General features: G+C 55.1%; 1 protein-coding gene across 4 annotated transcripts; it reads left to right on the top strand.

The window, feature by feature from the left end:
• Positions 1 to 11,149: 11,149 nt before the first annotated feature.
• On the top strand, positions 11,150 to 98,258 carry CPNE5 (copine 5). 4 transcript variants are annotated; one of them, XM_024557893.3, is made up of 22 exons: positions 11,150 to 11,836; positions 26,369 to 26,409; positions 27,164 to 27,210; positions 46,015 to 46,118; positions 46,538 to 46,577; positions 46,792 to 46,868; positions 48,691 to 48,750; positions 50,742 to 50,792; positions 51,088 to 51,151; positions 62,049 to 62,152; positions 66,527 to 66,631; positions 74,122 to 74,163; positions 76,034 to 76,109; positions 81,252 to 81,305; positions 84,752 to 84,813; positions 90,938 to 90,984; positions 92,769 to 92,950; positions 93,706 to 93,833; positions 94,077 to 94,179; positions 94,892 to 94,949; positions 95,381 to 95,454; positions 96,579 to 98,258. In XM_024557893.3, exons 1-22 carry the CDS (start codon positions 11,742 to 11,744, stop codon positions 96,807 to 96,809), a joined length of 1,845 nt encoding a protein of 614 aa, XP_024413661.2. In that variant the 5' UTR covers positions 11,150 to 11,741; the 3' UTR covers positions 96,810 to 98,258. The 4 variants fall into 4 exon arrangements, with proteins under 4 accessions (XP_024413661.2, XP_024413662.2, XP_045049361.2 ...); XM_045193426.2 differs by lacking the exon at positions 11,150 to 11,836 and adding an exon at positions 23,350 to 23,521; XM_024557894.3 differs by lacking the exon at positions 50,742 to 50,792.
• Positions 98,259 to 104,334: the final 6,076 nt, after the last annotated feature.

Below are 104,334 nucleotides of genomic sequence, written 5' to 3'. Positions count from 1 at the left end.
GGGTGTCAGGGCACCAGCCGCCCGCGTCAGCCACATCGCAGGTGGAGGTGAGGGTGGAGGATGAGAAGGCCGAGACGACTGTAACTTTGATGGAGATCAATGGAGGTAGGTTGTGAGACTGCCGGAGCTGATCAAGGGATGGGAGAAACACAGCTTCAGTGGGAAGAGTGGGAGGTTCTAGACTAAAGTTGTGAGTAGACAAGCCAATCAAAGAAGCCTTCAAACAAGTGTCCCTCGGATGGGTAAGCAGTCTGGCACCCAGACCATAAAGTGCGTGGTCCCAAGGGCCCTAGCCCAGGGCTTCTCACACTTCACCGCACAAGAGTCACGGAGGAGTCTGCTGGAAAGCAGATGCAGCTTCAGCATCCAGCCAGAGACTGCATTTCTTGCTGCTCCCAGGAATAGTGACTGCTGGTTCAGACGCCACATTTTGGGTGGTGAGATCCTAGAGGTTATGTTTGTCCGTGAAATTGGGGGGTGGTTCCTAAGAGCAGGGGCCAATCAGGCCCAGGACCTGGTCTTCCTCCTGCTGGACCAGGGGTGGTCTTGGAAGAGTGGAGAGAATTCAAAGCCAGGATGAGCTTTAACTGCTTTTGGCTTTGGCTGCTAAGATTGGGCTCTCAGGACCAAGTGGCTCGCCTTCCGCTCCCACTTCAGTACACCCTGGACGCCAGAACGTGGGGTGTGGGTGCCAGAACATGGGGTATGGGTGCCAGAGCGGGTGAGGTGGTGCAGTAGTAGGCATTGCAGAAAATGCAGGGGAGATGCCAGCAATTGTGACGTTGAAGGACCAGGGCTCTGGATGTCAGCCTCACTGCTCGTCAGCAGTGTGATAGCTTTTTAATTATTTCTTTGTTCCTTAGTGTCCTCAGCCATAAAATGGGGAGGATGGGCCTAACCGCATAAGGCTACTGTGAAGATAAAATGAGCTAGAACAGGGACCAGTATTTAGAAAACGACTGTTATTACCAGTGGCCCTTGAAGCCAGCACTGCCTCTCCCACCTCTTAATCCAGAGCCTGACCTCCCCTCACTCCCCCCGCCTGGGCCCACCTCTGAGAGCAAAGGCTGTGTCTTATTCCCCTCTATGTCCCCTCAGCACCTAATACACTTCTTTGAAGTTACTGCTGGATGAATCAAATAAAAAATTGTTATCTCTCCAGAAAAGACTGAGATCCAGAAACAGCTTTACCCCAAGTCTCCAAACACAGGCTTCAGCCGGTATGGCAGCAAAGCCTTTCCACTAAGCCCCCTGGAAGTCCTCGGCTTTATTTATTTTTGGCCTGTGTCTCCAGAATATGTCAAAATAGCTTCCCCTGCAGAAGGGGAAGGATTCCTATCCCCAGATCCTCAAGCTGATCTGAGCCGTCACTGTGGCCTCTTCTGGCACTACATTCTTGCAACGTGTGGGAGAGGAAAGATTGAAAAGAACATTTGTTTAAGTAGCAGAGTCTACTGCCTACAAATCACTCCATGGCCTCAGAGCCCTGTTGCTGTGGAGTAGATTACAATTCTTTAGGTAAATGTCAGGATCAGGGATCTTCTAGCAACATTCTTTTGCAGGTAAGAGAGAAGCAAGGTGCAGGGGAAGAAAACAAGGGCTCGCTCTAAGGCTGGCTTGGTCTGGTTTAGAAATTGGCTCCTCCTCTGTTCTTCCAAATGGGTAATTCGTGATCCCTGACTGCATCTGGAAGCACGGATGGCCAGCTTGGGGCAAGGTTTGGGGAATGGCCAGCTTGGGGCAGGGTTTGGGGAATGGCCAGCTTGGGGCAAGGTTTGGGGACGGCGAGATGCGAGGCTTTTGTGTGATCTTGGGGAATCACTTTATCTCTGGAACTTGGTTTCTTGGTTCACCAAGCAAAGATCAGAACTAGGTGGTTTTTTAACCCTAAATTTCTAAATCTAGGTCATTCATTCTGAAAAGATTCCTTCAGCTGCCTTTTCCATTTGGTATGGAATTTTGAAAATTTGCCACTAGAGGCCACTGCGAATACAGTTTAGCCTTATGGCCTCTTTGAAAGGTAGGTCTCCCAATGCCTTCCACGATTCTAGGCCAGGCCTGTCACCCCTTGGAGGCAGAAAACCAGCCACTGCTCAGACTGTGAGAGCCCAGAGTGGAGGTGCAGCCTGGCAGTGAACAGGCTGAGGAAGGCTCTCTGTCAGCACGTCTGACCAGCCCCTTTCCTATCTTTGGCACTGGATGGAGGAGAGGCCTCCTCATAGTGAGGTGGGGTGAGCCCTTGCGAGCGGGGCCTGGTACTATAGCATGCCTCCTCTTAGAGAGACACTTCCCTATAAGCTGCTTAGTATTTCACTTTACAGTTGAGTTCCTTTATTCAACAAGTAATTTCAGAGCCCCTTTTTACACCCAGCAACAGCAAATATTTTCATGGAATCAGAGATAGTCAACCAGAGGGAGCCTTAGAAGAAATGAAGTTATTGTTGCCCTTTCTCTCTTCCGTGGTTTGAGGAACCATCTTATAAATATTTTTCTCTTGATCCCCCAAACCAGCCCCAGAGGTTGGCATTATTGTGTCCATTTGCAGGTGAGCAAACTGAGGACCAAAAGCAGGTAGCCCAATGGCTTGTAGAGAGTGATGGGCCCAGGATTGCATGGCTAGTAGAAGGCAGGGCTAGGACTTGAACGGGGACCTTCTGGTCCCAAGTTCAGCCCTTTTACCGCCTCCTTTGACATACAAAGGAGGAAGGTGAAGTGAAAGAAGGAAGATGATTTTGTGGGAAAGCAGGGGTTAGCACTGAAGGTCCTGCCTCACAGGGGGGACTGTCATGCCTACTGCCCCGTCCTAGAGGGTCCCCAGGCCACATTGGCTGGGAGGCCCCCGCCTTGGCTGTCTCCAGGGGCCTTCCACGCAGAGCCTGAACCAGGCCTAGCAGGAGGGATGGGAAGGGAAGGGGCACAAGTGGCCCTGATCAGTGTGTTTGTTGGATCATAACTGCATCAGCCTCGCCGCCCAGCCGGCCACGTAGAAATCACTTTCCACTCGCGAGGACCTGGCCACAGCTCCACTGGAAGCCGCCAGCCCAGTACCGTGAAAGCTCTGCAGCAGGGGTGGGGGGGGGGGGGATGGGCGGGGCAATGTTTCTGCTTCCTCATCCCGCCCACGGGGAAAATGGCCATTTCACACTCACTGTATAAGGAAAGTCCCCAAGGGAAAGGGAATCCAAGGTTCACAATGGTCTTTTTGGCAACATTCAGCTCGAAGAGAAAATGTTTCCTTTGTGCTTCCCTTTTTGAAAGCATTTGTGATGCTGTTAAAGATAAAACCAGAGAAGGGAAGGACCTCTGTTTGGGGCGCCTACCAGGGGCCAGGGGTGTCCACACATCATCCCATCTGACCCTCTGAAGGCCTGTGCACAGGCAGCATGCTGCCCGATCCACTCATGAGCCCACTTCACGGATGCAGGTTCCAGGTGGCCCGGGGTCTGCTGTCCCCCTCTGCCATACCCTCCACTCCCACAGGGACGGCTTCCTTACCCTTCTTTCCTCCCTGCTCCAGCCCACCAAGTGAGGAAACCGGTCTTCAAGTCAGGTCACTCTGTGTCCTTGACAACCTTCCCCCAGTCTGTTTTCCCATCTGTAGAACAGGGGGCCTGGGCCGGAGGGGTCCCTCTGGTTTAAAGTTGGACAATTTTCTGACGGTATTTTTCTTCCAGGTAACTCCCAGCACATTCTCATCTCATACCCACTTGGAGGGGATGGGAGTATAGATACTATTAACCCCATATTTTAAGCTGGTGGAACCTGAGAAGCAGAGGTACAGTGAGGGGTTCAAGGTCACAACATGAATGAGAGACTGGAGAGACACCGGCACTCTGCCTCTTGCCCCCAGGCAGGCGGGCAGGCAGGCGGGCGGCCTCAGAGAGGCTGTCAGCCAGCAGCAGCTCCCCCAGCCTGACGCCTAAGCCTTGCCCTGGCTCCTGACAGAGTTATCAGAGAACTGGGCAACACATACTTCCTGTAATCAGGGCAACTTTTCGTAGCCAGGGACGGAGGAGGCAATATGTGAAGTGTGCCTGATGAGCTCCCCATTCCAGGGCGAGGCCCGGAGTTAATGAAGCCCAGGGAGGTCACAGCGGGCAGCTGGAGATGCAGGCGAGCTCCAGGGACAGGGGCCGCCAGGACGTCAGCTTCTGCACGAAGCCAGGCTGGTGGCATTTTGTGCACGTTTCCGTTTTCTTCGGCAGCCAGGCAGGCAAGTGCAGGCAGCTTAGCATGAAAATGATTTTATAGCTTAAAAAAACGGGTTTCACCCACAGTAGCTTTCCAGGCTGCCCCCCGTGGGGTACAGCCAGGGGAGATGCTAAGGAGCAGCCGGGACAGAACCTGAGGGTGGTGTGCAGTGACAGCCCCTGACCTCTGACTCCCACCCATCAGCCTGAGGTGGGGAGGGCAGAGAGTCCGGAGGCCTAGGTCCCACGGCAGCTGAGGCTGGGGAGAAATGAGAGGGATTTCTGGGAATGGAATCGATCAAGGCCTCCCAGGTGAAAATCCAGCTGTTGCCCGCACCCAGGCCTGAAGCAGGCCAATCGGGAAGGCGTCCAGTGTGCTGGTGGGAGGCTGGGCCTTCAGGGAGGGGCGCGGTTTGCTTTTAAGCTCCTGAAGAAACGTGAGGACTCAGTCTCCGTTTCCCAAGGTGCTCAAACCAGAGGAAATGGTTTTCTATCAAGTGGAGAGAGAGTTCAGGAAGCCCAAGAGCAGACTCGCTGACTGGGGGATAATGTTTTCAGATGTAATTAAATCCAGCTGGAAGAGGGAGGCTGAGGCCTGGGAAAGGCCGGGCTTTGGAGGACCAAGGTCCAAGGACAAAGGTCTTCAGGCATACCCCCTGCTAGGGGGAAGAGGAGACAAAAGAGAAGTGTTTGGGGGGTTCAGTGGAAGGAGAACCGCAGTCAGGTTGGGAGAACTCAGGCTGGCTCCCTGGAGCAGACAGTACGTGCGAGGTGGGGACGACTGGGGCCCGGCAGGGAGGGAACAGCAGCAGGGACCGCCAGGGCGGCCAGGGCAGCTGGTTCTGGTTGGCGGTAAAGGCTGGTGGCGGGTGTGGGGAGATGTATAGTCACCTCTGCCCTTGTTGTGGGAGGCCCAGAGATGGCACATAGGCGTTTATCAATGAACAGACGTTTAAGGGGGCCCATCCATTGAAAGAGCTGCAGTGAGAGAAGAAACTGATGTTAATCAGAGGTCCTGTTCACTTTTATCTGTAGTTGCTGCTTCTTGGCAAAACAACCTTGGGCGAATTTCTTTCCCTTTTTAGGACTCAGTTTCCAAATCTATAAAATCTAGGTGAGTTGGATTATCTTTAAAGTCCTCACCAGCATGAGGTCTCTAATACCACAACTAACCACACTGAGCTAAATACTAGGTTAAACGAGGGGTGGGGGGAAGTGACAGGCCGCGGTGTCTGTGTCACACACAGTGAAAAGTGGAAGGGTCAAGGCCCGAGCACAGACCGTGTGGTGCTGGACTGGGCCCTGTGGACCTGCGAGGGCAGGGCCTAGGCCACATTGGCGGACACCGAGGCTCCTGGACAGGCCCCAAGTGAGGACTGGAAGGAGGCAGCAAGGTGTCGGGCACGGACAGGGGCCTTGGACCCACAGAGTCCTGGGTTTGCACCCGTCTTTACCTCTTACCTGTGTGAGCCTGGGCAAGTTAAGTTACTGAACTATTTCAGATTTTATTTCCTTATCTATAAAACGGAGCAGATAATGCCCCTTATTCTAGATTCCTAGAAGAAAACTCCAAACGAGCACTCCAACCCACTGGACAGAGCTTTCCAGGAGACCGGGTCTCCTTCATCTCTATCCGCAGTTCATCTAGCGGAGCTCACGGCACGAAGAAGTACAGGTCTGTCAGATGGACCTGCCACGAGGATTAAATGCATGACGGATGTCAATTCTCACTGCTGTGCCTATGACATGGGAGGTTCTCAGTGAGCAAAGATAAATTCACAAGAATCCCTTCCATTCTCTGTGGTCCTGGCCAAGAGGGCCCAAAGATTCTCTATCTGATAGTTGTCAATTCAACAACTGAATTCATAGCAGATGCTCGATAAACGCTGGACTGGGGGCTAGAGGAGGCGTCGGGGTAGGGGGCAGGGACTCAGGCCCTGTTTGAAGGGTTGTTATGAAAGTGTCCATGTTTCTGGGGTGGTGGACTTTTCATTTTGCTGTTTGACAGACTGAGAACATAGTCTGTGTCAGGCTCTGTCGTAGGAACTGGTCATGTGACAGCGAATAAGACAAAATCCTTGCTTGCATGAACCTGGGCTCTAGTGAGGGAACAGACAAGAATAATGCTATGGGAAAAAATCAAGGAAGGCCAGGAGGATGTGAGTAACGAGACAGCGTGTTAGATGGTGTGGTCAGAGCGGGCACGTGGGCAGAGACCTGAGGGACCCAGAAGCAAGTGTTCCAGGCTAAGGGCACAGCAGGTACAAAGGCCCTGAGATGGGAGCCTGCAGGGCCCATGAGGCCAGTGTAGCTGGAGTGGGGCCAGTGAGGGGCAGAGAGAGGCGTGATTAAGTGGGAGAGGTCAGGGAAAGGGGTAAGGACAGAGCCTGTAGCCCAGTAAGTCCTTTTGCTGCAGAGTGAGATGGGAGCCAGGGGACAGTCTCAGGCAGAGGAGAGGCACAACCTGACTTTGGTCCAAGTGGATCCCCTGGGTCCTGTGAATATTCCAGTAGCTGGACTGTAAGGGTGGGCAGGCCTCTCTCTCTTGGAAAAGCATGAGTGGCTGGAAGGAAAAGGAGGGCATGAGAAGTGCGAGAGGAAGTCAGTACCCACTGGGCTGCAGACAGAAGCCAGGGTGGGGCAGGACAGGGCGGAAAGGGTGGATCCTAAGGGAAGGAAAGGCTGCAGGGCCAGCGGGAGGGCCCTGGGGCTCCCCTTTGTCCAGATGAAACATGGATGGAGCTAGCTGGTGCTATGATCTGGGAGAAGAAGGGAGGGCCAGTGTGGGGTTTTGGTTGGGATGGTGGGGCATCTGGCAGCGAGACTGCCACCCTCTAGGAGGATTGGGGGCTGGAGCTGTGGAGACCCCCATAGTGGGCTTTTACCTCTTCCTCTACCCAACAGAATGTGGCTTCTCCCCATGCCTTCTCAGTCAGGGGCTCACTGCTCTTGGGTACCTGCCCTTGCCGTCATTGGTGGTGTTTCTTATCAAGGGAAGAGTCGTGTGATCTTGAGTGCATCATTCCCCCTCTCTAAGCTTTTTAGTAAAAGAACAAGTTTAACTTAGATGGTCTCCAACCATGCCCCTTCTAGCATTTCTATTAGTGGGGGGAATCAGACACCACATCTCACCCATTTCCTTACTATCATAGTGGTTTCAGGTTCCTGCCATGCCCTCTATATTTCCTTCTCTCTCCCGGGCTGCCATGGGTGGTGGGGCAGGGTATTCACTGCGCAAGGACACCCTGCTGAGGGAGTAAGCGGAGGCTCAGTACCAACCCACACTATGCTCCATAAGCCATGTGCCCTGGCCGGCTTGGGGTTGCATTTACCCAGAGTAAAGAACAGCTTTTTCTAGTTTGTTCTAAGGTGCAGCATGGGCAGTCCCCACTTCCCTGTCCCAGGCACATTCCTTCTTCTCTTTTCTCTGTCCCTCTTCTCTAGCATCCCCTCAGCTTCAAACTGGAGGATCTAAACTCGGCGTCTACATGGGGCCTTGGCAGGGAGGGCAGCAGCTGCATCTGTGAGGAGCTCTGCCTCTGAAGCCCTGTGGTGCTTTTCCTCTCCTTATCAATGCTGAGAGCTGCCTCTCAAAATTGCTCGGCCGTCATTAACACCACGGATGAGGTCAGAGGAGAGCATGTTTGCAGTCTTAGATGGCAAAGGCAAAATGCTGATGCTGATTATTCCAGATCTTCTGGGCATGGCCCATTCCGTGCTCACAGTTCTTAATCAGAGGGATGAGCATTGGTTACATGGCGGGGTGGGCCAGGGCCATGGCTAGCTCTAACCTGGCTGTAGCACCTGCTGACCTGTGTGGACATCCCTGGGGACCTCAGTTACATCCCTCAAAGGAGAAACCACCTATCCAATGGCAATGCCCACGGGCTGCTTTTGAAACATGAGCAATTCAGTTATGTATGAGCAGGAACTGTGAACATTTTGCCCTGGGCCTGATCAGCAAGTGTTGTGTTCTGGGGCTTTCTGGTTGACTGTGTAGTTGGGGAGTATCTTCCAGATCAGCCTGCTTTGTGTCGCCTTCTGAAAAGCCTCTGTGCCTGGAGGAGGTCAAGGCCTATGGCCTTGCATCGTGGTCCCTCATTTTGGCCTCATATTTTCCCTCTGTGATCTACCATGTGCTCCAGCCACGCCAGGGTCCCCAAACACAACCCTCTGGCCCTTAATCAAGCTGGTTCTCTACCAGGAGCTCCTGCTCAGCCTCGTTCTCCAGGCAGAAGTTCGTCATCTGTAGCAGCCACTGTCCTGTCAACGCCTGAACTTTACCTCTTCTCCGTGTGCTCCAGCCCCCTAGCCACGTGCCAGTGCTGGTGTGTCTGCCTGAAGATTTTTCTGGTTTCTGGAACGGGCATTGCCACTCTCGTCAGGCCAGAAGTGCCAGGGAATGAACGCCCTCCGGAGGCAGCCCTTGGCCACTGAACCAGTGACTGACTTCAGTTGGTGACTCCACGCCCTGCTCCCCTACCCCTCTGGCGGGCTGAGCTGAGGCATGGCCTCCTTCTCAGTGGGGATGGGTCCTGGTTGTCCGCTGTGATAACTGGCTTGACCAGCCACCTTACTGGCTACCCACCCTGTCTCCCCTCCACACTCCCCACACGGTGTTTTCTTAATCTCTGAAATACGCTACTCCCATTCAAATCTTTCTCTTGGGGTCCGCTTCCGAGGGAAACATCGTCTCCATTGTCCTCTTCAATGTCACCTCCTGTTTCTAGTTTCCCTTGACCCTCCCTGTTCCCACTCCTGGGGCAGAACCAGTATGGGTCATTCTTCTCTACGCCCAGGGCCCCATACCTCCTCAAAGGCACTCCTCGGAGTGCACTGGGGCTGACCTACATGCATATCCTAGGGCCCCCACTAGCCTGGGGACTCTTTGGGGACAAATACTGCTCTTTTTGCATCTTTATTCTCTGAGCTTCGGATCGTGCCTGGCACAGAGCAGGTACCTAATACAATTTTTCAGCAAAGAGCCAGCAGTGGAAATGCCATGACCGAGAGGGACTGGAGAGAGACAAGTCGAGAATATTTCCAGAAAGTGACCCAGAGGCTTCCACTGAAGATGCTGTCACACCAAAAGGTTATATGGTAGAAGTTCAGTTTCACTATTTATGTGAACAATCTTCAATGGCTCCCTGTTATATAGCCTTTCCCAGCACAGCCTAATGTCATAAAGGGCTTTTAAGTCGCTCAGCTATCTGGCCCCATCCGAAGAGGCACTCAAGTCTCTTGTTCAGAGTCAGGCTTTGGTTTCACATGGCCTGGGTTAAAATTCTCACACTGCCAAGTTCCCAGCTGGGTGATCATGGGCAAGCTACTTAGCCTCTCTGGGCACTTGCTTCCTTATTTATTAAATGTAGATAATAATACCTCACACCTGTAATTACTCCGAGAATTTAAAACTGTGCGTGCCTGGCCTAGTGTAGGCTCTTTGAAGATAGAACGACGGTTATCATTGTTCTCAAGGAAGTTTCCCAAGTGGCCCCAGCACAGGCCGAGAACACAGCAGACACTCAGTAAACACTAGTGGAATGAATGAATAATGCATTCCACAAGTGCATTTGGGGCAGTGTCTAGGGCGGATGTGCGGGGGTAGGGGTGTGAAAGACACAGGGATTCCAAGCCCAGTTTTGTATCCCTCAGGAAAGGAGGCCCAAATTATTCTCCGTGTAGAAGGCCTGACCCATAGCAGGGCCTTCCCCGGCCAGCCGGGCCGCCACTGCCCTGGGAATGCCAGCGCCTCTGCCCCTTGCTGCCAGTCTCAGGTGGCAGACCGAGTGCTGCCAGTGCCGTGCCATGGGTAAAAGGAAAACACTTAACCCAGGCCTAGGAATGTTCCCTTCCGTTTACTTTGACTCTGGCTGCATCTGATGTTCCGGGAAAGTGACTTCAAACACAATCTCCACGCACCAGTTAAGGCCCAGCTGCCAAGGCCAAGACCCAGGGGGTGTGGCTTTTCCCGGGCCAGCCCTGGGCTCCTGGATCCGCGGCCCCGCCCCTGCCACCGAGGCGCGTCAGGTGGGCGGTGGAGGAGGCTTGGTCTCAGCAAAGCTTAGGCCCAGGCTGAGGAGGGGCTGCGAGAGATTTTCTGGAAACGAGTTCGCGCGTGCATCCCAGAGAATGTGCCACAGCGCTGCGGGCCCAGGCCCGGAAGAGCGAGCTGGGGCAGGGTGGGGCCTGGCCGGGGAGCGGGGACGCCTGCGAGGTGCCTCAGCGTCCCCCTCGCTCCCAGGGCAGGGATCAGAGCCCCCCCCAGTGCACAGCAGGCGCCTACTCCGTGCTGCTGGTTTAGAAGCCCACGGAGCTCGAAGGCCTCCCTCTCGGTCTGGTGGAGGAAGCTTCTAGACCCGGGGCTGGCTCAGGCGTGTGGTCCTGGAGGGCCAGGTACCGGGAGGGCGCTGGCGCGTGGCTTAGGTGGCCAACGGCGTGGCCAGGCCTGGCAGGAGCGGAGGCGCTGGGGACGAGCGCAGGCACCGACCCCTCCTAGGCCTAACGACCCTCTCTAGAGAACCGAGGCGGCTCCCCGAGGCTCTAGGGTCGCCCCCGCACACTTCACACGGGGGCATACTCGGCAGAGAACTCCCCAACACTGTTGGCATGTGTGGGGGGGTCTCTTTTGTACAGGTACCCCCCCGTTTAGACCCTTCTCAAACACGTGCCCCTCGGTTCACACAACCCTCCCCCCGCCCAGGTGGGGGCCCCCAAGGAGGTGGGGAGTGGGATCCGCGCAGATGGAGATGCGCGCCGCCAGGACCATCGCAGGCTGCCCCCTCCAACCCCCAGGCTCCCAGCCTCTGGAGCCGCGTCCCCACGCCTGCCACGCGCGCACACACAGACACGCTCACACACACTCACCCCGGCGCGCAGACCCCGCCCGCGGCCCCGCCCCGGCCCCTGCGGGAGCCCCCTCCAGCGCTCACCGCCCGGTTAGCAGCCCGGCCGGGTGGCGGGAGGCAGCGGCTTCGGGCAGGTTTGATTTTCCCGCAGCTCCCGTGACCCGGAGCCGGAGCCCGAGCCGAGGAGGTGGCGCTCGCAGCCGCGTCCCCAGCCCCGCCGCTGCCCGCGCCGAGACCCAGGAGGAGGCGGTCAGCCCCGGCGCTGTGGGCTCCACGCTGCTCGCGTCCCGCCACCGCCGCCGCCCGCGCCCCGCCAGCCCCCCACGCCCCCTTTCTCTCGCACCCCTCCTGCCCCCGCGCGAAGCTGCACGCCCCTCTCCACGGCTCCCTCCCGGCGCCCTGGCCCCGCGCCCCTCCGCCTCGCCCAGCTGCGCCGCAGCTCCCTGGGCACCTCGCCCCTCTCCGCCGGGCCCCCAGCCTCCTCGTCGCGCTCCCCGCACCCCCTCCGGCATCCGCGGCCCCCGCTCCTTCCGCCCCCCTTCCCTCTCTCACTTCCCACGCCCCCTCTTCGAGCTCCTCTCTCCTCCCTTTGCCGCCCAGCCTCGGCTCCTGAGTAGGGGGAGAGCCCGGGGTTTCAGTTGCTCCGAAGAAGGCGTGAATCGCTCAAGGGTTGACTAATTGGGGGTGAGGGTCGCGGTGGGAGATGGAGCAGCCCGAGGACATGACGTCGCTGAGCGAGTTCGACTCGTTGGCGGGCAGCATCCCGGCCACCAAGGTGGAGATCACCGTGTCCTGCAGGTGAGCCGCCCGCTGGCGGGGTCCCCCTGTCCCGCCCGTGGACCCGAAGCCCCGGGGCCGTGTCCTCGCCTCCAGGACGCACCCCGCCTAGGTCCCCGCCTGCCTAGCAAGAGCGAGCCCCGCGGGTGGCGACGGCAGACTAGAAGCCAGGCTTGGGGTCATATACCCGAAAGTTTGCACTCAGGGCTGTTGCTTCGAGGAGAGATGGAGACACAGGAATGGGGGCCAGGCTCCCGAGGCGGGAGAGGGAGGGAGGAAAAGGCGATACCCGGGTCTTCGCACAGGTTATTTCTCATTAAATCCTCCCCAAATGGAGGAGTGCGTGATCTGCCCCATCCCTCCGAGGCGTGCCCAGCCCCTGCCTTCCTGCCCTCCTTTCCTCTTTTCTCCCCACAGCACCCTTGTCCTCTCCTTCCCACCCACACACTGTCCCAGGCCCCGGGATTCTAAAAGCCTTTCTCACCTCCAGCAACAAAACTGACTCCTGGAAAAGGATCAGATTGACTCATTCATAGAGGTCTGGATAACTGATCACAATTTTAGTGGTACCATTAAAAAAAATAATAACTTGGGTACAAAATCTTAAGCCAGAGGATTAGATCATTGAGTGTGAATTTTAGAGTCCAGCAGGGGAGGGGGAGTGTTTTGTGATCTCCCACCCCAAACTCCTCAGTCAGGCCACACAGGCTTTGGGGGTAAGTTCCTCTGAGAGCTGGGTGTCTTCCAGGTTCTCCTATCTGAGGGGAAGGCTGCCCCAAGCAATAAGGGGTGTAGGTGAAGATGGGAGGACTTTTCCCCAGTGCATTCTCCCTGTGGCTGGCCCCGCGGTACTGTCTTGCTGGGACTGTGAGGGGCACTGTGGCCTAGGCATAGCCCAGCTTGAGGTCCCCTGAGATGCCATTCCCTCTGCCCCAAATGACTTGAGTCCTGGCTGTGCCCTTGTTCCGATTCACCCACCGCATCCTTCACCCACCCCATCCGCTTTTCTAGGGCCCTTTCAGTCAGACCCTTTCCCCACCCTTATGGACCCCCACCCCTGTGTTCCAGGCAGTGGGGAGGTGTAGATAGAGCCAGAGGACCTGGGTTGGGGGTGAGAGAGGGAGGGATTGGGGCGGTGAGGGTGAGTGAGAGTGAGGGCTGGTGTCAAGCACAGCTGCCCCTGTGCCAGGCCCCGTGATGACTCCCGTGTGTCACTCCCACGGTCCCACACACAGTGCTGTCAGAATGGTCTCCCAGCGCAACGTGCCTCTTTCCATTGCTCTGCTGGGAGAATGCTGATGGCCCATTGGCTCCAGTTGCACCTCCTCAGCCGGCAGAAGCTGCCACAGCCCTCCCTCCCTTCTCCAGCAGGTCACATTTCCCTGTACCCGACCCCCCCCAACCCCACCCCAGCCTTCAATCATGCCTGTGTCAGAGCTGTCTCAGGATCCTCCCACCTCCAAGCCCATGAACAACCCATTCCTCATCCAGAGTTCACCCCTCCTTCATCTCTGCCACTTCATGCCCCGCATCCTAAGAAGCCCAGCCTCATGCCCCCACTTCCAGCCACCCCTCTCACCCACCAGACACCCAGCCCGCATCACTGTCTTCTGTGTCCTCTGGGTCCTGGGAACTCAGCCTGGGCCATGGGCTCACTCACATACTGAGCATTCAGCCTCAGAAGACATCTCAGGTGTGTAGACCTCACCCCTCCTTCCCCAAAGCAACTATCTGAGCAGCTGAGGGCAGAGATCCTGCCCTGACTCAGGCCCAGCAACCCCCTCCCCCAGTGGTGAGGAGAGGAGGCATGTGGCATTGTGGCTTTGGAATGGGACCCCTTGAAACAGAATCTGCTCCACCCCTTGGGGCTGACTTTAGCCTAGGTTTCCCCCATTTGCAAACAATGAGAAAACTCATTTGCCAGGTAGCTCACGTGCTTGGAAGCGTGGCTGGCATAGCGTAGCAGGTGCTTGATGAATACTGTTGGAGGAATTACCTTACAGGAGTAAGGTAACCAACACACTACTTTGCACTTGCTTGGCACTTGGTGCTCAGTAAGTAGCTACAGTGATCACCGATCACCGTAAGGCAGTAATGCTGGGCCCCTCCTGTTTGCTCCCTGGAAGTAGGTGTGTCAGACCTTTTGCCTAAAAGGTCCCTAGGGATGCACCTGAGATCCGGGGAATGTGGTTCTGAGATCAACCCTGGTGTCCATTCCCTCTTGGGGCACATGATCCATCATCAGCCTGAGGAGGGCTGCCCCAGGCCCTGTTCCTGGTCTCTGAAAGGCAGAGGGTGGAAAATGGGTTTTGGTAGGAAAGAGTGAGGAGCAGGGAGTCGCCTGGGACCGAGGGGAGGCCGGAAAACAATCTAGGTGGCTTGAAATTGTAAATCCCTTTCTTTGCCTCAACCAAGTCCGACTATCCCGGTTGTAGGAGACAGGGGAGCGGGGAGAAAGGAGGGCAGGGAGAAGAGGAGGAGGGAGGAGAATGCTGGGGAGGGGGGTGGTGAGGGAGAGCTGAACAGAATGGGTTTCTCCACTGCATTCTACACTCCATAGTCGCCAGGTAATGTGAGTCAAGTCCTCCTCCCCGCATCTCATGGGCAGCACGGACTGGACCCCAGGAGGAGGCTATGGGGTGCCCCTGTGCTTGGCATCTAGGTGACACCTGCTGGTGTGCAGGGAACAGTAGGACAGGCAGGGGGTTAGTAGGGTGAGAACTCCAGGGGGCTTCAGAAGGAGCAGGTGGGGTTGAGGGAGGCCATTGTTTCAGGGAACTGGAAAAAACCCATTCTGTGGACCAGTTCCCCACTTTCTCTGCTCCTTAGGCAGGGCCCTGCCACCTCCTGCAGCCCTAGGAGCTCTCTGCTCTTGCTTATGGGAGGACCCAAACCCCTGCTGCTGCCTATCCTAGGGCACCCTTAGGTGAGCTGAGCAAAGCCACCTGGCACAGAGGCACGTGTGAGCCTCAGCACAGGATCACAGCACAGGCCTAACCAAGCCGCTGCTGATGGCGGATAACACTACGGGGTGGACATGGGTCCCTGTGTCTCTTGGGCTAACCTATAATCTACTCCCAAATAGTTGTTCTTTACTGACTTTGGTGGACTTAGGACCAAAGATCATAAAGCCCCTGTGTTTTGGGCTCAGTGGTTGAGAACATGGGGTGTGGGATCTCTCTACCTCGGTTCAAGTCCCAGTTCCATCCTTGTGACATTGGGTAGAGTACTTACCCTCAGTGCCCTCCTCTATAGAGGAAGCATAGTAATCCTTATCTTAGAGGGTCAGTCCATGGATAGTAATTTGCGTTGCTTATTATTGGGCACCTGAAAGTAAATAAAAACCTGCCTGTGTAGCTGAGTCCCAGGGCCCGGGGATCTGATGCACTTAGAGGTTTCGAGTGAGTAGCGTAGATGGGTTACAGAACCAGACACTAGCAGCTGCTGTACAGAGTGTCAGCCACAAGCTTGTCTTTCCTCTGGTGGTCTGCCCCAGACCTTGGCTGATGCGTTCGCCTCCCCATAGACTCACTCAAAACCCACCTGTCCACTGTCCCATTCCCCAAGCACCGCACTGTTTTTCCACTTTCTCTGCGTCATCCGATGCAGGGATCAGGACCAGCTAGCTGGTTAGAAAGAGCGATTTGCATGTTTTATGTAACAGGAAACCTTTGCACTTCCGCAGGGTCCTGCTGGAAGAAGCAAAGCACACTTCCACATGGTGGGGCTTCCCAGACCTTTAGAGAAGGCAAGAGGGGAAGGTGGAGTCCAGAGGCAGACTCGCGTAGCCCGGCTGGAGTCTCTCAAGGGGCTGCCCTCACCCACCAGGCGGCAGGGGGCTCACGGGCAGTTGCTGCCTCTGCCCCAGAGTTGTTTTCTGCTGTCAGTTCAGGTTGGTGTCTTGCTGCCCTGGGGCAGGAGAGGCAGTCTAGCTCAGGAGCCGAGTGCCCTGACACTGTCAGAAGGGGTGTGAACGGGCTCTGGAGGCTTGCTTCCGATGAGAGCGGCTTTGGGGAAGCAGGGCCTGGGGGCAGCGAGGCAGCTGTCAAAGCCAGTGCTTAGGAAAAAGAGGTCCGGTCAGCTATTGAATATGCCAAGGCATTCTTTAGTGGAGCTGGGGGAATAATAATAGTGGGATTTATTAAGTGCTTACTACAGTGCTAGGCATTTCACATCTGTATGAGGCCGAACCCTGCGCAATTTCCTATACTCAACTGTTTTTGACCTACTCAAATAGCAATTTGGTTCAAACTAAGACTATTATATTAGTTTTCAATTCCTGTGTAACAAATTACCCAAACCTAGCAGCTTAAAACGGCCGTTCTGACCCACAGTTTTTGTGGGTCAGAAGCCCAGGCACAGTGTCACTGGCTTTCCTGCTCGGGGGTCTCCCCAGGATGAAATCAAGGCACCTGCAGGGGCTAGGATCTCATCGGAGGCTTGGGGTCCAAGCCAAGCTCTTTTAGGTCGTGGGCAGAATTCAGTTTCTCGCAGCTGTAAGATTCAAGTCCTGTTTTCTCGCTGATTGTTGGATTGGGGTGTCTCTTAGCTCCCGAGGCCACCCTCTGGTCCCAGCCATGTGGACCTCTCATAACATGGCAGTTTACTTCTTCAAAGCCAACAGGAGAGTCTCTCCCCAGTCTGCTGTGACATTCTTACATAAAGTAACAATAGTCCTGGGAGTGAGTGAGTGTTTCGTCATATCCCCAAGTCCCACCCACACACAGGGGGAGGGGATTATGCGGGTTTGTACACCAAGGGGTGGGAATCTAGGGTGCTATCTTAGATTTCTCCCACATTGCTGGATCTTTCTAACCTTCCAATAATCCCATAAAGTAGATAATAGTATCTTCCCTTTGTGCTGATTAGGAAATCAGGGCTCGGAGAGGTTCAAGGGACCTACCAAAGTTACACATTAATATGTTTTGGAAAGGGGGAATTCAAGTTTAGTTTCCTCAAACTTTAAAGTTTCAAGGGCTTCTTGAGGCTGGGAAGGGGGGTCTCCATGAGGATCAGGGTAGGTCTGGCTACAGCCTTGTGACCAAGAAGTAGGTGTTTTCTCTTCAGGGGTGGGAGAGGTCTTTCTGGCTCAAGGATGCCTCTCGCTCTGGGAGGCAAACCCAGAACTGGAGGAATCCCCAAGGAGCAGAGACCAGAGCATCACGGAATGGCAGGCGGCCGTCCATGTATGCAGACCATGCAGGCACGGTGGTAACTTACCGTCTCTCCTTTCCTAGCCCACAGTTCTCCCTGCTCAGACCCAAGGCCATCGCTGAAGATGACCTACCACTGGGAAGAGAGGGTGGGGAGGAGGTGAGGGGAATAAGGCTGTAACGCTGTTGGAGTCAGGTTCAGTTAGGAATACTTCAGCTGTATGTAACAAAATGTTTGGTAGTGATTCAAACCCAAAATAGATTTTTTTTTTTTCAGATCACAATGAATCTGAAGGTAGGTTATCTCAATGCCGGTTACTCAACTCACTTAGCCATCAAGGACCCAACTATCTTTGTACTCTGCTATCACGTAAATGGTGGGCCTCAGTGTTATAAAATGGCTGCCTGTTCCAGGCATCACGGCCACATCCAAAGATAAGAAGCAAGGCATAGAGCCAAAGACCTCTCTTTGAAAAGTTCTTTTTATCTGGAAAGCACAACCCCTCCCAGAATCTCTCAGCAGACTTCCCCTTCTATTTCAATAGACAAAGCTGGGTCTCGTGTCTAACTCTAGACTAGTATATTAGTCAGTTCAGGCTGCCATAACAGAATACCAGAGACTGGGTGGCTTAAACAGAAATCCATCACAATTTTTTTTATCCTCACTTGAGGACATGCTTATTGATTTTTAGAGAGAGAGGGGAAGGACAGCAGAGAGAGAGGAGATACACATCAATGTGAGAGAGAAACATTGATTGCTTGTCTCGTATGTCCCCAACCAGGGACCAAACCTGCAACCTAGGCATGTGCCCTGACTGGGAATCGAACCCTCAACCTTTCAGTTTACGGGATGACATTCTAACCAACTGAGCTACACCAGCCAGGGCCATCATAATTCTTGAGAATAGAAGTCCAAGATGGGTGGACTGGGTCACCAGCATGCTTGAGGTCTAGTTAGGACTTTCTTCCTGGCTTCATATGACAGAGAAAGAAAGAGAAAGCAAGCTCTCTGGTGTGTCTCTTTAAGGGCACTAATCCCATCATAATCCCACCCTTACGACCTCAACCTTCCAAATACTATCACATTGGGGGTTAGTGTTTTAATGTATAAATTGGGGGGGGGGTGTACAATTCAGTCAATACAACAAGAGCTCTGACTTCTGGGAGTCTCCATCAAATACCTTACCCATGTGGGTTCTATTAACAGGAAGAGTGAGGAATGCTTGCTGTTGGACAGCCATGGACTCTGCCACGAGGAGGAGTTCCAGGTGATCCCTAGGCCACTCCAGCTCCTGGGGATACAGGGGTCTAGGCTTTGGCTTCTCTGAGGACCAGCAGTCAGTGGACAGCCAGTGTTAGATGACTGGGGACTGATTATCCAAGCACAGCTTAGCTGGGCCCCTGACTTCCTGCCTTCCTGCCGGTTTCCTGGGCAAGCAGAAAAGACTTAGTGTGATTCCAAAACATTGCAAGGTTCCTCTGTTTCCTAATAACTCTCACCTCTGCTGGCCTAGCATAGTGCCTGAACGTCCCGATAGGATCGCTTTATGCCTTCCAGCCCTGAAGAATTCTGGGCAAGACACTGAAAATCAACAAGGCTCCTGACTTGTCTTCTCTGAAACCTCGGCCATGTCATTTAAGTTCTCTAACCTCAGTCTCTCCATCTGTAAAGTGGGGGGAATACTGGTCCTGTCCGCCTCCTGTAGGATTGTTATGAAGACAGAAAAGATTATGTTTGTGTAGTCCTGCATAAAGTAGAATGTGCTAAGTAAACTCAATAATGATATAGGTACCAATAATTGATCACGGCCAACACATCCGTTCATTCGACAATTGATACTGATCCTCATTGGCTATCAAGAGGCTTCTTTGTGCCAAGCACAGTTCAAAGAGCTGTGGATATAGTGGTGAGCAAGGCAGACAAACTCTCTCCTCCCACAGAACTCCCCCTGGCATCAGTGGTGGGGAATATGAACAGATAATAACATTTTTTATTAAATAATGTCTGAGAGAGATAAGTGCTCTTCAGATAGATTTGTGTCTGTTGGGGATGTTTTAGACAAGATGGGCAGGTGACATTTAGCCGAGAGCCAATGGGTGAGAAAGCCACCTGGGGGAGGATCTAGGGAGAGGGTGATTCAGATAGAAGAGCAAGTGCAAAGGCCCAGTGGCAGAGAAGACCTTGGTATTCTTGCAAAACTGCAAGGATTCTTGCAAAACTAGCCTAGTGTGGCTGGAGCAGTGGGAATCCCCAGGGAGGAGTAGAAGAGGATGACCTCGGAGAGGAAGTGGGGTTACAGATTATGACCTGTGACCATGCTAAGGAGTTTGATTTATTATTCCAATAGCAGTTGGGGGCAGGGTTAAACAGGAGTAATGCGATCTGATGGGCCCTCTGAAAATTTTCTCGGGGCATTGTAAGAGAATGGACTGGAGGAGGGAGGGGAGAGGCAGGAACCGAAGCACATTGCTGGCGGGAGGCCACTGCAGCTTCCCAGGGAGAGATAGTGGCGGCAGTGGCATGGGGAAGAGTGGGCAGACTTGAGATGTGATTTTGAAGTAGAAACCTTTAAGATTTGATGAATGGGCCGTGACCAGATGACTCAGGTAGTTGGAGTGTCGTCCCTGTACACCAAGAGGTTGTGGGTTCGATTCCTGGTCAGGGCACATTCCTAGGTTGTGGGTTCCATCCTTGGTCGGGGTGCATGCGGGAGGCAACCAATCTGACTGATGTTTCTCTCTCGCATCAAATTTCTCTCCCCGCTTCCTCTCTCTCTCAAATCAATAAAAAGACATTCTCGGGTGAGGATTAAAAAAAAAAAAGACCTGATGAATGGGGCGAGAGCGGGGCACAGGGAGCGAGGAATCAAACATGCTCCCAATGTTTCTCTTTTGAACGCTTGGCTTCACAACCACTGTGCAAGGCAGGTATGTGACCCCATGCACAGGTGAGGAAACCGAGGTTAAGCAGCTCATCCCGGGTCACAGAATTGCGACGTGGCCCTGGAGACTCCAGCGGGGATGCGTCTGAGGCCAGCCAGAGCTCACGCTCTCTCCCCTTGGTCACGCCGCATGGGAGGGATAATTATTACAATAATTAATAATAATAAAAATGCAAATAGCGCCAGGAAGAAGTGTGCTCTGAGCCATGCGAAAATTACTTTTTAGACCTTGGCAAGGAGACTTGGCAAGGAGACAGTGCGCCCGGGTGAGAACGGGGTCTGAAAGGGGAGATGGGCGCGTGCCAGGGGCTGGGTGCCAAGGTTGCTCTCCTCCCCAGCTCGCCCAGAGCCTTGGCTCGGATGCCTTCTGCCTGAGTGGATGGGAGCAGGGCAGGAGGAGATGGAAAGGCCCCCAGTTCTCCTCAGGCTGTGCTTTGGGGAGCAGCCCTGATGAGGCAGAGAGTGAGAATGTGAGGGGCACTTCCGGCTGAGATGGGTCTTCGGGAGACCCGGGGTCTTGGTAATGCAGACGCTTCCTGTGACATGTCCAAATGGGCTTGGGATTCAGAGTTCGATCCACATGCTGCCTGGGTGACACTGGGCACAACTCTCAGCCCAGCTGCTTGCCTACAGCATGGGGTGGCATCTACCTCCCGGCATTGATTGGTAGGGTGAATAGGGTGTCACAGATTAAGTATCCAGCAAAGGATTTGTAGGTGATAGCATTCGTTGCTCGTCCGCTCGGCCTGCGTGGGGTGTTGGCCAAATGTTTGGTGTTGAATTTCTCCTTGGAAAATGGGGTTTTGCTGGCGGGGCCCCTCAAGCTCAAGGGTCTCTGTGGGCCTCCTCAGGTGTCCTGTTTCTCCCTGATAGCAGCTCCCCCGGACCATCTGCTCTCCTCAAGGAAGGCCACACAGCCAGATAGATGGGCAGTGGTGGGCCAGGGCTTGCCAGCACTCGGGGTCCTCCTCCAGCCCAGCGTTGGGGAGCAGGGGGAGGACATGGGCATCGCTAGAAGCCTCTTCATTCCCCATCGGCCTGTAGTGAGCACTTACCGTATATGAGGCACTAGCTTGCAGGTTATTATGTGCTGGACACTGTTCCCACTCTTTTGCATATATGGATTCCGTTCTCAGAAAACCCCTAGGAGAGGCTGTCATTACCACTATGTTGCAGATGGGGATACTGAGGCACAAAGAAGCTAGTGAGTCGTACAGCTAATGACAGGCAGACCTGGGTTTGGGACCCAGCCATGAAGCTCCAAGTCTACCCTCTCAACATCCCCGCCTTTTGTCAGAGGCTGGAGGGATGCTTAGGGAGGGTTGTTGGAAAGAAAATGAACCCCATTTTCCTAACTTTTTCAGCCTGATAAACACTTTGGGAATATGATGAAAAGCCTCCAAAGAGAATGCATTTATATGTACCAATGTGCCACATTTTGCTCACAGTTTCAGGGGGTCCATGGAGCCTATTAAGGACCTCTGGTCCAGGAAAGCTGAGGATGGGTGCTCCTCCCCTGCTGCTCTCTATGCTGTAGCCACAGCCCCTGTTCTCTGTATCCACGCCACCTTCGCGGGCTTTCTTAGAGACACACAGGGATGCGCCGTCAGTCCACCCAGCAACTCAGCTCAAGAGCAAATGTCTCCTCAGCCTGGGGATCCTTGAGGGTGGGGTTTTTTCCTCTCCCTGGCAGCTCCTACTCTAAACAGTTTTAAGTCTCCCAGATGGGAGGTGTTGTCCTTAGGCCTTCTCCCTCGTCACCAGCCAGGAGCTCTCAGCTCCCCGCCCCTGCACGCCCCCCCACCCCCAGTGCTTTCTCCCTTTGCTGGGGCCTTGGAGACTTGTGACCTCAGCACCGAGTCAGGGGCATTCTGCCGCTGAATTGGGAATGGTTCCTTGGGGGAGCGCAGAGAGGCACAGGGCCTCGGCTCTGCTTCCCTGGTCTTGATTTGAGGAACAAAAGAAGCCAATTTCCAGGCTGCTGAGCAGTCAGCTGAAGGGTTTTATGATATTTTGGGGGAAAAATACATTTGTCTGTTGGGAAAAAATTTTCTTTGAGCTCTCAAGAGATAGGAGGTGGAGAAAAAGCCGTCAGGGTCTGGTCTGTGTGTGCCCTTGTGGCTCGGGCCCTGCTTGAGGACCTGGTGTCCTGCCCCTCGGGTTCTTACTGGCTGTGTGCCTGTGGGCAAGTCCCTCACCCTCTCGGAGCCTCAGAGTCCGCAGCGGATCAGGTGAGGATCACGTAAGCGCCTTCCCAGGCTCACAAGTGATGTTGTTGCAGGGCTGGAGCGGAGGCCCTGAGACCCGGTGTCCTGATGTGTGCAATCTGGGCTGCCGTCCTTGGGAACAGTGTGTGTGTAACTGTGTGTGTGTGTGGCTTGTTTAAACAGGGCTTCTGGGACCCCGTCCAGACCTACAAAATCAGAATCCGGGAATGGGGCCCAAGAATCTGCCTTCTTACAAGTGGGAGAAGGGGCAAGTCCCAGGAAGTTGAAAGGCCCATCGCTCATGGGGTGAGGCCACCATCTGAAGGCCAGGAGGGCAGGCTCAGTGGGCCCTGAGGTGTCTGTCAGGACAGGTAGTTGGGATGATGCACAGGTGGGGCAAGTGTGGACGAGGTGAGGAATCAGAGAGGAGTGTAGGGCGCAGGGACCTAGGCAGAGGGGCAGAGGGTCCTCAAGGAAGGGACCCAAGGGAGGCCTGAGGCTGGGGTGAGGGGACTGCCCTCGGCCAGTGGGGGCATTCAGCGCACACCTCACGACAGGGTGCTGGGGGTGTGTATGGAGGGGGTGGGCTTCCTTGGAACGGTGAGGGTAGAGGTGGCCATGTCACCCATCCTGTCTCTCCTTTGTCACCAAGTGAGCCTGAGCGCCCACCATGGGAGCAACTGCTCTGCGCAGCACCTGGCCCGTGATGGCTGATGCACCTGACAAGCCTCACTGTGTCCAAGGGCTCCGCAGAAGTCCTGAGGGAGCAACTACTTTTAGCCCCACTCTACAGATGGGGAAACTGAGGCAGAGGAAGGCAAGTAACTTGTCCAGATCTGGAATATGGAGCCAGCATGTCTGACCGTAGCTCATGCATTCAACCATTAGGCTCTCCAGCTAAGAGGAAGTGTCGGGGCTTGCCCTGACCCTGACCATGACCAGGCACCACGCCAGTAAAGAGACAAGGGCCTCATTCACCCATGTGGCCATTCCTCTGGCCTGCCTTCACTCATCCAAATTGCCAGGCCTGCTCTGAGTCAGGGGCTGGGCTGGCCCGAGGCAGAGGCGGGGCCCTGTGTTGGAGGAGCACACAGCCAGTGTGAGAGACAGATGCGCCCGTGCTTTTGCAGCCCAGGGTATGCTGAGTATGACTCAGAGGGTTGGTTGTACACTACAGGCCAGAGAGAGCTCGGCGGGGGGAGAGGAAATGGCTGTTGGTCAGTGTCTGTCAAGGAAAGGCAAAATCGAGCAGGAAGGATAGGAGTGGGTATGGAAGGATGTAAGCATTATCGCAGCAGTGTGGAGGGAAGAGAGCTGGCATTGCTGTTGGGTGTGTGGCCAGGATGACGCATGCCTCAGGGTGCAGTGGGAGTCCTGAGGTCCCTGGGCAGGGAGCCACCAAAGGTAGGTGTCTGGGTTCTATTTCTTAGTCCAGCTGTGTGCCTCTTGCCCAGCTCGGAGGGCAGACAGAGCCGAGGAAAGCCTGACTGCTTCTCTTTGAACATAAGGCGTGCTCTCTCTCTCTTTCCCCTGCCTTTCTTCCCTCCCTCCCTCACACACACTCACACCCCCCCACCCCCACCAGGCTGAAAAGGCTGAAATCCAGGATCTTACCCTCTTTCTTACTAGCTTAGACAGGACTAAACCTGAGTTCCAGACCCAGACTTGGAAGGAATCCAGACCTTCGGGAAGTCACTTCCCTTCTCTCTGAGTCTTACAATCCTGATTTATAAAGGAATTGGAAAAAGGGACCTCTGAGGTCCCTTCCAACTTGGCCATTCTAGGATTTTAGGTAGTTATCGAATTTCATTACGGCATTCCAAGAGAAACTGCAGCACTTGCTGTCATAGAGAAATTCTGCCCCAACCCTTTTCTTACTTTCCAGCTCCTCACCGTGCCTCAGTTTCCACCACTAGTCATCTCTGGGGCAAAGGCATTTTGTCTTCTGTTTAAATCAAGACAGATGCTCCTGCCTCCACACACAGCATGCTGCAGGTGGGGAAAGTCAACCCAGGTACGGGCCCACCCACCTGGGTGTGGAGGAGCATGCGTGAAGTGGTACCTTACCTGTAGCCCCTGCTGCCTACTTTTCAGAGAGACGCTTCACTTACCATTTCCCCCTGGGGCTCTCTGCCTTGGGCTGGGAGGTTAATCAGATGGTTTCCAAAGTGGCAGCAGGCTGGGAGCAGGCTGGTGGAGGAGTGGTGGGAGCCAGCAGAGGAGCTGTGCGCCTGTGGGGTCCGGGGGAGCTAGCTGAGGGTGGCCACCTTTGGGAGAGGCCCCAGAATGAAGAGACTGGAGTGCAGGATGGGGATCTGGGGACCCCTTTCTCAGAGACACCTCTGGGGATCTGCTTGAGGGCTGGTGGTGGGTGCTTCATGAGCACAATCTGGGGCCTCCCCAGGCAGCGGGGTGGGGGTGGGGGGCATGTGCTGGCCCCAGGTTGCTACTGCATCTGTCTGTCTGTCTATCAGTTGGTCTTTGGCTTCCAAGTCAGCACAGGGGTTATGGGGAGACCGAGTTGAGCGTTGACCCCCCTGAGTTGAGGGGTCAGGTTGCCCAGACAAGCTGTCATTCCCGATGGCTTTACCGATGGTGACTTAGGGTAAGGCTTCCTTCTAGACCTTTCTCGCTCCACCACTACTTGCTGTGAGGAGTGGCCACTCTCTGGGCGCCATGCTCCCTCCTCAGGAGAAGGTGGGGCACGTGATCCCGCGGTCCATCCAGCTCTGACATTTGAAGTTGGCTGTCAGGAAGCCACACAGACCCATGTGGACCACTTCTCCCCTCTCAGAAAAGGGTTCAAGGGGCACAAAGGCCCACGGGGGAGTGTGTGAGTAGAGAGGGGAGAGGTAAGATGACCTCCCGGGACATCTGGGAGGGAGGTGTGGCAAGGCAGAGATGGTTGGCCAGGGCAGAGCTTAACTTTAGGGCAGTGAAGAAAGGGGTGGGTGTGGAGCTTGAGCAGGCAGGAGGGGCTCATAGGGAGCTCCTTCAGGGATGGGGTGTGTGGGGAAGGCTTTGCCCAGTCAGCACTGGTCTTTAATGAGCAGGTTCCCTGGGGTTCTGTCCCACTGGGCCACCCTGGGAGACTGGAGCATGACTCAGGGGGTGAGTGGGGAGGGGAGTGAGGAAGGGGTATTTTCCCCCGGCTCCTGCCCGTCATTGGCTGAGGGCTGCCCTCTGAGTGTAAACTGTGAACCACCTGCTGTTTGCAGCCGCCTGCCAGAGGAAGCCCTGGGAAGAGAAGCAGGAGGAAACACGGGTGTATACATGAGTGGGGAGGGCTGAGGAGACATCACAGAGCCTCAACAACCGTCAAGGCTGGTGCTCCTGCTGTACTGTACAGATGAGGAAACAGAGGCTCGGAGAGCTTGAGTCACTTCCTGTGTTGCTTCCTGCCAGCAGCAGGTCACTGGAGAATGAGGGACCACAGTTGTGCGGGACAGACCCTTGCCTGATCTCCCTGTGCCTCTGCTTCCACATCTGTGAGATGGGAAGATGCTTACGCAGCACTGACCTTGTAGGACAGGGTGAGAATCGGGAGCTCATATTTGCAGAACACCTGGCACAGTGCCCAGTCTGTGGCTGCAGTTCAAAGAGCAGGAGCTGTGACTGCACAGAGGCAGGGGGGCAGGGCTCACACCTGTTAAAGACCTGCAATCCCCAAAGGTTGTGACCACCATCTTGCTCTATGCCTGCAAGGGCCCTGTGTTAGCTGTGGCCTTGACCACAGGAGGACCCCATTCAAAGGAGTCTGCAACCCCTGGGAGGTGTAATCCATTAATTCAGCAGCACAGACCAGACGCGGAATAAACTGGCTGTAAGTAGAGCCGCGCCTGAGAGAATGGGACCCTGGATGGATACATTTTGATGGCTTGATTTTATTTTTTGAGAGACAGACATAGAGTAAAAGGAGAGTTTCTAGAACAGGTTAAGACATTGGGCAGATTGAGATTTGGCCCAAGAGTGAGGGGCTGGGGGATCCAGGGTACCAGAGTGAGTGTGGCAATGGTGCGGGGGGTAGGTAGAGAGCCACACTCCTTAGGAAGCTGAGCTGAAGACCCTCCAGTGCCCACCTTGTTGGCTTCAATGAGCCAAATAAACAGTGCAGAAGGAGCCTCCTGCTCTTCCTGTGTTGTCTGAGGCCAGGCTGGTGGCAGCAGCCTCCAGGTCGCAGTAATGGCCTGAGTCCTCCGACATCCTCCTCTCCTGGGCTCTGCTAATTCTTCCTCTCTCCCCCTCTTTCAGGAACCTTTTGGACAAAGACATGTTCTCCAAGTCCGACCCACGTAAGTCCTGCCCTGATAACAGTAACGGTATCCACATCGGGACTGATCGCAGCAGCCAACACTGGAGCCCTTACTGAGTGCCCGGCACTGGACCAGGTGCACCAGGGCTGTTTCATCAGTGCTGCCTGGGGAAAGAACCGGGGCGTCCAACCCTTCCCAGCCCCCATACCTTGAAGCCTCAGTGCCACCCCGTGGGTCGGGAGGGGTCAGGGGGTCTGGGCCTGAAGTTTTCAGCCCCAGGAAAACTGGTACATTTGAAAGCCCCAGTGGGCTGTGGTCTGGGGGAAGGTGCACTGATCTTGGATCCAGGGTTCTAGCCCAGGGACGTGCCACTCAAGTATATGACCTCAGACAGGTCATTGGCCTCCTCTGAGCCTCAACTGACCCATCAGTGAAGGGGGCTGATGACAGTGATAGGTTTCCTGAGGCCGCCTGGATCCCTAAAGGCAAGACCTGATTTTCAGATGCTCTCCTGTCCCACCTCTGCCGTGAAGTCATCCATCGTGCCCACCTTCTCCCTTGCCCAGGCCTGGATGCGAACGGCCCCTGACCCCCTTCCCAAAGGGTACTCCTCCCAGACATGCCGATGTTCTAGGCCCCATTCTCCAAGCTGGCCAATCCGCCCAGACCCAACACTGCTACCCAGGCCCAAGTCTCCTGAGGGTCCTGACCCTCCAGAGCCCCCCACTCTGGGGTACCACCTTCCCCCTGGCCTGTCTGGTGTGTTAACACGCTTCTCCCCCTCTCCTCACAGTTTGCGTCATGTACACTCAAGGAATGGAGAACAAGCAGTGGAGGGAGGTAGGTCGGCCCCTTTCCCACCCCAGCAACACCAGCCTGCCCCTGACTGTAGTCCACTTATTCGTCTAACTCCGGAGACATCCCACCTGGTGTTTGTAACTACAACATCTGAGCCCGAGGGTAGGACGGTGAGGCAGGTGAGGTGTGTAGAGGGTGGGGTCTTGTCCTGGTGGACTGGAAACTTCCTGTCCTCAGGGAGCCGCAGTCTGGGGGAGACTGAAGAAGCACTGGCCCACCAGATCTCCGCAGCCTGAGAGACACGGGTACCGCCTGTAGCGTCTTGTCTCACTCGCAGCGGCCGTCCCGTGGTTCCAACTAATGTGAACGTTCAGTTGGGTGAACCCCCTGCCCAGAAACCTTCAGTGACTCTTCTCTGCTTTGAACCAGTCCCAGCTCCTTAGCTGGGCTTCCAAGCTCTGGCGAGAACCTGGGGAGCAGACGGCATGATCAGAGTGGGGACAGCCAGGGAAGCTTCAGTAACTCAGGCTTCATCGCTGTCCCTCGTCGTCCTCACGGGTGGACTGGCCAGAGCCTCTCCTGCCCCGCCCCTTGTTCTCTCAAGATGTGACCCTGGAGCAAGCGGCCAAAGGGGGCGAATTTTATGCAAAAAATACATAGGAAATACTTGCCCAGGGGCTGGGCTGAAGTTTACTTTGTCAGTCTCCAAGACTACACCCATTGAAGCGTAAACCAGATTGCAGGGGAAACATTGAGCCTATTTAAATGAACTAATTACTTTTGAGGCCTTTGGCCAAGCTTCATAGAAAGCAGGAATGTGCTAATACCTTAGTGATTCATTCAGGAAAGTGTGGAGAGGCCTCTTCAGAAGGGCACTGCTCCACTGGTGGTTGCCTTCTGTAACTGAGACTTGTTTCCACTGGGGTCGGGGTCCGGATTGTTACCACCGCACCTGCAGCGTGGGGCAGAGGCGCGGGGGGAGGCCTTGCCGTCAGACACACCTGTGCTTCAGTTCTGGCTCCAGCTCTTTCTGGAGGTGGGACCCGGGCAAGTTGCTGAACCTGCCTGTGCCTCAGCTTCCACATAGATGATATGGGGATAAGACCTACCTTGCAGGCCTGTGGTGGGTGTAACGTGCCTGGTATGTGGTCATTGCTCGGTAAATATCATTGTACAGCATCATCCTGAGCGTTCGGGGCCTTGCCGGCCACAACCCCGTTTCAGTCAATATTTGCAACAGGAAGCATTCGTGGGGTGCTGGGCAACAAGCCAGGTGCAGGTGCTGGGGAGAGAGGGAGCTGGTCAGAAGAACAAAGCTTCACCTGAACACCAGCTGGGATTTGGGAGTGTGCAGCCTGGAAGGGGAGACTCACATGCATGGATAACCCTAGCAGGAAATGGGGAGTGGTATCCCTGAGAAGAGAATGGGAGTTCGGCGGAGAGAAAGGGACAGCCCTGTTCATAGCTCATTGGATTTTTGAAAGTGGAATTTGACTGAACACAAGCCGTCTGGCTAAGGGGTGCATGCTGTGGAAAAGAAGAGAATGTGGGTCCGAGGGAACTTCAGGGGTCATCCGAGTCAATCTCCTCATTTGAAGAGGGGACAGGACAGGCTTCCGGTGGCTGAGTCCAGTCAGTGTGCTGGAGCCCAGCGCAGCGGGAATGTCCACCTCGGGGGACACGGCACAGGGCCCAGCAGCGGGGGTTGTGGCACAAGCAAAGTACGGGGGAGGCTGGGATCAGCAGGTCAGGCCAGGTCTGGGCAGCTGGGGGATGGATGTAATAAAGGGCTGTTTAGAAAGGAGTGGGCAGGTTTTAGGGAAACCAGTGAAGGGTGATGAATCACAAGGCTGGCAACAGTGGGAAGCTTGAGGGGATAAAGGGGCTTCCAGACAGGAGCAGGGACCCTCAGTAGGGAGACACTGTTAGCCCGGGCAGCCTCACTCTCTTCTTCCCACCCCTGCTCTCTGCCAGCGCTCCCCATTGGTGGAACCCCCTGGAAGAACTGGCGGAGGTGGGGGGCAGGCGGGGAGGAGGGACTTTGATGCAGTCCATGCCTGTCAGCCTCCCGGGCACAGAGCAGAGTGGAGAAAAGCAGGGGTGGGTCCCAGGGGCAAGTGGAGACACTGGAACAGAGAGTGAGCAGATGAGCTGGGCTGGCGGTCGGAGTGTGGGCTGGTGAAATCCAGGAGGAGGCAACTGAACGGGGCTCATGGCTGTTAGGCTGAGGACAGGAGGGGTCACGCGGTCAGAATCCAGAGCAAGAGGGTCCCTAGAGATCAAGGAGGCTGACTCTGTTTCCGAGAGGCAGTGAGCACCGTGCCCAGACTTCAAGGGTGACAGTGGCAGAGCTCGGCCACATGTATTGTTGGGAAGGGGAAGAATCTCCCCCAACCCACACCGCCCTTCTTGGGTTCTTAGACCAACAATACGATTGACACCAGATTAACAGGAGAAAAGCTGACTTGATGTGTGTGCATGGGAGATGATACATGATGATGCTCTCTGAAATGATGAACCAGCTGTCTTTTTATACTTTGTAGGCAAAGGAACAATCGATTCGGGAAGAAATAACGGGACACAGACACTGAAGTTTGGGCGCTCATTACTGAGGAGTCCAGACCAAGTTTGGGCTTGGGGAGTGGATCAGGCAAGGAGTGACAAGATTTTTTGGCCCTGGACCCTTAACTCTAGAGATAGGGTGTTGCTCTCAGCCCCCTGCAGCCAGGAGGACACTTTTCACAGCAGAGACTTACTTCCCGCATTCAGGGCGACAAGGGCAGGTCAACGTGCCCCTCTTGCACTGGCTGCCTGTCAGGTAACTGATTCCAAGTGATCGATATGTTACTGTGGGGTAATGGGGGCCACCTGCCCCAAGCCCCGACAGCAGCCCTAGAACACAGGCTTCAAGCTATTTTGGAGAAGAGAGGATGCACTCCGACATACCGAGGTCCTCCTTCTCTGCCTGATGCTGTGTGTGACACCCAGAGGAGAGTATTAGGAATAGAGAATTTAAAGAAAAACCCAGGTCCCTCTCTATGGAACTGGCCCTGGGATGGGAGATGGCCTTCGCGAGTGAACAGAGACCAGTTACCACCACTCCACTTGCTGGCTCACTGCAAAACGTCTGTTGGTGGAATCTTGACTCCCTGTGATCAGAGGGGGTCAAGTTCAGGCCCTCTAGTCCCTCTAGGTCAATGTTCCTCTAGGCAGGGCCCAGACCCCAGGTTTGCACAAGGCAGCAGAGGATGAAAACTGTTCTCACAGCCCCTGGCTGCTGGGTTTCAGCTGATTTTAACTGTTTAGGTCATTGTAATGCCTTCTGAGAGAGTTCCATCATCCCGGCACCTAAATGTGTCACTGCCTTTTATGAAAATTGACTTGAGATGTGATTTTAACCCAGGAAATCGAGCACCATTTGCATCAAGTCTTGCCAGAGCCTTCTGCACGCCCCGGGGGAAGGAAGGATGACCAGGCTGGAAGGGTCCCAGAAATATTCTTAGTGGGGGGAGGGACATAATAGGGAGCGCTTCTTGGTTACCCATTTAAAAGTGTGTGTGTGTGTGTGTGTGTGTGTGTGTGCTGGGGGGCAGGTAATCCTTGCCCTTCCCTTGCCAGGTGGCTGTCCTGGCTGAGGCCCCCTTAGCAAGGAGGAGAGGGTTATCCCAAATCTTAGGGTATCCCTCTGATTGACCCATACCACTGGCCGGGTATGTGGCCCCCATGGGGACACCCACACATCCCTGCCAGAGCGCTCAGTCTATTTCTGAGCAAGCTCAGTCCATTAAACATTTTAACACCCGCTGGGGATGACGGTCCATCGCCACGAGTTTGGGATAACATTATCGGAGCACCTTGATGTGGGCCTTCGCATAACGTTGACTCAGTGAGCATGTGGCAGGGAGAATGCTGGGACACAAGGGGGACCAGGCACTGCTTACCGCCAGCAGAGCTCACTTTCAGCTCAGGGAGGCGACAGTAACAGCCACAGGAGGCTGACAGCGTGCCCCTGTATGGCAGTAACGAGCCAGGCTCTGCTCTGAGCATTTAATCCTCACAACAGCCCTGCGAGGGAGGTATTATTACTATTAATTTTATTATTATTGGCCCCATGTCACGGAGGAGGACACCGAAGCGCAGAGAGGTTGATGGGAAAGTGGTTTCTAAAACATGACGTAAAAACTGTAACAGTTCTGTGTGAAGGGCGAACTTCCACTCGTTCCGAGTTGTGCCCACCTTAGATGTACGAAGTACATCTCCTCTTCCCTGTGATCTTTTCCTCATTATTTGAAGTCTGCTCTCAGATTCCACGGGGCCCTGTTAACCTGCTTTGGGGCAGACTTCAGAGTGTGACTGTTTCTATCAGTAGTTTCTGTTTGTATCGCTGTCTCTTGTCCCTTTACGAGCCAGGCACAGCCCCTGGAACGCACGTCCACTCTTCTCGTTCTGCCCCAGGTGTGTGTCCTGTGCCATCCGCTAGTCCAGCCCAGAGCACCGTGGGCTGGCTCCCTCTGCCCAGGGGCATGAACTACACAATCCTGCCCCTCGCCCGGTCTCTGCATCCTGGGGGTCTGTTTCTCAGGGTTGTGCACCTGCCCATGCTATCCAGTGTCCACTGGCCTTTGTGACAGCTGTCTTCAGCTTTCTTCACATTGGGTTTGGGGGCTTCTGTGTGTTTCTCACATGAGCGGCTGTTCACAAAGGATTCCCTTCGCTCAGACTTGGAAATTGGGTTTTTGAGTCTAAATGTGATTTTACATTTGTCTCTATTGTGGGTCATTTGGTAGACTCAGTCTGTTGTACGGTCTGTGAAAGTCACGGTGAGTTACAATTACATTCAGCATCCTGGTCCTGTCTCCTGGTCCGGGGCCAGCTGTCGTTGTCACCCACGTGGACGATGGGCGGCTGAATGGGCTGGAGTGCTGGGGTCCTCCAATAGAGACCTTTGCCCAGACTGACCTCAGTTCTCTAGTGGACCTTTGGGGTGCGCTGTTCAGCCACCTAGGATCCACAAAACCTGTTATACCCCACCCTATATTTCTCCACTGGGTCCCTAAGGACACCACGAATAACAGTCGGATGCCTTGTCAGATGAGGCCCTGAACTTGACGTTCAAAACCCTGCCCATCCCCATCCCAGTTCTGATATTTGCTATGTGACCTGGGTGCGGTATTTACACTCTCCGGCTCTCAGCTTACTCACATGTAACGTGGGATTAGGAGACCTTCTTGGGAAGACTAAGTAAGTTAATGCTTTCAAAATGCCTGGAAATATCAATTGCAATGTGACATTGCCCAGTTTGAATATTCGGGTGCTCGTCTCCATGGAGATGGCCACTCTTGGAGGTCCTCTGACCTACACCAAGTCTGCCCTTATAAGGAGTGCAGAGTGACAGCCAGCATTCCTGAGTACTCAGCTTTCCTGTAAAACCATGCTCAGCCTGGGACTGCAGCACCTGGGGTCCAAGGAGTGAGGGCTTCCAGGAAGAGAGGGGCTTGAAGCGCAGTATCCCAAGCCTGTGTGGGAAGGGTCTCTCATCATCAGGGGCTCTTGCAGGAAAAGCTGGACCCAGGGATATCATCGTCACTGTGTCATGCCCCACAGAACGCTGCACCTTGGCGCGCTGGCTGCCAGACGGTGGCCGCTGATAGTGTGGGATCCCTGCTCTCCGTGTGCTTGTCCCCTCCTGGTGTTGTCTGGGGGCATCTCCTCTCAGTCTGCCCATGAGAACTTACCTGTCTGGGTGGTGGCCTTTCTGGCCCCTGCCCCCTTCCTGACCCCCACCATGCTCACCCCACGCTCACCCCTGGCAGGCAGTGTCCCTGTCCCTTCTCTCCCCTCTACTTCCTCTTGAACAGAAAAGGGCTTTTCTCTGGTTCCAGTGGCTCTCACAACCACAAGCTCAGGGATTCAGCTGGCCCCCAAGCCTCTGAGATGCAAATTCTTAGCCTGGTGTCAGAACCTTTCCCACTTGGAAGCCCTCAGAATGGCCATAAGAAAGGAGTTACCCTTGATTCAGCCCCTGCTGCGTGCTCTGCTGGCTCATCCCTGATGACCTGTGAGGAGATGTGATTGGCCCATGTCACAGATGGAAACTAAGATGGGAAAGATGAAGCGGCTTGTGCAAGGCCACGCAGCTCGTGGGTGCAGAGCTGGGATTCACATCGGTTATGAAGCCATCTAACCCCGTTGGCTGTCCACAGCTTTCGGGCCTTTTGGGCAGATGCCAGCAGCCACCCGCAGTCAGAGGTGGGTACAGGCCCAGCGCTGCTCCGCACAACCTCGACACCCGGGCCTACGCAGCCACAGAAGCCGGACTCGGGCTGATTTCTGCCACATGCACCAGCAGGTTAGGTCGAACCGTACGGATTTGCAATTTGAAAATGTTGGCGATTTCGTGTGGTCTCATGGTTAGGTCAGACTCTAGTCTAACATGAGCAAGTGGCCCCAATCACACTCCTGTCCTTACAAGCTCAGTGAGGTCCCAGGGCCTCTTGCCTGAAAGGCACCCTGGAGGCAGGCATGGGACAATGCTCAGTGTTGGTGGGGATCCGGCCAGCACAGCCTCTGTTTGTGGGGGCGCCCAGGGGTGTCAGAAGCCCAGACCCACTCCCAAGGCGTGAGGGCCTTGGTGTCTACAGATGCTCATGCCCAGCTTGTGCAGGTGCTTAACTGCTTGTTCAACACTTCTCACCTCCCCGTGTCTCTCTGCACCTTCCTGTTGGCTGTGAAACACCACTGTTAACTTTTGCCTGTTGGTAGGGTTCTCCAGGGCCCAGGGATTTGAGGTAAGGCCTCCTAAGTAGCATCTTTCAAATGTAACTCCCATGCCTAGGATGGATGAAACTCATTTGAAAAAAATAATTTAAAATAACAGATTATAGACAATAAAAAAAGACCTGAGCTATTTGACTCCAGGTTTTTCCCACCCTACCTCATGGCCTGTTACCCACCTTCTTCCCTCGCTCTGTCCCTTCCCTGCATCCAGACAGTCGGTGGACTTCCTGCCCTCATTCTGTCTTCCAGAGGAAATCCTCCGGCCATATCCGACTCTGCTCCACCTTCAGTGCTCCCTGAGCCTCCCAGACACCCTTTCCCAGCAGCCAAGATTGCTCTGGACGACTCCAGTGGTTTAAGAATCAGAGAATCAGAGTTGACCAATATGCTCAGAACACCTGCTGTGTAACAGCAGGCCTCCTTACTGCGTGCCTGCTTTGTGGCTGCATGTCATACTCATCGTCCCTAATCCTTATGACCACGCTGTGGCCAGGTACAGATTATCCCCAGACACAGAGAAGTGAAGAAACCGGCCCCAGGGGACACAGCTGGGAAACCGGGCTTCTCTCCCTATTGAACCAGAGGAGGGGTGGTTCTTGGGCAGTTCTTGGAAGCCAGACAGACCTGGCCTTGTGTCAGGACCTTGGTACTTAGAGCTGTGTGACCTTGTACTAGACATGTATCGTCTCTGAGCCTCAGTTTCCTCACATGTATAGTGGGCAACTAGCAATACTTACCTGCCGGATTGTCTTAAGGATTAGAGGTTAACACAGGACAAGCTGGAGGAGCCAGGTAGACGCCCGGTAATAGACAGCTCTCATTGATAGTATCGCCGATGGGCTGTGGGAACAGACAATGTACCCGTCTGTTTACACACTTTATCTCGAGCCTGTAGATAGGAGTGTGGAGGCCGAAAGAAGAGAGATAACTTGAATAGGACTCTGGTATCTTCCTGGGTGCAGAGCAGGGACTTTCCTGCCCTTAGAGACCATATGGGGACTTGGGGAGACCAGACACAGACACAGAATGATGTAAAAGCCTCATTTCCTTCATCTGGATAAGTGTACTAGAACAGATCCTCTAGGAAGCCCCACATTTCAGATCATAACTAGATCAAGAGCCCTCCTAATAGTTTAGAGGTTAATTCTCAATACTTCACAGCAGAGAGAGATCCAGGAGGCCTGGGGAGCCTTCCTGGAGGAGGTGGCACTTGAAGGATGCTGGGAGAAGGAAAGAGCACTGCGGGAATGGGGCCTGACAGGAGCGGAGCCTGTGGGGGAGAATGCCCTGTGCGCCCGTGAGATGGCAGTGACTCAATCTGAACGGCCCAGAGGGTTGGAGAGAGGTGAAAGGCCAGCTCAGGGGGGAGGGCGGCGCCCCACCGTTGGGAGTATGGGTCTTAGATTTAATCACAGTTTCGGGAGTCAGTGAACAAGCATTTGTTGAGCACCCGCTACATGCCATATACTGGTCCAGGCACGTACTGGAGTACCAGACAGGCAGACTCCCTGCTCTGGAGAGCTCAGTGGAGTCAGCCAAGAAACTGGATCATTTCAGGGACTGATAGATAAGTGCTGCGAAAAAGTGTAATGAGACAGAGTGACCAGGGAGACGGGGCTGCTTTAGTTGGAGGGGTTGAGGGACACCCTTCTGAGGGGCTGGTGCCACTGGAGTTGAGTGGTGCCATGCATAAGTCTGGGAGGGGGTGTCCCAGTAAAATGGGGCCCCAACGCCTGCTCGTTGGAGTAAATGACAGAATCACTCAGCACAGTGCCTGGCCGTGCCCAATGCTTGTAAATATTATAATTATATACTGCGATCAGACAGAGCTGGGGGAAGGCTCTGTCCCCTGTGCTGCCGCTTCTTTAACGGGAGGACAACTGACATTCCTGCTGCCCTGTGCCACCTCCACGTCAGCAGCGCGCCGGCCTCACCACACCCTGGATGAGGAGGCAGAGACGTGGAGCGGTCCTTGCTTTGCCCAGTGGCTCACCTAGAAAGTGGCAGAGCTGGGGTGCGACGTGGTCCGGTTCCCTGCTCCTCCCGCCTGCCCGGCGTGGACTTTCAGAGTGGCCTTTTCTAGCTCCGGTGCCTCGATGTGGTGCCTCAGGGGCCAACTGTGAATCTGAGTGTGACTCCTTCTGTCCCTTCCCCCATTAGGCCAGAGGTGTGTGCTAGCTCTGGGTACTACATCAGCAGGGAGCCCAAGATTTCATTTGAAGAAAGGAGTCTGCTGTCCTAGTAAACCCTGAGGTTTGAGGCCAGGTCCCTTGGTGGCTGACCAATCTATTTACTCTTCTGTGTTAGTGGCCAGCTGCACTTTACAGCTGTGGCTGAGCTGTTGAGAGTGTGGGCTCCGAAGTCAAGGTGACTGGGTCCAAATCCCAGCTACCACCTTCCCAGCGGGGCTCTTTGGCCAAGTGCTTCGGCTTAGGAGCCTGCTGTGAGGACTGGATGAACTAATTCATGTGAAGTGCCTAGCACAAAGAAAATGTTCAATAATGGCTCCTCTCATAAAAAGCCCTGAGTGAGAGACCAGTGCTTTACCTGGAGGAAGGAACTACCCATGGCATTTCAGACACCCTGATGCCATTTGTTAGGAGCTGTAGACACTAGGGGTGTGCTGGGGGTCGAGCGCCTTTGGGGCAGGGCTTGCTCAGGCCCCTCCCCTCATATGCTGCAGCCAGACCCAAGGCTCAGCGGTCCAGCCTCCAGGGGACAGGCTGGTGGAGAGCGTTTTGCCAGCAGCTCAGCAGCCAAGCTTATTGGTAAAAGGGTTATTTCCCCAGGAGCTGGGATAATTTAACAGATCATCTGAAACAATGGCTAATTAGGAACTAAGCTTTTAGGCTGGAAGTCTTTCATTATAAGCTTGGTAAATTTTCACAGGCTGCTGCTGGTGTCTGGGGCCAGAGGGGGGAACTTCTCTGTCCAGCCCTGGGCACCGGGAAGGCCTTTGGAGCCTCGGTCTCCTCACTCATCTCTGCCCTTCCTCACCTAGAGGCCTCAACAAAACAGGGAGTGGTCTGGGAGGCCAGCAGGCCAAGAAGTCATGGTTCTCTCTGTGTGACTTTAGGCAAGCTCCTTCCTCACGCTGGGCCTGCTTTTCCCCACTCTACAAGGAGGGGTGGCTACAGAATCCCGAACCCCGTCAGTGTGAGAACCTGAGAGAACTTCCTAGATCCAAGACGGTTGTGGGTCTGGCATGGAAACAGGTCCTCTATGCTCCTGTCCACAGGCCATGCCCTCCCTTCCAGGTGCCCAGACCTCGGGCCCCCTCCTCCTCCCCAGCCCTGGATGCCCATCCTGGCCCTGTTCCTAGAGCCAAACACATTCCCTTTTCCTATTTCTGTTTAAGCCAGATAGCTGTCTGGCCTCTAGTTTTAATCACAGTGAACATGATTCATGAGGGGCCAGGGCTAGGCTCTGCAGCAGGGCCTTTAGAACCCCCCAATGAAGGAGCCATCAATAATATATGAAAATTATAGGGGCGCTCCAGCTGGGGAAGGGTGCGCAGCTTTGTGGTGGAGAACAGTGTGTCAACCCAGGCCTCCTGTCCCGGCCAGCACAGCCACGGGGGGCTTTGCACCTGGGGGGAGGTCTCCAAGCTTCACCCAGCTGTGATTTGTAAAAAGGCAAGAGCTGCTTAAATCAGGGGCCGCTAAGATTGTTCATGCTTGCAGAGCCACCCACTCATTACTGAGGCAGGGGACCGTGGTGACGCTGTCACTCCTGGGAGCCCTGGACTCCCTTCCTCATGGCTGGGGACCACTGGGAGGTCCTGCGTCTGTAAAGTGGGGATGATAATAATACGGGCCCCACTGGGTCAGTGGGAAGGGGGGGGTTAAGTGAGATCATGGATGTGCGGAAGTGTTTTGGAGATGAGAAGTCACGACACAAAGCGGAAGGAGGCGGAGGATTCGATGGAAGGAAGAAAATGGAGAGGGATGTTGGCAGGCTTCTGGGAGGACAGGGCACTGCTGCGACCTCAGCTCTTGTTATAGCCCTTTTCTTTCTTTCTTTTTTTAAATGTATTTATTTATTTTTACTTTCTCATTTTTTTAATTATATTTGATTGATTATGCTATTACAGTTGTCCTGATTTTTCCCTTTGCCCCCCTCCACCCAGCGCCCCCCACTCCCTCAGGCAATCCCCCCACCATGGATCATGTCCACGGGTCACGCATATAAGCTCTTTGTCTTCTCCATCTCCTACACTGTACTTTCCATCCCCTGGGCTATTCTGTAACTACTTATTTCTACTTCTTAGTTCCCTCACCTCTTCGCCCATTCCCCCATACTCCTCTCCCATCTGGCAACCTTCTGGTAGTTAACTTCTTTTCTCTTGCTGCTTTTAAGAGTCTCTCTTTATCTTTAACCTTTGGCCTTTTAATAATGATGTGTCTTGGAGTGAGCCTCTTTGCATCCATCATAATTGGGACTCTCTGCACTTCCTGAACTGGCATGTCTATTTCCTTCACCAAATTAGGGAAGTTTTCTTTCACTATTTTTTCAGATAGATTTCCAATTTCTTGTTCTTTCTCTTCTCCTTCTGGCACCCCTACGAGGCGAATGTTGGACCTCTTGAAGTTGTCCCAGAGGCTGTTTATACTCTCCTCATTTTTTTTTTGGATTCTTTTTTCTTGTTGCTCTGTGTAATTGTTATTTGCTTCCTTATGTTCCAAATCATTGATTTGATTCTCAGTTTCATCCACTCCACTGTTGTTTCCCTGTAAATTGTTCTGTATTTCAATTAGTATATCCTTCATTTCTGACTGGGTCTTTTTTATGCTGCTGAAGTCCTCACTAAGTTCCTTGAGTGTGCTTATATATAGTGTTTTGGACTCTGCATCTGACAGATTGCTTATCTCCATTTTGTTTAGCTCTTTTTCTGGAGTTTTGATCTGTTCTTTCATTTGAGCCATGTTTCTTTGTCTCCTCATTTTGGCAGCCTCCCTGTGTTTGTTTCTGTGTATTAGCTGGAGCTGCTTTGACTCCATGTTTTGGTAGCATGGCCTAATGTAGTAAGTGTCCTGTAGGGTCCAGTGGTACAACCTCCACTATCACCCAGTCTTGGTACTCAAAGTGTGCCCTTTGTGTGGACTGAGTACACTCTCCTCTTGTAGTTGAGCTTTGGTTGCTGTTAGGAGATCAGTGGGAGGGATTTACCTGGCCGGCCAGCTGAAAGGACAGGCTGTGACCAATCTCTGCCATCCATGGAGGTCAGCTGTGCAGGGTGGTGGTGCTCCAACATGGTCTGTAGCTGTCCACTGGGTGGGTTGGCCGTGTGGTTTCCCGGGTGGTGCAGGCCAAGGTCAGCCCCCACCAGTGTTTTGCCCAGGGCACCCTGCCCGAGCCACAAAGCAATCTGGGATGGCTGCTACTGGTGCTGGGCTGGGAGATTCCCCTGTGAAGCCAAGATGTGACTCTAAACTGGCTGCTGCTAGAGCTCACTGAAGCTAGCCGTTGCTTGTTTGATAGGATTTAGGAGCCAAAACCAGCCATTCTTATGGAAAAGCAGCTTGGGTGGGTCTCCAAAGTGGGTCACACATTGTTAGCCAGGTTGATGGAGTCTCACATATGGTACCAGCTTGCCAGCTCTGTGGAGGGAGGGTTTAGTAAAGGGACAATGATCTCTGCTCACCTCGATACCAGACACTTCAGTTTCTCTCTGTGTATCACCGGCACCTTTCAAACTGCTACCCAGGTGCTGGAGCTCAGAGGCAGTGAGTCTAAGTAGGTGAGTCTGTGTGTGGTTTAAGAGGAACTGCTTGGGGCTCCAGCAGTTTCTTCCACTGACTCAATCCCCTCTGGTTTTTGCAGCCAGAAGTTTTGGGAACTTTTCTTCCTGGCACTGGAATCCTTGGCTAGGGTACCTGGTGTAGATCTGGGACTCCTCGCTCCCAAGATATCCGCCCTGAATTTTTATCCACGTGGGTGTGGGGCCAGCCCATTCTTTACCCACACACCTCCTACCAGTCTGGATGGATGTGGTTTCTTCAATTCTGTAGTTGTCAGACTTCCATTCAACTAGATTTCTGACGTTCCTGAGTGATGGGTGTTCTATATTTTAGTTGTAACTTTGATGTGGTTGTGCGAGGAGGTGGGCCATGTCTGCCTACATCACTATCTTGACCAGAAGCCCCTCTCAGCCCTTTTCTTAATCAGCAGTGTGACCGCTGTCAGAGCACCCCAACCCCCTTTCCTGCTTCTCTTTTCTCATTGGCTGAGAGGATTTGGTTCCTTCTAGCTCTGAGATCCTTAGGTTCTAGGTCAACTTGTTAATCAATGAATGTTTATGGAAATCGCGGGAGGGATCAGGACGGGGTGTGTGTGTGTGTGTGTGTGCAGGGGTTGTAGGAGGGATGGGGGTGAGCGGGGGGGTATAGGTCAGGGACACTCACCGATGCCATCTGACCTGTAGAACCCTCCAGAACCCCACAAGAAGAGTCACCAAGGTAGAAGGGACAGTAGGCACCGAAGAATTCAGAGGTTGGGCTAGTGGTGAGAAAAAAAACAGCAGTAAAGACTGGATAGAACACAGTTGCAGCCTCATTCTTCGTATTAACCTCTTCTTGGTTAGTGACTACCTCAAATCCTTATTGATATGGAGCCGAATCTGCCTGGGTTCAAATCTTCTCCCTACTACCCACTTGCTGTGTGACCCTGGGCTAGTCAATCAATATCTTTGAGTTTCATCTTAGTTCATTTATCTTTAAAATGGGAATAGTATTAGTATTGCCTAATAAGGTTGTCGTGAAGATTAAACCAGTTACTGTACAGGAAATACTTGGTGTCTGGCACAGAGTAGGGCTACGGGAGGGCTACATGAGGGCTCTCACAGGTGCCGAAGGACAACTATGCAGACTCTGCGGTGCTTCTCACACATTCCCTTCTATCTTCCTCTGGGGAAGGAACGGTTTGTTCTGACTTAGCGATGAGGACGTGCAGTCTCTGAGGGGTTTCCATGTTGTTTCCCATGGGTAATGAGCAACAGTGTGCCAGTGGGGGTCCTGGGCTCTTGCCCCCGCTTCCCCTTTCCACCGCTCTGGCTCTGGGCAGTGGGGGGAGGTTGGCCCAGATGTTGGGAGACTTGGCTGAGTTGCTTGCAGCCGTTTGCCTTACCTGTCTTACCTGCGTTCTCGCTCTCAGCCCTCGCCTTGGCCCTTGCTCCAGGGCAGTTTGGAGGGACAGTTGCCTTCCTACTCCCCTAAGTCCCAACACTCGCATGATGCTTTAGTCCTCAAAGAAGTTTCAAGTTGCCTCCCGTTTGAGGGTCTCACTGTAGCTGATGACACGTAATTAATGCAGCTTAACTGATATCCTTGGGCTTAGTCATGAGGTTTTAGGAGCCCTCGGGAGCAACTTCTGCGGAGTGTCAGGAGCTTTTCCCTCTGGATTTTGTTGCCAAGGGAGCTTTTCAGAGGGTGAACACCCTCATTGCCAGGCTTCTTTCTCATTTGTATTTTCTTTCTCCCCCTGGGACCAGGGAGGCCCCCCTCACCTTGAGAGCTCTGTCCCTCCTCCAATTACACACCACAGCCTACCCAGTCCACACTTGCCCACCTACCCTGGGGCTCTCTACACCGGAATCACTTGGGAAAACAAAGATTAGGGGGCTTCTCTTCAGCTTTGTTGATCAGAGAATGCCTGTGCTCCAGACTGGGAGGCCCCCCTCCAATCTTCAGATCCCGGAGTGTGGACAGAGGGGTTCAGAAGGACCGGAAGGAGGGACCAGTAGGCTAGGGAGCTGGAAGAGTGTTCAGGGCTAGCTTGGCTCTGATTACAGGTGGGGAGGGGTGCACCCGCCCTCCCCTGCTTCCCCGGGTAATAGTCAGACCACATGCCTTCGTGTGCTTCCCACTGCTTACACCTCATCGCCAAGTCTCTTTCCACTCGAAAACTCCATAATTCTAGGTAAAATGAAATACAGCCACATTGATTTTTTTGAACATCAGTTCACTTGTGTTCATACCATCATCAATAGGGACATCAATTGGCCCTGACAGAGACCTGGAGGCTTCTTGGATTTTAAAATTCAAGTTTTCGCATGTTTTCTCTTTGTTGTTAGCCCAAGTAATGAAAGCCATAAAGCATCTTTAGTGAGTCTCTGGGCTGCAGATTTCCCAGTCCTTTGTGATGTGCACATGTTAATTACCCCTGCATCCTGATCATTCATCACTGCCCAGCCTGGCTCGCCTGCCCCCTTTCCTGCTCCAGGAGGTCCCCCTCCCCCACCCCCACCCCACCCCCGTCCTGTTTCCAGGGGAACTCCATTTTCTTCTCCAGCAGAGATCAATCTCTGGGGACTTCCCATGTATTGAAGCTTCGAGTGCCATTTTCAAAGCAGCCCTGTCATCTCCCCTAATGGGTGTTTTCCTCGGAGTCGCTGCCAGCGGTGGGGTGGGGAGAGAGATGCACAAAGGAATGCTTGCTCCTTCTGGACCGGGCTTTGTCCGAAACCCTGCCAGAGGAATTTTTAAAGGTGTTTGAGGGAGGCAGCCCATTGCCATTTCTCTCTCCCTCTTTCCCTCCCTCCCTTCCTTCCCCTCTCTCTCAAATCAATGAATATACCTTTGGGTGAGGATTTTTTGAAAAGTAAAATGATTAAGCCTATACAAATATAAAATGAACACATAAGAAAGATTTCTTTAAGTCATCAATGAAGGAACCAGTAAGTTGTTACAACCAGTATGATATTACAATACAGCAGGTCTTCAGATAAGGTCTTTTGTTCGATGTCGATTTACTATAATATTGCTGAGATGCCAAAGGGACTTAACTTTTATTTATATCATTAGCTTGGGGTAAAATTGGTCTCACTGTACATCGTTTCTCTTAAAGTCACAGAGCCTATCAGTGAGGTTAAGTGAGGACTTGGTGAAATTCAAATAACACACGCCTATGGGAAATCAGGAGCGCTGAAGTTAATTTGTAAACAGATGCAACGTTAGTCAATAGCCAGAGGGTAATAATCAAATAATCAATTGCATACCACTGAACTAAATTTATTTGCCTTTCTACAGACACGAATCATTTGCATTACTCTATTCCTTCTAGGATTTACAGTATTTTAAAGATAATGAAAAACGCGGACCTCTATGAACTCAGACGTTGGGACTAATAGGTGAAACGAGCGCCTAGTGATCTGCTTTTCAGTACCTTTCAGTACCTTTCAGTACCTCGCACGTCCCCGTGATTCCCACGTGCAGCCGTCCCTCCGGGAGGACCTCGCCCTAGGCCTTTGCATACAGCGCTGTTAGCTCTGTTAGCTCACTGCATGGTAGTCGTTTGCTTGTGAGTTGTCCCACCAATGACAGAGAAGCCCCTAAGTCCGGGGTTCGTGTTTCATTTACGCTTGTAGCTCAGCACTCAGCACACGGCCTGGGCTATAACAAGTGCTTAAAAACTGTTCGTTGAATTAATAATTGAATCGATTGGATGATAACTCTACGAAGGGAGCAGGACAAGGAGTATTCTCTATTTTCCGTTGAGGAAACTGAGGCTTTCAAAGGCTCTCATCAAGGCACACAATTTGCTTGTGAAGAAGTTAGGACTCCAACCCACTCATCCATTTCCTCATTCAAAACCTTCCTTCATTCATCAGTTCCTGGGTACCTGCTGTGTACCGGCCCCTGGGGGCCGCAGGCTTCTGCTGTCCTTGGCCCTGGGACCTTATGAGACTTGGCTTAGAGATCCCGGGCCAGAGTGCCTGGGTTTGTGCCTTGAAGTCAGCGATTATTAGCCAATTATTAGACAAATTACTTAACTCTTCTGTGCTTTTGTTTTCTCATCCACACTTGTGGAGAAAGTCGACGATCAAATAATGCTTAACACAGTTCCTGGGGCGACGGCTGTCCGCATCTCTGAGCTTGGCTCAGGCCCTGGGCTGTGACAGTGAGGGGAACTTGGATCCTCCTGGGGCTTGAGCAGCTCCGTCTAGTCGGGCGGAAAGAGCCTCAGTAGATTATTACCAGGGGATGCAGTAGGTACAGCAATAGGGACGTGAGGAAGACTATGGGAGCACAGGGGAGGGGCTGGGAATTGGAGAGCAGGACTTCTGGGGGCTGAGTTTCAAGCATGAGCAATTGGCCCACATGGGTGACCCACTGGGAGGTTGCCGCGGTGGCTGAGCTGAGAAAATGCCACGCCCTGTCCCAGGCAACCGTACAGGGGGCGGGCACAGGAGATGTAGCAGGTGGAATTGACAGGAGAGAGGTTGATTAGATGAGGGGGTGAAGGCACGAAGGTGCCAAGCTAGGGCTCCTCAGATGGCCCCACCCTGCCTGGGGGAGGGGGGAGGTGCTCTTTGCCGGTTTTTATCTTAACTCAGGGTGGAAGGGCTCACTAGGGTGTGTCCAAGTAACGGGGCCCTTGCCCACCATGTGTGAGAGGGGCCCGCGTGCTGGCCTCTGTCTGGGCTGCAGAGCCCCACCAAGGAGGACTAGTACTCAGGACTGATTTTTTATTTTGACAATTGCTATCCAAGTCAGAAAAAACATGTTTATGTATTAAGAAAGATGAACAGCCTATTTAAAATATTTATTGTGCATATGCCTGTTGTTTACCTTGGGGAATACTGGGCCCGCCCTTCCTGGAGTGTAAAGTATGGTGCTTTTGCGCTCTATCTTTGAGCCTCACGTCCCCTTTTTGAAACAAAATCTCACCAGGAAAGTCCAGTGTATTGAACAGACGTGTAAAAGAGAGCTGCTTTGACAGAAGAGAGGGCCAGAGTCTCGCTCACACTGCCCTCCTCCCAGGCGTGGGAGGCTCCTGGGAGCTCAGGGCCCCGGGCACCCAGTGTCACCCAGTGTCACTCAGTGTCACCCGGGGTTCTCGAGGGGAGGTCCCTGCACCAGCAGTGGCAGCGTCACCTCCGTCTTTAGAAATGCAGATTCTCAAGCCCCACCCTAAACCTACTGAATTGGAACCTCTGGGAGTAAGGCCTGCGTCTGTGTTTTAACAAACCCTCTGAGTGATGCTGATGCCCAGAAATGACTTCCTTAAGGCATTTGGGAGAGTTTAAGGTATTCAGCTATGGAATGTTCAGTGTGTGAACAGTTTTGGAGTATATGCTGCAGGGGATACCGAGAAAGCCACGTCTGTGTGTTAGTTGTCCGCTGCTGAGTAACAAACCAACCCAGAGATTAGCCATGAAACCAAGCGGTCACGAGCCGGGGCGTAGCTCTGTGGGATCCTCTACCTCACGAGGCTGCGTGCAGTCACGGGTGTTGGCCAGTGCCTCCGTCATCACAAGGTTCAGCTGGGGCAGGGTCCACTTCTGAGCTCTCAGTGGTGGTTGGAAGGCTTCTGATTTTTAGGGGTGGGTTGACTGCTCTTAGCTCCTTACCACACGGGACTCTCCCCAGGGCAGCTGCCTTCATCAGTGAGCCAGCTAGAGACAGCAAGAGAGGGTGCCCAAGACAGACGTCATAGTCCTGGTAACATAATCTTGGAAGTGACTTGTGCTCTGGTCTGTTCGTTAGAAGTGAGTCACTAGGTCCAGCCCACACTTAAGGGGAGGGCTCACACAAGGCTGTGGATGCCAGGAGGTGGGGTCTGATCCCACCGTCCCTGTCTCTGCCCTTGCATTTACTGTGGGGGCATCCAATGGGTACACACCCAACTGGAATCAGTCAGGGGAGCATGGTGGTCATCAGGGTAGGTGCAAGTTCAATGGCAGTTCAGGAAAAGTAAAACTCTCTGGTTGGAAGAATCAGGAAGGTTGCCTGGAGGAGGTGGCATCAGTCAGGGACCTTGAAGGAATGGAGGATGTGTCCCTGGCCAAGAAAGGGAGGCCAGGTGGAGGACAGCATAGGCAAAGGCAGTGAGGTGGGAGAGTGAAGCAAGCACCTGCTCAGGTATCCCAGTGTCGAAACCATTCCACTCTGGCGGAGCCTGGGTAGAGATAGGGAGAGTAAAACTGGAGCCACAGGGAAGGCAGTTTCCAGCGATATAGGGAGGTGCTCTCGCCTGGACTGGGGACGGGGTCAGCCAGCAGAGACTTGGCTTTTGCTCCCCTGCCCTATCAGCCTGGCCCCGAGGTCCAGGTCCTGTTTCCCCTTGCAGTTCGGACGCACCGAGGTCATCGACAACACACTCAACCCCGACTTTGTGCGTAAATTCATTGTGGATTACTTCTTCGAGGAGAAGCAGGACCTCCGTTTTGACCTGTAAGTGGAAGATGGTGCCGAGGATGGAGCTGGGGAGGCAGCGGTGATGGGAGGTGGGGCCGCAGGACTAGGGGAGGTGGGGGCAGTGACATGAGAGGAAGTCAGGGTTGGCCTGGAATAAAAGTGACTCTTAGCTGAAGTCTAGCCTCACCCTCGTCAGGAGCCGGAAGGGAGGTGGGTCGGGGAACCCCCACCCCCCACAGCCCCCCACCACTGTTCTCGGTTAAGTGTGGACAATTCTAGCTCCACCTCTGGGAGCCCTTTTCTCCCCAGGTGACCGGGAGGTTCCCATTGACCTCTCCCTCTGTCAAAGCTTTTCTGGGGGCAGAGCCTTTTTTCTGTGGTGCAGGGGTCCTGACCCAGACTGGGTGGGGCAGGATGCCCCGGCCGCCGTCACCACCTCTCTGTGTTCCCTGCAGATACGACGTTGACTCGAAGAGCCCCGACTTATCCAAACACGTGAGTCCCACCTGTGACTGCCCAGCGATTCTGAAGTCTCTTAAATGTCAAGCTCTGAGTCAGCCTCTGGCTTCACCGTGACACCGAGTGTGTGTCGCCACTGTCTCCTGTCATTTCAGAGCCTTCACACTTCCAGGGGTGGGGTGACGGGGGAGCTGGGATGGCTGTGAGCAGCGTGGGTGACACTGGTGTTTTCTGTACCCTGGATCTGCAGGATTTCCTGGGCCAGGCCTTCTGCACCCTTGGAGAGATCGTGGGGTCACCCGGGAGCCGCCTGGAAAAGCCCCTCACGTAAGTGTGGAGGAGAGTGAGGCCTGTCTGGGTTCCTTCTTCAGTAATGGGCCAACTTCCTGTCTGCCCTGCTGAGGGCTGGCTCAGAGCAGGGGCGAAGCTGTCAGCCAGTCGTGAGGGATGATTAGGAATAAGGAGACCCCATGGGCCCTCCCTTCCCTTTCAGGGCCTTTCACCCAGTTACCTTGGAGGGATCCCAGCTTGATTATTAGAGCCGCGTATTCCTAGGAAGGCTCTGAGATGCTATCTAGTCCCCCACCCCTATCCTTGTAGGAGGGAAGGAACCCAAGCCCAGAGAGGGGAAGTAACTTGCCCAAGGCCACACAGCTGAGAAGTCGGAGAGCCGGGGGTTGTTCGAATGGAGGGTTCTACTCATGTAGAGAATTCCTCAGACTGTTCACCCTTGCTGTGGGCCGGCACGGTCCGGTGAAGCCTTTCCCATCTCACCTGCCCCTGGCCGCCTGCACGGAAGGGCCTTCCGTGCTTTCAGAGGGAAGCCGTGGTTCCGAGCAGGCTCTGGGATGAAGAGTCCCAAGGCTTCTCGCAGTGGAGTCTGAGGGTGGCTTCCAGGACCAGCCAGGGCTGGCCAGGTGGTGGGGGTGACGTCTCTTGCCCCTGTTTCTCGGGAAACCCCAGGAGCAGGGCCCAAGCAAGAGAGGCCTGGTGACTGGGATAAGCATCCAGGTCATGGGCAGGATGGGCAGGGAAGGAGGTCAGGCTGCGCTGGGCATCAACCCCCAGCTTGCTTCTGCCAAGTTCACACTGGATGCTGTCCCTCACCGTGCTCAATCACCGCAGAACGTGTTACTGTGTGTGTGGAGGGGGGGTGGTCTCTCTCCCAGGCCCTTGTCTCTGACCCCCCAGTAACTGTGTGATAACTTTAGGACACCCATGAAGGCTTCCCTGTTCCCCAAAAGGTCCTTCCTCTGGGTTCACAGGAAATGATAATAGCTGTCATTCCATGAGAACGGGGAGCAAGTCTAGGTTTGGGGGGCTCTGAAGCTTCTAGAACATGGGGTCTCATGAGTAAGTGTGTGTCTGCCCCTCTCAGCTGCCTGGTCAAAAGCTCATAAACCACTTGGGTCTGGTCTGGTCTGGTTTCTGCCCACTGTCTCCTGGTCCACCCTTGGTGGAGGGTGACCCCGGGGGACTGAGGAAGACTTGGGGTAGAAGAGGGCGAGGGAGCCGAGCCTTCAAAGGCAAGCAGGACCTAAACTGTGGAGGTTGGCGGAGATGTCCGCCGGTGTTGCCGAAGGAGGGGGACCTACTCTGCCCACTGAAGGTTTATGGGCGCAAGTGTGGCCGTCTTCTCGGCCAGGCCTATCAGCGGCTCCCTTTCACCAGGCACCTGTTCCGGGCCTGATCTCACGTGATGCTCTCAGCGTTTCCCCACCTCACCACCTGCATGCACACCAAGGCTCAGAGCCGGAGCGCAGTGGTTCTCAGGCGGCAGCAGGCATCGGCATCCCCGGGAAGGCTGGTTAAACACGGACAGCTGGGCTCTGCCCCCAGAGTTCCAGACCCACAGGTCCCGGGGGAGGCCGGAGAATTTACATTTCTAACACGTTCCCGTTCCCCGGGGATGCTGCTGCTGCTGCCTGGGATCCCCCCCTGAGAACCCCTGAGCTAGAGCTGCCCAGGACTTCACAACAGGGTTTGGGAAGAAGACTTCTCCTTTCCCTGACCTGTTGCTTTTGGTCCTGTTTTGATGTTTGATCCAGACCAGAAACCTGTCTCCCAGAATCCAGATGCCAAGTACTCTGGTCTCTGGAAACAGGGGCAGTTGGCTCATAACATGCTCTCTCTCTTCCTCTCTGCACAGGATAGGAGCGTTCAGCCTGAACTCCAGGACGGGCAAACCCATGCCAGCTGTGTCCAACGGGTAGGTCACCAGACCTCTCTGGCCCTCGAGTCCTCAGACGTTCAGCCAGCTCTGCAGAGGGGCCTCAGAGTGCTGGCCCAGTCCCCACTCCCACTACTGTGCATTCAGCCCTGGTCTGGAGGACAGAGAGGACCCTGGGTCCCTTCTCAAGCGCTCAGGCACTTTGGGCCACTCTGCAGCTGGTCCCTGCCTGCACCCAGGCTGGAGCTCGAGCTTCTGCAGCCCCAGTGGCTCACGGGACTTCTGTGAGCAGGGTGGGGTCTAGGTAGGGGCTGTTAACAGGAGTCAGAGGGGCCAGGCACTTTCCCTTCCCTTCCTCCCTCTGGCCTGGTTTCTTCTGCCTGTCACACTTCTTTCTCTCCCTTTTCCTCCATGGCTCCCACTGCTGGCTGTCAGTCTCATCCAGAGAGGGGCTTCAGCTAAATCCTCACTTTCTGCTTTTGCTCACCAGCTGCAGTGGGCCAGCCTCTCCTCTGACCATCTGCTTTTGCCTGGCCTCATGCAAAAGTGGGCAATGCAGACCCTCCCCACTCCTTCCCTCTCCTCTCTCCTGGTTGGAGGGAGGGTCCTTACCTCAGCAAGGGGCAGGGGAGGAGTGTAGGCCTGGGGAACCAGCCTGGAGGTGCCTCCTGAATATGAGCATTTTGGCCGAGTAAGCAAAGCTCTACTGACCACCAGACCAGCTGGATGTGGGAAAGGGGTCTCCAGGGGACCCAGGGAGGCTTGCAGCCCAGGAAGAGCGTGGGTGTTGATTTACAAGGGAGTAGAGGAGCAGCGATTAGAGCGAGAGCCAGAGTCAGAGAGAGAAGCGGAGACGGAGGGCGAGAATGGCCAGCAGGAGGGAGGGAGACAGAAAGGAAGGCCGAGCAGGTGGGAGCAGGGCTGGAGAGGGGAAGGAAAGATTAGAAATAGAACAGGGACTCAGAGGCAAAGAGAGGAACAGATGGAGAAGACTTGGGCGAGGAGGCTGGTGTGAGGATTTTATTGCCTGGTCAAACAAATCATATCTCTACTACTAGGAAGGGCCAGACAGGTGGTGGGGAGGGGCTTTGGGCCACACGATTCAGCTGCCCTGTCTAAGGGGACAAGCTAGTAGGCACTGCCACCTGCCTGTGGCAGGGGAACCTCCAGATGCGGCCCCTGCTCATCCGATATGAAAGATCTGGCTATCTCATCAGCCCCTAGGACCGGCTTTCCTGCCTCCCCTGCCTCCTCTGTTTGAGAGCCCCTCCCTCCGAAAATCGGTGCTGGGAAGAGCTCCATCAGTGGTTCTCAAAATGCGTTCCACAGACAGCATGCGGGTGGCCTGAGGCGGGCCTGAAGTGTGGGACTGGATTTTGTCGGCTTTGCTCAATTGGACAGGAGGGGAGGCAGGGGAATGATGCTCCTCCAGGGCCTTCTCTGTGCCAGGCGCTGTGTGTGCATATTAGTAACATGGATGCGACAGTCATACCCATTTCATGTGTGAGGGAACTGAGGCTCAGAGAGATGCAGTGAGGAGCTCAAAATCCTGCAGCTGCTGGACAACCTGACATTTCCTTCTACCTCCCGGTGGCCCCGGGCTGCACTGGGACCCCCGCTGAGGTCTAAACATTAGAGTGGAATGGGCTGGTGCCCGGGGAGCAGTCTCTCCTGAACAAGGGAAGAGGGGTGCAGATGCCCTGAGTGGAGCCCCACCTGGGGAACTCACCTTCCTGGAGGGGATTCTCTGGGGAGGGCTGACTTCAGGTCCTCGTCGCCCATCTCCCCGAGGAGCTGCATGGTTGTCTGGGATTTCTCTGGGAGAGAGACTCCAGCCACGCTGTCCCAGGGGCGGTTGTCATGGGAGAGAGGCTGGCAGGCTGCCCCCGTGGGTACCCCGGCCCTTCTGCTTCACTCCCTGTTGCTCTCCCGAGGTGAATCAGAGTGGCTCAGAGCTGGAATGTTCTGGGGTTCTGGGGTCAGCTGGGCACAGGGTGGGGTGGCTAGCCCACAAGGTCTTTTGCCCACAGAAGTGGTCTTTGGATGGAAAGTTTGAGAACCACTGGTCTGGAAGCCTCCGGGTGAGTCTGGACGCTTTTCCGATTCTAGGACTTGCACTGCAGACGCCACCTTTCCTGGTGGGCTCTCGGGGAGCTGGGGTGGGGCGGCCGCAGGCCTTGAGCCCGGCCCAGGAAGCAGGGCACTAGGCCACACTGCCAGTGTTTCAGGAGACTCTGTCTTCTCCAGGGCTTGGGCAGATCTGCTGGGTGGTGGTGGGGGGGGGCGGGGGAGGATGAGGAGGGCTCACTCAGGGAGTGTCCAGGTGTGTGTCTGTCTTTGTCTGGCTCTCCACCCTTTCATCTTCTCCTCTCCCAGCGGTGTCCCAGGGAAGAAGTGTGGCACCATCATCCTGTCCGCTGAGGAGCTCAGCAACTGCAGGGTGAGTGGCAGAGGGACTCCGGGACAGGACCGGGGCTGTGTTGGGGGAGGGGGACATGGAGCAGAGGCTGGCCTCCCTTGACCCTGGGACCGCGTGCGTCCTTGGCGGGAACGGGAGGACAGGGCTCCCCAGTCTTGCCTGTCACAGAATTCTGTAACATCGAAGCCAGAAGGTGAAAGTCCTTTTTACAGCTGAGCTGACTGAAGCCCAGAGCGGGGAGGAAAGTCGCCCTCGGTCAGCAGCAGAGCTGGGCCAGGGCCCCTGGGCCCCCGGCTCCCACACCAGGGCTCCCTCCGCTCCTGTCATGCTGCCCCTCGTGTGTCCTTGAGCCAAGACCGCCTTGGCACCGACACTGGCAGCAGACGGGCCTTTTCAGTCCTAGAGCCTCGACACCTGGCATTTAGTTGTCATTTTTCACTTTCAGCTCTAGAGTAGGCTGACGCCCTGCTTGGGGCTGAGGTAATGAGGGTGTGTGGTTGGCCGTATGTGACAGTGTGTGTGTGTGTGTGTGTGTGTGTGTGTGCTGGGAAGCAGAGTCTCAATCCCAGGCAGCTTTTGGTTTTGCTTCTGCTGTGGGACTGTAGAGAAGCAGCCAATGGGGACAGCTGAAAGGGCTCAGAAGACCTGATGGCTAATAACAATGATAAAGTATATTTTGTATTTGTCAAGTGATGGACATTGTACATACGTTATCACTGCTCCCGCAAACAGCCCTGAGAGTTAGGTAGCATTGCTGTCCCCATTTACTGGGCAAGGAGATGGAGACCGAGAAGCTCAGTCACCTGACAGAAGACGGGAAGTGGTCGAGTCAGGCAGCTAATGCAGGTCAGCCCGACTCTAACACCCTGGCTCCTTTCTGCAGGCCGCCTGGCTGGCATGCCTGCGAGGCTAATTAGGAGCCACAGGTGGGAACGTGATGGGTCGCGGGGAGAAAAAGTGGAGGTGGCAACAGAGCGTGAGCTGAACACCAAGCCTTCCTGGGGCGACCTGGGACACAGCTTCCGGTGGGGCTGGGTCCAGTTCAGGTTAGGGGTGGGATGAGGAGAAACAAGATTTTCTGACCTGCCTGGGAAATCATCGCAACTACTATATCTGTTAGCTATCAATATTTATTTAAAATTGAGAAGGATTTTTAAATTATGTATTAATGTATTGAAAAATAACAATAGTTTACCCCATTCCTGCTTAACATAAATAACACCTTTTTTGAAAAATCACTATAGTTTCCGAAGCAAAGATCTTATTGTGAGAAGGGTGGCCTTGTTTTACATTTCTGCAAATCTCTTTAATGTCTGGCTCCGCACACGAGAACTGCACTGTCTCATCTGCGTCTGCAGTCAGTCTGTTGTGATGTCCCCGTCGGGTAACTTCTAGAAGATCCCACGTCTTATTAGCATTATTTGAAAATAGTTATGGCCTCATGGACTCCCCCAACCCCCCCGCTGGGGGCAGGGGTTCCTGGTCCATACTGTGAGAACTACTGGTTTAGGGGTATAAATTGTTAGCCAACATTGATTGAGCGATTATTCTGAGCCACATACTGTGCGAAATGGCTACAGGTATCAACTGCTTTATCTGGTGTGTTATAATAGGTAATGTAATATGTAGTAGGATGTATTACAAGGTCTGGTATATGACGGTCCTCATTTTACCAAGAGATTAAGTGACCGCCAAGGTCACACGGCCACTGAGTAGAAGAGGTCGAACCAAGGCAACCCGGGTCTGGAGCCGGGGCACTAGCCTAGGGTGTCCCAGACTGCTTTCAGGGGCTTCCAGGTGGAGAATGGGACACACCGGACAGGACGGGGCAGTACAGAAAGGACTAAGGCAACTCATACACAACCGCTGCGTCCGGTTTCTCGACTGGTCCGCTCACATCAGGGAGTCTGGGGGAACCTGGGAGCAGGCCTGAACCTGCCCCAGGTCTGCACCAGCAGAGGGCTGGGCGCACAGTACCTGTCATAACCTGTGATGATGAAAACCACACCTCTGTATGCTCCTGATCGGGACACTAACGGAGTTCAGACAAGGGAGAGAACCCAGCCGACGGGTAGGCTAGAGCTTGTTTCAGTCAGGTTCTCCACCTGTGTGCTCGGGCGCAGAGGGCCGCTGTGAGGGTTAACGCGGAGGGACTGTGCCCAACGGGTGCCTGGCTTCTACAGGGTGCCTGGGCAAGACTGAACTCCTAGAAGCCTAAACTCCGTCTGCCCCCAAGCCTCTAGCTCAGCCAGTGACTTCCTCTCTAGTTTATAATTAAATAACATCATAAAAGTGAAAATGCTTTGGAAAGTCTAATGCTCTAGAAAATGCTGGGTACTGTTATTGGTCTGGCTTTCTGGGACTAGAAAACTAGACCCAGAAAATGGGACTGTGAACAGTTCACATTTAATACCTACTAGCCCGCCTCCCCCTGTCCGACCCGCCCTCCCTCCTGCATCCAAGGATGGCAGCGGTTTCCTGGATTTAAGCTGTCCCAGCACAAGGTGGGGGGTGTCCCCTCCTTCCCTGAGATCGTCAGCTCCTTTTCTTAGGGCCGTCTTTGGCTGAGTTTCCCAAGAATACTTGCAAGGAAAAGAGACTAATTCCCAGCATCTGGCTGAATTAAAATAATTACATCTGAGCGGCTTTTCCTCTGTCGTTCCAGCTCCGAACTCAGTGGGAGGACCAAAGGAAGAGGGTGGAGTGGAGGGTCGGTTTGCACCAAAGCAGAGCTTCCTGCTCCAGTGAATACATTCTGCCGAAGTAGACAAACCCTCCCTTCATCCCCGGGAGGACGTGGGGGTGGGCGGGTGGGGACCAGCACAGGATTAGAGTGGACGCCAGCAGGCGACCAGGGTGCTCCCCAGCACGCTTTGACAGGTTTCAGAAAAGCCTTTCTCATCTAGCACTGAAATGCCAAGAAAATTCCTACAGTCACATTTGACCCAAAATGCCGGTCAGTGATAGCTGATGTTGACAATGATGAGTTTAAGCTCCTGAAGGGCTCTGAGTCACCATTTAATTATGCTCAGCAGTAACACTATTATTGTTTATTATTGTCCCATGTAACGGCCACCACGATTTGCACAGTCCTCTCAGCTGACCGGGACACGCATGTCTACAGTCTCTCTTTGATTCCTACCACAGGCTGGGGCTGCGTAGGTCCGAGTGACCCCAGGTTACAGATGCAGAGAGGTCGGAGTGGCCTGCCTAAGGCTGCAGGAGTCTAGCTCAGGCCTTGTACTCCACATCCTCAGGGAGTCTTTTCTTCGCCTCCACGGTCCAGAGCAGTTGTGGGCTTTGTGGTCTTAGTGGGGCCAGTAGCCCTTTGCAGGCCTGGTGAGCGGTGGGCTTCTGGAGACAGGCAGGGGTGCAGCTGGTGCAGGGAGCAGGCAGCTCCTTGCTCTCGCCTTCCAGGGCCCTTAGCTCCCCCTAGGCCTGTGGGGCACCCGGGCCTGCTTCACTCTGGGGTCAGGAGTTCCTGGCCAGGGAGCATGTCCTGGCTGCCTCTCAGTTGGGACACACACTGCCAAGGGTGTGACTCACCTGTCACGTGACTCACCTGTCCCAAGCCTCACACTGCAGCTGCCCTGGGGGCTCCTCACTGCTGAGGTGTCCCCGGCCTGCTCATGTGTTCATTCATTTCATTTGAGCAAATATACTGGGGCTCAGCCCTCGCCCTCCCAGAGTCTCCAATTGAGCGTGTGAGACAGAAATGCCAACCAGCAATCACAGTACAGCAGTGCTTCTCAGCCTTGTCAGACCCGTGGCCTCTTTTTTATAACAAATATCCTATGGCATTCTTTACTGCCCTAAAGGGAAATTCGTGGACAGTACCGTATAAGGCCAAAATGCCTGCAGGTGAGGGCGTGCGCCCTTGCAGCTGCCTGGGAGAAGACGGATGGGTCCAGGCAAGCATAACAGCTTCGCTAAGACCCTGGGCCAGGGCAGACTGACGTCAGAGAGGTGAGGGTGTGGGTGGGAGTGGGGGCCAGATTGTGTGGGCCCTGTAGCAGGGGAACTTAGCTGTCTTGAATCCTAGGGAAGTTAGAATTCTCATCTTTCTAAAGACAAACCTCAGGAGAGCCCTGGGAGGAAGGGGGAAAGATAAGAAGAAAGAGGTGAGGAGAAGCCAGGGACGTGGCGCAGGTGCCTGAGACGCGGAAGGAAGTCTGCAGGTTGGTGCTGAGGGAAGATGCGTGCTGTGGCTGGTGTGGACGTGAGTGTCTCCACGGTGAGTGGCCAGCGTTCAAAACCATCACCCTTTTAAAAGTTTGTTTGTGATTTTTTGGTCTTAGAAATCATTTCCCTAGTGGGGAAAAAAAAAAAGAAAAGAAACGAGACAAAACACATTTTCCTGCTGCTAAAAAAATAACATGTTCATAACGGACAAGTTGGAAAATACAAAGAATAGAAGAATCACTTAGAGATAATCATTGCTGACATTCGATGCATCGCCTCCAAGGCTTTTTTCTGGGTGAACATGTAGATGGGTTTTTCCTTATAATTAGTAGAATGTTTATCCAGTTTTATTTATCAGTAGAGCATGTTATCCAGGTTTATTTTCCCATGTCATAAGATAATCTTGGAAAACGTGTACTTAATAGCTGCATATTATTCCTCTACTATATGGATGGGTCATAATTCATTGACTCTATTCTCTTAGAGGCAACAATATAATTAATACTGCAGTGAACATCCTCATAGCTGAATCGTTCCATTTTTCTTTTAACTTTAAACGATGGAATTTGGTGCACATGCCACACATACAGCCTCAGTGAGTAGGAAGGAAAATGGTCAATCTAGGGTATTCAGCCTCTGGACGACCAAATCAACAGACGCACAACTGACTGAATTGTTTGAAAAGTTGGTCATTAAGATGGCAGAGAAAAGCCAGCTTGACCTCTGTGTGGTTATTACCGTCAACGTGTAAAACAGGCCCAGTCTCCTAGACCACCTCCCCTGCCATCTGTGTTCAGATAAACTCCAGTCCGCGGGGTCTTCTCTGATGTCCCCGGACGCCGGCACCCCTGGCCGCCTGCTTCTGCAGTCTCTCCTGGCCAGGCCCCTGCGTGAGTGCAGCAGCCCTTCCGGTGGCCACCGTTCACAGAATCACCCCAGCTCCCAGCTGTGCTCCCTCCTGCTGGAGTGCTGAGTTTCGCAGTTGTGGCTAATGATTCCTGTTCTTTTTAGTCGATGTCTTCATTTCTTCTGACTAAAAAAGACAATGTGCTCATGTTAGGAGAGCCCGGCAACCTTTAAAGAGAAGACGGTCAATGTCACTATGGTTCCATCACCTCTTTAAAAGCGCTCCTTAGGGTACAGCACGTGAGCAGTAGGGCAAAGTGGTTAGGAACGTGGGCTCTGGCCCTCACTGGCGTGGCTCCGTTGGTGGGGTGTCATCCCACAGAGCAGACGGTCGCCAGTTTGATTCCCTGTCAGAGCATGTGCCTGGGTTGTGGGTTTGGTGCCTGACCACAGAAACTGATTGACTGATGTTTCTCTCCCTCCCTTCCACTCTCTCTCTCTCTCAAAAAAAAAAAAAAAGAAAAGAAAAGAAAAGAAAAAGAAAAAAGAAAGAAAGAAAAGAACCTGGACTCTGGATCCAGACCAAATGTCACTGGTCACCAGCTGTGTGACCGCGGGCAAGTTGCTTGAGCTTTCTGTGCCTCAATATCTTTACTTGTAAAATGACTTTATTTAAATTTTTGATATTTTATTTATCATGGATTTTTTGCATCGAGTTTTATTTTTAAAAATAATCACATTAAAATCTTTATTTTGATTACTGAGATTTTTGACTCCCTAAGTTAAATTTTGCACTTGCCTTATTTATGTTCTGGCCGTAAGGGCCGCCAGCCAGACCCAGGCCAGAGCAGCCTTCTGTCCTTTCCTCCTGGGTATGGCTGCCCTCTCCAGCCTTCATGCCACATGCTGACCTCTGGGCCTGACCTCTGACCTCCACAGCCCTCCTCTGGGTCAGGGCGGGCTAACTTGCTAGAGCGGGCCAGGCCACCCTGGAGAGGAAGGCTGTTTGCTGAGGTCTCTCAAGCAGCCTGATTAACATGTGGAAAGATGCAAATTGAAGCAATCCTGCTGTTTTAGAAGAACTTAATATGTTTTTTAAAAAGATAGGGTGAAAAGGCAGAAATTGCAGGAAATTATATATTGCAGGAGCTGCTTTATCTTCTCTGCAGTTGATGCCAGAGAGGCTTCTGGTTTGGGAACAGCATTTCCTGTGCTCAGAGAGCCCCTCCCTCAGGGTGGGGCTGTCAAACAGGCGGAATCTCTGTCTCCTACCCCTCCTGGCCCAGGCCATCTGCCATCTGAGTGCCCCTTCCTCAGTGTCTTCCTGGGCTCACACACATATCAGGGGTTGGTCCATTCACTAGCCTTCATTTAAGGGGAGCAGTTGAAGCCTTGTTCTTACGGCTGTTGGCATAATTCAGAGCCACCTTCAAAAGCACAGTCCCCAGATGTCTAACCCGGTCCTAGACTCAAGGACTCCCCGTGGGGTGCACACCCGTTAGCGGAGAAGCTTGCCTTGGTTACAGCCGAGAAATCTTTCTAAAGGTCTGTTTTATCCCCACGGATTCCGCGATAGCCCAACAATAGATTATTATAATGGGCTCTGGGCGAGTGTTCCGGGCCTGAATTGTGTTATGGAGGGCGCATCAGGCTAGGAAACAAAATAGGCCCCCAGCGACGCCTCACGGATTTGCCACCACGGGAGGGAATGGTGCAATGGGGCTCACTGGTGGATTTTTCCAGTTAGCTGAGTTGCAGAGCCAGCCTTTCTTTCTTTCTTTCTTTCTTTCTTTCTTTCTTTCTTTCTTCCTTCCTTCCTTCCTTCCTTCCTTCCTTCCTTCCTTCCTTCCTTCCTTCCTTCCTTCCTTCCTTCCTTTCTCTTTCTTTCTTTCTTTCCTTCCTTCCTTCCTTCCTTCCTTCCTTCCTTCCTTCCTTCCTTCCTTCCTTCTTTCCTTCTTTCCTTCTTTCCTTCTTTTCTTTCATATTTTTTAAAATTTTAACTAGTTTGCACGGAGGAGACCTTTCTGAAATGGATTTCACACTCCTCAGATTTCAAGCTGAGGCTACAGAACATAAACTCATCCTGATGATTAGGGTCCGTTATGTGGGGTCTGTTATTAATCTCTGGGGCCAGACTGCCTTGTTCCAACCCCAGCTTCTCTGCCTAGCTGCGCGGCTTCAGGCAAGGGTGTGAACCCTTCTGTGCCTCAGTTTCCTCATCTTTGAAATGAGAATATAATTATACCTCGTGGGGTGGTTGGACGAATGAAGTGGACTAACGGATGGAAAACAGTGCCCGTCACGTAAGAGGCGGAGCCGCACTGCACTGCCGCTTCCGCAGGTGAGTAGTATCGAACATCGGCCGTGCCACGTGGGTCAGCCCGTGGAAGGTGGCTCTCTGCGAGCGTGGCTCCCGCTCTTACAGAGGCTCTGTGCTAGGCCCCGTGGGCTGGAACTTAGCGCAGGCTCGCAGCGGCAACTTTACTCCACTGAGCAGAGGAGAACTTGAAGACCTAGGCTAAGTTGCTTGCCCGGGGCTGCCCAGCCGGTTGGTGGCAGAGCTGGGGTTCCATGCAGGTGGCCTCGGTTCCTTTGTACCATTCCCTCTGTCAGGTGCTGTGCTGGGGCAGGGGAGCACCGAGTGGTCCCGAAGCATGGTCTACTAAGTTCTGCCTTCAGTGTTCTTTAATATTCCTCCTCCCCTTCCCGACCTTACAGGGCCCTGCGGGTTCTCTTAGGAAGCAAAAATAAGAGCTTTTGCCCCTGGATTTTGTGTTACCCGTTTCGGTTGTGTCTAATACATGTATTTATTTTATAGTGCAGGTTGTTGCGTGTGGGTCACCTCTGTTCACTCAAGTGTCACACAGGTCACCTCCAGATGGTTGGGGTCACGTCTGGAGACACAACACAGCCGTGTCCTGGGGAGGCTGGAAGAGCCTGAGATTCCCAGGCTGCCCCCTGAGTGCTAGCCTTCCCCCGATGCCCCCCTGGCCCACCGTGCTCCCCATGGCATTGGCACTGAAGCCTAAACTTCCCGGCTTACAAGACACTGGCAGACATCCTGTTCAACTTGTCACTTTACAGATGAGGAAACAGGCTCAGAGGGCCAGAGGGACTACTGGGACTCCCTAGAACTCAGCACCCTGGTTCCCTGCTGGGACTGCCCCCAGCACTGTCCTCAGCAGAGTTGAGTCTTCATCCAGTGTCTTCTGATGCCCCTGCTGGAGGCCTCCGTGGGAGGAGCCAGGACCAGCTGCAGAGGCAGGCGACCTGTGCAGTCACCCAGGGCCCACACTTGGTTTGATGCTCTGCCATCACTGTCCTGAAATTTCTTAATACTTTTGGGACAATGGACCCCGCAATTTATATAGCCAGTGCTGGGAGGAGCCCACCCGGTCCTAGGCTTCCTCCTTTCCCTAGGCCGTGTGGTGGAGCTCCCCAGGAGGTGTTTAACATGCTCCCTCCAGCCAGCATGGGATGGGATTGGAACGTTCCCCTGGGGAGAGACAGTGACTGCCAGGGACGGACTTTGAAAGCTGGAGATCTCTCTGGGAGGGTGAGAGGGGAAGTCCTGAAGTCTGCTGCCCCGTTACCCACTGTGTGGCCTTGGGCATTGGGCAGCCTCTAAGAGCCTCAGTTTCCTCATCTGTAAAAGGAGGAGAGCAGAGGAGTTACTTCGTACTCCTGTTCGTATGCGGGCGCGATAAGTGATGTATGTAAATCGTGTGCCGAGAATAGCACACCTGCGGTGCTCTTCAACAGCAAGTGCTTGGTGAGTCAGCCGTTCTCTCATTCCAGGTCTGAGGTCCTAGATTTCCGGGGAGGCTCTAGGATTCCGCGGGCTTCTAGGCCTCGGAAGCCCCAGTCAGGCCTCCTCCTCCCTCTCAGGTGGGTGATGACGAAGGTCAGGCATGTGCCCCCCCAGAGCCTCCCTTCAGGGGGCGCTTTGGTTGCGGGGTGACCCGGAGCCCAGCCCCTCCCTGCCCAGACACGCTGAGAGTCCAGGGAGAGCGGGGAAGCAAGCGCCTCGGGAACTGGAACGTGCTCTCTCTCAGGGAGGCAGAGAAGGCGGGACTTTGAAGTCATCCATGTTGAATTTCTGCTCTGCCCGTGACCAGCTGGGGGTGTTGGGCAGGTTACTTAGCTTCTTGGGCCTCCAGCTTCCTCATTTGTCAAAAGTGACAAAAATTATTTTGAGGGCTAAATATGATAAGGCTGTGAGTCACTGAGCTCAGTGACCAGCCCACATGGATGGTTTCTGATAAATGTTTGTTGAATGAGTGAATGAGTGAGTAAATGGAGGGATGCTCCATATTTGCTGTCGTCAGATGTCCTTGAAGGAAGGTGTGGGAGGTGGTGGAAGTGGAGGTGGGGCAGGGACAGAGGCCATACCCATTGTCTTGGGGGGAGGGGTGAACTGTTCAAATACTCATAATCACTTGCAGGCACATAGCACTCAGCGTGTGCCGTACACTGTTCTCGTATTAACTCATTTCATCCCCACAACAAGCACATGAGGTAGGCACTGCCAGTACCCTCATTTTACAGGTGAGGGAACTGAGCACAGAGAGGGTGAGTAACTTGCCTTAGGTCACACAGCCAGCAAGGGATGGAGCTGAAGCACGCAGCCTGGCTTCAGCAACCATATTCTTAACCGTTATACGGCACCCACCCCCCGACCTTTGCCCATAGCCTTCAAGCTGGTGGGAGACCGCATCTTCATCTCTGCCACCAGTGTGGTCCTCACTGGGCTATAGGACACTGCTTTCAAGAGACCCTCTTTTTTACCGAGTGGAGGGGGCAGCATGAGAAAGCTGGGTGGCTTACCCCCAGGCCTTGGCCCTTGAGGGCAGGCCAGGCCCCAGGAACCCAAGCTCTGGCTAGTTGACAAGTGATCTGTCAGGATGCAAAGCTTTCAGGTTGAAGAGGCCACGTGGGGTTGGGTGGAAAGGAGGACGTAGGGGTATCTCTGCCCAGTGCCCTGTTGGCCACAGTGAGTAAGGGGCTGGGCACCGTGTGAGGGGCGGGGCCAGCAGTCCTCACCAGGGCCTGAGTACCTTCCATACTTTCGGTCTGAGTTTTGGGTCAGACGGGGCCGTAAACTGGTCAGGGGAGTCAGACACCCTCCACCCAGGGCGGAGTCCCTCCCTGCTCTGAGCCTCAGGCTCCCCAGCTGTAGCTGGGCCAGGATCCTGGCTGTGTCACCTTGGAGAGCTAGTGGGCTGGGCCCCTCGTGAGTTAGTGGGTGTGAAAGTGATGCTTAAACCTACGTGCCCTCCAGGAGCCACACAAACTTGTGGGGGGAGAGGCGACGGGACAGAGCGCGGGCTTTGGCTCTGGCAGGCCAAGCTCAGAGTGGCCTGGGGTTAGTCACTGCACCTCCTGAAGCCTCTCAGTAGTAGAATAGTAGTGAAATCACGCGCGTTACGCTGATCGTGTGGTGGCGACTGCCTGCCCTCTGCTGAGCACTTTGCACACGTGATCATGTTAGGCTGCACAACAGCCCTCTGAGGTGTGGTGTGGCCCCAGGTGACAGAGGGGAAACGGAGGCTGCGAGACACTGCCTCCCTGGCCCAAGGGCACACAGCTAGCAAGTGGCAGAACCAGGATTCAAACGGGGGCAGCTCACTCCAGAGTCCACCTGCTTCACCACAGACGGCTCCGTTAGACCTGCTGGTGGGGTGGTTTGAAGATGAAGGGAGACCCTTGGAAGCGTCAGCCCAGGGCCTGGCCCTTGGTCTGTGCAGGGCACGCGTGAGATGCTGCCCTTTCTAACCGGCTGGTGCCTGGAATCCTCCTGCTCCCGGGGCCCTGAAGCTGCGCTTCCATGGGGACTGGGGCACCTCCCAGCCTCCTCCAGCCTCACACCTCCGCTCTCCCCTCCCATCAGGACGTCGCCACGATGCAGTTCTGTGCCAACAAGCTGGACAAGAAAGATTTCTTTGGGAAGTCTGACCCATTCCTGGTGTTCTACAGAAGCAACGAGGATGGAACGTGAGTTCCCTGGCAACACGTCACCCCCTTCCTGAGGTCTGGGATGGACAAGGTGTGGTGACCTGCCAGCAGGGTGGCTTGTGTCCCCCTCTTCCCTGTGCTGCCCTGGGGCTACTTCATTAGAGAGGGCAGGGGATCGGGACAGAAGTCAGAGCTCCAGCGTGGTGTCCTGACCATGTGGGTGGGCCGCTGGGGGCTGGGGGCAGCCTACAAGCCAGAACTGCCACCCCGAGGGTCTCAGCAAAGGTGGGTGTTGGATATGTTAGAGATGAGGGGAATAGGGGCCCCTCTGATAGCCCCTTCCTTCTTCCGCACAAATCAATCCATACATCCAAGCCCTGTCCTCCTCCACCCATGGCCCCCCAGATGCCCCACTACTAGGTGTCCCCCACTACCGCACCCCCAGCATAGCAAATCTGCACCCTTTCCCCGCCCAGCCCCACACCTCACCATAGGCTTCATTCAAAACTCTACCCGTCTTTGAAGCCCCGTTTCCTCCCCTCTGTAATCCAGAAGCCACCCACAGTAAGACAGAAACGCACACTGGCAAATGTAGGTCAGCTACATACAGAGGGGGCAGATTCTAGGCTGAGAGTCTGGGAGCCTAGGTCTTCCCCACCAGCCCTGTGTGGTGCCCCCGGGCAAATCACGCCCCTCCCTGGGCCTGTTTTCTCATCAGTAAGATGAACCGGTTGGATTAGGTGGTCTCCACAGTCTCTTTAAACTCCGCAGTTCTGGGAGGCTGAAGCAATTTACGGCTGGATTCTGCAGAACCAGGGAGCAATGGGACTAGGGAGGTTAATTAGAAAAAACGCTGCCTGGGGAGGGGGACAGGGAAGCAGGGTTTAAAGAAGAAGAAAATGGGTCCACGGGGGGAGGCACAGGGAAGAATAACAGCCTAGAGGAAAGACGTGTGCAAAGCGAGTGTGCAAAGTGAGTGAGCAAAGCAAGTGTGCCCGAGCAGAGGCAGAAAGTCCTCTGCCAAGTTCCCGTTGGTTCTGAAATTCTGGGTGTGCATGCGTGTGACTGAGTGTGTGTGTTGGGGGGCAGGGGAGCCACAGGGAGGAGGTGTGTTTCAGTTCCAGGGAAAACAGATTTTTAAGTCTGAACGTACAAAACAAGGGAAATTAGGTGTGCTCATTTGCATAACAAAAGGGTTCTTTGTCTCACCAACGGACTCCCAGCAGGATTTCTTTAAATAATTCTTATTGACCAGACTTGAGGGAGGGAGGAGAAGGCCTGAGTGGTGCTCCAGGTGCCAGCGGCAGTGTCCCTCCCGGGTCCCCCAGAGATGCAATGCCAGGCCACACTGAGCTGTCTCAGAAGTGGGGGCTGGCTGACCAGGAGAGAGGGATTTCGGTTTTGGAGCAGGAAAGGTGTGTGTTGCAAAAAGTGGTTGCCAATGATTGTTCTAGAAGAGTGATGTGTAGGATGGATGGGGAGGGGGCGGTGAAGAGGGAGAGGCTGGTGACTGACACTGTGAGCAGGCGGGAGGTGCAGTAGAAGTGTGGGGGAGGGGGGAGGACAGGGACAGAAGGACAGTGCGGAGACCCTTGGGTGGGGCCTGAAGTCACAGCCACCCCACCCCACCCCTGCCCATAGTGGAGCTGTGGGGAATTGGAGGGCTGAAGATGGCAAAGGGGCTGGCCAGGTACAGGAGGCCACGGGAGTTTACTGGGGGGCAAGTTTCACCTGAAGCATGGGCTGGATGTCTCCCTGGTGACACCCATCCAGAGGCCCCGAGAGGCTGGCCCGTCTGTAGGCCCCTGCAAAGAGGCAGCTGCCCGGGACAGAGGCTGGACTGGTGAGAGCAGGGCGGGAGGTTTGGGAGATGCCACCAGTTAGGAGGATGGGAGGAAGGGCTGTGAGGGAGCCAGGGGAGTGGACCACCACGCCTGCCGCACCAGGAGGGACAGGGAAGGCGGCGTCCACAGAGCACCCTCTGTGCTGCCGGCACTGGACCTACCGTGTGTGATTCATTCCAGTCACCGTCTGGGAGTAAGACTGTGGCGGAGGAGAGCAGGCTGCCCTGGCTGCCTGTGGGCCCCGCCTGGCGCTGCCAATCACCAGCTGTAACTTTAGGCGAGTCTCTAACCCAGCGGAACTGGCTGGGATGAAGACAATGTCTCCGTCTCGCTGTCCAGGACGGTTGCCATGAGGCACACGTAGCTGTTGAGCACTTGACGTGGAGCTGGGGGGCTGAGGAACCCAGTTCTGAATTCCATTTCAGCGCAGTTAATTCAAATGGAAGCAGGTGCAGGTAGCTGGTGGCTGCCATTCGGACACTGCAGCTACAACCTCCCTAACTCAGTGTGTTGGTGTGTACATGTGTGTACACGGGGCAACGCTAACACCGCGCTCACAGGGCTGCTGTGAGGATTAATGGGCCAACACGTGTAATTAAAACGGAGCCCGGAAGCTCCTGTTCCTACCCTCGTTTTACAGTGAGAGGGAGCTCAGAGAGAGTCGTTTGCCAGGGCTGCACAGCTGGCCACAGTAGCGGCCCTGGGCTGGGAGCCTGCGCCTGTCTGACTCAGCAGCGGCGGTTAGTGCCCCCCTGCGGGCCCCTGAGCATGTGCCTCCATGAATTGAGTTGAGTGGTGAGAGGACTGCAGGGACAGCAGAGAGCTGAGGGGCCTGTGGATTTGGGGGGGAGGGGCGGGTAGCTTAAAGAAAGCATTTCAGGCAAGACTCTGAAGCAGCAACCAGACCCCACAGGGTGCAGGAGAAACAAGTAAGGAGGAAATTAGGCTGATAGCGAGAAGACCTGGTCAGGAAGTTTGGCTGGCAGGACAGAGAGAGGAGGCAGGGGAGGCAGTGGTCCCTAAGGGGTGGGGAGGCTGGAGGGACCCCCAGGTTTGTGTGATTGTTGGGGGTGGTTTGGTACAATCAGGGCTTCTGCAGAGAGGGTGAACCTCCCTCCTTGCCTGGCTATTTTGCTCCTGATGCTCCCTCCTACCGCCCTGCCTTCTCTTCCTGCTCCCTGCCTGCCCCAGCCGCGGGCAGCTGTGGCCCCTCCTTCCTCCATCCCATTCCTGACATCATCAGCAGCTCTGGGTGTGTGGGGAGGTCTCCCACGTGTATCTCTATACTCCAGTGGGTGGGCGAGAAGGAGCGGAGAAGAGAAACGCTGAGCCTCAGTGACAGAAATGACATTTTGACTTGAAAATTGCCAGAGAAGAAATAGCACAGCCTGTGTGGGCACGGGTGGGGCCCAGGCACCTTCCTGGGTGACCTTTCCAAGCTGGGAGGTAGCTGTGATGGATGCTGGGAAATCTCAGGGGGCGACCCCTGGCCCCAGCTCTACTCTGGCTTCTAGCTGCCCCCACGTGGCAGGGTAGGCTTCCAGGGTGGGGCCAGCCGGGCATGGTGTGGGGAGTGGGCAGGGGATGCCACACTGGGGATTAGCCAATTCTGCACTATCAGTTTGCAAAGCCAGCTCAGGGATTCAGAGCTAAAAGGGTCTTAGAGATAGATCATCTCAGGGGCTTTTATTCTATGGCTTGAAATGCCAGAGAAAGCTATGGAAAGTCTCCTCTGAGAAATACATTTATTCATTAACTCATTCCAAGAGATACTTAATGACCATTTACTGCGTGCCAGGCACTGCTTCGGGCGCTAGAGATATACCAATGATCAAAGAAGACACAGCCTTTCTTGCCCCTCCCGAGCTTACCTTTTAGTGACAGACGGTAAGATAAATAAGGAGAAAAGTAGACTGTGTCACGTGTCAAAGGGTGACAGGTGAAATGGAAAACAGTGTGGAAGGGGGACTACAGATGTCAGAGTCAGGGGGCTGGGGGGTTGCACATCTTAGATACGGTGCTCACAGCAGGCACTCGTGTCTAAGAGGTGACACTGAGCAAAGACCTGAAGGAAGTGAGGTGAGCCATGAACATGGAAATCTCAGCGGACGGGGCAGGAAAACAGGAAGCCAGTGAAGCCCAGACACCTAACTTCGCTGACAGTTTCAGGGGTTCACAGACCCCTAAAACCCATCCACAGATCCTTCCATGGATGAAGAACGTTTGGTGGTGGCTGCCTGCCTCCCTGGGTTTACAGGCGAGGAAACAGAAGGCCCGAGCGGGACAGGCATGTTCAAGTTCTCAGGAGAGCAGGGCCCAGGACCTGTTCCTCCCGACAACACCCCTCTCTGCCCCCCACAAGAATCCTCTCCGTAGCATCCCCAGGAAATGGCCACCCAGTTTCTACCTGGATGCTGCTAGAGATGGGCAGCCCATTGCCTCACAAAGCCATGGGTTTTCTGTCCAGTACCTACAGAGATTAACTCTAGAGCTGGTCCCTCAGTTGGCCTGGGTTCTGTCATGCCTTCCTTGGGTTGGGGCCTGACACCGTCCCCCTCTGCTTTGCCAGGTTCACCATCTGCCACAAGACCGAGGTCATGAAGAACACCCTAAATCCAGTCTGGCAAACTTTCTCCATTCCTGTGAGAGCCCTCTGCAATGGAGACTACGATCGGTGAGCTGAGAAATGCCCCTCAGCATGCCCCGGGGGGCGGGGGCCTGGTTCACGTTGGTGCGGGCAGTCCCCTCAGGGCGAGCAGGGACTCCGGGAGCTGTGCCTGGGCGGCCCTGCACGGGGTGGGGCTCGCAAGCCTCCCCACCCTGTCCTCTCCTCCCTGGGCAGTGCCTGCCTGCATCACCTTCAGCCCTGCCCCGCCCCCTCAGTCAGGCGTCCCCACTGGTGGGAGCCTCCCCAGGCTGGGGGTGTTGGGGTGTCCTGGCCTGGAACTCAGCAGCCTGTCTTTTCATGGTTCACACTGGAGGTGCAGGGGCAGGTATCTATCCCTCTAGATATGCAGGGGAAGCCTGGTCCCCACAGCCCCAGCTCCTGGCAGGTGGATTCTGGGGAGTCAGGATTCAAGATCCTCTCTGCCAGCCAGGTTGCCATAAATGGGAGCGAGGGGTGGGACACAGAGCTCAAGGAACTCTTTGGTGCTACACAGCCTGCTGCTCTGACACGTTAGCTATCATCATCATCATCATCATCATCCCTTGAGTGCAGGTGGTTGAGTGTGGGCACGCCTGGTTTCTAATCGTCTCTGCGACTGGAAAGTACTGTCAAGTTGGGCAAACTTTGACCTGTCTGGGCCTCAGTTTCCTTGTCTGTAAAATGCGTATTTAAACATCTCCTTGCCTTGTAGGGCTGCTTTGAAGCTCCCATGACACGACCCACACAGAGAGGCTTAGGTGTGCATAACGTACCAAATTCACATTTGTTCATCCACAAGTGTTTGTCGACTGCCCCGCCACGTGCCGTGCCCTGTGCCAGAGGCTGGGAAGTCAGCAAGGAACTGAACACAGTCTCACCCTTCACCCAACCTGGTGGAGTTTGCCTCTAGTGGGGGAGGCAGGCATTAACCCAATAATCACACAAAGAAACAGGTAGTTACAAATTGTGCTAAGTGGCAGGGGAGCTGTAAGGTGCTGTTGGTCTGTATTAAGTCATGAGAACCCAGCCTGGTTTCCGGGTGACGGCTGTAGCTGGTGGGTGGCTGGCAGGGGTTCAGGGCCAGGGCTGCCGGGCAGCCCTGAGGAGGCTGAGTGTCTGCTGGCCACTTGAACAGGAACACCGGGGCGTCCTGGCTGGAGGCATCGGAATGGGCTCACTGGGACCCTGCTCACAGTGGCTACTGACAGGCTGTGTGTGGTGCGGCGACAGGGGCTTTTAGGAACCCCGTCTCCTTGCTGATCCAGATGAGGTGGCACCTTTTCCTGCCTCTTGGTTGGGACAGAAAAGCCACAGTCTATTCCACAGGGAGGTGGTCATGGACCACCTGCTATATGCTCGTCATGCCTCCATCTGCGCAGCTTTCAAGGCAGTGTAGCCTCATTTCCATCTTCAGGGAGCTTATGTGTGATCACAGGGAGCTCAGATGTGCTTGCGAGTATTTCAGACGGCGAAGTAATTGTGCAAAATGAGACTAGAGACAAAAGCAGGCATTCTAGCAAACAAACCCCAATTACGGGTCCTGGAGCTTCCGGGGTGGAGGGCATGGGAGGACAGAGTGATTGGGGCACTGAGGCTACAGGGGGCCCAGGGAAGGCTGCAAGGTCGTGGGGGGAGGGGCCAGTTCTTGGGCACAAGGACGTGGGAAGAATGGTTGGGATGGAGAGAGATGGAGGAGAAGGGAGGGCAAATTCAAGCTTAGAGAATGGGAGAGTGTGGCAATTCAAGTCTCACGGGGTGGAAGGAATTGGGATCTTCAGCCCCACTGCTCAGTGGTTTTGGGGGGTCCAGCTGAACCCCCACCCCTCTGCATCCCTAGGGAGGGGCTCCCAGGGTCTCAGGCCCAGCTTGTCAGGGATGGTGAGAAGGGCGGTGGGGCTCCGAGGCCAGGGCTCATTGTGCAGCCGTTGGAGGAGGAGAGGGTGTGGGGGGAGGGTGCAGGTGGCGGGGAAACCGGCAGGCTGCTGTCTTCCCCTGCCAGGCTGAGCCCAGGACAGCTGGGCAGCTGGGGCCTTCTCCAACGCGGGGACAGACTGACCATGACATGACTGACAGCAGTACTAATGGAGGAGCCAGGAACGTCACACTGGCTTGGTGACCGTGGGCAGGCCTGCCGCATGCTGAGCCCCAGGGTAACCCCAGGGTAACCCGCGTGCCCAGCAGCCACTCGGGAGGTGCGAGCGTCTGGGAGGCCCTCTCAGAGCAGTGTCGGGGGTGGGGGGAGGCTTGTGCAGGGAAACGAGGGAGGCATCTCTTTAAAGCCCCACAGAACATTCAGTTGAATCCAGCACCCATGTCTCCTAGGCCAGCCAGGCACAGGGCACCGGGCTGGGTGCTGTGGGTGCACTGAGCTGCCAGGCCCAAGCTGCCCTCTCAGGCTGCTTCCAGGCCACAGTGGGAAACAGGCAGGTAATAATAATAGTAATAATAATAATAAATAATAATAATAATAATGGCAGAGGCTCCTGTAGCACCAACATGATAATTTGTGTATATGAACTAATTTAGTCCTCCTACCAGTTAGTGGCTCTGGAACAGACACTAACACTCTCTTTGCTGCACAGGGAAGGAAACTGAGGCTGGCTCTAGAATCTGTGTTCTCGACCCGGGCGCTGTGCTGCTGACCGGCCGAGACAGGGTATGAGTGGGTGTGTGTGGAAGCAGCTCGTGGGCGCAGGGCAGGTCTGCTCTGGGCCTGCAGTGGAACGGAGACTCAGCAGGACTCGCCGTCTGCCTGGAGATGGACCGAAGGGGACGGAGAGGTCATTAGGGTTTGGAGACTGGGGACAGGAGATGATATCACTGACAGTAATGGGGAGGGTGGCAGGGAGCCAGAGCAGGTGGCTGTGGGGCAGGCAGTGGTGCCCTTCGAGGGAGAGAGGACAGAGGTCTGGGAGTCCCCAGCAGGGGCTGGCGGAGGTCAGGTGCCCAAGGCCCTTGCGGGTGGGGGCCGTGTCCCAGGTCAGGAGCAGGAGAAAGAAGAGGGGATGGTCAGAGATAGCAGGGGACTTAGAGGAGGAGGCCGTGGTCAGGGAGCTGAGAGAGAGGAATTCACACTGAAATATCGACCACTCCTGTGAGGGGCCAGGAGCATGAGAACCGAGGATCTGCTGAGAAGGGGCCGGTTTCTTGGAAACCGGTTGGGGGTGGAAACCAGTTAATATTAATAAGATTACCGAGTCTTCAGGATACAGGGCAAATTGTGTCCTCACTGGCTTCAATACATTATCTTATGTGTGCATTAAATTTCCCAGTGACCCTAGAAGGTGAGTACTGGTGACGTGCTCACCTCACAGGTGGGGAAGGGGAGGCCCGCAGGTTGTGTGACTTGCCAGGGCAAGGGGAGAGTACTTTTTTCCGTTCCAGACGCCACCTCTGGGCTGGCCCTGTGCTTTGGGGCCCCCCCTGTGTTTGCTGTGTCTCCGGTCCACACAAGGCCAAACTCAAGTGACCCAGCTGAGCAGAGCTGGTGTCAGAGGAAATGGCATCAGGGTCAGAGCCAGTCCAGCCCTCCAGTGGGGTGAAGGGGGCTGACGACAGGACGCCCTTCCCCCTCCTTCCCTGGAGTCCCCCTACCCTCTTCTTGAGCATTCAGAGACCAGAGGACTTGTCCTCCTTGAACCAGATTCCCCTGGTTGGGCTGCTGTCATTCACTCACAGCTTGCAGTTGAATGAGTGGATTTTGAGAGGGTGTTAAGGGTGCTGGGCCCTCACCTGGAGGTGACAGAGGGTTCCTTGGAGCTGGAGGCTGTCACATCTCTGAAATGTCACACTCTGTCTGTCCCCTGGAAGAACCACTTGCTTCTCCTTTGAGCCCCACCACCGGCTGAGCACTGGACGGGGCCAGGCCAGTGTGTGTGACCTCCATTGGGACTGCCTTATCATCCCTGGCTCACACCTGCAGAAGCTGACCTCTGCAGTGCGGAGCAGGCGGCACTCCAGTCTCACTGCCTGTCCCAGTGAGGCCCCACTCCGCTTCCACCCTGAAGCCTCTCTGAGTGTTGGACTGATTGTCAGTTTTGGGTAACCCCCTCGGGGCCTGTCAGCGCTGGGGACTTGTCAGCAGCAGCAAATGGGCGCCCTCCAGCCCGGGAGAGGCTCATTAGAAGGCAGGTCGGCAGCCGGGTTCGTGGGAGACTGCAGACAGAGCTGCTTGGTGAGCTGGGAGGGAAGCCTGGTGTCATTGCCAGTGTCCCTCATCCCTGCTATCCTGCTGAGGCTCACACACACCCCGCTCTGTCACTCTGGCTCCAGGCATCCAGTGACCTGCAGGACACTGGCTCCTGCCCCAAGGCCTGGCGTTGCTACTGACCGGCTGTGTGACTTGGGGAAAGCCACACGGTCCGGGCCTCCCTCTGTAATTCTGGGGAGGGAGGGCATTGTTACTTGTGGCCCACTTCACAGAGCTGAAGTTTAGTTGGCCAGCAGGTATTTCTTAACGCTACTTATATTGCCTGATACATGCTAGGCACTGTTCTCGAAGCTGAAGATACAGCAGTGAACAAAACAAGCAGAAATCCCTGGCCTTGTAGAGCTGACATTTTTGTGGTGAATGGGCATTGTTTGGGAGACAGGAGCTTGGGAGAAAGGCTGGAGTGTTTTAGACGGAACAGAACAGCACGTGTCCGACGCCGGCCGTGTGGGTGATGTAGAATCTCCCACGTGGGTGGTCGGATGCCATTTTACAGGGGGGTAAACCGGGTCTGCAAGGGCTAAGCCAGTTGTGCACAGGGCCATTCAGCTAGTGGCCAGAGAGCTGGCATTGCCACCAGAGCCTGCAGCCTTCCCTGTCTACCCCACTGCCTCTCAGACTAGGGGCTCCGTGTCCTGATCCTTTTAATTGCTACATAAGATGTGCGTTTTGTGGGCAGAAGAGCCCATTTCATTGTCTCACTCCCAGGAGCCCCCTTCTCTTGGGTGCTGGCCCCAGACGTTGCAGTTAATTCAACACGAGCCTTTTTTGGACCTGCACTAAGAGGTTCGGAGCCAAGGCCTGCAGTTCACAGAAGGCATGTGAGGAGCCTTGGGGCGGCCCAGCCAGGACTGGGCAGGGACAGAACTGTCAACAGAGCAGTCAAAGCCATGCCTGGCTTCTGTCTGCCTGTCCCTGTCTCTGGGCAGTGTTTCTCTCACCTCCTCCTCCCCCAAGGCTGGAGTCTGCAGCCTCCGGTGGCTGCGTGTGTCATCCCTGGAGCCTTGATTGCACAGGAAGCTCACACTCAGTGGTCTCCCCCTCAGCTGCAAGTTCAAACCCCCCGCCGAGCTTTAAACAATTCCCCTGCCAGGTGCACCCCAGACCCACTGATTCCGAATCTCTGGGGTGAGGGATTGCTAGAGCTCGCCATGGGGGTCCCAGCTGCAATCGAGGTTGAAAACTAGAGAGCTCAGCAGCTCTGGCTGAACATTAGAACCAGCCAGGGACTTCTCAAACTACCTGGACTGGAGTCCAATCTAGACTAATTAAATGAGGTCCGCTGGCCATGGGATTATTAAAAAATCCTCCCCAGTGATTTTTTGGGGTATCCAAAGCTATGGATGGCTGTAACTGGGGTCCTCCTCCTGTCTGAGCTTGTGGCTGTCACTGATCAGGGCACCTAAGGGGCTGGTGTTAGTGGTCCAAGGAGAGGCACTCCTTCCTGGGGCCCCTTAAGGTTCCCCCGCAGAGCTGGAAAGCTCTGGGAATGACTGGGAGACTGTGTGGGGCAGGGTCTTCACTCAGCCCCTTGCCAGCTGTGTGACTCTGGGCAAGTCACTGGGCTCCCTTAGGGCGCAGCTTCCCCATCTGGAAATGAGGGGGCCGCAGGTCACATGCATGGCAGAGCTGGTGGGCCCTGGGCTGCTGAGCACTGGGCCTGGGGGCTGTGTGTCTGAAAAGCTCCCTGGGGATGTGTCAGACGGCCAGGCTTGGATGCCGCTAAGGTCGCCCCAGCCTCGTCATTCCAGGAATCAGCAATTGCAGAGCTCAGGTACCCAGGCTCAGGTGTCCCAGACTTAAGTACATTTTATATGAAAATCACTTTGAGTATGGCCAAATGCTAAAGCGGAGAGTAGGGAGCATCTCTATAGAGACCACCCACGTGCCAGGGGCATTTCACCAACTTGTCTTTGCAGCTATTCTGTAAGAACATTATTAGCCCAACTTTAAAGTGCTGGCTTGTGGCTCATTGAGGTTAAGTGACCCCTCCAGGCTCCCAGCCAGGGGCCCAGCCCCAAGTCCACATCCCAGCCTCTTTCCAGCTCACCAGCCCGCCTTCAGGGGCCCAGTTTTTTGTTTTTGTTTATTTCCTACAATAATTCACCTCAGAGAGGCATTGCTTTTTGCTTTACACAAGAATTTAAAGGATTCCTTTACATGGTGGGCTTCTACACTTGCCCCATTTTGCATTTTAGTGACAAAAATCCAGTGGGTGCATACAACCTATGAGGCATGCCTTCCCTCCAGAGCAGTTCCTGCCCTGATGGGGGGAATCCACACCCCGCCCCCTCCCAGTCCCCAGGAAGGCTCATCTGAAGGGAGACAGCGCCTCCTTCTGGGGCTCCTGAAGCCCAAGGCAAGTCCTCAGAGACCCGAGGAGATGGGCTGCAGCTATGGATGGGCAAGATGATATGTTCATGGAAAACAGGTCCAGGCAGCCGCCTCTGCGTGCCCCATTTAGAACTGAAGGCTGGAGAGCCTGTTCCCTCCATGTGGATCCTACCTCCCTGGGCCCTGACCCTGGTGTGGGACCTCGGCAGCTCCCCCACCCCTGGGAATCCCTGGAGGACCACTGGCACCAAGGGTTAACCTGCAGACTTCCACCTCCCTCCTCTGCCTCTGGTCCACTAGCCTGTTGCCAGGGAAACAGGCTAAAAATAAAATGGGCTCCCAGAGCCCAGCCCCATGCACAGGAGTCAAAACAAACTAATTAAAGCAGCCAGGCGAAAATGTGAAGATAATTACACCCTCACTCAGGAGCCAGTCGTGGCATGGAACAGCTCAGCAGGCTGTCCGGGCTGGGCCCTGGGCCCATCCCTGACACGCAGGGCTGGCTCCCACCACTCAGTCCGTGGGTCCTGCCACGCAGTCTCATCACCCCTCCCAGGAAAGCCCGTCCTGCTTAGGCCTGAGATCAGGGGAGCAGCACCCCCCCACTATGAGGGCCCTACCCCTGATAAATTCCGTGTGGCTTCATGCTGGGACATGTGCCCCCTCTGACCAAGGAGAAGATGGGGTGAACTGAAGTCTGTGGCTTTTCCCATGTCCTCCCCGAAAGGGGGGAAGTCCCTATGCAGCTCTGGGGCTGCTTCTTCCCCGAGACCTTTGCGGAAGGACCCTGAGACTGTCCCTTTGTCTCTCGGGCTGCTGTGTCCACCGAGGGCCTGGGAGCATGAGAGGGGCAATGTCCTCCTGGGGGATGGCGCTGCGTCCTCTCTGGCCCAGGCGCATGAGAAGGGCCCTGTCCTCAGGCCACGGGGGTGCTGGGTCAAGCCCATCCCACCATGGGCCCTTTGCCTCGCAGGACCATCAAGGTGGAGGTGTACGACTGGGATCGCGATGGCAGGTAAGCGGGCAGAAGCGCAAAGGGGGGCAGGGACAGGGCAGCCACTGGGGGAGGCTGGGCCCCGCCCTCACACGGGGAGAGCTGTGCCCATGCCCTGCCCTGTGGCAGTTCTGGGGTTGAGGGGGCCTGGGTTTTCCTGTGGGACGTCCCCTGCCCCTTGACTCATCTGTGTCCAGATCCACTGGCACCAGAGGACCTCTGTCCTGCAGGGCATGATGCAAAGGGCTGAAGAGGCCTCTTTTCCTCAGGGAGCTGCCTAGCGGCCTGCTAGCGCCTCGAGTCCCCCCATATTTAAAAGGGTTTAGGGTTTTGGGAAACATGCATGTGGTAAGGTGCAGACAGCAGTGATGGATGCCCTGAGCATTCATGGTCACGTTCTCTGTGTGAGCTAAGCCTTGTGGGGGTGACAGAGGTGCCGAAGGTGGGCTCAGGCGGTGGGAAGAGGAAGCTTTGCCACAAACGAGTGGACTCAGGAGCCTTGAAGCAGAGCCTGATTAGCGCCGAGCCTGGCCAGCGGCAGGGCGGTGCCCACTCAGGGTCTTTGGGAGGCCAGTGCCTTCCCCATCTTAGTGCCCCCAGGAGCCAATGTCACTGGGAATTCACAGACGGGGACAAGAAGGCCTCTCAGCTTTAGCCCAGAACCTTCAAAGGCTCCTGCTTGTCTGTTGAACCAAATCCAAATGTACCATCCTGGCTTTTGTGACTTCTCCATTCTGTGGCACTAGCCGGGGGGCCGTAGAGGGCTTTACACCCCAGAGTCTCCATCGGTACCTCTCAAGTCTGTGACGTGGACAGAGAGGCTAAGCCCCTTCTAAGGAGCTTACCTTCCCCTCGGAGCTTCCCATGGAGACCGGCCAGCACCGTCCCCCGCTCCTCTCCTCTTTAACCACGCCACAGGCAAGTCGGCTTCCTGTGTCCGCCTGTGATTTGCCTCATCTTACCCTGGAGTTCTGCATCCTTCTCCTTCACTGGAGAAAGCTGGGGACAGCCACCAGAGGCGATTGGCTCCCACCGTCAAGGAGCTCACAGTCTGCATGCAGAGAGCTGTAAACTAGAAAAAATACGATGTGTACGCTCAAGGCAGGAGGGCCCCAGGGACACCTCCTTGTCCCCAGTAGGCACTCCTCGCCCACACAGACAGAGCTCCCCCTCCACGGCCAACCGCAGCGGAGGGGGAGCTCTGCTTCATATGAGGTTTCACTGCCCTTACTATAAACTCGCACAGGGCCCCAGAGGGGGCAGAATACACCTCCATTGGCCTGGGTGCACATAGCATAATTGTCTTTTAAAAAATATTATAGGAAACATGGAAAGTAGAGAGAAGTGCTTCATGAGCACTTTTAAGCCTTTCGCCTGAATTTAACCAGGGTTGCATGTCGCCACATTTGCTTTATCTGCATTTTGTTATGTAGTTTACGTTATAGGCATCATGGTTTTCTAGCTCTAAATGTCTCATTGGAAATGTCTAAAAAATAAAGGTATTTCCTACAGAATTAGGAATGCCATTATCACCCCTGACACTTTGAACAGCAATTCTTGAATGCCCGCTAATATTCATTTCATATTCCAATTTCCCGAGTTGTCCCCCAAATCCCGTTTGTTGCTGGTCTGTTCAAACACGTATCCAAGCAGACATGGATGTCACTCTTCAGAGCCCTGCTTTTTGTTACTTGACCACTGGGTTTCTTGCTCCACGGATGACACTGGACTCCTCCCAGGGACCCAGCCTCTCTGCGGGTGTGTGCCCCTGGAGAGGAGGGCCTGGGCAGGGTTGGGAGCCGGGGGAGGAGGGGTGGGGGAGGCGAGGGTGCAGGGCAGAGGCAGAATGGAGCAGGGACCTTGTGGTCTCAGCAGCAAGCTTCCTTTGCAGCCATGACTTCATCGGGGAGTTCACCACCAGCTACCGGGAGCTGGCCCGCGGGCAGAGCCAATTCAACATCTACGAGGTGAGGTGAACGCTCCAGGTCTGGGGTTTGCTCTAAGGGCACATAGTTCCCAGCCACTGAGGACCACAGGGAGCCACATGCAGGGCTAGGGTTTTTGCAGGGTGTCCTTGGAGGTGGGTGTCATTGTCCCATTCTATCGTGAAGGAGACTGAGTCTCAGGGAAGTTAGGGGAGTTGTCCAAAGACACGTTTCAGTAGGTGGCAGAACCAAGAGGCGAGCAACCTAGATTGATCTGGCTCCAAATAACAGAGGTACAGTGCCCCCCCCAAAGAATACTTCCAACAGGGTGGGGGGATAGAAGTGGGGGTGGGGCAGAAGGTGGGAGACAGTATTGGAAGGTTCCAGGTCTGAGACCTGAAGTCCTGAGCTCAAGATGGCCCTCTGCCATCAGTGAGAAGGGTGTCGGGGCCTTTTCTGGAAGGAGAGGCTCAGAGGAAAGGAGTCGGGATACCTCTGTCTGGACCGGGAGAACCTAGGACAAGGCCCCCACTCTCTCTGGACAGAACGGTGTCTGCCCTCGAAGGACGGTCTCTGTGGCCGAACCTTTGCTGGCATGTGCTCTCCCTCTGGAGTGCCCTCACGCCTCCCACATCTAGCTCAGCCTCTGCTCAGTGCTGGCTTCCCACCGCGGTGCTGCTTGGGTTCATAGCCTGACTCTACCTTGAACCACTCTGCCATGCCACGGTGAACTGAATGAGTTGCTAGAACAACGTCTGGCCCCGAGTGGGCGTGCCGTCAGTGCTGTCTTGTAGGACCCTGTGCTGCGCTCCTGTGGGCCAGGGGATGCATGTTTCACAACCACCCTGCAAATAGCTCTAGCCTCCCATTAGCAGCCACTCAGGTGGTGACGCGGAAGAGCTGGCTTTGACTCTGAACCCCTCCGTCCTTCCTCTCCCTCACCCTGTATCTCTTCAAGTGCTCAGCTCTTGTGTTCCAGCCAGGCTGAACCTCCCTGAGGGCAGGCGGCAGCCCCCCGCCCCCCGCCCCGGGGGCCTCTCTTCACGTTGGTCTGGGCCCTGCTGGGCACACAGAAGTGCCTATTAGACTTCCACGCACTGAATCAGCTGAACAAAGCCATTGTGAAGGTAGAGCGTGGGTGAATGTCTTTGAATTCCTCACAGTTAATTGCTTTGGTTTCTGCATCGACAAAGGAAGGGCTGTCTTTGCCTGCTCCCCCACCCCACCCAGGCAGAGAGAAGCAGGCTCCGTCTTTCTCTGGCCTCCAGTAAGGACATTTTTAGGGAGGTGAAAGGAAGGGGTTAGATCTCTTGGAGTCTGGCTTCTAAGGGTGCTTGACAGACCAGAAGAGGCCATGGTCTCTCAGGCTAAAAGCGGAAAGGTTGGATTAACTGGTTTTCTTGGTCGTGGATCCCTGCCCCCTTGTACTGGACGAGAGAAACTGCAGCCGTGGGAAGCAGAAGCATTATCTTCTCATGGAAATGCCATAGGGCAGAAAAGGATTAAACTCTGACAGCCCCAGCAGGCCTCGCACTGTGGGGTGTCCCTGGGAGGGCTCTTCTGAAGACAGAGCCGGCCTCCGCCCCCAGAGCCCCTCACCTCAGGCCCTGGCACCGCCCTGGGTGTCTGACTTGTGTGTTCGGCTGTCTGCGACCACGTCTTAGACTTGGCCTTCCCAAACCGAATGCCCCAGCTAAAGTCTCCCTGCAGCCCTGCCCTCCCCCTGGCCAGCCTGTGCCACCATCGTGGGGGCCACAGCACCTGGGGAGCCATCCTTGGCAGTGGTGGCCCCTCACCATTCATGACTGCGCCCTACTTCTACTACCAGCGAAATATTCTGACATTTGTTCCCTTCATTCCCGTCCACCCCCCACTGTCATTGCCCCTGAGCGGGGGCTTTGCAACAGCCCCTGACAGCCTTCCCACCGCCTGTCGTCCTCCACTCAGTAACCCGAGTGCTCCTCCAGAATGGTCACTTGACCACATCCCTGCCCAACTTCAAACCCGGTATCCGTCCCACCCCCCACCTCAGCCTGGTTCACACAGGGGAGGGTGAAGGAGATTCGGAAAGACGCCTCGCCCAAGCTGAGAGCTACAGGGCCTTTCACCTATGGGGTAAAGTCCCAGCTCCTTCACATGGGGCCATGCCTCAGTGACCCGCAGTCTGTGGGCAGCGGAGGGCCTGTGTAAGTAGATGCCCATGTCACACCCCTACTATCCCCTAGGGTCTGACCCCAGCCGCTCTCTCTGCCCACTGCACTCCCAGGCCAGTCACACCATCTGAGGCTCTCTGCACCTACGTGCTGGCCCCTCTGCGGTGGCTTCATCCTCGCAGGGGATGCCCCTGTGTCTGGGCGGTGTCTCACTTGCTGTTGGATTCCCGGAGCCAGAGAAGCTCCTGGCCCCTGGGAGCCACTCTGTGCCCCTCTCGTACAGGAGGGTAGACCCCAAACCCACCCTGGGGAGGTCTGAGGTGTGAGGAGAGGGAGAGGAATAGGCTTAGAACTCCAGCCCAAGGACTTGGGAGGTTCCTGGCCTGACCCCTAGGGGGTGCTGGTCCCTAGCGTGGAACTTCATGGGGCATCTGCTTAGGGCCGCAGAGGCTGGTACGTCAGGGAGGGGGTGTGTGTTGGGGCGTGCACGAAACCTCAGGATAAACAGGGCGTCTCTTCAGTGCCACTTCACAGGAAGATCTGAGAACAAAACATTGCTTTAATATTAAAAGTTATAATTAGAGAGTGGAAATGCGGAATACTGGCTAATTTAAAGACAACGCAGAAGACTTCAAAGAAATGTGCTTGTGGCCAGGTCTTTGGGCGACGCCCAGATCCCCAGGAGCCCGTGTTTATTCTCTCAGCTGGGAGGCCTAGTTTGGAGGAAAAGTTTAAGATGCACTCAGTTCTACAAGTTCCAAGCCCTCCTGGGACAGACTGGAAGACCGAGGCTGCCGCCGAGCCCTCACCTCAACACCTTGCCTCGCAGGCCGTTTTCCCACGAATGTGTCTGAGGACCGCGTCACCTGGGCGGCTTTCGTGCCCGTGGAGGATTTGGGGTTGTCCTGAGCTCCTCTCCCCAGGCTCTCACTTGCCATCTGCACAGCTTGCCAGCCCTCTCACCTGAGCTCCCGACCTGTGCCTCAGTCCAGCTCTTGCTTCCTTCTGTGTCTACCTGGTCGCCCCGACCCCTCCCTCTCCCCCACCCTCACAGCCATGGCCGGGGCCCAAGGTCTGTGGTCAGTTCTTGCCAATGCTGTTTTGCCATAGCTCAACATAGCCTGTTCCAACACCAGAAGCCCTCATTGCCTGTCACCTGGACTGGGTGACAGGGTGGTAGGAAGTCGTAGTAATAAAAAAATAATAACAGCCGACACGTACACAGTAGTTACTACATCCCACACCCTGTCCCAAGCACTTGACTTGTATCGACCCATTTAATCCCCATATCTTTGAATGAGGTAGGTACTTTTTATTCACATTTTCCAGATGAGGCAACTGAGGCCCAGGGAGGTTAAGTAACTGAGGTGGCAGAACCAGGCAAACATTCCCCTGGATGTCCCCCCTTCTCTCCCGCACTCACCTCTACCAGGTCCCAGCACCCTAGAGCCTGCTGGGACCTGCCCCCTATCAGCTTAGAGCTCATCAGAGTCCCTGCTATCTGCGGGGTGATGCTCAGACGTTTAAATCGGCATTCGAGGTTCTCTTCCAGCCAATCCAGTTTACTCTTCCACCCTCTGGCTCTCAGTTTAACTGGAGCCCTGTTCTGTGCTCGCTTCCCCCCAATATCTCCTCTGACTGGGATGCCTCCTTCCACCTCTTTGTGTCCAAATCCTTCCTGTCCCTTCGCACCCGCCCTCAGTTCCGCCTGCTCTGGGAGCCTCCGCTGATGCTCCGGCCTGGAGTGGTTCTTCCTTCTAACACCCCCCTTCACATTTCTGACTCCCCTTTCTTGGTGGCTCTTGTCACCTGTCCCAAGGACATGCCTTCTTTTCCCCAACGGGAGTAAACGTGCTAGAGGAGAGGAACTGGCACCCCCACCCTGTGAGTATTTGTCATCGGGGTGGCCTGGTTTCTAATTCTGCCACTACCCAGGCCAGCTGTGTGTCCTTAAGCAAAACACTTGGTGTCTCTGTGCCTTAATTTCCATATCTGCAGAAGTGGGTGTCAGTAGTGACTCAGACAGAAGAGACCTCAGCTAGAGACCTGCTGGCCGCCCCTGCAGGGCGATGAAGGAGAGGGGGTGAGATCCCCAGAAACCTGAGGAGGGCAGCGCCGGTGTGGAGATCAGAGGTCAGGGAAGGACTGGGCCTAGATTTCTGACGTAAAATCAGCGCAGCTGGAGAGGCTCAGGCTACAGCACAAACACAGCGCATGTGAGAGGCCCGTGGAGGGCTCCCGGGGCAACGGGTCCCCCTCACCGTCCGGGGCTCTCAGCCTCGGCCCTGCCGGCCTCTCAGACTCCCTGACGCTTTGCTGCAGGGAGCTGTCCTGTGCGTTCTTAGGGTGTTTAGCAGCATCCCTTGTCCCTACCCACTCCCCCAGGTGTGACAACCAAAAAGATTTCCAGACATTGCTAGATGTCTCCAGGGGTGGGGAGATCAGCCCCAGATGAGACCACTGAGTTAACCCACCAAGAAGTGGGTTTTGTTTTTATCAGCACCTACTTCATGCCTAGCTAGTGCTCCGATAGGTTCTCTGGTGACAGGTTTGGTTTGGAACGGACCTTGCATGCGAGGAGAAGTTACGCAGGTTCTAACTGCAGTGTGAGGGCAGAGGTGGTGCAGCCGGGAGCAGGGAGGATTGGTTGGGGGCGGAGGGGGCGTGTTCGGGGTGAGGGAGCAGGGTGAGCCAGAATGCGGGGCAGGCATGGACAGGTCCCTTTGTGACATCGAGCCTCTCTGGCTGCGTAGGGTGGAGGATGTGTTTGGGGAGCAGTGGGAAAGATTAAATAAATATTATTCTTGGTGTGTTTGCTTATGGGTCCAATTAGGGAGCCCAGTTGTTTAAATCTAAATGATGGTCTCTCACAGGACCTCCCTCAACCCTCCTTCCTGGGACCCCCAATTTTTTCAGCCCACTCTGCTTACTGGGGTCTGGGCCACACCCAAGGGCCAATGGAAGCCCAAGGGGCCCAGCTGTGCCTGTTTGGGAACCTCCTTCTTATTTTGGTAACTGGTGTTCCCTGCAGGTGGTAAATCCGAAAAAGAAAATGAAGAAAAAGAAATATGTGAATTCTGGCACGGTGAGTAGCCACCCCCTCCCCCTTTGCAGCCCAGTGTAGACACTCCGAGGCATGGGTGTCTGTGTGCCGGTGCCGTGTGGGAACCAGACGGAGAGTTGGGGTGGGGAGGGGTGGGGCCCTTGGAGCAGCGGCCCGGGGGTGGGCAGTGGGCGGTAGGCGGTGTTTCAGCCTTGTATCAGGCTCTGTGATGCAGAATGAGAAATCCCACAGAGAAACTCCCATGGGACTTCCTGCAGGAAGGAAGAGGAAAAGGAGTCGCATTTTTTGGGCCTTTACTCTGGGAAATTCCCAGTTTAGGTGCTTTTCACAGGTTGTTTCCTTGAGAGGCAGCTGTTATCATCCCCTGGTCATGAAAGAGGAAACAGGGCTGCAGGCAGGACAGTCACTCCACAAAAGCCCCGGAGTAGCAAGAGGTAGAAACGGCAGTCAGCGCGGTAGTTAATTCAGAGCTGGCAGCGGCCATGGGCGCTGGCCCTGGGGACCACACTGGCCCAGCAGCTCCTGGGGGATCATCTTCATGCATTTATTCAACAAATGGAAATCTTTGTCTTACTGGCCTTTCTATTCCAGTGGGAGGAAACAGAAAACAAATATAAACACATACACACACATGCAGGTATGTCAGGTGGTTATGAGTGCTGTGGGAAAAAAGTAAACCAGGATCAAGGGACAGGGAATGCCAGGGACAAAACCACTATTTTATATAAAGTAGTCGAGGAAAGCTTCTCTGAGGAGGGGACATTTGAGCAGAGATTCGAAGAAGGTGAGGGAGCAGGAATTGAGGATATTGGGGAAAGAGAATTCTAGTACGGACCAGCATGTGCGAAGGCCCTGAGGTAGGTACGCTCACAGTTCATTTATAGACCAGGCGATGCCTTTGCTGTGCAGCCGTGCCCACTCTTGTGCCCCTGGTGTCCCTTGCCACTCCAGAGGCCCAAAGCAATCAGCCAATGCAGCCAAACTTAGTCACGTGAGTCAGGCAGACCGCAACTCCAGACCCACAAGAGGCCGTAGTCAAGGCCGATGGCGTCATTTCCTCCGTCTGAACACGGGACTCACGAGTCATCCCTACCCTCCTCATCGCCCAGGGCGGCTGTGACAGACACCTGGGAGATGTGGAGACACGGGCCTGTAAGCTGCAAAGTGGTTTGCTTACTCAGGGGGCAAGCCCCAGCCCCTCTGCCTGGCGCTGTCTCACGGGCAGGCTCGGAGGGATACAGGGTGGGGAGAGTAGGCTTACCGCTGCCCGTCTGGGAAACACTGCAATGATCGATAAATAATGATACAAGAATGAACTCCGTGTCGCCTGCTCACGACTGCAAACCCACTTTTGCCCCGCCCTGTATCTCCTTCATCCAGAGCTGCAGTGTCTCTCCGTGGGGACGCTGTCGGAGACTTAGGCGGGATCACTCTGCGCCTCGCAGGCCTTTCCGCTTACACTGTGGGGTGCTTAGCACCCCTGGCCTCAGCTACCCGTAGAGCCCCAGTCGTTGTGAGACCCCAGAATTCTCCTCCGCTTTCCCAAATGCCTCTAGGGGAGGCAGCAACTCCCCTAGCTGAGAAATATTAGAGACACTGTTTTTAGAAAAAGGTTTGAAAACTACAGATCTTGTCCAGCTTTCTTACTTTAAAGATAAGGAACCTGAGGCCCAGAAAGGGGAAGTGATTTGTTTTAGGTCACACAGCGAGTTCGGGGCAGAGCAGGCCGGGGCCCAGGTCTCCTGACTTTCCTTTGTGGAAGCATTTCCCAATCTTCACTTTAAAAGAGTCACTTGGGGCCCTGGCTGGTGTGGCGCAGGTGGTTGGGCATCATCCCGCAGACCGAAAGGTCGCAGGTTTGATTCCCAGTCAGGGCACGTGACTGGGTAGTGGGTTCGGCCCCCTAGTCAGGGTGTGTGCGGGAGGCAAACGATCAATGTTTCTCTCTCACATCAATGTATTGACGTTTCTCTCCCTCTCTTTCTCCTCCCTTCCATTCTCTCTGGAACAGATAAAAACATTTAAAAAATCACTCAGGGTCCAGTATACTTACTAAAATACAGACGCCCAAGCCAGGTCCCTAGGGTTCCAGGCCGGGGCTCAGCCATCTGTGTTTAGTGCTTCTCATACCTGTCTTCCTGGGTGCAGAATCTCCTGGGGATCTTGTTTAAATGCCAAGAATCTGCATTTCTGCATCTTTTTTTACCAGCGTCGTGGTGATTCTGAGCATGCAGGTCCGGGGACCACACTTTGAGTAGCGAGTCCGTGGGAGAATCCATGTGGTCAGGCACGTTAGGGTCTCAGACCGGCCCAGGGTTCAACTCTGGCTGCAGGTCAGACTCAGGAGAGGAGCTGCAAAAAGACCCAGGGCCACAGTCCTGCCCCAGAAACTCTGGGGTAATTGGTGTGAGGGCCTCACTGGGGCTGCAAGCTGTTCTAAAAGCTCCTCAAGGAGCCTAGTGATTGTCAGGGGAGAGGCCCCTGCCGTAGTCCCTTCCTAGTGAAAGCAGGCCTTGTCCAGTGCCTAATGCCGGAACCACAGTGGGTGGGGGTCTCCGAGGCCCCCCCAGCTCTCACAGACCCTCCCATTTTGGGGCTAACGGCTCATTGGCTTGGTCAAGCAGGGGCCCTCCCTGGCCCACCTAGCGAGCCCATACAGATGGCTGAGTCCGCCCCAGCAGGGAGCAGCCCAAATCCTACAGTGGTCCTGTGATGCAGGTAGAAGGTCCCCTGCCCCAGTCTTGCCTCATTTAATTGGTTTCGGCTGCCAGGCTTTCGCCTGTCTCTGCGATCCTAAATCATCGTCCTAATGAGCTGCCAGGAAGCTGCCAGTCTTGGTGAAGCTGGTGCCAAAGCTGCCAGCGGGCATATGTCGAGAGGCCTCTGCTAGGGGGAGGGGGTCCTGGGTGGCGTCACCTTCGGGAAAAGAGCAGGCTGCTTAAGAGGGTCTTGGGTCTGCGGGTAGAGACTGAGGGGCACCAGAAGGATGCGGGGCACGGTGAGGTCTGAGATAAGCGCAGACCAGAGCGCCGCACTGCGGGACTGAGGACGGCTCACGGGATGTGGAAGTGGCGCTGTCAGCATGGCAGGCTGTAGGGCTGGGTCCCGAAGACCCCCCTGCCCTCCACGCTCCACACGTAGGGGAAACCATGCCCTTGGCTGGAACCTCCATGCTCCCATGACAGAGACAGGGTCCTTGTTGCACTGGGTGCGACGTGCAGGCTGTGGACTCAGAGGGGCCTGGCTTGCGTCTCGAGCGGGCACATCGCATGGCCTTTTCGAGCCTCAGTTTCCGTGGGGATGATACCAGCTCGTTGTAGAGTCGCCGTGAGCCCTGCGTACAATGGTGTGGGCAAACGCGCGTGCGGAGTGCTCCAGCAGGGTCAGCAAGCCATCCCCCTGCTCCCCCACTCCCCCCCACCTCCCCGCCTGTGCTCCTCACTGACCAAGCTCCTTTTGTTTTCAAGGTCACGCTGCTTTCCTTTGCTGTGGAGTCGGAGTGCACATTTCTCGACTACATCAAAGGAGGGTGAGAAGAGATGCGACCGGGTTCCATGGCCGGGTTCCATGGCCTCGGGGAGAGGGAAGGGGCCTCACCCATGGGCATGGCAGCTCTGGCCCCACCCTGGCCTCTGGAAAGCCCTGGCCAAAGCCTGTGGTTCTGGGCTCCGAGCAGCCCCCCAGTGTCTGGGTCCAGACCACTCTCCAGAGCCCTACCTGCCCCTGGATCCTGAGCGGCTGCAGAGGCCATTCCTCAGCCTTGGAGGCCAGTGGGTCACGTCAGGTCCCCATGCAGGGATGACCCCTGGATGTGGTAGGGACTCCATGACAAAGAAAACCAAGGGCTTAGGGAGGCAGGGTGAGCCCTGGGACTAGGAGTCACGAGGTACAGGCTCTAGACCCCTCTTCACCCTGAATTTGCTCGATTGCTCTGGGCAGGTCACTCTCCCTCCCCGGGAGTCAGTTTCCTCTGAACAGGAGAAGTTGAAGTCTGGGGAATTCTAAGATTCCTTTCTGCTCTGAGCTCCTGATATCTCTGGTCTGTCTGGGGGGCAGTGATTAACCTGCCTGCTGTCATCAGAGACATATAAGGGGCAGGAGGGGATGGGGGATGAGCCGGAGGTGATCCCAGGACCAGCAGTTGGTCAAACACGAGTTTAAGGAGCAGAAAGAACCCAAGGTTCTGGCATCGAGGCCAAGGCAGCCGGGGAAGCCTTGGAGGCTCTAGCCAAGAGCTTATGGAAAAACAGCCTGACTCTGCCAAAGACAGGTGCCAGGTCAGGGTGTGGGTAGCCAAGAGCCCACAGGTGCAGGCAGGTGAATGATACACCTGTCTGGAAAGGAGACAGGCAGGGCAGCTGCCAGAGGCTCATCCCAGCCACACAGGCACTCGGCTGCCTGGCCGCCAGGGCAGAGGGAAAGTCAGGGCCTGGGAAGCTACTTGCTCACTTGTAACATGGCTCCCTGCGGCCTTGAACCCAGTCTCCAAGTTGGGAGCTCTCCTTCACCCACTGGGCACACGCCCTCCCTGCAATCACCCAGAGGCCTCCCTGCCCCTACTCTCTGCCCCTCCTGAGCCTCTTCTCGACCCTGCCCTTGCTCCCCTCCCCCATCAAAACTGCTCTGTTTTCGATCCATTAAGCAACCACCCCTTACATTCCATAGTACCTGCTAATTTCCAATCAATCCTCATCCTATTTATTCTTCTCATTTGCATAATACCCCCAATTTACAGAACACAGTGGGCAAGGCGAGGAGGCTCTTCATTTTACATAACTTTCCGGAGGCCACATGCCTAGCCAGTGGCAGCGTGCCTTCTGTCACCGCATGCCACATGTCTTCCACAGTAATGAATATCCCTGCCCGCCTGGCGGCCACGAGGCGGGGTGGGATGCCAATGGAGACTGCTGAGTTAAAGGGCTGTGGCGTCTCCCGGAGAAGGAGCCTCGGAGGCGGGTGGGCTGCTGTGCAAAGCTGGCGCCTGGAGTACTGGGCAAGTTAGAACACTGGAAACGCCCTGGCCCTCCCCGCCTCCACCCGCCCCGCGCCTCCCCACACTGGCTGGGGAGCCTGAGGGAGAGGCTGGCTCCAGGCCAGAGAGCCGGCGTGCATGTCCGGGCAGGCAGCTGACAGAGACATCTGTCTAGGTATCCTCCCCTCCCTGGCCTCGCTCCCCAGCCCACCTGGAGGGACCGGGCGGGGAGGGTGTGGGCACCTGTGCCCCTCTGTTGGAGACGTAGCTGGTTTCTCACCAGTCTGCATTCTGCCCTGCTGTGCCCTTAAGAGAGGTGAGCCTGCAGGGAGGAACTTCCCCACAAAAGTACCTACTTTCCAGTCCCTTCCTTCCCTGAGTCACTTCAGAACCCAGAGCAGGGGAATGCTCGGGGAATAAGGCCTGTCTGTCCTCTGAGCTGTAGTCCTGAAGGTCAAAACCACCCTCCCAGGATGGCCCAGGGAGCCAGGCTCTCACCCTCCAAATGTCTCCCTTCCTCTAATGAAGTCAAGGTTCTACGTTCCACACTGAAAGGTGACAAGGAAGAGCCCATGAATAGGGCGGGTCAACTGCTATAACAACCCCCCAACCTCAAGGCTTAGTACAAATAAAGGCTTATTTTTCATTCTTGGGGTGACAGGGAAGGGTGGGGAGATGCTTCACACAGTCACTCAGGAAGCCAGGCTCTTGCCATCTTGTGTCTCCTTCTCCCTAAGAGCTTGGGATCCTCTGGACCCTCTGCCCTCAGGCAGCAGACGAGGGACGGCGGGGGGGGGGGGGGGGGGGGGGGTGTGGGCGGGGAGCTGCCTCTGGGCAGCAGATGTGGCTTGTGTTTCCTGTTACCCATGTCCTTCACCCCTCCTGGGGGTTGAAGGGTCCATGAGCAACAGTTGAGCTGTGATCAGGTGGAGATCAGGTGACTGTGGTTTCTGATAGGGACCATCTGCTAACTGCAGGTGAGGTGAGCCCTGCCTCATCTTATGTCATCCCTGGCCCCAGCTTGGAACCAGCAGAACAGCATCTCCCCAAGTGTGACCCCAGAACCCCCTCCTCAGAATCCCACATGAGGGCAGAGGCTGTGCATAAGAGAAGCAGACTCTGGGCCGATCTCAGACCAATGGAACCAGCATTCTTGGGAGTGGCGTCCTGGGATTTTTTTTCCCTTTATTTTTTTAAGTATATTTTATTGATTATGCTGTTACAGTTGTCCCAATTTTTCTCCCTTTGTCCCTCTCCACCCAGTACCCTCCTTCCCTCCAGCATTCCTCGCCCCCTTAGTTCATGTTCATGGGTCATGCATATATGTTTTTTGGCTTCTCCATTTCCTGTACAGTTTTTAACCTCCGCCTGTCTATTTTGTACCTACCAGTTATGCTTCTTATTCCCTGTACCTTTTCCCCCATTCACCCCCTCCCCCTCCCTGCTGATAACCCTCCATGTGATCTCCATTCCTGTGATTCTGTTCCTGTTCTGCTTGTTTGCTTAGTTTTTGTTTTGTTTTGTTTTAGATTCAATTGTTGATAGTTGTGCATTTGTTGCCTTTTTACTGTTCGTAGTTTTGATCTTCTTTTTCTTAAATAAGTCCCTTTAACATTTCATGTAATAAGGGCTTGGTGAGGATGAATTTCTTTAACTTGACCTTGTCTGAGAAGCACTTTATCTGCCCTTCCATTCTAAATGATCGCTTTGCGGGATAGAGTAATCTAGGTTGTAGGTCCTTGCATTTCAACATTTTGAATACTTCTTGCCAGCCCTTCTTGCCTGCAAGGTCTCTTTTGAGAAATCAGCTACAGTCTCATGGGAACTCCTTTGTGGGTACTGTCTCCTTTTCTCTTGCTGCTTTTAAAATTCTCTCTTTATCTTTACCTTTGGCCATATTTTAATTATGATGCGTCTTGGTGTGTTCCTCTTTGGGTCCAACTTGTTTGGGACTCTCTGAGCTTCCTGGACTTGAATGTCTATTTCCTTTGCCAGATTAGGAAAGTTTCTTTCACTGTTTTTTCAAATAAGTTTTTGATTTCTTGCTCTTCCTCTTCTCCTTCTGGCATCCCTGTGATTTGGATGTTGGCACATTTGGAGATGTCCCGGAGTCTCCTTATACTATCCTTTTTTTTTTTTTTTTTTAAATTTCTTGTTTCTTCTTTCTGTTCTGGTTGAATGTTTATTTCTTCCTTATGTTCCAAGTAATTGATTTGAATCCCAGTTTCCTTCTCCTCACTTTTAGTTCCCTGTAGATTTTTCTTTATTTTACTTATTATAACCTTAATGTCTTCCTTTATGTTGTTGCCCTACTCAGTAAGTTCTTTGAACATCCCGATTACCAGTTTTGAACTCTGCATCTGATAGATTGCTTATCTCCATTTTGTTTAGTTCTTTTTCTGGGGTTTTGTTCTGCTCTTCCATTTGGGCCATATTTCTTTGTCTCCGCATTTTGGCAGCCTCCCTGTGTTTGTGTTTGTGTATTAGGTAGAGCTGCTTTGACTCCCCGTCTTCGTAGCGTAGCCTAATGTAGAAAAGGCACCTGTAAATTGTGTGGGAAGACCCTCTGGTAATCACCAGGGTGGGGCACCCCACCTCACTGCCCTGTGGCTCTGTGTGGGGAGAGGGCTCAGGGAGGGGACTGTGCTGCTGCCTGGCTCCTGCAGGTTCGCCTGGCACTCACCCCGTTTCCAGACACTTCACCCAACCCCCATATGCCACTGGTGCCCTTCCAGCTGTTGCCCTGGTGTTGAATCCCGGAGTGGGTGGGTTTGTGTATGTTCTAAGACTGTGCAGGCCCTTTAAGCAGAGTTCCCAAAAATCTGGCAGTTTCTTCTACTACCACAACCCCCAATGGTTTTTATAGCAGAAGTTATGGGGATTTATCTTCTTGATGCTGGAACCCTGGGCTGTGTGGTCTGGCCTGAGACTGATCGCTCCCAAGAGCAATCTTGATTTTTATTCACCACATGGGATTGTGGGGCCGCCCGTGCCTGTTCTACCACCACCGCCACCGCCTCTCCATGCCACACCGCATCTCCTCACCTTCCCCGCCCCTCTCCGCGACTCCACCCCTCCTACCCGTCAGGGATGAATGTGGCTTCTTTAAATCCTTGCTTGTCGGACTTCCCTACAGTTTGATTTTCTGGCAGTTCTGGGTGTTATTTGTTTTGAGATTTCGCTGTAATTCTTTTTGTGGCTGTGTGAGGAGATGAAGTGTGTGTACCTACGCCTCCATCTCGACCGGAAGAGGGGATCTTCTGTTTAAACAAGCTCCCTGGTGGCTGGGCTCACTCAGCGTGAGAACCATTGGACTGGACTTTCTCAGGGGCTCATGTCTTGCCATTTTTGTCCCCGTCAGCACCTAGCACAGAACCTGGAACAGCCAAACCCTCAGCAATTTCAACTCTGAATCTGAAGCCTCAAAGCTAACTTTTTACTATGGAAAAAATCCCAAACACATGCAAAACTGGAGAGAAGATATGATGAACCCCAGGTACCCTTCACCCAGATTCAACAGTTACCAGCTCATGGCCCATCTTATTCCATGCCCTCTCCCCTCCATGCGATTATTTTGAAGCAAGTCCTGGACATGTCACCCCCCAAATACTTCAGGATGTGTCTCTAAAATAAAAGGACTCTCTTTGTCAAATATAACTAAGCACCATAATCACACCTAAAAATGGAAAGGTCCTTAATACCAAATCTAGTCAGTGTTCAGATTTACCCAACTGACTTACAAAGTTTCTTAATGGGCATATTTGCAGCAGAAATCAGGCAAGGTCCATACTCGGGTGGCGAAAGAGGTATACAGTTGTAATACAAATAAATAATACAATAAAACTAATACGAGAATAAACTGTGTTTTGCATACTCACAACTATAAACCTATTTTTGCCCACCCCTGTATTGCAGTTGGTTGATTTGTCTCTTAATTCTCTTTTTACCTTTGGGGTCCTCCACTCGCACCTGGAGGGCTTGCTAAGACAGCTTCCTGCACCCTCCAAGAGCTTCTGATTCAGTGGGTCTACAGGACACTTAGGGTCCTCTAAGCCCCCAGGTGACCCCTATACTGTTGGTCCGTGGGTCACTTCCAGTGGTGCCCCAGAGCTCCCCATGGACGGGCCTTTGCTGGCCGCATCCCCTGTGGCGTCATTTACCAGGGCCCTCTGTCCGCTGTATTTCCTGTAAACAGCTGGTAGATCGCTCTGGAGGCTCAGTCCGATTCAGGTTCAATTTGGCGGCAAGACCGCTTCATGGGTGGTGTTTTGTTCTTCCCTGAGGGGATGTACAATGCCTCTTTCTCTCTCTTTTTTGTCAAATAAGTTTTAACCCTGAATCTGACTCCGTCTTTGAGCCAGAAATACAGTGAAACGCTACTTCACTGGCCTCAGGTGGGCCCAGGGAAGGGTTTGGGGAACAAGTGAGTAATCATGACCACTTCCCACACAGAACATCATCATCTTCAAAGAGCTTTCATGCTGCCTGACTCTTGCGATGCTCACAACCACCCTGGGGGGAGGGCGTGGCTGGCATCGCTATCCCAGAGGGAAAGGCCACAGACGGGCGAGCAGTGGGGCTGGGTGCAAGCCAGGTTTCCCACTCCCTATCCAGCCCTGCCCATCCTCCCTGCAGCCCTGCCCTCGTCCAGGTAACTTCCCTGCTGTTCTCCCTCTTCTAGGACCCAGATCAACTTCACGGTGGCCATCGATTTCACGGCCTCCAATGGTGAGTGGGGGATGGGCAGAGGAGCTGATGGGGGAGGGAGGAGAGGGCTCTCCAGGGCTGTGGTAGTTGGCCCTGGCTGGCAGCCAGGTCTCCCATACTCTCTGGCCTCATCCTCACTGCAGAAGAGGTGCTTAGGCCTGGAGAACCAAAGACAGAACCATAGTCACTAGCAGATCTGGGCCTTGAGCCACGGCCCTGCCTGTGAGGACACGCAGTCTCCCTGGGGGAATAGAGCAGTGCCGCCCCCGGCCGCAGAGAGCCCTGGAGCAGAGGTGCTTCCTCACAGGTCCAGCCCCACACCCTCTGCAGTGCAGCTCCCAGGCTGGAGGGGAGGAGGGGAGTCAGGACTGAGCTCTGTGGTCTTCAGTGGGGGGCACACAGCCCAGGAACCCCAGTCCTCTCCCTTGCTAGGGCTGCCCCAGCTTCCTCCCTCTGCTGACGCCTTCCAGTGTCAGACTATGACAAAGCCCCCAGGAGCAATCAGTGCCGAACTTCACACAGTCACAAACGTCACAACCTCCTTGGGAGTCCGGACCGCCCTTAGCGGTGCTCAGGGCTCGTTTTTGTGCCAGTCAGAAGATGCTCAGGTCTCCTCCTCCACAGGTGTGTCAGAAGCCCGTAGCATCACAGACAGCGTGGTAGGATGTCAGAGCTGCGAAGGGCCTTAGTGATAATAACAAAGAAGAGAGTTACAATAATAGCACCTGTTTAATGCACAGAACGGTCCCGGGAGGTGGGGCCTGTTATTATCCCCATTCTGCAGATGAGGAGACGGAGGATGAGAGATGAAGGAATTTACCCAAGACCCACAGCTAGTAGAAAGTAGAGAAGGGTTGGTACTTTAGTAGCCTGGGCTGTACTTCCTCTCATTAATAAATAGGTAAAACAGCCCTGGCTAGGGTGGCTCAGTGGATTGAGTGCCGGCCTGTGAACCAAAGGGTCACTGGTTCTATTCTCAGTCAGGGCACATCCCTGGGTTGCAGGCCAGGTCCCTGGTGGGGGGCGCTTGAGAGGCAACTACACATGGATGTTTCTCTCCCTCTCTTCCTCCTCCCCCTCTCTAAAAATAAATTTTTAAAAAATCTTTTAAATAAATAACTAAAACATGGACAATACTGGTGGTGACGAGGGCTATGGAGAAAAATCAAACGAGGGAGAGGGATAGGGAGGGCTGGGGGAGGCTGTGACTTTCAGTGGGCTGCTCAGGGAAGACCCCACTAAAGTAGAAACCCGAGGAGGCGAGGGAGCGAGCCACGTGTACATCTGTGGGATAGTGTCCCAGAGCAGAGGAACAGCCATTGCCAAGGCCCCGAGGGGGACTGAGGGGCAGGGAGGGAGGGAAGAGATGAGGACAGAGGTAACTGGAGGGTGGATCATGTGGGGCCTTGTGAGGACTTTGGGTTAATTCCGGGTGAGATGACAGCCTTGGGGACTCTAGAGCAGAAAAGAGGCATCATCCAGCTGCCTGCGGATTGACAAGCTCGCTCTGGCTGGTGTGCTGAGTGTGGACCACAGGCAGGAGGGAGGCGGAAGCAGGGAGGTCCAGCAGGAGGCTCCTGCTCTCCTGCCCGCAAGAAGACATCGAGGAGGGGAGGTGGATGGGACTCTGGGTGTGTTTTGAAGGGTTAGCAACCTGGTTTTGCTAGAGGATGGAATGTGTGGTAAGGTGGCATCAAGGGTAAATAAATCAAAGTCAGGGGAGCCTTTGGACACCCCCTTCTGATTGTGAAGCCAAGGTGGCTTGGCACGTGCAGGCCGGCAGAGGTCCTGTGTCTGTGCCGCAGGGAACCCCTCGCAGTCCACGTCGCTGCACTACATGAGCCCGTACCAGCTGAACGCCTACGCGCTGGCCCTGACCGCCGTCGGGGAGATCATCCAGCACTATGACAGCGACAAGATGTTTCCGGCCCTCGGCTTCGGGGCCAAGCTGCCCCCTGATGGCAGGGTGTCCCACGAGTTCCCGCTGGTAGGAGGTCCCCAGAGGAAGAGCTGAGGGCTGACCAAGCAGGGGGGGAGTGGTGATGAGCCTGGGGTGGGGGGCACTTCCCATCTTCCCCGCCCAGGGACTTAAGGAGTAGCCTCTGTGGGGGATGGGCTGCCTGCTGTGTGTAAGGGGTCTTGTGTCAGGGCCTCCAGAAACCCACTCCCCACCTTGCTCACCAAGAACTGCCCTCTGTGCCTGAAGCCGCCCGCAGTGGGCCCTGGCCTCCTCTCCCCGACAAGACCCACGTGGAATGGGAGCGGATACGTGGCTGCACTGTCCCCCAGCACCCCAGAAATGAGGATGGGGGTGTAGGTTGGGTTTGGGCAGCTGCAGGTAACTCCAGGACTCCTGAGTGGATGCTGAGATGGGGCTCTGTGGGGATGCCTCCTCAGGCCACCCTCTGCCCTCCCTGCCTTGTGTGAGCTGGGGACACTGAGTCAGTCACTGGATCACCCACAGCAAACAGCCCTCACACGCCAGTGAGGGCTGGGGGCAGGGACCAGCCCAGGCCCTCCCGAGCTACTCTGGCCCTGTGGTCATTTCCCGCCAGGGCTGGGTGGGGGGAGGGGTACTGCCCTTCAGGGTGGGCCCCTCCCTGCCGCCCACCAGAGAAAAGTGTAGGAGGGTCCAGGTCTGCTGGCCTCTGCCACCTGGTCCTGCTCCTACTGACCCCTGGCCACGCACCTTTCTACCCCTTCTTCCTGCCTGGGCTCAGCCTCCCCATCCTCTGCCCCCAGAACGGCAACCAGGAGAACCCCTCGTGCTGCGGCATCGAGGGCATCCTGGAGGCGTACCACCACAGCCTGCGCACGGTGCAGCTCTACGGCCCCACCAACTTTGCCCCTGTGGTCACCCACGTGGCCAGGTGAGTGCCGGGTCACTAGCGCCCCATCCCAAGAGCTCACAAGACCTTTGCCTCCACACCTGTCCCCTCGGGAAGGTGGGAAGGAATGTCTCTTCCCATTGACTTGCCTTTCGGTGAAACCTGACCCTAAAGAGACCCCTTCCAACCAAAGAGCTGCCCCCGCCAAAGTGTTAAGGGAACTTATGGGTGGGGGACAACATGCCCAGAGCCTCCTAGACAGATCTTGCCCCGGTGTCACCGCAGGAATGCGGCCGAGGTACAGGATGGATCCCAGTACTCGGTGCTACTCATCATCACGGACGGGGTCATCTCGGACATGGCACAGACCAAGGAGGCTATCGTCAACGTGAGCTGTGTGGGGGCACCCGGAACCCCTGGGGGTGGGGGATGCCTTCCCACTCCTTTGGGGAAACAGACCTGGCTTGTCCTCTCCCTGCCCTCTGTGAGACCACTCCTGGCTTCAGCTGCAGCATCTGGAGGGCCTGGCCATGGAATTGGGGCATGGGTCCCACCAGTGAGCTCCCTGCCCACCTCTTCATCATGATGGGTGGTGCACTCCCTCCAGCCGCCTCTGGCTCGCTCATTAACCAGCTCTCAGACCACAGCCAGCCTGGCCAGGTAGAGAAGGTGGGAGGTCCAGGAACATGACTCTTCTTGCGGGTGGTCCCCCTGTATCAGCGGCCCCAGCTACAGAGGGCCTTCCCTCCAGGCCCACACGAAAGGTGTCCCACATGACGGGGGTCCAAGAGCGGAGGAAGGGATGGGGTACCTGGCAGAATCGGACCTGTGGCCCATTTCCCTCTGCTTCCCTCCCTCTGCCCGCTCTTCCTCGCTGGTGCCCGACCTCCGTGCCCTGGGTCTGTATCCGTGGACCTCTCTCCCTCCTCCTGCTTTTTCTGTGTTTCTCTGTGTGTTTCCATCCTACTCCCTTCCATTTCTTCCCTGGCCTCCTGACCTTCTTCTATGATTCACCCTCTGTCCCTACCCATGACCTCGTCTTCCTCTACCTGGCCCCTCAACTGGGTCCCAAACACCCCCCACCCTCTGCTGTCTCACAGGCCGCCAAACTGCCCATGTCCATCATCATCATCGGCGTGGGCCAGGCGGAGTTCGATGGTGAGTCCCTCTCCGGTCCCCCGGTGCTCCTCCAGAGGCTCAGGCCCTGGGGAATGACCCTGCCCTGAAACGTGAGCACTCACACCTGGCGTGTGTGATTGGGTCTGCAGGCAGGGGTCATAGTGTGTTTGTTTGCACAGGGGCATGTGTGTGTCAGGGTGTGTGCCCCACACCCACATCCCATGGCTGTGGAGAGGAGGCCTGAGTCACTGCTCCCTCCTCCAACCCTGTGAGTTTGGGGTGGGGGAGCTGGAGGCTGGGCCAGAAGTCAGAGACTCAGCTGGGAGTCTCCTCCTGTCCCCTAGCCTCAGTGTCCCCATCTCCAGCACAGGGGTCTGGTCTGACAGTCTCTGCCTGGGATTGGGGGACAAGTGCCCTGTCCTGCCAGGGCCATCAGCTCCCCCACTCCCATGCCTGCCCTCCCTACACAGCCATGGTGGAGCTGGACGGTGACGACGTGCGGATCTCCTCTCGGGGGAAGCTGGCCGAGCGGGACATCGTCCAGGTGAAGCTCAGCCCCTGCCTGCCCGTCTAGCCAGGCTGCCCCACACCCTGTGCTGGGGGCTTTTCTGGAAAGGGCCCTGGAGAGAGGCACTGGGAGCCCCAGAGTGGCCTGGCCACCACAGAAGGGAACTGGAGTCTGTCCTCAGGTCACAACTCTCTCTGGACCAGACTGCTCGCTCTCAGCTATGTCTGAGCCTCACCCCAACATTACTGTTGCCCCACCCAGGCCTCCCTGAGCCCCCAGGCCTCCACAGCCCCCTGCAGAGCACAGATGCCTCCCAGTGAGATGGCCAACCCCTCGAAGGTGGAGGTCTTTGGTGTCGCTGCAGCCCCTCTCCAAGAACCGCAGTGCTGGGTTAATTGAATCAATGTTAATTAAGACACCTCCGGGTGGGAGGCAGACAGGTCTTGGCCCTCAGGGCATCGCTGTCCAGTCTAGCCTCAGAGGCACCTCAGCAAGCAACCCCTCCGGGCATCTGCTGCAGACAGAGTCCTTCTGTTTAGGAGTTTTGGAATTAAAAACTCATTCTCCATACCCCCTGGATTTAAAAAAATGGGAATGGGGAAGGGGTCATTCCAGGTGTGGAGACCAGATAAGGGGCTAGAAACCAGAGCAAGGGCAATCTGGGAGGTGGGACCCCAGATGCAAAGGCCTGGAAGCAGGAGTGAGCCTGAGGCCCTGGTTTCGGGGGGACACCCCCTGGAAGGAATCCAGTGGGGACTGACTTGAGTGAATAAGAGAAGCAGGGCCAAAGAGACAGAGGAGGCTCTGCCCGAGGGGTAGGAGGCTGCCAGAGGGCCTGATCTCCAGAAGCCAGGGGATTCGTTCAGCATTTCCTAAGTGCCTGCTAAGTGCTTGGAGCCAAGACCTCAGAGACTGAGGAATCTTGGTCTGTGGTGTATCTGGCATGCAGTTGGTGCTTAATAAGTATTTGAGTGAATGGAAGAATAGCAGCATGATGACAGTGCCTCAGAGAGTTCACGGGGCGGCGGGGCGGGGGGAGGTGCGGAGGAGTGAAGTGGGCAGAGGCTGGGGAGGAACACGAAGGGATCCCAGGTCTGGGGGTCTGGGGGCTGGGGTCCAGCAGGAAACCTTGCCTTCATCCTGCCTTTCCCGCCGGCCAGTTCGTGCCCTTCAGGGACTACGTGGACCGCACCGGCAACCACGTGCTGAGCATGGCACGCCTGGCCCGAGACGTGCTGGCTGAGATCCCGGACCAGCTGGTGTCCTACATGAAGGCGAAAGGCATCCGCCCGCGCCCCCCGCCGGAGGCCCCGGAGAGCTCGCCCTCGCCCTCGCCCTCGCAGTCCCCAGCCCGCACGCCCCCTGCCTCCCCCTTGCAAACGCACATCTGAGCCTGGCCCCTGGCAAGCGGCTGGGCCGGGGGAGGCCAGAGGGTGTGCAGGGTCCCTAGACCCCCCTACAGTCTTACCGGCCCAGTCTTTGGAACCCGGTGTGCCTGGGAGGCTGACAGAGGGCGAGGCCTCTGGAGACTCCTTTCCAATTTCCTGGCCTCACTTATGGCCCAACCCCAGGGAGTTTGGGGGTACAGGTGGTAGAGGTAGGGTCCTGGGCCCTGTTCTTCTCTTTTCCCCCTGATACTTGGTTCTAGCCCAGCCAGGACAGTGTTAACAATCGGGGTGATTGGGGTCCCCTCAGCCCACCTGAACAATCCCATCTGCTCTATATGGCCCTGAACCCTGGACTGGGCCTCCCTTCTGCAGGCCCCCTTCTCCCTCCCCTCCTCCTGTGCTGTCTGCTCCTCTGCCTGGCCCCTGACTCCCACCACAGTATCTGTCCTGTCCCTGTTCCCTGTGAACCCTGTGAGGCTGGTGGGTTGGCAGGAGTACCTGAACCTGCAGCCCCTCCCAGAGGCATGTGCTCGGGGTGGGAACCCCGTAGCCTCCTGCAGGGGAGGCTGCGATGGTGGACCATAGGCCACGTGATGGATGGGCCAGGAATGGAGGCTTTTCAGGTGCAGAGCCTTCTCTGGTGCCTCTCAAGCCCAGGATGACACGGTTTTGAGACTCAGATCCACAAGCCTCTCCCTGGCATGTGGGCCCACAAGCACCGTAGATGGCTCCTGGTTCCAGGCACCCCACCTCCCCCAGACGCTGCCCAGGGTCCCTGGTGTCCACTCCTCTGCTGCCCACCCAGGGGCCCAGGCAAGGACAGCCCAGCCCCAGCACGCCCACGCTGCCCCTTTATCCCACAGGGGTAGGAGCTGGGAGTCCTGGGTTCAAGCCCTGCCTGCAGCCCCTGCCTGCTGTGGGAACCCAGGCAAGGACCTCTGCCTCCTGGGCTTGGTTTCCACATCTGTGCGGCAAGAGGGTTGACCAGATGGTCCCAGGGTCACCTGCTGCTCTGATGCCCTGAGAGTCTATCCACCCCATTCCCAGCTCCCCCATCCCACTCCTCACCAGTGCAACCTCTCACCCCAGGCCGTCTTGGCTCTAGGGTCACTTGTTCCATCTTGTCACCACCCTAGTCCTTCAGCCTTGGTCTCTGGTGTCTGAGCCCGAGCCCCTGGCCCTTCCCCTGCCCCTGCCATGGGAAAGGCGGGAAAGGCCATCTCAGCCTGGGCCCACCCAGCCGCCCAGCCTTTACCACATGGGAGCAGGTCACGCATGCCAGTCCCTCTGCCGCATGGGGCCCCTCGGCCCACTGAACGTCCCGTGCCACCTGGTGGAGACCAGGCCCACCCTGTCTGCCGCCCAGCGCCTCTCCTTCCCTGTCATGCATGACGGTGGTGTGTCTGCGCTGTCTGGTCCTGTGCCCGTGTCTGAGACAGTCTCTGTGTGGAATCTGCCTTAAATTGAAGTAAATTTGGTTCTTTTATTAAAGTTCCTTGTTTTCCTTTCTCGTGGGAAAATTAGCGCAGAGGTTGCTGTTGGACAGAGTTCAGGTTCTCCTCTCTCTCTCCTCCATTCTTTTGTTCGAGGATTTACTGAGCAACTACTATGGGCAGGCTCTGTGCTAGCGCCTGGGATGCACCAGTGAACCAAACACGGGCCCTGTCTCCACATGGAGCTTACAACAAACACGGATAAGACAGGAGAATGCAGTAAGCACGTAAACAAATAGGTAGATGACAGTTTCAGGTGGTAAGTTATGAAGAAAAATGAGCATAAAAAGGGAGAAGTAATAGGGTGATATGGTAGAAGAGGTGGTCAGGGGGGGCCTCTGGGAGGAGGTGGCAGTGAGATAAGGAAATAAGAGAGGGAGGCAAGAGCTCCAGGTAAAGGGAACAGCAGGCATAAAGGCCCTGAGGTGGGAGCCTGCTTAGTGTGTTGGAAAGACAGAACGAGGGCTGGTGTGGTTAGGGAGCTGAGTTAGGAGGGAGCGCTGTAGGAGCTCAGCTCAGGGAGCTGAAGAATCCGGAATGCAGAGGGCCTTGTAGGCTATGGCAAGGTCTTCAGCATGACTTGGAGTGAAGCGAGCAGCCCCTGAGGAGGCGAAGGGGGTGACGTGACCAGATCATTCTCTAAGACGAGGGGTCGCTGTGGGACTGGATCACTCACGCACTCATCTTGCAGTAAGTGTTTACTGGGCATTGGTGCCGGGACCCACTCCTGTTTGCAGCCACTGCCTTGCACAGCTGCGTCCTCCGGCTGCTACCCTTGCTCTGGGGCACTGAGCGAGGAAATCCTACAACCCTGGGGTCCCCGAGGCCTAGCCAGGGGGAGGGCCAGGGGCTGTGGGCACCAGAGGACGACTCGCAAGCCAGGATGAGTGACTGCTCCTCTGTGCGATGGCACTGCCAGTCCTCCCCGACAGGGCTATTGAGCAGCCACACAAGCGACAGGTAGGTATTCTTACGTGAGGCGTGTTGTGCACGGGGCCTGCTGCACCTTAGGTGCACAACAAGCACCGTTTCTGCCTGGGCCCTCTTCCTGCGTAAATCCCTGTGGCCACCGGGGACCGGGACCACAGGGACTTGCTCCACCAGGCAAGTCTGCTCTCAGATTAGGGCTCTAATTCCCCATCTGCTCATCAGAAGAAATTTGGGAGTTGTTTACTTCTCAGCATCCTACAGTAACCGAGCTGATTCATGGCTGCCCCTGTAATTAGCTCCCCTCTGACTTGCATTCCGGTACTCGTATGCTCGCATTGAGTGGGAACCTGGGTGAGGTCACAGCTCGGAGAGAGGGCAGTTCCCAAAGTGAGCGGCCCGGTTTACCTCTGCCTAGGCGCCTGTGTGATATGCATCAGGAGATGCCCACCTGACGGGGCAATGGAGGGTCAGAGCCACCTGGCCTCAGGGGGCCGAGAGCATCTGACTGTGCTCACCACAGGAGCTCCTCTCCTGGGTTCTTTCCCAAGGGGTGTTCCACGGAGCACCAGCTCCCTGGCATGGATCTGGGGAAACCGTCTGCTCTGAGCCCCTCTCAGAGAGTCCCTCGGGCCTTGTGGGTGAGGGCAGTCAAGGCTCTGATAAGTCCTGCGACAGGGAAAGCAGCTTGACTTGGTTCAACCCACCAGTGTTGTTGTTAATGATTGATTGATTCATTCATTCATTCATTTAGAGAGAGGGGGAAGGGAGGGAGAAAGAGAGGGAGAGAAACATCAATGTGTGGTTGCCTCTCATGCACGCCCCCACCGGGGACCTGGCCTGCAACCCAGACATGTGCCCTGACTGGGAATCGAACCGGCGACCCTTTGGTTTGCAGGCCAGTGCTCAGTCTGCTGAGCCACACTGGCCAGGGCTCAACCCAGTGTTTTTGACCATGGAGTCAGGGAGGGTGTGTGTGTGTGTGTGTGTGTGTGTGTGCGCGCACGCATGTGTGTAACACTATTACCAAGTAAACTGCATTGTCTTGGGAATATAAGTGGAGATAATCTCCCTGGTTCCCAGGCCAACAAACAAGCCTGAGGCCTGCTTCCAGGAGGCCAGAGGTGGGGCATGGAGATGGGGCAGGAGACATGGACCCTGCTAGTTGCTCTGGAGAGAACAAAGGGCCTCAGAAGGGCCGCTGACCCCAGCTATGCCAGAAGGAGAAACCACAGAGAAGAAAGGAGGACGTTCCGAAATTCCCAGGCCCAGACTCGTGGCTCCACAGCTGACATTTTTTGCTTCCTCAGAGGGCTGAGAAGCGTGTGACAGCTGGGGGAGGGCAGGCAGAGAAGGTGGAGACTGTTGGTTAGGGGAGGAAGGGGGGGTGGGGGCCGGGGCACCTGGGCCCAGGCCCACCGCCCACAGCACGAGCCCACCGGCCAGCAGCCCCACCGGCAGGGTGAGGCCGGAGAGCCCGGCACAGATGAGTCAGAGCAGGCGCTGGGGTGTGGCGGTGAGCCTGTGGGTGACTGCGGCATTGGGCTCTGTTCTCCTGTTCCCCACACACAAAGCAGCCTGCGGGCTGCCTCCCTCTTTCCCATGTCGAGCCCCACTCTTTTCACAGACCCCTGGTACAGGAGTCTGTGCCCTTGACCAGCATGAGCCCCTTCAGACCTTGAGACAACCTGGAGGGGCGGGCTCCGTCAACAACCTGGGTTCAAATCCCGACTCTGCCACTTGGTAGCTGCACTACACTGGGAAAGTTACCTAATGTTTCTCTACCTCAGTTTCTTCAACTGCAAAGAAGTGAGGAAATAAAGAAAACAAACTGACGTCAACAGTAACTGTCACTAAAGGGCGAGATTCGGGTATTTTCATTTTTTCCTTTTTAATTTCTTAAAGATTTTATTTATTTATTTTTAGAGAGAGGGAAAGGGAGGGAGAAAGAGAGGGAGAGGAGCACCGATGTGCCAGAAACACCCATCAGTTGCCTCCCACACATGCAACCCAGGCACATGCCCTGACCGGGAATCAACCTGGCGGCCTTTTGCTTTGCGGAATCACGCCCAGTCAACTGAGCCACACCGGCCAGGGCTTAATTTCTTTATTCCTAAAACTTCATTGAGTACAAATGGAACCTGGTAAATAAATACTATAAATATAGATACAGGTGTATGCTTTTTTTGTTTTTTTAATCAAAATCTCGCCCTGACCATGACACAGGCAATTTGAACTTGAGGTTCAGGTAAGAAAGTGGATACACGAGGGCTTTGAGAAGATGTAAAGCCCCTGTCACTGATTCCCAAATTTGTCTGCACATTGGAGTCACCTGAGGAGTTTCAAAAGTACTAGTGCGTGGGTCCCAGCCCCAGAGACGTGATTTAATTGGTCTGGGCTTTGGCAGGTGGCCCTAAAGCTGGGAATCACTGCTTTTTAAGGTTGTGGGGTAGGGGGGACGCTGCACCCAAGCTGTCAGATCTTCCTTCTCACCCCCACTTTATCCCACATATTGAGGACATGGGGTGCTCCCGATTGAGAGGACTCAACCTGGGAGATGGAATCTATACATCCCAGAGGCAGCCCCAGAGACCAGGCACGGGCGCCCTCCCACCTTTATTGGGAGGGGCTTGCTCATTAACTCAATAAATAAGTACTCCCTGAGCTTTTTCCCTGAGCCGGGTTCCAGGGACCTGGCAACAAACAAGGCGGCCCAGTGGGGTCCTGATTCCAGTTGCCAGCCCCTTTTCTCCTACACTGGGGACAGGGATGGAGTCCCCTCTCTAGCTGGCTCAGAGGCAGGCCTGGGGGCTCCCCCGAGCCCCTCTGCAGAGCCCTCCCGGGGAACCTGCTTGGTCTCTGGGGCCCCATGGCAACAACTTGCCTGAGGACAGCTGAGAAGAGGCACCTGTGTTTACCGGGCCTCAGACTCCTTCCAGGGAAGGAGGACGTGAGAGGCCAGCCCCGGTCCAGTCCCTCTCATTCCCACCTTCTCTCTCTCACTGTCTCGCTGTCTCTCTCTGTCTCTCCCTCTCTCTGAGCATTTGTCACTGGTTTTGCATTCCTTCTACCTGGCCCAGGCCCGCTTGCCAGAGGCATGACTAGAGAGGAGGGGAGGGAAAGGAAGGCTCAGTGGGTCTGGGCCCTGCTCCCCCTCCACATCCATCCACACCTTCCTGCAAGGTAAGCTTCTGGCCACCAGAGCCTAGGTTCAAACCCTGCTCTGCTCCTGGCTAGCAACGTGACTGTGGACAAGTTCCTCAGTCCTCTTTGCCTCACTTTCCTCACCTGTAAAATGGGGGTGAGAACAGGCCTGATCTCATAGGTCTGAGGTGAGGATTAAATGAGGTAATATGGTAAAGTGCTCAGGACAGTGCCTGGCACATAGTAGGTCCTTGGTAAATGATGACTGTTGCTCTGCTGCCGTCCCCCTCAGTTCCAAAAAGCTCTGTTCCCTAACACCCTGCGCAGGCTCCATTATCCCCCCACCCACCAGTCCAGGCCCACCCTCCTTTTCTTATTCAGCCTCAGACGAAGTTGTGACCTGAGCCCCCTTGGCTGACATGCCCTGAGAACTCGCCACTTGCCTGGAAGTTCACTCTGAAGTCTACCTTGAGTCTCTCCTGCTGCTCTCCTCACTGGCCTAGTGTTCCTCCGTTCCTCCGTGGCTCCTGGCGTCCACTTGCTGACTTGGAACCCTGTGACCCTGGGAAAGGCGGCAGCCCCCCTCCCCCGCCATACTCCACACACAAGCTGGACCTGGCCAGAGAAAGCCAAGGGAGGGTTCTGGGCTTGTGTGAGGTCCCTTCTAGTACCCTGCCTCTAGGGAACCTCAGGTAGCTGCTTGAGGCCGTGGCAGAGCTGAGAGGGGAGAGGCAGCCCAGGGTCCACTTGTGTACTGGGTCCCCCAAGGACAGGTCTCTCTATCCGCTCTACTGGCTTCCCTAGGCATCGCACCCTGCCTGCCTCGGTGCCTCACTGACCCACAGATGTGTCGGGGCCTGCCAGGTCCCCAGGCCCCAGAGAAGAGCCAGCAGCAGCATCTGGACTTGCCCCACCCTTGCCCAGGGCCAGGCGTCCCTCACTACAGCCCACCTCCGTCTCGGTGTCTTTGTCAGCACGCCACAGCCGAGATGCTGCTCAGGGCAGGGAGGCTCGTGTGCTCCTGGGGGGGGTCCAGAAAGGGAGGAGGCACCGGGTTCGGGGAACCAGTGAGGGGCCGGTAGCAGGATAGGTTGGGCGTCGGGAACCATCCTGCCTGTAGCCCAGAGGCCGAAAGGGATTTAGGAAGGGCATCTGATCCAAGTTTTGGTGGCTTCTGATGCCTGGATCTTCTCCACCTCACCTCTTGCCAAGTGTCACCTGGCTTCTGCTTATGTGTCTCCAGTGACAGAGAGCTCACTGATGCTGAGGCAACCCTTTTAGAATTGAGCAGAGGGATGGGGCCAAGCAAGGAGACTGATTAAACAGGCAGGAAGGTCCAGTCCTCTTGTCTCTCCTGCCCTTCCACATTCTCCTTGGTCTCTCTCTACACCTCTGCCTCTTGAAGTGTCTTTGCTTGTCCCTTAACGAAACTGGGGTCTCCTCTGATTCGGCTGAGGCATCCTCTCAAATGATCACAGGGAACCAGACTCGGTGCTCCGCACGCTGGACGGCAGCACGCGGTGAGCATGGCTGTGGTTACCAGTCGGAGGAGACAGAATTTGCAGAAAACACAGATGACAGGAGCGAGCTCAACACTGAGAGGCCAGGCCGGCTCTCTGAGCTCCTCAAAGCAAGCGCCCCAGGGCACTGAGAACCCCGGCCCCAGGTCACAACATGCAGCCACCTTTCAGGAGGCGAATGTTGTGCACTTGTGCGAACTCCCGCAAAAGCTCCAAAGAGGAGCCGGTGAGTGATTGACTCCAGTTTCCACAGCTGCTCCTCAGGCCCCCAGCTGTCACACTCCAGCTGCACCTCAAGGGGGACCAGAGATCGACGCCTCGGGGCAGAGGGCTGCACCAGGGGACACCTGGCACTGGGGCAGGGGTGGGGTCTCCAAATGTGACCCCTTCGGGGCAGACCTCTGGGGCTCAGGAGACGGGGAGATGGGGCCTGTCAGGGGCCAT

Source organism: Desmodus rotundus, chromosome 11, assembly GCF_022682495.2.
Source record: "Desmodus rotundus isolate HL8 chromosome 11, HLdesRot8A.1, whole genome shotgun sequence".
NCBI lineage: Eukaryota > Metazoa > Chordata > Mammalia > Chiroptera > Phyllostomidae > Desmodus > Desmodus rotundus.
The sequence above is the reverse complement of the archived record's forward strand: the minus strand, read 5'-3'. Positions and strand labels throughout refer to the sequence as shown.

Coding starts and splice junctions, on each gene's coding strand:
- CPNE5 (XM_024557893.3), top strand. CDS start 11,742: ATGGAGCAGCCCGAGGACATGACGTCGCTGAGCGAGTTCGACTCGTTG. Junction 50,793..51,087: donor ACTGGTCTGGAAGCCTCCGG/GTGAGTCTGGAC, acceptor CTCCTCTCCCAG/CGGTGTCCCAGGGAAGAAGT. Junction 51,152..62,048: donor AGGAGCTCAGCAACTGCAGG/GTGAGTGGCAGA, acceptor CCCTCCCATCAG/GACGTCGCCACGATGCAGTT.